Genomic DNA, 134,463 nt, shown 5'->3' with positions numbered 1-134,463 from the left:
AATTCATCTTCATCACAGTGTAACTGATGGTAATGGAAAAACGTGTATCAATGCAACCTGTTTTTAGTTTTGCCTTATAAATATAGCTCGTTACCGAATGAAATATTACCATTATCGATATGCTAGCTTGATAGTGAGTACTAAAAGAAATCTTATTTGTTTATATTCATAGTGATAAAGTTAGGTATTTTATTACATGTGATTCTGACATGATGTCACTGTATGTACTGCGCTCCTTCCTCTCCACTCGTCTCAGGTAATAAATGCGTCTTGTTCCAGCCTGAGCGTTTGGCGTCGCGCGTTCATGTGTTTTGGGGGCGTGGCTTTGGAAGGAGCTCAGAAGGGAGGGGGTGGAGTGAATGGAAATAATGAGCTGTGTTTATTGCAGATTAAAAGGTCTACAGTCACTCGATTTTTATATTTTCTTTTTCAGAGTACTTACATTTTAATTATGTATTGGTATATAAAGACAGTTTAAACAAATTTGGAATGTTTTTTTTTTAGAAAAATGATCACCTACCCTACCTTTAATGGCTGCTTAAATCGAAAGGCGTATCTTTTTTTTATTTTTTATTTTGAAATATAAAAGGATTTTAAATTGAGGACCTAGAAAACATAGTAGCATAGTTAAAGGCAATAGCCGCGTTTCCACTGTCGGGCCAGGGCCGGGCCAGGGCTTTAAACGGGCCGTGCCGGGCTGATAGCCTCGGGCTAATAGCACCGGGCCTGCGTTTCCACTGTCGGGCCAGAAGCTCCACAGCGCTTCACTAAAACACGCCCGTAACACGCCTCTCTGGAACAACGTCACACTAACCCATTCACCAACAAATGGAAGTTTTATCAGAAAACTAATCAGAAATCACTGGAAACAGCGTTGAAAACAAACATGATAAAAGCGGCCGTTTGCTGGCATTTTTGTTGTTTACTTGAATATTTGAAACCCAAGCATCGATGTTTTACCACAGGTTTACAATAAAAAGTGATACATTGATCATAATGAATTAATTTATGTCAAAATTGCTAATTTTTCACTCAGAAATAAATTACCGTTAGGTCTATTTCACAAAAGAAAGAGGACACACTTACTTATTCAGTCGCGTCTGTTACTGTTTATCTGGTAGTTAAAGGACATATTTACATCACATTTAGAAAGAATGATAATTTCTACAAATATATGCCACCAAAAATACGACCTGAGGAGCTTTAGCAGCACTCTCTCGACTCCCATACAGATATTTTCCGTCAGAGAAACAGAGGAAGCTCCCGAAAAAAAAGTTGCTTTATTTTATGATAGTCCGGTATAAGGAGACGAGACGTAGGCTACTGACAGATAAAATAAAAACATGATTGTGATATTCTTTATGATTGGTCTGATTTCTTCAAGCGTTCACTGTTTTTTTACTATGCGTATCTTCAAGCATTTACCATGTTTACTATGGTAATGGTTAGCGCGCATAGTCTTTTGCATCACAAACACAAGGCATTCAAACATGAACGCGAGTTAAATTATTTTAAAAGTCTTTAATGCTGACAGAATCATCTGGCGCTGCCATCTCCCGACTCAAGTAAACTCCGCCTCTGTTCGTAACCACTCCTCTAGCCCGAGCTGGCCCGCTCTGGCCCAAGGTATTCGACGGGCCAGAAATCCTGGCCGTTGGCCCCGAGTAAGCCCCGATCAAGCCCCGGAAGTGACAGTGGAAACGCGACTGGCCCTGGCACGCACTAGCATGGCCCGGCCCTGGCCCGACAGTGGAAACGCGGCTAATGTTTACTTGTTTGAATACATTTTAAAAGCTTCTGTGCTCCTCTCTGAGATCTTGTCAATAACAGGTGCTCCCTGTGCGCAACACACAGGCGCTATCTCAGGCTCAGGGATCTGAGCGGCCTTTTTCTAAAGCGGCCTTTTTCAGATGTTTAATCAAATGTTCAGGGATCCTGAGTTTTTCCTCTTTTTTGGGACCCTATCGGCACAGGAGCTTCCTTTGGGGACGCAGCAGGCACAGATGCTATCTGTGGCTTTTTCTGCCTCCACTTTCTCCTCTGGTCCATGGCCATTATTCCATCAGAGAAACTTGAGTGCTGATCTTTCTCCGATGCATCACTGAAGACCAGGGATGAGGTGAGATCCACTTTTTTAGAACTGGGAGAGTTCTGCTGGGACCGGACAAGCACACAATCTCCCTGTTTGGACCCGTCAGGCACAGGTGCTTTCGGTGTCTGCTGCCTCCACTGCTTCGTGGTCTTCAGTTCACCCTCCTCATATTTCCCAGGCCTCCACTTTCCTCACTGCCCTGTGGTCTTGGCAGGCACAGGTGCTCCCTGTGTGGACCTGGAAGAAAGGGGTGCTCCCTGCGTCATCTTCTGCCTCCCCTGCGGGGTGGTCTTCACTGTTGCATCAGAGACGCCTGAGTGCTGGGAATGAGCCTTCTCAGATGCATCACTGAAGACCAGGGATTTGGGGCATGATGTTTCTCCTGTCTCCACTGTTTCCCCCCACTGGCCTGAGATGAGGTACCCATACTCAGGATGCTCAGATATGAGGTCTGAAGCTTCCATTATCGCCCACCACCGCCACGCAGCAAGGGCCGTAATGAGCTCATCTGAGATTTCAGGAGATGAGGACTCCTCTGCACTCTCAAAAATGGTGGGCATGGTTGACATACTCATATTGATGTTGGATATGATGTAGAAAATGAATTAGAAGTGAACAATACTTTTTGCAATTTATATCTGTGAAACACTATGAAAGAAAGAGAAAGGGAAGAGATGATTTGAGTAAACATACAGTACAAAAACCTGAAAGCTTGTTGTCTTAAGCCCAACTTAAACTTATGTCATCCGCATTCTGCAATTTTTGTCATCTGAAGTTCCACGGACATCCGTATGTAGCCCAATTTTTGTTCACTAACGGTGCGTGCACAACAACGCATACGCTAGGTGATTAAGACAGAAGAATGTTGACATGACTTCGTACTGCTCTTTGACATAGAGTATAAATAAGAAATTGTGCGGTGTCAAACTGGTCCACCAACTAATTGCTGTGCGGACACGACTGTGCTCGAGATGGAGCGGAACGCGGAAAATCAAGTATTCCCGGGCCTTTAATTTTCAAAAAAATATATATAAATAAATAAAAATAAAAAATGTATACAGTGTATGCCCAGTGGCGATCCATCAGAAGAGGCAAGGGAGGCTGAGAGCCTCCTTAAAATGCATTTAAAATGAACAATGAAGCTAAAAAAGTTTATTGTTATTTTTATTAATTTTCCTACTAATGTGCATAATTCAGATGCACGTAATGTAAATGTATAGCCTATAGACCTTATGTAGCCCCGCCCCTTTTCAGCGCTGCGCTCGTTGTCTTTTGACTTCCGGTCTGTATTTTCACAGTGATATTGCGTATTTATTAATGAACGGCTCGTTTTAAAATCTTCCCGGTCTACTGACATTTGTTAAGACATTTGCTTTAAACATTACAATCCTCATGATAACTTTCGTTAACTTTACATTAATTAAATCCACTTCAAAAGCGAATTACTCCTGGACAGCAATGCCATAGGAATATACAGAACGACCGCAAAAACGGAAGTTCAAAGACAATATTCTAAAGATGGCGGCGCCCTTGTTTCTCTGGCGCGTAAGGTCTATAGGGATGGGACGGTATGAAGATTTCATATCACGATAATAGTGACCAAAATTATCGTGATTATCAATATTATCACGGTTTTGTTAAAACGAGATGAAAGTGTTCAAAAATAACTGATGCTCACACTGAAAACATTTCAACAAGTTTTATATTTGAAAATCAACAAACAACAAATAAAATAAGCAGCTCTATGCACTTGGTTTTTTTTCTTGGTTTTGGTTTTTGTGATACTCCTGTGATCTTCTGTGACATCCTGTGAAACTTCACGTTTGATGGCGAGCCACCCAAATTTGCTACAGAGAAAGGAGGACAACAAATCATAAAGAAGAGGATAATATCCTTTCTTTCATTCACCAGTCTTGCTTCAAATAAGACATTCACTATCTAGAGAACTATTAAGTTCCCTGTCAGCATTGACTTGACAAATACGAGGACTGAGAAGAAACTGATCAGTACTTTGTAGAACATTGAACTCTTGATGGTGTATGGTTACCCATAGCCAAATTTGATTGATATTGAGGTCCTTGTTCATTTAAACAGCTGTGATATTTTGAGAGAAAAGACACTTTGTTTATTTATTTAATTTTGTTTTTTATTTCATTTCATTTTGACATTGAAATGTATGTGTATTTTTTTGGGGTGAGAGAAGAGGGCACTCAAGGAAAAATGTAGGAACCTGATGGATCTTCTTCGTGGCCCCGAAATCTAGGGTAATGCCCCCCCAAACCTCAATGGCCTGACCTGTGGTGTTGTGGGTGCTCATAATTCCTGGGTATAGGGAAATAACTGAATATGGGGGGTGGTGCAAGGTGCATAAGATATGCGTATTAAGTAGCCATGTGCATCCCGACCCTGTGTGTCACATGAGGCATGACACCTGCATATTAAGTAGCCATGTGCATGTTTTGATTTGTTATCACTTCAACACAGTATACATAAGAATCTGTCAGATATTTATATACAAGTATATGTTTATACATGGATCTTATATTTATAGAATCTGTCAAACTGACATACTATTATGAAATCATCAATCTAGTATTATAAAAACTATAGTTTTTATAACCATATTTAAATTCATGATGCTGTTTAATTATTTTGTAAAAAATAAATTAAGCAGTTATAAATGATTTATTTTCCTTCAATTTAGTTTTTTAAATATATAAAATTGAATTTATAAAGTTTTTTTTAAAGTTCATGTGTGAAATAAAAAGAAAATCACACAGCTCATCCACAGCTCATCAACCTTGTGCTGTGTGATGAACCCCTCATGTCTAAGGTCCACCAGCCTGTTGGCTAACCTGACGACGTGGTCATAAGCAGTAGGGCTGGGTATTGACACAGATTTCACAAATTCGATTCGATTTCGATTCACAAGCTTGCAATTCGATTAGATTCCGATTCGATTCAATATTGATTATTTTGGATATCAGGTACAATACATGGCAAATTTTCTCAAGGAAAACAAATCTCTTAACTAATGCTGTAAATTATGGGAGTCAGTTGTAGCCTACTAGGCTTCATTAGCCTACTATAATATTGAAGTTACAAATTAACTGATTTGTATACAAACACTTAAATAAAGTTATATGAAATATAAACATTTAAATGGTGGCCCATGCAGCTGTGCCAGCAGCATCACCAGCTAGCTTCTTGGCAGCCGCGGCGCTACCATTGGGTCCGGGTGGGCCTGGGCCCACCCATTTTCTACTATGGTTTTGTACGTTTCTTCATTCGGATCTATTTGTGATCCATTCCATTCTAAACAAACAACGCAGTTTACATGCTTCGTCCTTGTTACATCACTAAACGAGGAATAGACACGGTTTCTATGCAATGTTCTACACTAGTATTTATATCAGTTAAATTGGTGCAGCAGAGACTATGATTTGGACTTTTGGTTACTAGTCAAACGGTATTTAACATTTTGGAGATGTTATCCGACAGAAGATCTGCTCCGAATTTGCTCGGGTGTAAGCCATCAGCACGGAAAAGCCTAGGACGCTCCCAAAACAGATTCCAATTATTTACAAAGAGCAGTTTCTGCTCATTGCACCATGACATTAACCATTCATTTAGCGCAAATAATCTGCTGAACTTTTCATGCCCTAGTCGGTACGTGGGAAGCGGTCCTGACACAATGATCGTTGTTTCAGGCGATGTGCTGCGTACCGTATCGATCAGGCTGCGTATCGATCAGGTACCTCCGTCTGGCGCAGCCTGATGTCGTTCACTCCCGCGTGCAGGACCACAGTTCCGACGCGCTCGTCACCGTTCAGAATCTCGGGAACGCGAGCAGCGATTTCAGAAACACGAGCACCAGGAAAGCAGTGACTGTGCACCTTACTTTTACCTAACGTAGCGTGTACGTGCCGAACGATGGAATCGCTGATGATCATAGCATCGCGTTCTGTTTCGCGAAGAGGGGAGAAGCGGTTTTGTGTGGATAACTTGAAAACCGGGAGGGTCGGAGAGAGTCTTGGTCTAGACCTGACTCGCGTCTTCCGCTTCGGAACCACCCAGGCTTTGTGGTGGCGTGTTGGAGCCGGAGTGAACGAGACCATGGCTGATCGCGACCTCGGCGCTCGGGACCGATGCTGAGAAACGCACGGAGTAGACGAGGTCGAGTCAGCGGGTTAGTAACGTTAATCACTGATTTGTGTACATCGGCGCGTGATGTTTCAAGAGCTAAACGCCGGTCTCTCAGCTCGGCCTGTCTCAATAAAAGGTCGTGGATCTGTTTCTCAACAGCTTCCAGCTCAGACTGCAGTGCGTGCAGCTCAAATGTGTCCTCACCTGCACCAAAAGGTAGACTACTTACATCTGATATATTCACCATTTTAACAGATGGACAGTAAGTTAGCAACAAAGCTACCAGTGATGCTATCAATATTAATACTAATTTATGACTTTTTGAAGTCTTTTTAGTGGTAAGGGTGTAGAGTAGACGCACGATAGGCGAAAAATTTTTTGTTTGTAAGTGAGTGTGGAGAAGATGCGTTCAGCCGTGATCCACTGGAGTAACCTATAAGAGTATCCGGAGTTGGATCACTAAAAGGCTTGAGACGTCTGCTCAACAGTCCGCGTTGTAACTATGAGGTTTGAGCAGTAGTGCTTCTCAGTGAGGAAAAGTAGAAAATGTTCGTTGTAAGTGAGTTTAAAGAGAAAAATCAAGAATTATAAATCAAATCGATAGAGCTCCAAAGACAACAACGCGTTCAGACGCGACGCATGCGCAACAGAAGTAACCATACACTGTATTAACAAAGGTCGTTCTCGCTCACCTGCGCTAATGCCACTCCTCAGACGCCTCATCTGGATCTCCGCATGTGACCAGTTCTTAATAACTGCAAAACACATCCCAGGGGCTCAAAATCAAATCGCTGACTCTCTCTCCCGTTTCTCTTTTCAGAAATTCAGGATGCTGGCTCCAGAAGCAGACCCCACTCCAACCCCAGTACCTCCTTATTCTCAGCTGATCTTCCCATAAACCATCCGCTAAAATCCCTCCTGGACACGTCCATCGATTCCATCCTCCAAGCAGTTTCTCCCAGAACCCTGCAAACATATTACACCGCGTGGAAATCGTTCAAATCATTCCACCTTTCTCACAACCTGTCGATTCCTGAATTTTCTCTTTTAACAGTTACTTCATTCATATCTCATCTTTATAGAGTCAAAGGTCTCCAAGCCGGATCCATAAAAAGCTAAGTGGTATTCAATTCTTCCATAAATTAATCCACGGTTAAACTGCACCTGCAATAAATAACTCCCAAACGTCCCTTCTAATTAAAGGAATCCAAAGGACCCGCCCCACTCGCCCAGATACCAGACAACCAATCACAATCGATATACTCACCAGATGCATTTCATCACTCCGTCTTGGATACCACTCCACCAACACCGCCTATACATTAGAAGCTATGTTCATCCTAGCATTCTTCGGTTTCCTCCGCTGCTCCGAACTGACCATCACTTCCTTATTCGACCCAAATATTCATCCTACAATTTCAGACTTACAGATCGTAGACAATGAAACCATATCATTCTTCATTAAACAAAGTAAAACTGACAGAGCTAAAAAAGGTCACTTCGTATATATTTTCAATCTTAAAAAACTCCCATCCAACCGTACCATGCTCTTTTTAACTACCTGCAGTTCAAACGTTCCATGTCCAAATCCCCACTCGACCCACTCTTCACTAACGACTCCAATCATCCAGCTACGAGATTCTGGTTCCAAAAGCACCTTAAAGCAGTCCTCAACAAATCCGGCGTCACAGCAGATCATTTCTCTAGCCACTCATTCCGTATCGGAGCAGCTACCACAGCCGCACAAAAAGGTCTCTCCCAACAACAAATCAAAACCCTCGGTCGCTGGTCATCGAATGCCTTCAAAACCTATATCAGATCCAGCCGTTTTCACATCAGAAATGCTCACCAAGTCCTAACTAATTAGTTTGTTTATATCTATCACCTGCTGCTCTTCATTATTAGTTACATCCGTTACACCAAACCTTCCGATTGCATCTGGGCTTGCCGCTTGCACGCTCGCTTAATATTCATAGGACACGTTTTTTACAATCATATGCAGACTCCCCCATTCGCACGCTGCGATGGCTCACCCGTTCGAAGACCGGGCTCCGTCCCCCTTCCGAAGCGCTGGTCGAGCCCTCCCGTTCGAATTGCAGTGAGAGCCTGCCCGTCTTAGTCGTCACCGGACGGCCGCGCTTGTGTCGCTAGGTGGGCTCCCCATTCGTCAGGCCGCGAGGGGTCTATTCCCGTGCCCCAGCCCCGTCGAAGCGCCGGTCGAGCCCTCCCGACCGAGTTCAGCGGGCGCCCTCCGTACAACCTGGCGAGGCTTACCCCTCCGATGCCGTGAGCATATAAGTTCCCGTCGGACGCTGCGAGAGCCTTCCCAGTCGAACAGGCAAGCTCGTTCCTTGGTAAATACATACCCTTCACATTTTGGGGGGATAAATTCTACGCTCGCTGTCCTGCGTTCATCTGGCCTTTTTGGGGGGAGTACTCTGGGGTCGGGCCGAATTCCGAGCTCGGAGCCCTCCCCCCGGACAGCAAGCCAAATACGCATTATAATATTACATCAGATTTCATTAACATGTGAACTCGTGAAATTCAGGTAGGCTACTGAGTCGCTGTCCTCAGTGCCGCAGAAAAGCGCTGAAAACGGAGATGAAGGGGAACCCGTTTTTTTTGTGGCTTATTTTTACTGGCCCATCCAGTTTTCTGGAGGCCCACCTACAATCAAAATCCTGGCGCCGCTAGTGCTTCTTGGTGACCTAAAGTGGACGATAAGAAGTATTAATATCAAAGAAACAAGACCTTTTTATTTTACAATGATAAATAACACCAAATGTGACTAAATCGGGCTTTACCTTTTTGGTGGAGTCCATCTTCAGGATGGAGCCATACACAGAGGTGATCTGGGCTTTAAGTTCAGGAAGGGGGGGGGGCGGAGGAGCAGTCTCGGAGAAGGATGCCAGGTGAGTCCTCAGAGTCACCATAGGCAGTAACTAGCTCGCAGTGAGGGCAGTCGCCGTCAGCGAGCGCGAGAGCTGCGTGATCAGGAAAAGGGGCGTCTTGAAAAAGACGCCCAGCTCTTTTAGTGCAATGGGAGTGTGTGTCGCGGCGGCGAGCACACACACATACATAAACACAGTAGCAGAGAAAGGATATAATGCCGGAAAGCGCAGCAGGAAGGCAAGGAAGGCGGCGCGGCCAGCGACTTCAGTGACTCGTCCCGCTGAAGGTGCTCTCTTTCAGACGGCGCGGCTTCTTATCCAGCTCCAGCGATGCGTGTGCTTCGCTTGAAGGATGAAAAATCAGATAATAGCTGCCTGCGAGCGATATTTATAGGCCTAGACCACGCCCATTTCGGCGGGACGTGACGCAGCGGGCGCGAAGTGCCCTGATTGGGTCTGACGTCACGCCAGGCCTCGCTCGATAGGCTGCTGCAGTTGCCGCAGAGCAGCCAATAGGCGCGCGAGCTGTCTCGCCTATGTCTGCATTGCTGCTGCAACGCGTTTTGCATTATTACAAAATTAAGGATAATTTTTGGCTTCAATATCTCGCGGAAAAGGATTTTCCCCTAGCGTAAGATATCTTACGCAGTACGAGAGACCTCTCGTAAGAGAACATTAGGCTATACAAACACTTTCCAGGGGAAACAGGACAATCCGGATGTGTGTACATAACATAAAATCTGTCCTGACATTTTGCGAAATGATGTGAGAGTCAGTCGTAAGGAACAAGGTGCATGCTTTGCACAGAGAGGGGTGAGCAGGGGCTCTTCTGCCGGGAACGATAGTTTGTTTGCACTGTATTTTAGGACAACAGCCAAGCTGGACAAGGCACAGGCAGCATCTGTGGCAGTGGGGCAACGAGACGGCCGGGATCAGTGTCCTGGGTCACAAACTTCCTGAGCATGGAGAGGTACATTGTACACTGGCCCAGCCAATGCTCCTTATGCCTGACACACAGGTGCCTGTAAAGAGCTGTTGCACTGTTTCCCAGTGTGCGCCCCCGCATCAGGAGGTGTTCCTTGTTCACTGACGCCTTGTTGGCCATGCGTGCCTGTGAGACGCGCCTGTGTAAAAGGAAAAACGATTAATATAGAGGTGAATGATTAATATATAGTTCCATTGTTTAATTTGAATATTTCAATCTAAATGATTATAAGTGTGGTCATAGTGAACCGCGTGGTTATTCCTTGTTCAATTTAGGTCACCAGTGCCACTGTTTGTCACATGCGCCTGTGTGAGAGAAAAACAATAGATTTTTTTTTAGAGGTAAATGAGTATTATATATTTGGTTATAATATATATAAATATAATTTAAGTAAAAAAATTAAATAAAATAAAATAATATATATATATATATATATATATATATTATTATTTATTTTTTAAATATAAAAGGATTTTAAATTGAGGCCCTAGAAAACATAGTAGCATGGTTAATAGTTAAAATATATTTTATTATACATGCAGTTGTCTAGTCTTTTTTAATTGTTTATTTGTTACACTTTTGTTTTCAAATATACTAAAGTAATTAGACATTTATAACATATATGTAATTATATATATATATGCTCCAACACAAATTGCCAACCGTGCCAACTACCTATATATATATATATATATATATATATAAAAAAAAAATATATATATATATATATATATATATATATATATATATATAATTACTTTGTCTGAAATACAAACATTAAGACAATAACATCTATTTGCTTAAACAGCGTGAAACTATTGATTAAAAGAAACCTCCAGATGAAGAGTATACTCACAATCACTTTCCAACTCTACAAAATGCGATCTGGTCTGCATAAACTCCCCGAACGTTCTAAAATCTTTTGCCATCATAACGGCCGAATATCCAAACACTGCTACTCTGTAACAAAAAAACGTAAAGGATGTTTTTTAATTTGATTAAAACTGAAGATACTTTACAAACATTGAAACCGAATATCCTTTTTAATTTGTGGTTGTTTTACACCGCTCTGTTAGATATTACCTTAATAACTTAAAATTATAACAAACCAGTGTCCCCCCTCCCCCCCCCCCCCCCGCCCCCGATTAACTTGCATGCAGAAGGAATTAAACTGTCTGTCTATATTTACTGTTGTCTGTCACACGTTACTATGGCGAAACAAGTATTTAAGCAGTGTGCTTATCCTTGCCCGCTTTATTTAACGGGTGGGGATACACATGAGCTTTGTGTAATGTGTTTGGGAGTAGAGCATGCAGTATCAGCCTTCGAGGGGGCTGATTGCCAGCATTGTGAACGGCTCTCTGTACGCTCCGCTCTCGCCTGTCACTTTTCGAGGAAAGTGGCAAGGCTCGCGATCCTCAGGGTGCCGAGGCAGCACGGAGAAAGCACACCTGGGGTTCGCAAATGGATCTTTCAGCGGGGTTCGAGACAGATCCGAGGATCCTTTCTCCTCCCTTACCTGGGGGATCTAGTGCTCTCTCTTCGGTGTCGGGAGCCCGCTCGGCGGATTCTTAGTAGATTTTCTGGCGGAATGGAAGAATCTGCCGAATATATCTCAATGGGTCCTGCAGATAGTAGAAAGAGGTTACAGAATCCAGTTTGGTTCTCGTCCACCACGCTACAACGGGGTGTTGCTAACGTTAGTACAGCCCGAGCAGTTCTGAGGAGGTAGATGTATTAAGCACTGGCAGTGACACACATACAAATAAGGGGGAAGAGGATTCGCCATCTCTTTCCCCCGCATATGAGGAGTTGGTGGATGTTATCACTCGAGCTGTACAGAAGTTACATATTGATTGGCCAGCCGAGAAAAGAGGTGCTCGTCCCAAAAGCAAATTAGACGAGCGCTTCTTACCATCTAATGTTTCACCTCCACCACGAGACCTTCCATTTTTCCCCGATCTTCATAATGAGTTATCCAGATCGTGGAATAAACCTTATTCATCTCGTCTTTTCAGCCCTCATGTACACACATATTCACAAATAAGGGGGCTGAAAGAGTATGGTTATGGGTCGATGCCCCGGGCAGAACATACGCTCGCAAGTTATTTATCTCCCGGTACAGCATCGTCCATGAAGGTCTCAGCTTTACCCACAAAACCATTAAAAGTGACATCTAATTTAGTGGGTAAAGCATATACGGCAGCGGGTCAAGCCGGAGCCTGCCTGCATACTATGGCTGTGCTCCAAGCATATCAGGCTGATCTGCTGGGAGATTTGGACAAAAGTGAGGGGGTTGGGCCTGACGAAATTCGAGAGCTTCGTCGGGCCACAGACTTATCTTCAAGGGCTACTAAGGAGACCGCCAGAGCAATTGGGCGGTCTATGGCAGCATTAGTAGCCACTGAAAGACACCTCTGGCTTAATCTAGCAGATATAAAAGATAAAGATAGATCTTTTCTGTTAGATGCGCCTGTGGATCCATCTGGTCTTTTTGGCGATGCTGTTAATTCAGTAGTTGAAAGATTTCAAGAGTCAAAAAAGCAAGCAGAGGTTTTTAAAAAGTTTCTCCCTCGCCGTGTCCAACTCACTGGGGCTGCTGGGCGTGAGCAGCCCCAGCCGTCTAGCTCCTCATATCGAGCACAGCAAAAGGAGAGTGTTGCGTCTCGTGCGCCTCCACAGAAATATTGGAAACAGACGCAACACTCTCAGTCGAAGTCTTCTAAACCGAAGACCGATCTGAGGGTCGTTCTTCAGGCTAAGAAGGCTTCGACTCAAAAGAAGAAGTCCTGACGCTACCAGCGTCAGACCAGTGAGGGTGGCCCCAATTGAGATGGAACGGTGTACACCTCAGTATACGGTGCCCGTTCCATCTCGATGCCCTCAGGGGGCCGTTCTGCCAATCCCGCCACCCTCTGTGTTTCGGGACGCAGCGGTCTCCAGTGAGTTTCTGGCGCAGTGTCAACCCGACATTGCGCCAGACTCGCGCCTTCTGAGGAAGTTTCAGAAACAGTCAGTTCAGGTGTTTCCTGCCAGTATGCTTCAGGTCCCAGAACTGGCTGTCTCAAATATACCAGAGGCCAGCCTCGAGAGGCTGGTTCCCTTAGTAGATTTTCTGGCGGAATGGAAGAATCTGCCGAATATATCTCAATGGGTCCTGCAGATAGTATAAAGAGGTTACAGAATCCAGTTTGGTTCTCGTCCACCACGCTACAACGGGGTGTTGCTAACGTTAGTACAGCCCGAGCAGGCTCTGGTGATGGAGCAAGAAGTGAAAGCTCTGTTGGAAAAGGAGGCTATAGAGCAGGTGTATTATCCCGACAGAGAATCGGGTTTTTACAGCCGTTATTTCATTGTTCCAAAAAAGGATGGAGGGTTGCGTCCCATATTAGATCTTCGTCGTTTGAATCGTACAGTTCAGAAACTCAAGTTCAAGATGCTGACACTCAAACAGATCGTGACTCAAATCAGATCCGAGGACTGGTTTGTCACGATAGATCTGAAAGACGCATACTTCCATGTCTCCATCCTCCCTCAGTACAGGAAGTTCCTGAGGTTTTCTTTCGGGGGCAAAGAATACCAGTATCGGGTGCTTCCATTTGGTCTAGCTCTATCACCCTGCACATTCACGAAGTGCGTAGATGCAGCTCTGGCCCCGCTCAGGCTGCAGGGCATACGCATTCTGAATTACATAGACGACTGGCTGATTCTAGCGGAGTCAGAACAGTTGGCGGTTCGGCATCAAGATGTCGTCCTCGCTCATATGCAGAAATTGGGGCTGAGGCTCAACGCCAAGAAGAGTGTGCTTTCTCCAGTACAGAGGACCATTTTTCTTGGGGTGGTTTGGGATTCGGTCACGATGCGAGCCGTCCTATCGCCCGCTCGTATAGCTTCTATCCTTACAGCCACAAAAGAGCTAAAGCTAGGCCAGTCACGCACTGTGAAACAGTTCGAGAGACTATTGGGCCTCATGGCAGCAGCGTCCAACGTGATACCTTTTGGCCTGCTGTACATGAGACCTTTGCAGTGGTGGCTCAGGACCAGAGGGTTCTCCCCGAGGGGAAACCCACTCCGTATGATCAAGATCACGTGGCGGTGTCTCCGCGCCTTGCTTATTTGGAGGAAACATTGGTTCCTGTCCCAGGGTCCGGTGTTGGGAGCTCTTTGCCATCGAGTTGCTATCTCGACAGATGCTTCCCTCACCGGCTGGGGAGCGGTAATGGAAGGCCGTTCAGCTCAGGGTCTGTGGAGGAGTCATCATCTCTCTTGGCACATAAATTGCCTGGAGATGATGGCCGTCTTCAATGCGTTGAGACATTTCCTTCCAGACCTGAGGGGCCATCATGTGCTAGTTCGAACAGACAACACATCAGTGGTCTCTTATCTAAATCGTCAGGGGGGTCTGCGTTATACAAGTTGGCGCACCAGATCCTCCTATGGTCATTGGGGAAAATACTGTCTCTGAGGGCAGTGTATATTCCAGGGGACCAGAATATAGGAGCAGACACCCTGTCGAGACAGGGGATGAGGCCAGGGGACTGGAGACTCCACCCCGAGGTGGTGGAGCAGATTTGGGAATTTTACGGATTCCGAGCAGAAGTGGATCTGTTTGCATCTCAGCACACGACGCACTGTCCACTATGGTTCTCCCTTACTCACCCAGGCCCCCTGGGGCTGGACGCTTTGGTACAGACGTGGCCGAGGTTACGTCTGTACGCCTTTCCCCCTGTTGCTCTGCTCCCAGGAGTTTTGGAGAGAGTTCGTCAGGACGGGATACGTCTACTACTTGTAGAACCACAGTGGCCGAGTCGAATTTGGTTTGCGGACCTAATTCATCTCCTAGACGGACCGCCCTTGGAGATCCCGATCAGGAGAGACCTTCTGTCTCAGGCAGGGGGCACAGTATTTCACCACCAGCCAGAGATTTGGAAACTATGGGTTTGGCCTCTGAGGGGGCCCAACTTATAGAGAGTGGTCTCTCAACTGAGGTTGTTGAGACCATGTTAAGCTCCAGAGCTCCTGCTACGAGGAAACTTTATGCACTAAAGTGGAGAGTTTTCACTTCTTGGTGTCACCAGCGACAGTGGGATCCAGTTAACTGTTCAGTTAATAGAGTACTTGAGTTTCTACAAGATCATTTTGTATCAGGTTTATGTCCTTCCACGCTTAAGGTTTACGTGGCGGCCATTGCGGCTTTCCACGCCCCAGTGGGTAGTACATCTTTGGGTCGAGACCCTCTGATTACTCGTTTCCTTCGTGGCACCCTGAGGCTGAGGCCTGCAGTTCGCACAAGGGTACCGGCTTGGGACCTTTCAATAGTTTTAGAAGGCCTATCTGGGGCTCCCTTTGAGCCCTTAGATTCGGTTTCAGAAAAGTTTCTTACATTCAAGACCATCTTTCTGCTAGCTATTTCGTCCCTCTAAAGAGTCGGAGACTTTCAGGCCCTTTCGGTATCTCTCCAGTTTGCACCCGGGATGGTTAATGCATTCTTATACCCTAAACAGGGATATGTTCCTAAAGTTCCTACCAATATTCCGAGGCCTATTGTGTTGCAAGCTTTCTGTCCTCCTCCGTTTACCTCATCGGACCAGGAAAAGCTGAACCTTTTGTGTCCAGTGCGAGCAGTGTCTTCCGGCTTCTAAGCAGACAATTAGCAAGTGGATAGTTGAGGCTATTTCTCTTGTTTATGAGTCCTCTGACCAGCCGTGCCCTTTGGTGGTCAGAGCTCATTCCACTAGGAGTATGGCGGCCTCTAAAGCCTTATTATCTGGAGTTTCTCTCCAAGAGGTTTGTGATGCGGCGGGTTGGTCCTCACCGCTCACATTCGTGAGGTTTTATAGCTTGGACCTGGATGCTGCCCCAGGGTCTCAAGTGCTTAGTGCCTAAGTGTTAGTTCTGACAACATGTTGACACTCAGGTATTTGTAAGTCTGGCGATTTGGGTATTCTCGTTCCCAAAGCGTCATCGACGCATCGCGAGTTCCCTCGAAAGGGAACGTCTCAAGGTTACGACTGTAACCCTAGTTCCCTGAGTAGGGAACGAGACGATGCGTCACCCTGCCATACTTCCTACATCCCTGTGATCGACTTGCTTCGGCAAATTTCGAAGCTAATGCCGGTTGCACCGGATGCGCTTTTATCTCTTCCTGGTCATGACGTCACCCGCCCGTGACGCTCATTCATTCCATTGGACTAGTTGACATAGATGCTTCAGACGCAATCACACTGGGGGCGTTCCCAAAGCGTCATCGACGCATCGTCTCGTTCCCTACTCAGGGAACTAGGGTTACAGTCGTAACCTTGAGACGTTTTGCTCTCAGGTCTTTTATGGTTTTGTTTTGCCAACATCTTTTGACAATTGTGTTGAGTGAAAGTGTAGAAGCGGACAAGAGCATCTTTGTAAGATATAATGAAATAGTACACTTTGAATAGTTAATCAGAGAGCCAAGGTGATATAACTGTCGATCTTGTCTTAACTTCTCATGGCTAGAGGGTTTAGTTGTCTACTTTGATCCAGATGTTTATCAATGTTGCAGCAAGATAAATAATATGTAATGAATGCTGCAATATTTAAAAAAACTAAACAAAACAAGAATAGTGAGTTTTGACTTCATAGTGCAGACTGTGGAGTAGGCCTATGTTGTAAAGAAGTTTTTACCAACACTTCTTTATTCTTGGATATAGTGTACAATGGCTTTAATTTATATTGAATGTTTTAACTGTCCTGTTGTCTCTGTGGAGATCTGTTTACGTTGCACGTAATGGGTGGTATGATTATTTTGGTAAATATAATTTGTGGACATTTTTGGTATTATGATTTTTTTTGTGCTTCGAGATTAAGTACAATTTACATGCAAAAACGTAGAGCATTTTCCTTCTAGGACAGTTCTCAACACACTGTAAAAACTAAAGGTGCCTTGAATATCCTGTCAAGTACTCAAGGAATTTCAATGGTGAAGCCTGTAGTTTTTGCAGGAACTGCAGGGATCCATTAAGCACATTGTATTCATTTCTGAGATTCTGGAGTTCATTACCATGAAATCACAATAAGATGTACTGCCTTGTGAATTGTCAGAAGTAAAGGTTAAGGATCTATAAGCTATAGGGCCTTAGCTGCTCTTGTTCATTCATCAAAAGTGAATGAAGACTGAAGCTAAACTTTAAAGTTTCACTTTAAACCACCCCACCCACAATAAAACCACAATACATTCCTAGTTTTTAGAGCCCGTACAATAGCCATGTGTGATGAACAGACAAAAATGTAATCCGTTATTCTCTGAAAATGTTCCCACATGCTGCAGCTTTCAAATCTCATTCACTTTACTTAGATAAATATGACAGGTTTGGAGTCAATGATGCCTTTTACGAGGCATTTTCTCTCTGTCTGAGGGTAAGAAGCAGGAATGAAAACCTCTTGTAGACCTAAAAATCATTGAAGTGCCAGGATCATGTACCACAAATTATGTTTTATTAACAAAGTTCGGGAGGAGCACGTTCAGATAAACCTAATTAAACACGTGGACTACATTCAGATAATCAAACCTAATTAGACATGAGTGGAGCACACTCTGTTAATCAACCCAATCAATGAGTTAAAGGAACACGCCGACTTTTGGGGACTTTAGCTTATTCACCATATCCCCCAGAGTTAGATAAGTCCATACATAGGGTTTCATCTCCGTGCGTGCCGTAACTCTGTCTGACGCACCCACCGCTAGCCTAGCTTAGCACAAAGACTGGAGGTAAACGGCTCCAGCTAGCATACTGCTCCCAATAAGTGACAAATTAACGCCAACATTTTCCTATTTACATGTTGTGATTTGTAAAGTCACAGCGTGTACAAATAATAAGGTCACATGAGACACAGCCATCTTCTAACATATACATACTGGGAACTATATTCTCAGAAGGCGAAGCACTGCTACTTGGGCGGAGTGATTTGCTCGCAGCACCTGAGAAGCCCTGTGGTGAGGAGCAGAGAGTTCGCTCAGAGTTGGAGTAAATCACTCCGCACTCAAGTGCAATTTTTGCACAATTATGCAATTTTTGACGATTTTTGAATTGTTTGACAATTCTCTCATGGAATTTGGGACAAAGTGGTGAGCCATGACCTATCTTTGCTGGCAAAGACAGAGAAGCTCCTTTTACACTCAATCACGATACCCTCACCTGGCTACTTATTGTGGACTGTTTCTAAACAGTTTAACTTGGATATTCTATAATCTTTTCACTTTTATTTAGCCACTGTCCCAACTTTTTTGTAGTGTGTTGCAGCCATAAAAATCACTTTTGAGAATTAACACATCACAGATTGTGGACTCTATCGCATTTTACAAGATATCCTAACTTTTTGGAAATGGGCTATTTTTCCTCAGTATTCATTGTTATTTAGCTTATTATTAGCATTTTACAAGAGTATGGATTCAAATGTATATATAATATGCAATAAATAATTCTTATTTTGTATTTGGTTCAGTTTTTCCAGTGTGTTTATTATAATTGAAAGTAATGGTAACCATAGTACCAACAAGAAATTTAGAAATATTAATAATAATAATAATCATAAAATAAAAAACAAAATTGGTTCCTGCAGGCACCCAAAGCAGTTCCACACATGGGGCCTTAACAAACTACCAAGGGGGCCAGATGACTTAAAATGATTTAAAACTAGACAAAAACTATCATGAAAATGGGCTAAGCAACTAAAAATCAAGATATTTCTTCAAATATTGGAGTGGTCAAAAAGGCTGTTCTTTAGGGATTGAGTGTAGTGGAGGATATTTAAGCATCAAAGAGTAGAATCAAGTTTTGATTAATCTTGGATCAGATATATCAGAATACTGATCAATAAGGAGCTTAGATACTTTCAATACTGTATAAAGGAATTTATCTACAAGATGAAGTATCTACTGATGATGTAAGCAGTGAGATGGCTTGTTTACTGTTATCTCCCTCAGCTGTTCTGAGCAAATGTTCCTGTTATAAATATTACTTGCAATATTTCGTCTAAAATAAAAATGACTTGTTTATTGAACTGTCACATAAAGAATTATAGCCTAACACAATGGTTACATGCTTATTGGTTGAACTACTGTACGAAAGCAATATTGCTTTTATAATAGCACACACACCCGGGCACAAAATGATATTTTTTACCAGTCATCTGGGAATTGTAATATGAGGATATTAACTCAATATCAAATTTTCGAACAATAAGAACTCAACATAAACTGGAGGTTGAATTCAGTGTTTCTGGTCTTTTTGTTGTCGCATTATAATTTCAACTTTTATTTGATAAGCAGCCATAAAAAAAGTGAGGCACAATTTCACAAAGCTAGCATATTAGCGAGTAACATAATTCACGAAAATCCTATATCTGTCAGAAACTGATTTATGTTCAATTTTTGTAGCCTATTGTATGAAGGATTTTCAAATAGTGTTTTGTGAGATTCATCCATACAAGTGCTTTAGAATCTTTAAAATCAAACCTTTAACAGGAACTTTTCATCTCAGATGTTATATAGCTATCAGTAAACAACTGCAATCCAATTATTTTCATGTCATAATGGCGCTGTTACAATCCATTGGAAACTAAAATAAACATCAAAAGATCATTCAGTTTCCCTTCTAGTTTCTAAATTCTGCCTATAGCTAATATAATGTCACTGTCTGACACAAATGATGCATCTGAATTGCTATCAACACAACATGTACGACTGCTCTAATCACAGATCAACACATTCAAGTATTGATCTCCCTTTATACAAGTGCAGTATGTCAAGTTCAATATCTGAATTGTTCTGCCTAAATCTGTGTATAAAAAGTAAAATGCATGCAAGACAAACGCCCATTTTAGAGAATAATTTATTGCCAGTAGTAAAGCAGTTAAGCTAGTGGCAGTATTTAATAAAAATCATAAAACAAGACCATAGCATTGCTCACACACACGCAGACCCTGAAAAAGTCACATGTCTGTGAATAATCTCGCACTATAAATATATTGTGTCCCATTTTCATGGTCAAAAAATAAAGATGTTCCAAAGTCACAATTTACAAACAACAAATTAAAAAAAAAGAAATAGAAAACATAACACATCACAAGAATATGCAGACGTCAATCAGATGATCCTTTCAGAAATGAACGCGTTGTGACGATCACACATTCATATCCTTTACATTATTATTATTTATTTTTATTTTCTAGACTCTTTGCTTGTGAAGGAACATACAGTAAGGCTGATAATGACACACCATTTGAGTTGGTATACTACTTTTTCCTGTCTTTCTTTTTTTTTGGAAAAGAAAAGCAAAAAATATCTACAGAAACCTAGTAAAACCTTGAAATCAAAACTGTACATTCAAATTTACATTACAAATGACTGAGGATTTGTATAAAAAAACAGTTTGCATGGTTATATCTATGCAAATACAGATATCACCTTTGAAATTATGCTTTTTCTCTCATTATCCATGACAAGTATATCAGTTATAATTTTCTGGGATGTAGCCTACATCTCAGCATGATCTTGTGCATGATGATCAATGTATTATTTAACGGCACAGCCAGGTCTAATGCTTTCTCCAATATTGTTAAATAATAATAATAATATTAATAACAGCCCACAAGAGCTAATGAAGAGAACTCATGTTCAAGCAAGTCTTTCCAAAAACCCCTCTTCAGTGAGATACGGATGTATACGGAGTGTGCGTTTAGATGTTTGGCATTTATATTAAGTGTAAGACTACGTTTGTGTACCGCGTATGTCGTGTGGTTATGGTTTAAACACAGTCAGTATCCTGTAGCAGGGTTTCATTTAGGCACTTTTGATACTTTTGTGTTGGATCCAGTGTCAGACTTCAGTATGCTGCTGCTGCTGCTGATGCTGAGAGTCCAGTGGCGGTATGATGAGCCTCTGAAACTGTGCTTCCTCCTCCTCTCCGCCGCTCTCGTAATCGCTCATCATCACTTCGGACTCCTCGCAGCAGGCGGACATGTCCGAACAGGACGCCGTGGACGTGTACAGGGACAGTGACATGTTATCGGCAGCAGGGGGGTCGAAGTCGCGGCCGTAGCCCAGTGGGAATCCTCCGCGCCGGTATCCTCCGGTGGAGGATGATGTGATGGTGCTGGTGGGGTTGGTCTGGGGTTCGGGGTCTGAAGAGTAATGGTGGTGGGGTAGGAATTGTGTGAGGCTGTAGAGTTGGGGTAAGGGCGGGCGCTGGTGTACTACAGACCCTCCGGGACTAGAGGGGGCGCTGTTTAGTGCCCGCGTGGTGGACTGCAATGTGTCGTAGCGCTCCCCGTACTCCGGCACGGGCGGAGGAGGGGGCAGGTCATCGTGAGAAGGAAAGTCGTCGGGTGGAGGAGGGAAGTCGCTTTCGATGTCGTATCCGCCGGGATAGTAGTCTGTGTCCAGCAGGGTGGGGTCACTATAAAGGGTGGGTGGGGCCTCCACTACCTCATACTGAGGGAACTCCTGAATTCCAGGAAGTTGAACGCTCGGCATCCAGTCAGATGTGTCCCAATGATAGCCTGTCGGATAAAAACAATAGTAAACATCACAATTTTTTTCATAAAATTTTTAATAAAAATCTTGTGATTAGATTGGGGTCACACACTGAAGAGAGGCTGGGGTCAATTCAACTTCAGAGGGGTTGATTTTAGTTTTGAAGTCAACATGAAATGGCATTCAGAACCTATTTTACGTCTGTCATGTGAAGTATTGAAGTATAAAAAAGGAGAATTTTAATCATCAGGAAATTATTGAAATGATAACCAACACTTTTTTTTAAGCTTCTGTCATTATATGCTATTATTACCATAACCTTTATTATACTAGTATTAAGTGGCATAATGTTCACTAACTATTCAAAATTAATAAATAATAAATTTAAAATAATTGTAAAAAAATCCTAGTTGTTAAATAATAATAATAATGAAATAGACTCATGTTGACTTTAAAGACGCGATGAAACGGACACACATCTGAAAATAATGGATTATCAAAAACAATCTTTTCGTGCTATTTTTTTTGTGGTAAAATGTCAAATTATTCTGTTTAAAAAATTGAATTGACTTCAACCCTTTTCATAAATCACTCAAGTTAATACAAGCCAGGTCATTTAAAACCAAAAGCATGCAACGTCAGTATCACACCAACACAATGCAGATGCATTCAGCTTAACACTATTATTCTTGGAGTGCACACAAATATACACCACACATGTGCACACACAATAACTCAGAATATGTCTACATATTCTATACACAACCTTGACAGAATATGACAATTAGTCAGTACGATTAATTTTTACACAATATATTATTAGGAAAAGTCTTTTATGGTTGTTATTATGTGGTTTGGGGGAATTTGAGGAAGACATCACTAAGTTAAACTGAAAAAAAAATGCTGTGACAAAAATCGCACAAAACTACCAAAAGAAAGTTGATTTGAAAAGGTGAGTTGATTTGACACTATTTTTGTTACAGATTTGTGGACATGCAGTTTTATATAGAAAGGGTAACCAAGCCAAAAAAGTAAACAACAAACAAAAATATCAAATTTAAAAGGCTTCAGGCAAATTGTACAAAAAAATAAATCACCTCTTGGGTTCTTGTGTTCATGAGCCGAGAATGACTCTTTAGAGGAAAAGATTGCAGAATTGCAAAGAAAAGAGAAAGAGAAAATGTCAAATACAAGGAGATCAAAGAACACTGTGGAAAAAAGAATGCAAGAGGATGTGGATACAAATGAAAGAACCATGAAGGTAAGAGATCTTCATGCCATTTGCTTGCACAGAAACATTGTTTCATATCACAGATTGGAGGGAAAGTGAAATCAGTCTTGGCAAGATCGTAATTTTCCATTTCAAATTAGCTGAACACTCATCAAATGAAGACTAATGAGGCATTTGATAGAAATTTTCCAGATGTGATTAGTCTTTTTTAATCTCTCTGTCTCTGTAGATGTGGTATGAAGAAAATGGCATTTTGGACAGCTAATAATCACCCACCAAACACTAAAACAGACACTCAATAATCAGCAAAGAAGCAGCAAAAAAATACCTTCTTTCTCCACCGAGTCAACAACAGAGCTGACAAGGTGGATTACTGTCACTAGGGAGGCTTGTAAGAAGGGCAGATAAAAGAAATCTTAACATTAATTTTTCAGAAGTAAACATGACAGGAAAGAAACACTAGAAGTCAAGACTGCGAGGGAGAGAGGAAACAGAGACAAAAACGTTTCTTACGATGAGACGTTGCATTCTGACATCTGACAAAACTGATGGATTTCATTTCATTTACCAGCACGTTTGAACAACAGATACTAACTCTGGTTTTATGGGATTCTGGTTTCTGACAAGGGTGTGATCTGAGGGATGGGTTAATGGCAGAGGGATTTGGTTGTGTCCGTAAGGAACACGTCTGGGTTGAGCTCAGGTGGAGGAGAGTGGGAGAGACGGCTGACGTTGTGCTCATGGTTACACACATTAACAAAGAGATGGAAGGAAGGATCAGGAAAATTCTCAAAGATAAAAGAGAACAAAGATACTCTCTGGCCCCATGCCAAAACCAACAGATGGAGGAAAATGAAATAAGCAAGGTTGACGTTTTATAGGAATATGCGGGTACGTGACCATAAGGAGATATGGATAATCTGTTCAATATAATGCATTAGTATATATCAGAGATTTAGTGGGGCAGTTGTTAGGTCAAGATCAGGGGTTGAAAAGGTCAAATGAGGGTCAAGCTTCAAAGGTTAGATGAATTCGTCCCTCTCACATGACTTCCGTCAGGGCTTCAACTAGGCATGTTCAAAACTGCAAATCAAAATCCACTAACAGATGAGACACGTTGCTTTAGCACACAGTCACACATGATTTCCATGTCCAAATCTAAAAGATTAAGGGTCTGGCATTGAGGGGTACCAACTTGAGGGGTACCAAGCATGCATTTGAAAATCTCACTGCACGCAATTGGATAACACTACGACCAATCACTGTTGTGATTGCGCTGTCACTAGCGCTGTCATCATCTGTTTTGGTCGCCTCTGGCCCACCTATATCAGATACACCGATGTGATTGGTGCAGCTCGGCTACAAAGGCATAGTTAGTGAGCATCATTACTCAATGCCAGAGTAACTCGCTGAGCAAATTCAAATTGTGCTCTCGCGAGAACTCTGGATTTCCAGGGTACATGTGCTCATGAATTCAAAAACAACTGAATGGAGTGAACAGGATTGAGATTTAAAAGTTGACTTTTTAAAAAAAAATTTAGGTAAGACAGTTTGTCTTTTGATGGTTATAGTGACGGCTCACTGAGAGATGTGACTTCCTTGCAAGTTTTCACATGAACAGTTACCTACTACGAATGGTATTTCTAAATTCTTCCATGCTAGTTCTTTCTGCTAAAAAAGAAAATACTAAAGCAAAACATTGTTACCTAAACAAATATTAAAATAAAATATATATATTAGATGAAAAGCTTAAACATAAACAAAACAATTAGAAACATTGCCTTGCGAACTAACCAAAATAAGTAATAAAATTACTAAAATTGAAATAAAAATAAAGCAACATAGTAATATAAAAAAAAAAGAAAAAAAAAAAGAATATAGCAGACGAAAGCACATATAATTACCAAAACTTAAAATTGAAAATAAAAGCTAGGGATGCACCGATATGAACATTTTGTCCGATACCGATAATTATTTATATTTGAAAGCAGATAACGATATACTGGCCGATAAATCTAAATCCAAATTTTTATATAATTTTTGAGAGCCTGATTACAAAAACAAAAGTCTCATCATTAAAAGCCACGCCTCAAACACACAATTATATTATTCTCATTGTAATTTGATGTAGCCGATATGACAGACTTGCACTGCTCATGTTGCACTGAACCGTATTTTCCTTTTTAGAAGTGATTCCAATCATATTTCAAGTAATTCAAAACCATCATGGTGATCAGTGCACATCTGAAGTGTCTCAACTGAAGGAATTATTTATCGGCTTTAATATATCGGACACATTTTCTTATCAGGCCGATCACGTTAACATTAAAAATTAACATATATCGGCCGATACTTTTGATCTTTTATCTTGTTTTCCTTATTGCACTGACACTGGCCTCATAATGATATCTTAATGATTTGTCCGCTAACAATTAGCTTTGTTTGAAAGGTCAGTAGCAAATGGTTCACTCTGAAACTGTTTGTACTTTACGCACTGTGTTACAACGTTCGACTTGACTGCACACTATAGCTTGACAGTTAGTGCCCTGCAGTTCACCGCACTGGGGAACGCTGCCACGAGTCATGTGAAAGGGCCTTCAGATACAGTTATCGGGATCAACAGAAATGACGTGTGTCGGAGACCCATCATGTGTACTTTTCATACCCTGTTTTTACACTCTGAGCTGATGTCTTCAACCATCCATTGGCTTCATTAAGAGAAACAAAGGGAAGGGGTAAAAAAGAGAAGAGATCCAAAACATGAATTTCACACAGATAACTAATAGAGATGCTATATAGGTCATTCTCAGATGTTGCCTTGAACTGATGAAAAACGGATGAGAAGCTTCCGAGAGCAACTGTGAAACAAAAAGGCGAGGGGGTTTGGAGGGAAGACACACTTTCTTCTTTTTATGCATTGAGAATTTCACAGGGCTTTTAGTGATCACTTCCTTTCACCGTGGGCGAATGTTCACTTACGAGCAGGCCTCTATTTAAAACCTTGCTCTGTGTCTGTGGTGAGATTTGATCCAAATGGGAGCTGAAGCCCCAGTGCAGCGATAAGGAAGAGAGAGAGAAACGACATAACACATGACCCAAAACATATCACCCTTTACACTCAGTTACATCAGTAAAGTAAAGACAGACAGGGTTAGCAGATGTAAAAAAAAAAAACAGTAACCATATAATTAACTGTATTTGATCTGTCTACTGAGAAGAGCATGCAAGAAATTTAGGCTATGTTCAGAATAGCACACAAACACTATGTATAGTTCTGTGCACAATATGCAAATTTCCTGTTGACCTCTCTAGTATGCCGAATTATCAGAAATAATATCAGATACTTTTATCAAAGTTTTAACACAAAAAATGGATTTAACCGGCAATATGACCGTTTATATATGGGGGGATAACTAAACACTGCTCAAACTAAACAAGTAATGTAAAGTGGTAGTCTGTAGCACAGACTACTCATACTTGTAGACTGGTGAAAGGACTCTAATGTCTATGGTAACATCCTAAACCGTAAAAAGAACCATAAAAACATAAATTTAAAAGAAAAACTTTAGTTCTAATATTAATAAAAGTTTTGACAAAAACAAAATAATTATGAAATGATAAACTTCGCATTTCAGCCTTTAAAACTTTTTTTTCTTAAGAAAAGATGAGTCGAAATGATAAATGACATATATACATTTCGCAGTAAGATGAGTTTGCAGTTATGGCTACTACTGTTCACAATAATGTAGTGTCCTACTCTTTGAAACGCTTTTTTTTTTTGCACACAATTATTTTAAATTAGTAGACTGCATTCAGTGTATACTGTCTGTATGTATCACAGTATGTAGTATGCAGTACACTAGTGCTCCATTCAAAACATAGCCTTTTTATTATTTTTATCTTGTTACAGAGAAACATTCTATATAAATAATTCTGATATCCGGGAAAAAAAAAGCATAAAAACGTGTCAAGTATTTCACTTACAATTTGCAGTTTAACTGGCTGATTACGACCTATCAGTCATCTGTGTAAAAGCAAACATACCATTGTCGTCACAGGACTCGGACTGGAAGGAGCTGAGAGAGTGGACCTCAGACATGCTGCCTCTGGTGTTGTAAGGGTGACAGGCACTGTCCTCCACCATTTTCTTACTTAGACACGGGTCCAAGTCCACTACTTTAGCTGTGAGGAGAAGAAAACAGTCATTCAAGCTTACTTACTGAGCCCATGAAATAGATTGTTTTACAAGTCACAAGCACAATATTTGGATTACAGATTCTCCATACGTACCATCGTAGTCGTAATCCCAGCTGGGCTTCTGTATGGAGTCGCTGTCAGACACCGAATTGGAGGGTGGGGGAGGAGGCAGGTTAGGCGCAACACTACAGACAGCCACCGTCTTCCTGTGTCCGTGCACCGAGTCAGGGTTGAATGTGCTGAATTCTGGGTGTTCCGGTATGGCTGAGCCCTCAAAGGAGTTGCGGTCTAGATTGTTGCGGGAGTCGCTTGGAATGCTGGGTGTGTAGGAGATGGGCCTTACGGGGACCTGCGGCGGGATGTCGGAGTAGATGTTCTTGTTGAGTTTGGAGTCGAAGTACGGTCGATGGAGGAAAGCATGGGGGGCCCCTGTGCCTAACCTGAGATTGTCATCGTCGTCAGATTTGGATTTTGAGCGCCGACAAATGCGTTTGCGAATCATGACGAAGAGAAGGACAAGAAGAAATATGCTGGCGACGAAAACAACGATTCCAATTACTTCCTCCAGGCCGATGTTCCAAGAGGTGGAGACAAATTCGTTGCGAATTTCGGAACGGAGTTCACAATGCTGCCCACTGTAGCCCGTGGAGCAGTTACAGTTGAAGGAGCCGTATGTGTTCTGGCAGTGACCATTGCCACAAGGGTTCTTCAGACACTCATCTACATCACTGAGGCACCTAAACACATAAACACACACAAACATGGCATCGGTAAGAAATCTCTTATGCTCACCAATGCTATTTTGATAAATATAGAGCAAAAACTGTAATATTATGAAAAATTATTACAATTTAAAATAACTTTTCTTTTTTAATATATTTTAAAATATAATTTATTCATGTGACGGTAAAGCTGAATTTTTAGCAGTCTCAGTGGTTCATAAGATGGATCAAAAGATTTACCTGTCTCCTTGAAAACCTGATTCACACTCACAAACAGCGCCATCCAGGCTATCAATGCACTTGCCGCTGTTCTTACAGGGGTTATCTGTGCAGTACGGACCCAGCTGACACCTGACAGAAAATTAATATGAGCCAAATTGTCAGTCAGATACTTCAGACACGCACACATTTAGATAAACTTTAAATACGAAAGAACAGTTAGGATAGATTTTAATTGCAGTAGAAATGTCTCAAAGAGAAAATTGATTCTGTCTTGCTGAATTAAATCTGAATACCAATCACATTGTGTCCCAAAGCTTCTGATTAAATTTCCAATTTAACAGGAATTACTGAGAATGCCGCATGGATCTCTGAAGTATTTTTCTTATGTTTGAGTCAGACTATGCATATTAATGAAGTTTAATTAATGAAAATATTGACAGAGCTTACTTTTACTTGGCTACATATCTGGAGTATACACAATGTTATTAAAATGAAAAAGAATTAATTTAATGAAATATCAAACTTATCAAACTATTTTACTTTGCACTACATACAGTTGTTCTTTGTTAGTCTAATTATTTTATCATTTAAAAAGAAAAAGCATGACAAGTAAACATCAGTCACATAATAGAGAATGATGAATATGTGTGTTTTCTGAAAGTGTACAGCTGCCCCAAAATATATGGACACTGAAGCCACTCTATGGCTTTATATTAAAGCCTATTTATATTAAAAAAAAGTTTAAGTTATCAAACAAAAAACAAAAGGTATCTGAACACTATTAGAAAATACAGAAAAGTTTTCTGAACATGTCTACAGACAATGCCATGAATTTACACCTAAATCTCCTGAAAACCACCAACACCTGACCAAATTTGTTTGCAGATGCCATTTGATTTGATAACGCAATTAAATTAATTAATTTATAATCGTGGCTAAGTGACTGAATAATTTCTGGGGTCACATGTGCATGTGCTCTTACCGTTGGCCAGAGTATTGTCCTCTGCACTGGCAGTAAAAGTCTCCTCCTCGTGGGATACATGTGCCTCCATAGAGGCAGGGATTAGAAGCACAGGGGCTGATAGTAACTTCACAGTGAGTACCCATGAACGCAGCAGTGCACTTACAGAAATATCCTAAAACAGCACATAAGAGCACAGCATATTAGTCAGTCCTATATATAAACACAATGATTCAAATCCAAAGAAACAACATGCATACCTCCATTAGGCAGTGATGAACATGTGCCTCCATTGGTGCAGGGGTTACTGGAGCAGCCCTGGACTGGAGGAGCCAAGTTGCACCCGGGAGCCGCTTCGACCAACTCCTCGAGCACTGAGTGAACCCCTCGAATCTGAGACAGTGGCAGCTCCCTCCCATTAAACACAATCCCCTCCAGACAACCTCGCAGCCCATTTACCACAAGTCTTCCTGAGCCGGACGCCGGCCGTGCATGACCCCCAAAGAACATGCTGGTGTCTAGGTTAAGGGTGCGGAGAGTGCCTGGAGCTGTGCCGGATGCAGCGTGGACCTGATCCAGGACCAGTCGGGCGTAGTTGCCATCTACCTCAAGTGAGACTGTGTGCCACTCTCCATCACTGACCTGGGTACTGTGCACGGACACCACACCAGGTCCACTGCCACAGTCAAACTTGTACTGTAGGCGGCCGTTCACAATCTGAAACAAACACACATAGTTTTGACTTTCATGCTGACCTTATGCTAATCAGCAATCGCATACATCTGGGATAAAGTAAAAAAAAAAAGTATCTCAAATCTACAACAAGCCTTTTATTAATAAATTTGTAAAAAAAAAATGTTTTTATCATTATTTATTATTAATTATAATAAAACAAACAACTCTTTAAAAAATCAAATTATAATATTTACAAAATCAATTTAAAAACATAAAATAATTGTATTCCCCATTAAGTTCTATGTATGAATTTAAATGGGTGTCTCAAAACCTAGTAAGCAACCTAAGGCCATCTAAGCACATGCAACATGTTTTTAAATTTGTATTATTATTTATTTTGCATATTTTAGGGCATCACAGGTATATTCTGTGTCAGCACAGTTTTTTGACACAACTAGCTCCTGATGCCCAAAAATGTGTGCATATAAAACTTATGTCTATGTAGACAGTTTATTAGTTATTTTTAAACAGCCAAAACAGACAGTTAAATAGATTAAATAGATGAAATGAGGAATGATGCTTCAGGGAGACGCAGAAAGGGGCTACACATTATTTTAATGTAACAGCAGGGAGATGACACTGCTTGCATTTTAGTCCCAGACTCCTTTGCATCTGTCAGCTGTGTGGTTTTCCCTCACCAAAGGGGGAATGCATGAGAAAGAGCTCCCCTCTCTTCTCCCAGCTCCAAAATAACTCCCCTTTCTTTTTCCTCTTCTTTTTTTGGAGCAAACACTCACCTCCAGTATGCTGTAGTCTGTGCCTTTGGCATACATGACAGTAGCGTGGGTGGAGTACGTTCTCAGTCTAAGGGACAGCTTCATTTCTTCTTTATTCTCGTTCTCCATCAGTCTGTACCGTGCATATCCATTTCCACTGAATGTTAAGGACTGAGGCTCTACAACACAGAGAGCAAACCAAAACAAGTGATGTTACCCAAAAATACATATTTAATGCAATTTCCATTGCAAAGACATCATCTGTTCCATTTGATACAGTTAAAAGCAAATTCACACCGCGCCGACAGACGGCGACAGACACTTCGTCGGGTTTTGTCAGATCAGTGTCTTACCCCTGTTGGGGTCTGTTGGAGCTTGTTGGAGCCAATTGAACATGCTGAATCGGATTTAGAATGCCTGAGAAGTGACGTGCTGTAATCTGGTGACTGTGACAGTCTGTCGGTGCAGTGTGAATTGGCCTTAACATTCTATCAGTCTGAATTTTTTTTGGTCTGTAGAACAAATGCAGCAGGATGAGTTATGTACATAAGTTTAATTTGAGCAATACTGATACTTGACTTAGCAAGTACTACCAATAAAAGGATGGGATTTAAATACAGTGCTTTAATAAAGAGTGTGAGTTGCAGCATGAAGCCAAAGAAATGTGTGTTCATACCTGAGCACTCTTCCTGTTTTCCCTCAGGACAGATGCATCTGAATTTGGTATGCATAGGGTCTTCTACACACTCCATGCCATCAGGACAGGGGCTTCCCTCACACAGTTTACTCAAGACAGGACACTCAGCTCCTATAATGTCACATAAAGGGTTAACATGCTAACATTAACTCTTGCCTGGAAGTGAAATACATTTTTGGAATATTTTGTGTCTGCATATTTACCTTCACAGAGACATTTGGATGTGCGCATGTGACGTGGAGTAACAAAACTAATCCTGGCAGTGCTGTAGGCCGACACTGCTCCCGTCTCCAAAGAAACCGTCTCTTGGCAGTAACTAAGCGGACAGTCCAAACCGGCACAGAGTTTCTTTACAACTCGTACAATACGGACTCCAGTCATTTCTTCGATTACCCCAACTGAGGCGTTGAGTTTCCTGTACACCACTTCCTGGGGCTGGAATGGACTTCCTGACCTCTCTAAAGCTAGAAGTACTTCCAGGTCACCGGATGCATCAGCAGCAGGTTGCAAGCTGACTAACTGTACATCTCCGCGTCTAACACCGGCGATATTCCGCAAAGCCCGCAAAAAGTTACGCCAATAATCTCCAATAAACTCCTCTGGTGCTATTGCAGAGAAACGCACAGCGAAGGAGTTATCGAGCGCTTGTGCTGTTGCCTGCCGTACATGAATATTGACTCGTGCAGCTGCAGTAAAGCGACCATCTGTCACTGTAACGTTAAGGACGTATTGACCAGCGTCCAGATTCCCACGGGCCACAAGTTTCCCATCAGCATCGGAGACGGAGAAGAGGCCGGAGTTTTCGGAGGTGGAGGAACTATCGGGCGCAAGGCTGTAAGTTAGAGTGTCGTAAACATCCTGATCTGTGGCGTGGATTTTACCCAGGACCCCACCTGAATATTCGTCTGTTGCAGTGGTGATAAAGATGTCCAGGGGAAGAATGACAGGAGGGTAGATGCTCTCCTCAATTAAACGAACACTCACAAACGCCGTGGAGACCAATGGAGGTCGACCACTGTCCGTTACCTAGGGCAAAAGAGTCAAGAGACTAAAGATTCAGAATATTCAGATTATTTCAAGACAATTGATTGTTTTCACAGCCACCTAATGATGTATCTCACTTTACAGCACAAAACAGCATGCATCATAAACGTTAACTAAAAAGCTTGATTATTAGTCTTTCAACATATGGTGCCAAAATATCAAGTCAGCTGTTTGAAGTGTAATTGAGTATTAAGAGTAAAACGGATTTGAACCTTCTGCATGGAGAGGCTGATAAGTGCCAGTCATGGTCAGTAGAGGGAGCACTTGAGCCTGGATTTACTTTTGGCACAATAAACTATTTGAGTCCCAGCTAATTTCTCAGTTCACACACACACACACACACACACACACACACACACACACACACACACACACACACACACACACACACACACACACACACACACACACACACACACACACACACACACACACACACACACACACACACACACACACACACACACACACACACACACACACACACACAATCAGTTGGAAACAACTGTGGACTAGTGGGTATTGCACTTGCAAGTTTGATTCTGGCTCATATCATTTACTCTGACTCTTTCTGTCCCCTCTTCACCCTATTACCCTACTTTTCCTTTCACTATCCCCATTGATATCCCTGGGTCATTCTACAAAATAGGTGTCATTTGTACCCCTAAATAACACACACAACCATTCAAAAGTTTGGGGTCAATTACATTTTTACTTTTATTCAGCATTGATGTATTAAATTGATCAAAAGTGACAGTAAAACTTTTATTACAAAATATTTCGTACATTATTACAAAAGATTTCTATTTCAAATAAATGCTGTTCTTTTAAACTTCTATTCTTTCTAATTTTTATGTATGATTTTCAACATTGATAATAATAAGAAATGTTTCTTGAGCACAGAATGAAGGATCATGTGACACTGAAGACAAGAGTAATAATGTTGAAAACTCAGCTTTGTCATCAAATAAATAAATCATGTTTTAATAGAAATCAATTCACAATATTACTGTTTTTACAGTATTTTTTAGCTAATAATTGCAGAATAAGATTTGAAACAGAACACCCAGAAGAGGAGGTGACTGAGACAGAGACTGCTGTAATTATTTCCTTACAGGTCCACTTTTTATGCCTGCTCCTACATCTTACTCTATTGCCAATGCCTGGCCTGTGCGGGGAATACTGAATAAGCTTCACCTCTGCTCTATTGCTCATCTATCCCTTCAGACGTCCAATGAAAACTGAACAAGACCCCTACAGCTTCAGTTATAGTTGTAGAATCAGAGAGAGAGACTGAGGTCTCACCTGGGCCTGTAGGAGGTAGAACTCTTGGGTCTGGCGGCTCAGCATTTCTGTGGAGACCAACACGCCCTGAGGGGTGATGTGGAAGGCGTTGCCCTCATTCCCACTGATTATAGCAAACGTGAAAGGAGGTCCATTGTGGGAGGCATCACGGTCAGACACAGTCAGCTGGAGAACACTGGTACCTCCTGGCTGGTTCTCCTATACAACATATGCAGAAAGTGTTCTATAACATAGACCTACAACATTCACAGTTTTTTACACTTAAGGATAATTTGGCATGTTAAACATTTCTCACAACCTAAATTGAGAAGCTATGATTATATTTGATATGTGCGATATAGCAAAAAAATGTATCACAATATAATATTTCATATCGTTTGGTATCGATAATTATTGACATTTAAAAAATTTTAAGACAAGTAGAAAAGTTAGAATTTAAACCACTGTTTTTATTTTGTCCATCCACATTGTTGAGGCAAACAACAAATTAAATAAAATGTTACAAAATGTGTGCAATGTAAAAGTGTAAACGTAGAACAATCAAGGCAAACTTTGAGGTAGATCAACATCTGTAATAAATAGGGGTGTAATGGTTCACAAAATTCACGGTTCGGTTCGATACGACAGTGGTGTTATGGTTAGGTACATTTTCGATACCGCAAAAAGAAAGAAATGGCAGAGAAATTTCCTTGATTTTTTAAATTATTATTATTTATTAAAAGAAAAATCATTTTTAAATAAGTGTGAGTTTTCCTACATCTTGAAACTTTTGGTTTTATGAATTGGGATAATATTTGAAGGATGAACAAATAATGTTTTGGTCATTAGATTAAAAATTAATTTAAATATGATAATATTTGAGTTTTGAAGTGCTGGAAAAAGATGTGTGACGTACTTGAAAGAATTGTACTTTTCATGCCAAACTTCCATGGCTACAGTTAGTGTTACTACAAGCGCTTTGGAAAGGAGGAGACAGCGGCACAGCCGCGCCTTCCATGCGTTTTTTGACGCGATATGTGAACGACCCTTAAGATCTATGGGCGATGCGCGAGCATATTAATGAAAATATCGAGCTATATCCAACATTTTTAATATCGTTACCGACAATGGTGTACCGTCGATAAATACCGATTCCGTTTTATCGCCCAGCCCTATGTGCAAGCAAGCACAGACATTTCTGGTGACTAATTCAAATTTTTCCTTAGAGCATTGTTTCAAAGACAAATGGAAATGGTATTCGCAATGGATTTAACTTCCACAATGCTGAATTTCAGCGTGAAATGCAACAATCCTTGAGAAATATCCATTTATCCACTGATATTTGATTGCACCAGGAAAAGTAGACTATAATATTATTGGTTAGTTTTATTTTTTTGGTTATGTCTAGGAATGGGTCAAGATAGTTGATTAGGTAGGTCATGTAGATTTTTTATAATTAACCTTTACATTTTTAGACAAAATTTCAGATGGCACTTAGAGGCTTTTGCATCTGAACTCTTCATATATATATATATATATATATATATATATATTATTATTATTATTATAATAATATTTTAAATTAGCTTGATTTCTGTTTGTTTAGTTATTTTAGTTTAACCCTTTTAACTTAAGTTTATTTTGACTCTAAACCTGACTCTGACCAGTGTAACCTTAAGATTAACAAGCATTGGAGTGAAATTATTGACAGTAAAATCACTATATCGTCTCATTTGAGGAATACAGACCTGTATATTGATGCTGTAGTTGGCCTGAGAGAAGAGAGGCGGGTTATCGTTTATGTCAGAGACGTCTACATTGACCGTAGCGCTGCTGGATCGAGCCGGGCTTCCGTTGTCAGAGGCCAACACAGTCAGCGTGTAACCAGAAGTCTACAAAACAAACAAAACACAATGTCATCATTAGGTTTCAGCAACAGACTGTCAATGCACCTGCTGCTGAGACACCTGAGTGTTTTGTACCTTCTCTCTGTCGAGCTGCCGAGCCACCTTGACCTCTCCTCTGACGGGGTCGATGGTGAAAGGACTGCCTTGATTGCCATCAATGATGGAGAAGCGCACCTGATTACTGGATGGACCATCTGCATCGTCGGCCATGACCTTCACGCACACACAGAAACACAAACCTGGTTAAGACAAAGATTGCCACGGACTCAGGTATGCAGCGCCCTCGCATTTTGTCCTTGCTTCGCTAGTCAGTAACTATTGGCTGAGACCCCCAAGGGAAATCAGAAGGCACGCAAGTGAAACAGAGCTGGGTATCAAAGCCTCACTTTCACATTCACAATTTATATTCAGCATGATAAGACATGAACATCTCTAATAAATGACCAGAGTGAGACAGAAGACTACAGATTAAAGATTGGGGCGAGTCGCTAAGCTCTGGTCTGAAATTGGACTGTGTTTGTATAGTGTGTGTGTTCTTTGCTCTGTGTTGACTTTTAGGAGATGATGTAACACAGAGACCTGTGCAGGGCACAATAAAATCAGAAGTGCTTTAGAAAGAGAAGCCAATGACTCACAGTGAGCACAGTCTTTCCCAGTTCTGCGTCTTCACTGATCACGGCTGAGTAAATGTCTTGGTTGAAGATGGGGCTGTTGTCGTTTACATCAGTCAAGTTGATGTTCACCGTGGCCATGTCGCTGAGTGACGGTGTGCCTCCATCTGTAGCCTCCACTGTTAGATAAAACTCATGTGATGTTTCGTAGTCCAAAGGTTCGATAACAAAGACACCACCTGGGAAGAAAAGGACAATGAGTGTAAATAATAAAGTCTCTAAATAACATATCTTACAAATAATAAAATAAAATATATACATAAATTAAATAATAAATTAATTAAAAATGTATAAATACATTAATGAACCCTCTAAATAATATTTGTTTTCCAAGTAAATAAAATGTATAAATCCATGAATAATTGAATGATAGATAGATCATAGATAGAGATAGAATGTCATAACGATTTAGGAGCTTCACAGATGCTACATGGTTCACCATTTTAGGTTCCCTATTTTCTCTATTTGAATCCTCAATTGCTGCAGGGATCTCAATAGGTTCACCAAAGCTGCTTTGTTTACCTGTATTGGGGTCGATGCGGAACGCTCCTCTCTCGTTTCCATTGATAATGGCATACGTAATCTCTGCGCCTGCTTCTGTGTCTCGGCTCGCTGCGTGCACCCGCAACACCTGGGTTCCCATTGGGATGTCTTCAGCAATGGTGGCAGTGTACTCGCGCCGCTCAAAGACTGGAGGGTTGTCGTTAATATCCAAGATGGAAATACTGAGGGTGGTGAGAGAGGAAAGATGGCGCGGGGAACCACGGTCGGTGGCGCGGGCGCGGAGGTTGTAGAGCGACTTGAGCTCACGGTCCAGAGGACGATCCAGGTGTACGACGCCCGTCTCCTCCTCAATGGAGAAGACACCATCAGCAGAGTCCAGCAGTGAATAGAGGATCTCTGCGTTAGAACCTAAACACACACACAAAGAACAATGAGATTAATATAGACATGTAATATGTCTGTTTGTTTTATCAATCTCTCAAAAAAAGGAATCTAGTTTAATACAAATTACACCGCAGCATTGTTAAAATCTTGATTCTGATTGTCTGACACATATACCAAAACTGCAATACAAAGAAATATGATATTATTATACTGTAACTTATAACGGAAAATTTTATGCAGCCATCCAGTCTTCAGTCACACGTTCCTTCTGAAATCATTCTAATATGCTGAATTGGTGCTCCAGACATATTTCTTGTTATTTATTGGAAAACAATTGTGCTGCTTAATATTTTTTGGAAACCATCACACATTTTTTCAGGATTCTTTGATGAATAGAAAGTTCAAAAGAACAGATTTTTTTTTTTTGTAACATTATAAAATCCTTACTGTCAATTTAGATTAATTTAACACATCACTGCAAAATAAAAATATTAATTTCTTTTTCTTTCTTTTTTTAAATCTTACTGACCCCAAACTTTTGAATGGTAGTGTAATTATACAGCAACACTGGCTCTACAAATGACATTTGTCAATTATTCATTCATTTAATGCACAACTGAAACGATCATATTTCCTACTAAGAAAGGAAACTAATTCATAAAGATTACCAAAAGATCAATACATTTCACAAATTAAACTGCTTTCAAATCAATAGCAAAGCCTCCAGCAGTCATAATGATTTGCAATAACCTATAGTTCGAACGTGTCTCCGTCTCATTTGCTCAACTATAATGACTTATAAATTCATCCTACAAAGGATTCAGTGGTGAAAGGATTCAGTGGTCCTGTGCAGCATATTAAAAAGTGTGAGTGAGTGCCACTTATTGTATTGAGAAAAGCACACACACAAACAAACAAGATGAAGATAGAGTACACTAATCCCTCTAATGCATTTTTGAGTAAGCCTCATTTGAGGCTTGCTAGTACAATTCTATCTATCAAGACACACTCTCTCATTATAGCCAGATAACACAATCTCTTGTGTTTTACAAAGTTTCAGTCAGACTAAATTACTGTAATGCAGCTACTTCATGACAGTTCAGTATGATGCAAGTCTATAGATCATTGAATAAACTCCCTCTTATGATCATTTCAAGTTTACGGTGCAGCTATTATAGGTTAGTCCCATAGACCACCATTGTAAGTGCAGGTAAAACATGTCACGGATGCGGTCTACAGAGTTTAACTATTTTTACCACATCAGGGGCTTTCAAAAAGTAACCAGTGATATGAAGGATGTGGCACTGATGCTGAAAAATGAAGTAATAATATTTTTAGGCTGTTTAGGCTGGGCTTAAGTGAAATAGAGTCTAGAATATACACTGAGCACACAATGTGTCTCTTTGACGATAGAGAGTACAGAACAAAAGAAAGATAAGAGAGGAATCCATGCAAATGGAAATTGATGTTCTCTCAGATTAAAGGTGCTGCCCTGTTTGACTGAGTGTTGGTTTCCTCTCTAATGTACTAACACAACAGATGGCCTCGAACCAACCATATTGTTGCAAAATTGGAGAATATCTTGGGAAACACACTTACAAGCACACAAAATAGTGACATAAATATAACATTGTCATAGGCTTAATTTGCAGGTGGGACGGATGGGACATGTCCCCACCACTTTTTGAAACATCTTGCGGCACGGATGTACCTAATACAAAAATAAACATCTCCATTTGATTACCCATTCATTCGTTTGTGTTAAATAAGAGGCAATCTGCCACAGGAATGTGTTGTTTTTGAAATCGTGCTGAGTACTCGTTGCCATCAGAGGCGGAAGGCAACGGTGTTCTCTTGGCGCTCATGCACAGTCTTCACAAAGACGAACGCTTTAATCTATCACTTAACAGCGCTCTATTCGTGTTCCGGTGAATTCACACAAATGTGTCCATGCACATTACATACAATCAAATCTTTGTGATGAACATATCTGTATGTATATGTATATGTATATGTATATGTATATGTATATGTATATATATATTAGGGCTGTAACGATACACCAAATCCACGATTCGGTTCGTATGACGATTTTTGACAGGGCAGTAACGATACGCGATATAAAAATGCATTTAATACCAATATATATTGAAACTTCTGTTTATATATACATACTCCCTTAATAAAGGAGTCCAGAGATTACAAAAATATAAGTCTACATGCATTTTATATTTAATATGAGGAGCGCAAACACCATCGCACACCTGCAGGTGATAGGTGCGTGGGAAAAAAAGACCATGTAGGTAGGTCAAGTAAAATAAAAAACAAAGAACTCCCGCACACTATCCGTACTTGCAAAAAAGTTGAGTTTGTAATGTTTGTATATACATTTACATTTTTACATTTTTTTTACATTTATTCATTTAGCTGACGCTTTTATACAAAGCGACTTACAATTGCTATATATGTCAGAGGTCGCACGCCTCTGGAGCAACTAGGGGTTAAGTGCCTTGCTCAGGGACACATTGGTGTCTCACAGTGGATTCGAACCCGGGTCTCTCACACCAAAGGCATGTGTCTTATCCATTGCGCCACCACCACCCACAGTATATGCCTGATGAAGGTCATGAGACCGAAACGTTGCCAATAAAGAATTTTTATACTTTTTTGCAAGTACAGATAGTGTGCGGGACTTCTTTGTTTTTTATATTTAATATGAGGTAAATACACATGCACAAGGGGACCTGACAATTTTTTTTTAACTTTTAGGTGGCAAAATATTTTTACTACCCACCGGATGAAGAAGGGTTGGCTCTCCAAAGAACATAACATATTTATTTTATTTTATTTTTCGTGTTCACATTTATGAGGAAAAAACAATGTTACGGACGTGTCAGTTCCCGGTTACGGACGTGACTGCTCTGAAAGCGGTAAAGTAAATATAGCAGACAATAGATAATCACGACACGTAGGCGCCGGCGCGTGAACTGGAGCTCGTCTCATAAATGAACCGAAACTCAGCATACTTGCCTCAAAGACCTGAGAAATATATCAATTGTCTACAGAAAGCTTGAAATCTCTACTTTTAAACAGAACAATTCAAAACGAAACAAAACTATGTAGTCCGTATGAAATGTGCATTTCTCTCTGGCGCGTTCATACTGCGAAGATCGCGAGTCAGCATCGTCAACTTCATCTTTGCAGCCAACACAGAAAACACTTGTTTATTAATAAACATTTAAAATGTCTCCTTGCTAAATTTTACATATTCATAATCATTACTTTTGCCGGTTCTTTGTGACAGCTTTTAGGTGCTTTATTGGCAGTGCCACCCACATGTTACATGAATGTTATAGCTTTGGCTATTTATTTATTTTACTTAGGTATATATACACGAGGCCGTATTAGAATCCAAAACCTCTCTGACACGCTTAACAAAAGTTAAACCACCAGACCATTAAGACACACAAGAATTCCATGCAAATCTATGTATTTATTCACTAACGTGAAGAATCTCGTGATTAACAATATATTGTATTATAGTAGATGTAAGGATGAAACTATTATCACATTAAACATGACTTCTGTGTCGATACATTTGAGTCAATGTACTATTGAAATTGATTTCTGGATGTTATTTTTTTCTGCAACTATTATTGTACATATTGTATTAGCATCCCCCACTGATAGTTGTCTGACTGAACCCCCAACAAAGTTACACCACTGATCATTGTACTGGAACTGGAGATCTTACCTGTGTCCAGGTCTGAGGCATACAGGCGAGCCACAGGTGTGTTTATCTCTGTGTTCTCGAACACAGTGAAGGTGTAGGGGTCAGAGGTGAACTGCGGAGCATTGTCATTAACATCTTCGACTGTGATTTCAACTTCTGCTTCACAAAAGCGTCCACCTCCATCCAGAGCACGCACCTTCATCTTGTGCACTTCTTCTTCCTCATGATCCAGAGGAAGAAGGGTTTTCAATTCACCTGATAATACAAAAACACACTTTACACTGTGTCCTAACCAGATGTGATAAGAATGTCACAATAGATAAAAGCTCTTCCATGTAAATTATGTGATTTTTTTTCTACCCAGCTGTGACCACAGAGTCGTGCTGAGTAGCCCTTCCCATTATGAAATCTCATTGGTCCAAAATTGGTCAGAACTCTGTGTTGCATCAAAAGGTAAAAACTTTTGATTGCACAACAGAGTTTCACTTTCATGAACCTCTGCATTTTTGCAACCCTTTTAATTGAAATTCTGTCATAATTTACTCACCTTCAAACCCAATAGACTTTGTTCACCTTCGAAACGCAAAAAAATATGAAACCTGAAAGATTTCTCATTTAATTGACCATATTTAATGTGATCTATGAATGTGCATTGATCATTGGTTATATGTGAATAAAAGCCTAAATTATATTCGTTCATCATATAAAGTGATCTGTCGGATTACGTTTACAATGTTTTTAACAACTTTTTGAAGTGTCAAAGTTTTGGTTGCATGTACTTTCAGTGGGGGCCAAAATGTAAATTTTCTTCATTTGTATTTAAGATGAATGAAATTCTTATGAAATTGGAACAACACAAGTGTGAGCAAATGATGACATCATTTTTCATTTTTGGGAGAACAAACACATTCTGTGAATTAGCATAAAGTCTAGCTTGTAGGCACCCTGATGCTGCTTCCCCACACAAATAGTTTACTGCTCTCTCATTCTTCATGTCTGGAAAGTTTCTTTATGTATATTTATCATAGTTGTCGCTTGCTTAAAAAAATAAAATAAAATAAAAAACTGATGGAGGGAATTTTGAACATTAGCTGGCACTGCACTAATTAAACAAGATACAATCCAATTCCACTTCAAACTCTCTCATCTGTCAAGTCAAGAGGACACTCTAAGAATGCCCTTAAACGAAAAGCAGTGAGCGAGGGAGACAGTCATCTCTGTGATGAGAAAATTATCTGACCTAATAATTTCAGCAAGCGTGAGCTACATTCCTTTGAAGTGGTCACTAATTTAAAACTGCACTTTTGTGTGCCAGCTGTTTGGTGTCGACCTTTTAGCTGGGGCACATCTCAAGAAAGAATGCAGGATGTCCAAAAGTTTCCTCTCGAGGGGAGCTAAAATCATCCTTGTGCTGAGCGGCTTTATGAAACAGAAAATATTAAAGAGGAGAGGGATGGTGAGAAATAGTAAGGGAGGATAAAGTGCAGTCGGCATGTGGGCTGCTCGGAGAGTGAGCTGAGTGAGAAAAGAAGAAAAGGGAAAGTCACCCTTGGAAAAGCAGCCGCCAGCTTTCAGGGGTCTGGTTGGCTCGAACGAGAGCACTCTTTGCATTGCTAACTTACTATAATGCTCCTCTTCTTTTCCACGATGGAACGAAGGGGGGAAAAAAGTGAAGAAAATCCTCCATGCACACTAAACCCACACAGAAGAACAGTAGCGCTCCTTCAGTTTGTGAGCCAGCATTCCCTGCCTTCACACTCAGTGTTATCAAAGAGCCAGTGAGTAGCGCCTTTACAAAAGCTTTTGTGTATTAGCAGTGTGACGCTGTCACAAACCCACTGTTGATTTCTGCTCTCTTTCCGGCTGGAACCAATGTTTAATTCACACAGTTGAGAGACAGTTTACTAGAGTTAATAGCTGAAGTGGGGCAACACTTGCTGAAATGTTTATTAAAATATTCTGAGCGAGTATGTTAAAACAGGCAAGTAAAAAATGTAAAAGAATAATATCAGAAACAGAATTCTGTGGTATTCACTGGAAAACAGTAATAAAAGCCCAAGGGTGTACATTCTTCCCTGGAATTATACAAGTAATTAAATTAGAAATCATTATGGTTTTAAATGGGATGTGTTTGACTGCAGGCATAAGCAAATGGTGCTGAAATTTTTCTGTGGGTATGTGGCATTTACAGTATTTGCTAGAAATCTTGGAGTAATCTTTGAGGACCAACATACCTTCAAAGACCACATCGCAAAGACAGCTCAGTCATGCAGGTTTGCACTACACAACATCAGGAAGATCAGGCCTTTCCTAACAGAGCATGCAACACAACTTCTCGTCCAGGCTGAAAACTCATCTATTCCATGAGCACCTAACCTCATATATATATATATATATATATATATATATAAATTCTAAGCTTTCCCTTTCCTTTAATCCCTCCCTATTGTAGCTTATTCTACTCAAAGCAATGTCTGAAACTGTATTTTGAGCAGAATGAGCACTTCTTGTGTTTGTTTGCCTCTTCACAATGAATCACTTGCTGTATTCCTCATTTGTAAGTCGCTTTGTATAAAAGCGTCTGCAAAATGAATAAATGTAAATGTACATGTATTTGTCTGGTTGTTGAGACAAAGATCTTAGAACTACTATTCAAAAGTTTGGGCTCAGTAAGATTTTTTAAGGTTTTAGAAAAAAGTCTTATGCTCACCAAGGCTGCATTTATTTGATCAGAAATACAGTGAAAACAGCAATACTGTTTAATATTTTTCAAATTTAAAATAACTGTTTTCTATTTTAATATAATTATTTACAATATAATTTATTCCTGTGATGGTAAACCATGAGGCATTCTCTTTCAGAATTTTAATGAATAGAAAGTTTAAAAGAACAGCATTTATTTGAAATAGAAATATGTTGTAAATATCGTTACTGTCAATTTTGCTCAATTTCATGCTTCCTTGCTGGAAAACTTATAATCTTAGGCTACGTTCACACTGCAGGGCTTAATGCTCAATTCCGATTTTTTGAAAAAATTCGATTTTTTTGCAAGGCCGTTCACATTTCCAATTAAATGCGACCTTTTGTGATCTCCTATGTGAACGTGAAATGACCCAGAAGTGACCCGCATGCGCAGAAGAGTACTCAACGGTCAACGACGTCACTTGTTGTTTGCGGAAGTAGGCAAGTAGCTAAACTTTAACTGTGATTCTCTCTCACACACACACACAAACACACGAGCGCGCGCAGCGACCGTTACACAAGAGCCAGACAGCAGCCGCTGACCTATCTAATATCAGATTCAGCACAAATAAGTTAACATAACGTATATATAATGGCCGTGGGCTTTTTTATTTTTTATTTTTTATTAACGGGCTCGTCGAGGTCGACCCGTTCGGCAGATTTACCTCAGCTCGACGAATATGCAGTCCGTTTTCAAACCGACGACTACTTCAACGCAGAATTATGACGTTTTCCGCGTATCAATGACGTGCGGGTCGGATACATGCGACCTGGCCGTTCAGACTGAAGTCGCATTTCAAAAGATCGGATATGTATCGGATTTGGGACCACATACCCAAGTGGCCTGGGTCGCATTTGAAAAGATTGGATCTGTGTCGTTCAGACTGTCATGAAAAGATCAGATACAGGTCGCATAGGGGCAAAAAAATCGGAATTGGGTCGTTTCAGCCTGCAGTGTGAACGTAGCCTTAGTGACCCCAAACTTTTAAACAGTTGTGTATATAAATATCCACAATTTAAAATATATATATTTTTTTCTTTCTAAGGCTTTACAACGCATAAACATGCACAATAATACTAAAGCTTTGACAGAGTTCATAATACATATTGACCCTGCTGAGGACCCTCTCACTGTGCAATATTGAAAGAGATTGAGTAGGGTCATGGGGCCACATAAATCAAACACAACATTTTACCAAAGGTACATTTGGCCTATTCGACGTGCACATGCAAATACCAAAGCATACCTGTCTCAGAGTCAATGCTAAAGTGCTCTGATCCAGACCCTAGCAACTCGTATGAGATCTGTGCATTGGAACGGATGTCGGCATCGGTGGCGGAGACCTGCAGGATCAGCCTACCAGCAGGGGAGTCCTCCGGGACGCTTTCCATATAGAATGACTGCAAACAACAGAAAGGGAGACATGTGACAAGCAGAAGTGACTTCAAAAACGGGATGATGGGGCCAAAAAGAAGAGAGAAATGACAGGACAGAGGAAGAGCTTGGTGATAATTGTAAAGCCAAATTGAAAAGAGGGCTAAAAGATTTTCACCGCAGGAGTTCTATTAAATTAACATTATTCAAAAAGGATCACAATAAGTAAAGGAAGCACATTAGCCCTCACAAAACCCTCTCTTAGTGCAAAATCGCTCTCTTTGTTTCTTAAATGCTGCATTTCACATAAGGACCTTTTCAAATCCCTCCTGACATTCTCTCTTTCTCTCTAAGTCTCGTCCCATTTAGCATGCACAGCGGGTAGGCAGCACCCTCCCCTGAACTGACAGAATCAGACTACATGACATTTTGCTTCCCACACACACATACACACAAAACTAACTATCATACCTTCTCACAAATTGGGCTGTTGTCATTGGCATCCAAGACCTTGACGTCAACAACAGCCTTGGCTGTGAAGGTCCCGTCAGTGGCCGTAATGTTCAGCAAGTAATTGTCCCTCTCCTCCCTGTCGAGAGGTTTCCGCACTGAGACCTTCCACTCGCCTTGAGTATGCTCAATGCCAAACTGCCCCAAGGGGTCTCCACCTTCAGAGAGCAAACATGAGAAATTTCAGTCAAACTAATGAACATGAATGGCAGATAAATTGACTATGTATTTGTGGGGTTTTCTGCAGTATGTGTAGTAGCTATAGTAGTGACTCAATTTATATCTGTTTTATTTAACAGGTCACTGTGAGATATCAGTGCAATGAATAATCTACAGCGTTCATGAAGCTTCACTTCTTGTTTTCTTGGACTTCACAACAGTAACACAAAGCGACTATATAAATAAGTGGCAGTGTGACTTGTTGTGCCAATTTCTGTCATCACTCTACGAAAAGGCGAAGACGAGTGGATGTAATGAGACTGTTTTCTGTGCCAGAAAGGGTTCATCTCATCTCCAGCTTGGCATCGATGTTTGCGCTAATTAATTATCACCAGAGCTGAAACATTCCCACTTTGTTTTAAAAGCGTCATTATAGGAAAACTATCCAGTTTTCAATTTAGAATCTCATTGGGATCTAAGTATTCTTTACACAGAAATCCCTTAAAACATGACAATTTGATCACTTCATAGGATATTTTGCATTAGCTTTGAGAGGCTTCCCACAGATTATTAATTGCTGGTACAATAAATGATTCCATTATAAAGTAGTAAACTTATACTATCCTTTCAAATTCAACTCAAATGATAATGGTGGCATGCAACTGCTAAAATTAAACTAGAAATACAAAATCAACATCAGACCAACCTGTGATAAAGTAGCTGATTTGCTTATTATTGTCCTCTGTGTCCAGGTCTGTAGTGCTAAGAATGGCAATGACTCCACCAGGTGGGTCATCTTCGCTTACTGTGCCCTTATATATCTCTGCTGTGAACCTTGGGGGGTTGTCATTCACATCTACCACTGTGACATCCACCTTGGTACTGGTCATCAGCTGTTCTTTGTCTCCACGGTCAGTGGCTAAGACTGAAACAGTGTATTTATTTCTCTTCTCACGGTCCAGTTCCTTTAATGTGGTAATCCATCCAGTTTCACTGTTGATCGCAAACAATTCTGCTATGTCCTTTGTCTCTTGGTTGGGATCGAGATTGTAAACCACATGGCCATTAGTGCCTGAGTCCAGGTCTGTGGCCTTTACCTGTATAACAGAAGTGCCATCTGGGAGATTCTCCACAACGAAAGCTTCATAAGGGTTTGACTCAAAGAGCGGTCGATTGTCATTGACATCTTTGACCTGGATACTAATGTCCACAGCGGAGACCACTTTACTACCATCATATTCGCTTTGTACTTGTAGGGATAGCTGATACCATTTGGTGCTCTCGTGGTCAAGCTTCTTCTCCAGCTTCAAAGATCCTGAGTTGGGGTCAACCACAAATACCTCATCCTGGTTGCTCTCAGGAGTATTCCCTTTCACCAGGCTGTAAAAGATTGGCTGATCACTTTCAGCCTGAATGACATCTATTTCTGAACCAAGAGGAAGATCTTCATCTATGGCAAATCTGTAGTGGGACTCTATGAACTTTGGCACTGGGACCTCGGGTGCAAGAATCCTGACATAGACGGGAACAACAGAGGCCTTGGTAGGATTTCCGCCATCTTTTGCTCGCACAAGAAACGTGTATAGTTGGTTCTCCAATCCAATGAGGCTTTCCTTTGTTACAATGACACCACTGAACTGGTGGATTTCAAAATTCTCCTCAACATTGTCTGTGTCCGCTTCAATAGAATAGGTGATGTCTGCATTACTACCTTCATCCATGTCGGATGCTGCAATCTTAAGTATGGTTGTTCCTCTTGGCACATCGGAAGCAACATTAACTCTGTAATCAGAAGCTCTGAACTGCGGGGCATTATCATTAATATCCGTTAAGATCACATTTACAGTGCAGAAGCCAACTTTGCCACCACCATCTTTAGCAATTAAAGAAATCGGAATCACTTTCTCTAATGCATTCTCTCGGTCAAGACTCTCCAAAGTAAAAATCTCTCCATTTTCAGAGATTGAGAACTTGTCTTTAGCAATTTCATTGACTATATGGTAGGTGAGTCTTCCATATGTGCCTGAGTCTTCATCTGTCGCTTGAGCCTCAGCCACCATTGTTCCAACCGGTGAGTTCTCAAGAAGCTCAACCACGTAATCCACCTGGTTGAAGGTAGGATTGTGGAAGTTAGCACTAATAACATTGACCTTCACAATAGCTGAGCTTCTGAATACACCATCTGATACAGACACATTGATGTTATAGAGAGACTCCATGTGGGGTTTCCGGTGGTTTGATATGAGTATAGCCCCAGTCTTTGGATCTATAGCAAAGTTTTGCCCTTCATTTCCTGATATAATTGAGAATTCAAGTTTACCACTATCCGAGTTGTCAGCATCAGAAGCCTGAACCTGGGTGACAAAGTGACCACGGGGGGCCAGTTCACTGACCGTAGCTTCATAGACATTCTGTGAAAACACTGGAGCGTTGTCGTTAAGGTCTGTAACATCAATTAATACTATGACCTCACTGGAAAGGGCAGGCACTCCACCATCCACTGCTCTAATTATCAGTTTATGTGAGGGTTTTTCTTCGTGGTCAAGCATCTGAGCTGTCCAGATTGTGCCCGTGTCACGGTCGATGCTAAAGTAATAAGAGCTCTTGTCTTTATCTTCAACAATCTGGTAAAAGAGCACTTTGTTGTTACCGGTGTCAGCATCTGTAGCTGAGACTTGCAATACAGACGTCCCAATCACTGATGCTTCAGAAAGACTTGCATTGTACAATTTGGTAGAGAAAACAGGTGGATTGTCATTAACATCTTCCAAGATTATGTCAACAAACACTTCAGCTTTGGCACCAGTTAGTGAGTCGGTAGCTCTTACACTAAGTTTATAGGCTGGGTGGGTCTCAAAATCCAAAGGCTTTAAAACCTGAATGACGCCAGTATTGAAATTGATGGAAAACTGGTTGAGAGGGTCCCCTTCTGTGATTGTGTACACAATTCTAGGGCCTTCTGAGTCATTAGCCTGAATGTGTGCAATAGGTGTTAGTAACTGTATGCTCTCTGGGATCTCCAGACTGTAGAAGGCTTTCTCAAACACAGGCATTGCTTTGTTTACAACCATTATTGGCACTTCAATGGATGAGGAAAGTGCTGGTTCACCTCCATCTCTGGCTACAATGGTGATTACAAATTCAGTATTAAGTGAGTCTTTCTCAAGCTTCTTTGTAAGTGAGATTTCACCATCCATGCTGATTTGAATAAACTCATTTAGCTCCTGGAGATGGTAGCTGATTTCAGAATTTCTGTCAATATCTGCATCAACCGCAGTCACTTTTGTGATGACATGACCCACCTCTGTGTCAACCTGCACTAGTGCCTTATAGGGTAAATTGACAAACACAGGTGGGTTGTCATTGACATCCTCAATTATCACAGTGACGAGGACATGGGTTACATCAAATGACTTGTCTTCTCTGGTCACCTCGACCACAATATCAAATATGCCTTGCTCTTCTCGATTAAAGGGTGTGCCTGTAGATGAGAGTACTCCCGAGGTACGGCTTATTGTGAATCTCTTATCAGGGTTCAGAATGGTATAAAACAAAGGCTCATTGACTTGGTTTCCCACTGCAGCTATTACGGCTAAAGTCTTCTTCTCTAAGGAATTTTCTGGCACAGAGGCCTTATAAGATTCTTGGGTGAACCTCAGAGTACTCTCCTTATTCTCTCTGACATTTATTTTTACTAAAGCTGTTTTAGAAAACCTGCCATCAGACACCCTCACTCTGAGCTCATACCTGCTTCTAAGCTGAGTGACATTTTGAATAGTGATAACCCCTGTGATCGGGTCCATTTTAAACTTCTCTCCAATATTGCCTTCAACAATAGAGTAAAACAGCCTTGAATTTGGACCAGAGTCTGCATCTGATGCATTTACTGTGATCACTTCCACTCCTTTGAAAGTTGGCACTAAGACTGTGGTTTCATATAGATCTTGGCTGAATTGAGGCGGACAATCATTGATGTCCAGGATCTCAATCGTCACATTAGCAGCCTTCTCTGCAAAATGACGAGGAATTCCCATATCGTGGACTTGAACCGAAAAGCGAAACACAGATCTTTGTTCATAGTCCAATTCGCTGATGGTTCTGACTGCACCAGTGCTAGAGTCGATTGCAAAGTAATTATGGGCAAATGGCTCCACAATCTGATAGACCAGCCTTGAGTTAGCATCACGGTCAGTGTCTAACGCACGGATGACAAGTGGTATGTTGTCTTTAGTGAGGACTACACTGTTGACTGGAGAAGACTCGCTGACCATTCCAGTGAACTCATCTTGAATGAATATAGGTGCATTGTCATTCTCATCCTTCAAGTGAATCAGTAGAGTAGTGTTACTTGCCAGACCGGCCATGTTGGTTCCCTGAATGGTTAGTTTGTATGAAGGAATAGTCTCATAATCCACAACCGAATGGGTCACAACAACTCCAGAGTTTGGGTTGATGTCAAATGCTCCATTCATGTTTCCGTCTTTGATCTGATAGAATACTGATGATTGGCTGTTGGCGGCAACCAAACTTACAAAGGTTCCAGGCAAAGCAGTTTCACTGACCTCAGCAGAAAACTCGTTCTCTGAAAATTTAGGGATGGCATTGTCAGAAATAGTGACAGTTATGTCAACAGCAGCAGTAACACTAAGAGGTGGTATGCCTTTATCAGAGGCTTTCACAGTTAGCTCAAAATGGTTCTTGTTGCTACGGTCCAGCTCCTTTCCCACACTGATGGTGCCCAGGATAGGATCAATGGCAAAGGAATTGGCAACATTTCCTAGGAAGAAAAATGAAAAAGATCATTCACTCAGATTTCATTTTCAGGACTTTTTAGAACTCATTCGTTTAAACCTTTGGTGTAAAACTTTAAACTTTAAAGAGGAAAGTAAAAAAATCATGGATGCATTTATTCAAAGTCCTTTTGTAAGCATAAATCTCTTTGTTTTGCTTTATTTATACTGAATATTTGAATTTGCAGTTAGTTGATGAAAGGAAGCGGCTGTATTGCCTTAGACTAATCAGCTGCCTAAGCGTCAGTCATTCAGTATGTTATCTGAACAATGTTTGCTGTCTCACACACACATATACAGTACATTTCAATTAGCTTCTGTAATCTCAGACATTTCAAATATGTGCATTCTCAAAAGGCCACTTGGCATAATTTCTGTGCTATGCTCTGCTTTCAAAAGTCTCACACAGTTAGATGGACTGCAGGATCATTGGCTGCCACATTCAATATCTCCCACATTTTCAACTCTTAAGTGGCCAGAATGGGCTGCTCCTGTGGCTCTCTCAACAATATCTCATGTTAAAACTAAGACGGCATGATAGGTTTTCAAACTTACAGCCTTTTTCTACTTCCTTGCCTTTTCCATGTTCCGACATTTCATACATCATATGTATACATAGTTAGTTTCCTGGACAAATTGGATTAACGTCAAGAGCAATCAAATCAACCAGATTTATTACCTGACTCAATGCTATAGATGATCTCAGCATTCTGGCCTTTGTCTTTGTCAAGAGCAGAGACCTGAAGCACCGCAGAGCCGATGGCAGCAGATTCAAACACACGGCCCACATATGGTGAACCAGAGAACCAAGGTGCATTGTCATTGGTGTCCTGCACATTTACAATCACACGCACCAGGTTCCGCTTTACAGGAATGTCCTGATCTCGTACCTGCAGTGTGGAGGGCGGATGAAAGGATAAAAAAGCAATTCTCCAGTCATTTCAACACTTTAATTACCAGCTTATGTGAAACACATCAGACACTTGCAATGTCTAATGAATTAAAGCAAATACAAACTGCCAGGATAGTTTTAAGCTTATGGATGGCTGACTGGTTGAACATTTCTAAATCAGACAGAAAAATCAATTGGATAGATGATGTAGATAGCCGACCACATGATCTTACCATGACAGTTAGTGTATGTTGGTGCATGGTTTCATGGTCTAGTCTCTCTGCAGTGTACAACACTCCTGTTCCAGGATCTAGTCTGAACTTGCGTAGACTGAATGGGTCAGTGCTGCTGAGGAGGGTGAAGGTAAGCTTGTTCTTTTCATCCTGGTCTGTAGCTGTAATCTGTAACACTTCTGTCTCAGGTGGGGTATCTTCAGGGACATCCACTTCATACTTAGACTTAGAGAACTGAGGACGATGGTTGTTGGTGTCAATCACTTTAATAAGAACCTGTAAAAACATACAATAAAAAGTAAAGTAAATAATTTAGGAACTATAAAGCCTTGTTAAAAGTAAGTACAGTGTAACAATTTATTTCCATTAATAATGATATGATGATAACATTACTATGATCATTGATCACATCACTGACATTCAATGAGGAATAGTTAAAACCATAACAAACTAAAGTAATCTGTAAAATAAGTTAAATATCTGGCTAACAGAGACCACTGTAAGAGGGGCAACAGGAAGAGAGTGAGAGACTGACTGCATCCTAAATGTACACCCATATACAAATTCACCAAAGCTCAAATTCATTCAGCATTTCAAAACTGTAGAACAAAACTGATAATTTGTGAAATAGAGGAAGATCAGCGAGACAGTAAGGATAGGCCAGTAAAACAGCCAACTAATTTTTCAATGCTGTTGACTAGTGACTATCTACATTCATCCATTTTTTAGTAAGGACTACGGATGCTTTCAAAAGGATTAATTAAAAGACACAACCTCACATCTCTGTGCCTGTCAACTCAGGTAAACCCTCTCAGGGAAGCTGGGTGTCTAAATTATTCCTCTTTAAAGCATCGCCCCTGCAGCCATTAAAGCACAGCTTTGTAACAAATATTCAACAATATATTTCTAGACAATTACAACTAGATTTCAGATCACCTGCTGTGAGCAAGGTTGTGAATAATCTGTAGGTCTCTGATTGTTTGTGAGGACTATGATGGCTGCATGCAAATTTGAATAAAAGTTATAGTTATCCACTTGTTAAGTCATGACATAATGAATTTCTGTATGGAGATAAAGTTTAGGATCACAATTTTTCTGGAGTACTACAGCACACTATGAGTGTATATTAGCACTATGCATATTGGGATTTGGGATTTGATAGAGTGTTTGAAGACACGTGACATTTGTAGAATATCCGTCAGGTACCTTATCTGATCAATGTTTAGTTGACAAGAATAATCAGCCTAATTATATAGAGCAATTTTAAGACAGATTAGTCAGCTACTAGTTGTTTAGACTACACACAGACTATTGATTTTATTTTATTTTATTTTATTTTAAGTTGTAGATTGCACATCATGACATTGAACTTCATTTATGTTTGCTGTCCATTACCTCAGGGAATCAGAACTCCTATGGCTGCTTTAATATTGAGTGGATCAATACCTTTAATAACTCAGGCAATAATTTAAATGCCTGGTTACTTATGACTTACATTCAGCAATGAATGTTAGCAAACCGACATGAATCCAAATGAGTTGTGGCTGGTTGTGATAACATTGCATGTTGACATTTTCTATGGTTAGGAATGATTGTATTGTGAATGCACTTGGATGTGTTTCATTAACAGTTAAAAGTCCTACAGCGAGTGAAATGCCAAGGTTATTCCACTGCATACTTATGAGCATTTTGACTTTTTAGCAATGCTCAATGCACACACTTCTTGTGCATTGGCTTATGCTAGTATAGATAGCTAATTTAAGCACAGACACATTTTCAGTCTATACTAGGAGCTGTGTTTATACAATCAGACATACTTTTAAAAAACCAGGATGGAAAACAAAGGGGTGAAATGCTCTGAATTATTAAAGTTCAACATGCCAGCCATCAGGTGGCGCCGTTTTGCATAAAAAAAGGTTATAGCTCATCGGATCCACTGATTCAAACCAGAATCCTCAGAAATAAATTGGCCACATATGTGTTCCTCTAGTGACATATGTTTTCAAGTGACTGAACAGGAGTGAAAGTAGGAATATGAGGGACAGTTTTAGTATGTCACAGAGTTACGACTGAATGAATTTACCAATCAGCAACCGTAAAAAAGAGTGCATCGTCTGGAAAGCATGAAAGCTCTATTCTAAGCATCATATTTGCGTACAAACATTTCATAAACATTTTAATGAGCAGATTCTCATATACTCTAAACTTGGGCTGATGTAAATTCAGTGACATATCAATCTATTACATACCTACATTAGATCCTTTTATTAACATTTTTATATATGTGCATGTAATTCTAATTCATATATTCATTACATTTCCGAGAGCTCAGTTACTGAAGGAGCAGGTCATATAAATAAGCATCTCTTCATGCATTCTCACTGAGGTCAGAGCCTCTTTTATGAGGCGTCATACTAGACAAAAGCGAAGCGAGTCAAATGTAAAACTGGTACTGAAGATTGGGTTCTGCTGCGCATTTGCAGCAGTTTCAGTCATAATCGAAATACGATATAGCAATGCATCACCATGTATTGAATCTAATGTATATCTAATAGCGAGGTACTTGCCAGCTGTACTCTAACTCATCATTTGCCTTAAATTAAACATCTAACATAATACTACTACTGTTTAAAAGTTTGAGGAGTCAAGTAATATTTTTAAAGTATTTTATGCTCAACAAGGCTGCATTTATTCGATCAAAAATACAGAAACATTTCTTATTATTATCACAATTGAAAACAGTTTTAAATTTTTTAGTAACAATGTAAAAGTCTTTACTGTCACTTTTGAACAATTTAATGCACCCTTGCTATAAATAAAAGTATTAATTTCTTAAAAAACAAAACAAACAAAAAAAAACTCCTGCTTACCACAAAATTAAACATACCAAATATAATTCACATTAAATGAAGAAATTTTTTGGTCAAACATTCTGATTCACTATACATTTTTGCAATAGGTTTGAAGTTTCAACACTTCATAAACCATCATCTCTGTCAAATGTGTTGTTTCACTTTGGAACATATATTTTTCACCCACGTTTGATGGACGAAGCCAATAAATAAATAAAATTGTATATATATATATATAAATGTAGCTGTTAGCTGCCACTTACTCTCAGCTCAAGATTACCCCATGTGGGTGTGAGTGTGGACAATGTTCGCACTTGTCCTGACAGCATCAGCACGTCCCCTGTCCCTGAAGAACATGTTTGGTTTTATCGAATGTCAAAGGTCAGGGAAGAGAAATCTTGGCCTTTTTCTCTCTTCTCTTGCCTTCTTTCTCACACCTTTCCCTGGAGGCATGCAGCCTGGCTTTCTTTTTCTTTCATAAATCATGCCAGCACAGACAGTCAACTGAAAGCACCGGTGTAAATAGATGAAGCTTGTAGCTTGTATTTGTTTATATTCTGCCTGCTTTCCATGATGCTTTCTAAGCAGCACGACAGGCTTTGCGACTGTGATGCAAATGTACAGGGAAAAAGCTCAAAGGAGCTCCACAAATTTCTAACACACATAGAGAAAGAAGGACAGATGGAGGGATTCGAGAGGAAGTGGTGAGTGAGGGAGTGATTAAAGGAAAATATCAGAGAGTGTGAATGACAGATGAAGAAGGATGTGCATGTGAAAGACAGAGGAGGAGAAAGATGAGGAACAGAAGGGAGGCACAATAAGAATAAGAGCAAGAGAGAGAGAGAGAAAAGCAGAGAGGAATGTAACACTATACATGAAAATTAAGATCTACTGTATATATGTGAACATGATATATATACATACACAAACACACATCGGATGATCCATAAGATACAGCCTACTATTGAAGTGAAATTCTAGTTACAAACTTATACCACTTAAACGGGCATTATCTCCCACATATGGACATCTCTCAGGCTGGGTTAAAAAAAAAAATAATACACACACACACACACACACACACACACACACACACACACACACACACACACACACACACACACACACACACACACACACACACACACAGACAGGACAATTATAACATGGAACATACCACCGATACTTTTAGCAACAGTTGTAATTTTAGACTTCAGACTAAATTGCATTTTAAAATTGGTCACATTTTAGTCTCTTGAAAATTGTTCCATTTTGCAGTCATAATCCAATTTGTTCAGCTAATCTCTGATGCTTGACCTCCGTGGTTGCCTCAATGCCTTGTTTGTCTCGATCAGGGTGTTATTGAATCATAGGCATGCACATACCTTGAAAACTCTCTCACACAATTATAGGCAAGCTATTTATTAGATTTAACATCCTTACTGTGCCAGGCACAGGTATTGTGGCATGTGTAATTATTATATTACAGTTCAAACGTCTGGGGTCAGTAAGATGTTTTTTTGTATATGAAATGTATACTTTTACGTAGAAAGGATGCATTAAATTGATTACAAGTAGCACAACTTTCAACAATTAATCATCTTAAAATGATTTATGAAGACAAAATGCGACACTTAAGACTGGAGTAATGGCTGCAGGAAAAAACATATTTACTTTTTAAAATATTAAATTAGTAAACCATTATTTTAAATTGTAATATTCACAACAAATAAATGCATACTTGTGAGCATAAGAGACTTCTTAAAAAAAAATCTTATGGACCCAAAACTTAATTCATGAGTTTTGATCGGGTGTCACTCAGTGGGGCTCATCAAAAGAAAAAATATCTGATGGGTATTTTTTTCTGAAGGGCATTCCCTCAAAGAAAGGTAAGAAATCACAGGCAGAAATGGGCACTGTTCACCAAGATCCCCATATTTCTTTGTATGTGACATGTCTTAGGGAAAATGACTTTGGCACAGTCGCAAACACACAGGGTTGCTACACATTCTCTCAGAAGGCCTAAAATAGGATTACACCCAGCATACACTTTCCTCCCCCTCTGCATTCTTTTCTTCCCTTCCAAAATAATCATAATCCCTCATTGCCTGTCTGAAATGTGGTGCTTTTGTTGAGATTGGGGTGAAAGAGAGATAAAAAAAGAAGTGTAGAGATAAATGGCAAAAACAATGAAAATAGAGCATGGAGAAGGTCTGGCAAGCCCATGTGGAATACACATGACTTTGATTTAAACAAAGATATGCGGCTCCACGAGGAGGAGAGAGCAAATCGCTTCAGGAGAGGGTCACTAGACATACAAAGGCAAAAGTGGAGCCTGAATGCAGATTTATGATTAAAAACGTGCATTTGGTGGGTTGCAGGGGTAACAAAAATCATTCACACAAATCAATCAGCTGTAATCAGTTCAAGATTGTGTTTTCTTTCAAACACAACTGGCACATGATATAGTTGTAGATATACTCCCTGGGTCACATGCTGAAATTGACTTTGGAACCTGCTCGTATTTAGATGCAGCTGTTCCAAAACAAGTGCTTCTCGTAGCCAAACTCATTAGTTGGTCAATGAAGAAATCAAAGATGAAACAAGTTTCAAATGGGTTATATTGCTCATCCATCTTTCTCTTGCTTTGTAATGCAAGATGAAAGCTTGCAGGCGTGCACTTAATATCGCCTCTTTAATGTTTTAAGGGCAAATATTTGCTTGATTTGTTCGTTTGGCCTAGTTTGTTTTCCAGCACCTGCCTGAGCATTTACAGAGATATTAGGAAGTGTTGAGTACAACAGACTTTTGTCATTACTAATTAGCCAGCAAGCTGAAACTCCTGTCAGGGTGATCTAATGTACCAAAGATGTCTGCAAAACTCTAGTTGGAGTTAAACCAGTACTGAGACACCTGGCAAATGGTAAAACAAGTTATAGATTCTGCAATTTAGTTTTGTTTATAGTATCAGTTAGCAGTTAATGTCAAGGTAGTATTTCATCACAAAAAAAGGAAAGAATAAGAAATTATATTTTGACCTATATTTTCTATTATAATCTATTATATTTTGCATAAAAAAAAAATTATGTTCCTGTATTTTTATAAATTTTTTAATAACAATTCTCTTTACAGTTGTGTCAAAAAATTGCTAAATGATGCTCCCACTGGGGCCTGAATGAATACTGTAAAAAAATAAAAAAAAAATAATAATACATATAATGGGTAGTAACTGCTTACATGTAATCTGGATTTTCATTTTCATTAAACTCACAAACCCCTGAAGTTCCTTCACGAACCCCAGTCTGGGAAACCCTGACGTAGTGTAATATTTAATGCACTACATGTTGTTGATAAAAAAAATTGGAATACATTTTCTTTCTCTTTGTATTTTTTTATCAATATGGTAACAGGTTATCCAACTCAAATCAATGTGATAAACGAGTCAGGTCTTCATTTTGCTAATGTTCTTTGCCTTTTGATTTTGTGGTGAAATATGACCCACACAAGCTGTGAGAATCACCCAAAAGCTCTTTTCTGTTGTTGATTTTCAGACTTACAAAAGATTTTAATACCAGTTTTTATTACAGAGAACTAAACAGAGTAGATCAGCCAACAAAACTCACATTAGACACGCAATCACTGATTTAGAGCCAGATTAATATTTCCCATCAAAGCCTCAATCGTTAAAGGTCAACGGATACATAAATGAACCTCAAGAAGTGATTATCAACACATAAACATGATAAACCCAAAAAAGAAAAATGTGTGCACAAGCAGCTCCAGGCAAAGCCAGATGCAGGGCACTGAAGTCTGCACTCTGTGCCCTGTGAATGTGACAACTGTAACTGATTTGACTTGAAAGGTTTGAGGGCCCAACAATAGTTTCAGATTAAGCAGGGTCGATCGAGAGACACTTTGAAGAGCTGCAGCGCAAGGACTCAGTGTCATGCCACTGCCTTTGTGTTTGGAAATTTTTGTCAAGAAGAGGGAGAGAGATTTGGAAGGGGGGGGGATTCAGTTCAGGATATTCGTGGCAGTTAATTTTGCGTGCAGGAATGTATGTGTTTGGTGGTATCATTGGCCACAGTGGTCTGCTTGATCACAAGAGAGTTCCGACAGTGTTGCCTAAACATATCCCGGGAGGGGGGTTGGGGAGCCGCTCACAAAGCAGGCTCTGTTCACGAGAGTTAGGGCAAAAACATGGCCCTCATCCAGAGAGCCCCGCTCTTCAGTGACCTCTTTAGGACCATATGCAAAGATTTACTCGTGCTCCAACAGGAAATCAGTACATAAACTATGTGGCCAGTTTAGAGGTGATATAAATGATGCAGGGAAGACCAGGAGCAATGTGTTTTACACTTTCTGCCATAACTCACAGACTACTACAAATCTTCCTGGTAATATTCCAGTAAAAAAGCAACCGTACCAATAATGGACTTTTGAGAATGATGAGATCATACTATCAAATAAAAGGTAAATATAAAAGGTCAGAGTTTTACATTCTCCTCCAATTACATTATATTAACCATTTAACTCACAAAAAAGCGTGCCTCAAAGTAGAAATGCTACTTAAATAAACCATAGTCTCACTTATTTGGTACTAATTAGTTTAGCTTTTAGGAATGTGTACTTAGAACAAAAGTGATATAATAAATATGCCATTTTGTTTTAAATCGGTTTAAACTGTTTAATAAAATACTGATCAGCTGACTCAGTTGGTGTTCTTTGATTAAAGTAGATACTTTGATTACTCACACACATTTCATTTCAGTAGTGTTAAAATTGCTCCCAACCTTCCTGTTGCTCCCAACCTGTTAGTTTCCCCAAAACAATTTTTTTTTTTTTTGGCAAAGTCCTTGGCATAAGCCGAGTAAGTGTCATCATTCATCTTATTTGTAACAAATGCAAAGGTCAAAGTAAATTGATAAGTTTGAAAAACTTTGTAATACACATTATTGAAAGTTATGGTTAATGTTCTCCTAAGATATAAAACTGAATTAAAGAAAAAGAGCGAGACTGTCAGAGGAAGCGAAATGAAAGAGCAGGGAGCCAGACGGCTTCATCCTCCTCACACACTCCAGGAATGAGACAATGGAAGATTCCAGGAACCCCGGCCAAAAACTCTCCGTCCGCCAGGCCAAGGAATGTCTGCCAGCATGTTGTGACGTGAGGTATTTAAAGAACATTCAGGGAACCTTTAGACAAAAAATGTCTACATTATCTGACCTGATTCTAACTAGAGAAATTGTCAAATGCCTGGTATTTCAAAACATTTTCTAAGATAAACTTATGACCTGGCCCGCACTGAGCCTGTGCAAAACATATCTATAAATATACCTCTAAAATCACTGCAAAACATATATTTGAAGGTCAGGTTTAATTTCATTTCCGTGCTTTCACTAGACCTATCTACATCCACATCAACAGCAAGATGCTGTGCTCCTTTTTTTAATACTGAAGGCTGATGTGAGCTTATACAGAAAAGACCTTTGGGACCTACAGTGCCAGTGCAGTCAAAAGAGGAAACTCAATTTGGAAACCTGGAAATGCTTGGGTTGCTTTTCTCTTCCTTGCCACCAGTCAAATGTACATGCACAAAAAAGTCTGAGCCATTTTTTGCCCCTCATAGTGATCTCAAAAAAGAAGCCCAAGCCTCTTTGGTGAGCGCACAATGCTCTGCTTCCATAAACACTTCATTAGCAATTCAATTACCTGCGTGCTGACAGATCTGGTGCCATCTGTTGCGTCCACCGTCAGGTTGTAATGGGATTTCTGCTCTGCGTCCAGCACTTGGGCCACAATCACCGTCCCACTCGCCTTCCCTACTTCAAATCGACTGTCAGAATTACCACCTGTTGAGAGGAGGTTTTCACCACAACCAAAATGGACAGGAAATTAGACGGCCATCATCACAAGTTAGGCAGTTGAAGACAGGAGAGAGAAAAAGAGAACTGCACAGGTGGCAAAAGTCAGGGTGTCACGTTTGTGGTTTTGCAGCAACTGTTTCACCCTTTTTGTGTAAACCACAATAATGGCTGTCTGACATTTATACTACTATATTCCTGCCCAATTAAGCATTACAATTTAAAATTAAGCATTTTGAAATAAAATAATATATCAAATTTAGTAATAGATATAAATAAATGATCCATTTCACCCATACAAGAATGTGGTGGTACAGAGATATATATATCAGTCAATAACCATAGTGCTTCATAGCCATAGTTCATTAATTGTCTATTGATAGTTTTTGGAACTGTCGAAGGAAAAGCTAAGACTTAATCAGTATTTTAAAATTCTTTATTTGCCATTTTAAAAACACCAACAGCTTTGCCGATGGATAACATTCTGTTTTTTTTGTGTTTTTATTTTTATTTTGAGTAAACATTTATTCGATTAATTTGCTATCATTACTTTTGTATTATACAAATGTATCAGTCATCCTGCTCTTTTGATCTTGCCAGCAGCCACTTAATCACCAGCAGTATATTATTTTCGGATTATATGACCAAACATAAATTCAACAATAATAAAAACAGCATACATGAAAGAAAATGAGAGCACTGGGCCTTCAAAGTGAACCACACTTAGTGCATAGGCTGGCAAGGAAAATAAGCTATGCTTTATGTATGCAATAGTAAGACAATCTCATAGGGTAGACAGAGACAACTAATTTTGATTTAATGATCGAAATGTAACTCTTTCATTGCCAGCTCGTAAGCCCTTAGTGAGAAAGAATCAAAACTTGGGACCTGGTGCAACCAATGTGAAACAATCACAACAGCACGAGTACAAAAGCACATGACAGATCTCATAACGGCCACGCACAGTAGTATTAGGAGATCTGCGGCAGATACCTTCTGCAGTGCAGTTCAGGTCGCAAGCCATCTGAACGATGTAAAACAGTTCTTTAGCCGCTATGTCCTCTTCCAAAAGCCAATGGAGAGGAGCAAGGAGACAATCAAGAGGAGGAAAGCAAGAGGAGAGAAGCAGAAGAAACCAAACCATTCCAAAATTAAGAAGGAGAACAAGTAGAAAAGAGAGAGAAAGTAAAGGTTGTCAGTGATAGATTTGTTAAAAGATAAAGGGAAAGGATACAAACTATTATGTCATATTATGACAGTTCTATTGAGAAGATAAACACAAAGATAGAAGTTCATTCATGCAAAGAAACTTCATCTAAAGAGTCTCATTAGAAGATTTAATCATTTCAGTTTGTAACAAATTTGTGTACTAAAAAAGACACTTATTAGGATCCAAGCTTTAGAATTGTAAATGCAGTCAAACCAACACACACAACAAACTCTCTGAAGATTTATCTCCACCATACCTGTTATTTCAAACCAGACTGGTGTGTCCACAGACTCCATGGTGATGACCCCGACCATGTGTGCCACGGGGTCGCTCTCCATGACAGAAAAGGAGTAAAACGGCTCGTCAAATGCCAGAGGGACTGTGCTCGGCTCCGGCTTGGGGATCCATTCAATGTGTAGACGGCAGGTGGACGATTTCTGGGGTCGGCCATTATCCACTGCTTTAATCTGAAAGATAAATGTGTCAAATCAAAAAATTAAAATACCTCGTAAATAACTGTGTTATTTATTACCATAAATAATCTAACAGTAATGTTAAAAATTGGTTTTGGGATTGATATGTTTGGGAACAATAATAAGTTTTGCAATTCTGTTTGGTGCTGTTAATGGTATTCCACACTTTAAGCTCAATCAGGGAGAAATACAATTATCTGAATACTACTAAATGCGGGAAGGACAGAACATTACCAGAACACCTGTCCCTGTGACGTTTGGAAAGCGACAGATGTTAGGTAATAAAACAATGGGAGGTCTGGCAAAAATTGTCACTGGCCACATGGGCCGGGCAGGAAGTTCACTCTGCGCTCGTAAAACTTCAATCAGAGGGACATTTAGGAAAAATGTAGTGTGTGTCAAATCTGAGATCTCAGGTTTCTACATTCTAGGACATAATAACGGCCTCCTCAAGCGCTGTAACTCAAGCTAGAAAGCAAATATATTTGCAATAAAAAAGATTCAGTTTTGAACAGAACAGAATGTGTGCTACAGAAATGTGTACATCCTCACCGTTAATATATCATAATCTCCAGCAGAAGAAAGCTTCTTAAAGGAAACCATTCCAGTTTTGGGCTCAATGAAGAACTTTCCCTGTTCGTCTCCGTCCTCGATGCTGTAGGAGATCTCAGCATTTGGCCCTTCGTCTCGATCTGAGGCGACGACGCGGTAAACAGGATCTCTCTTGAGCGCACGCTCTTTCTCTGGCTTTTCTCGCTCTGGGAGTTTGATTTTGTAGACTTTCTCCATAAACTGCGGTTTGTTGTCGTTCTCATCCAGAACTTTAACAATGACTCGAACAGTGGTGGACTTCACAGGAATGCCCTGATCAGACACTGTGATCTGTAACACAAGATTGTGGAATGGGAAGTTATAATACACCCTCAAACTAATTTTCATCACTCAGTTGACTAGTTCAGACAATCCACTGACTAGTTTTTTTTTGAAAATATGTACTTTTGCACATGCCTTTAAAAGTTAGATTTTTTTTAAATAGAAAGCTTCAGGGGGCTGATAGAAAATACTGTAATTGAAGGGGGAGGAATAATTCATTCACTCAGTTCTAGTTTTCTTATTTCCTTTCATGTCGAATAACTCCAAAACCCAAGAGAGCCGGGTGTCATAATGAACATTTTCAATTAGAGTGACAAAACGAGCGGTACTAAAAGAGGTGCACAGGACAATAATAGAACACACACAAGAATATCTGACACAAGTGATTGAAAACCTTCATTATAGCGAGCGCTTCAATCAATCGTCGTTCAGAAGTAAAGAAAAATCTCCTGTTCGGAACACAGGGGCAAGTGTTCCTATCTAAGTCAATTGGCTGACAAAATTGAAGTAATTCCCTGTGCGCTTAGCTGTCAAGCAATCTTTTCAGAGATGTGCAGAAAGGAGGGAAGGGTTTCCGGGGGTTAGAACAGACTGTAATGCATTACTCTGTGTGATTGCGGTATGAAGTTTTTCCTACATAATTTCTCTTTTATGACATCTGACGAAAAATACCATCATGAATGGGATAGCCAGACAGGCTTCATGGCCTCAAAATGAGTGTGCTTTATATTTTTCTAAAAGCTAGTCTGATCATCTAATCCAATTGTGTTGTTTAAAGACCTAGAAATTAGTCCTTCACACATTATTCATAAAGGCATTAGATCGGTTTAGTTCAATTGTATTGCAAGCACACTATAGTGACAAAAAACGAAAAGATAAAAAGTTCACATGCACATCAGTTCTAACAGCAAAGCACTTTTGTCAGCAATATGAACAGTAATAGGTGCAGGAGTTGTTCCAAACAAGCAGAGACGGTGGCATTAAGCAGACGCTGGTTTGTTGAGCATATACTCATGCTCAGAGAGCCGTGTCCAATCTCAGCTGGTATCCGTTAACCAGCTCATTAATTTCCTCTGGATATCTTCAGTTAATCTTGGAAAATGCCCATTTGAGGCGGCTTAATGGCACGCTGGTGCATAAGCTGATGAATGCAAACACACACACAGATGCAGACATACACACTATTTCCTGCTAATGAACTCAGCTGACTTGCTTTCTAAGGCTGAAGCAGATAACAGGCCAGCACAGACATTTAAAGCATCTGTTCAACACTGGTCCAGCTTTTTGTGTGAACGAGTATACCTATAATGTATATTTGTTTTCAAAGCTGTCCAGTGCTGTCCAAGTGTTTTGGCCAAACAAATTTAATTGAATAGGAAGACAAGGGACTCAGTCAGCTCCAGCATTCCTCTCTCCCGAGCTGAGCGTGTTTTTATGCCTGCAATGCACTGCTTTTTTTAAACCTTTTCCAGCAACTGGAAAGAATTCAAACAGTTGAAATTAAATTTCCAGTTCAATAATGAATAAATCTCCCATGTCTGCTTTGAACATCAATTATATAACTAGATTTTTACATTTTCTGTGGCGCTTGCCTGAGTAAAATCATCCAGAGTGTGATCACTTAAGCCCGGGACACACCAAACCGACGTCAAAGAAGTAGCGCTGATGAAAGCCGACTGTGTTGTCGCCTGCGTCGGGGGAGAAAAGCTGCACTTGAACACACAGAGAGAACTACAGCCGACTGTCAGCTAGAATGCGCATTCTGCGCCTGCGTGTAAATGAGACAACTGTCTATTTCTGAAGTTATATTCATCTATATTCGTCATTCAAAAAGGGAAACCGACGCTCCAGGCTGCAGATACACAAACCATAAACAAAGCAGTGCGAGTTTACCGTTTTGAATATCAATCTTGCTAAACACTTTCTTTATTCCACTCCGCTCATGTTAATATTGAAATATTCGCCAAGGAACACTCAGGTAAGATAACGTTACATTAGAACAGCATTCTATCTTTTGACCTCTTTGCTCACTGTTTTGCTATTATTCTCGTGCATTGACTCGTTCACTAAGCTGAACAGCCAATCAGAGTTCTCTCTCTCACCGATGGTCCGACGCCAATTCAACATGTCGAATCAGCCGGAAAAAAACAGATGAGGACCAATTTCAGCCGACTGTGTGGAACCGTGCGGAACACACTGAGAAAACTTAGTCGGCCGACGCACAAAAACTGCCCGACTGCCGACCATCGGCTTGGTGTGTCCCAGGCTTTAAAGTTATAGCACACCTCTCCACAAGACGTAAGATTTGCTGTCTTACATGACATTTAATGACATTTATGCATTTGGCAGACGCATTTATCCAAAGCGACTAACATTTCACTAAAGGTTTACATTTTAATCAGTTCATGCATTGCCTGGGAATCAAACCCATGACCTTGGTGTTGCTAGCGCCATGCACTGTTTGAGCTACCATCATGCTATCATTCACGTTCATTCCGGGATGGATTCCCATAATTACGAGCAATAGTGGTGTTTCATTTGTGGACAAATTTGTGCTTTTGAACTAATCTTTTAGGTCAATTATTCCCTTTCAGTTCCATGCATTGAGACTCTGAACATAGCTAAATGGGCCATGTTGTTCATTAAAAAAGAAACAAGATAAATCAGGCTTTTTTGTGAAAGATATTCAACTAACTGACTCAACAAATGAACAAAATTGTGCATGTTGTTTGCTGTTAAGAGCTATGAAAGGTGAATCTGTTGATTGAATGATTCAATGACTTATATCAAATATAACAAATATAACTGATAACAAACTTATAACAAACAAAAGGATTGTCTCTACATACTGGTGTAATGATGTAACATGCAAAAAGAGACTGTGGATGAATCAGAAAACAAATCTGAATAGATTTTTTTTAGGTGAACAGATTCAGAAGCCATTGAAATGAATCACCACTAATAGGTGCATGCATCTTGAACAATATAAATTTGTTCAGAGCTTCCAGCGCAGGCAAGGCAGTAACATGTTTCACATGCCTGGAAAACAGGCAAAGCAACGCCCTACATCCTCAGTCACTCAGGGTGTATTCCCAGAAATAAATTACATTTCTTTGCAAATCAACTTAAGTGTATCGTGGGCATATTTTCCTGTTTGGTTTTAGAAGTTCAAAGAGCAACAGGGCAGGCTCTCCGAAGTGCTGTGCATGCCTCTACATGTTCCAGAGTAGCTCTCTCTGTTTTTATTTTCTCAAATTTCATTCCCTTCCCCCTCTAGGAGCATTTTCACCTTACACCTTCCTTCTCAGCTCTTAAGTGTGTGTGAAAGTTTTCAGGGCTCTCTCCCATTTATCTCTCACACACACTCAAATGCCCTCACCCTGGCCTCGTATAACTGCCCCTCCCTCCCCCACAGGCCTTTTCTGCCTCCAACTAACCTTAGCGAAACCCTGAGCACCAGCTCATTCCCCAGTCCCCTGCAGTGCTGTGCCCAGCAGGATTGCACTGCCCCTGGGAGAGAGACAGCCAGACTCCTGGGTGAGACAAGACCCCTGGAGGGAAGATGTCAATAAACAACTTCCTGTTGCTGGATCCCTGACTAAACACCGGCCAAAAACCCAAATTGCCAGGGTTGTCATGACTACTGCAGTGGTCCACCGGAGCAGTGCGAGAAAAAAAGGAGAAACAGGATCCAGAAGAATGTGTGTGAACAGTGACTGGACTGACGGTCATTTGTTTATTAGCCTTTCCCTCAGCCGGTCTAAAGCAGCGTGGTAATCGAATTTAACATGAGATCATAACAGTCCAAGAAGGTGTCTGAACAAAGAAGACAGTTGCTCTGAACAAGAGAAATGTATGCAAAAAATCACATTATGATCCAACTGACTAGTCAGTCTGTCTAGTTTTATTTTATTTTAATATTCTTTTAGCGGCAGTGCTGTAGAGAGGATAAATATAGGCCTGGTTTCACAGACAGTGCTTAGATTAAGCCAGGATTAGGCCTTACTTAAATTAGGACATTTAAATGGCTTTTATAAACATGCCTTAGAAAAAACATTACCGGTGTGCATCTTGAGACAAAACAATATTTTAAGATATGTCAGTGCAAGCTGCTTTCAGTTAAAACAGCTCAAACATGCATTTTAGTCTGGGTCTAGGTTTAAACCTTGTCTGTGAAAGGACCTCAAAGTAATTATTTTGGCTGAAATAATTTTTAATTGGCAATCCTACAAAATCGCTTCATGATACATGTCGTCGGAACTATGTTATTATGACCATTTATAAGTTAACACATAATAGCATATAAGCAAAACTGAGTACTCACATGCTCTATAAGCAGCAGCTGTATGTGCGCAGGTGGGTGCATTCCAAAACAGTCTCTCAGAAAGCGAGCGCATGTGGCGAAATGAGTCCTCTTTCGCTGCTTATTGCGCTTGAACGGTTTAAAATCAAGGCTTAAAATTCCTTTCAAATGATAAGCTTTCATGATGGCGCAGTACGGCAACGTCACGATATTCCAAAATCTCTACCGGCTGACAAATTTCTACCAGTTAATTGTACTGCCGGTATATCGCCCACCCCTAGCTTCCGGTGTTAGTCACTTACAGTATTGTAGCTTATTGTAGCTGTACAAAAACAGTCTGTTATGCTGTTTGATATTAATAACTGCTTTTTATTATATTATTTTCATTTATTATTGTTATCATAAACACTGGTTTGATGTGCAAATAGTTTTACCATTTATGGAAATAAGCTATTCTTTTAATTATCTATAGTGGCTAATGAATGTCGGAAGTCTCGCACATTAACAGGAAATAGCTTTATTAAAAAAAATTCAAAAATGTTTTATATTTTTTATGTATTATATGTGTTTGTTTGATCAGGCATTATAAACAAGCTAGGAGACTGAATGGACTGGTGGACTAAATTGTTCACTACACCACAAATTCATGGAAGATGGTTCATACTAAAGCTGAAAGTATGCTTCAGTTATATCTTTGATGCTCGAAGATGCTCAGATAGCTCGAATTTCATCCAATGTGGATATATGTGTTTATCTACTCGATAAACCCAGAGACTTTAAATGTGATCGGGCTGGGCCCCAATTTATGCAGCCTTGCTTTTCTATTTAAAAGTGCAATTAAAAGGGTAAAAGACAATGTTAGGTGAAAAGCATTCTTTACAGCTCCTTAAGGTTAAGACAGCTGATATACAGCATCCAAATCGAATAAAACTACACGCACCACCAAACTCCAATCTCGACAGTAAAACATTTTTTTTTTTAATTGTTAATTAAAAACCAGTGAAACAGATTTAACCTTGAGGGGATCTTGGCACTACTAATATTTAGCTGAATTGTTGGCATTAGCTAATTACAAGCCTACTGTCTATCGGTCAGCAGGCTTTGCTTTGAAGTCAAGAAGAGCTCTTCACATCACTGAGGCATGGAGAAAAGAAGGGAGGACAGACACTGGATGAGCATATGCTGCAGGGTGTACCATCCTCCCTGGTTTTATTTCCTGTCCGCAACCCTCCTGTCATTTACAAAACAATTAGAATTGCAGAAATGGGCATGAAAGAACTGGGAAGGGATGGTGCAAATTTGGCAAATTAAACAAAATGCCACAGGCCTTGAATTGCACAATCTATAACGATAATTAAAGGAGCATCAATCTCTGAAGTCTTCAGTGCAGAAGTATCAGCAAACTGTGGTTGTTTTTTGTGGAAGAAAGTGAGAGGGTGGTAAAGAGTTATTGAGAAAAAGAGTGAGAGAGAGAGAGTGAGAGAAGCTTGCAGCTCAATTAAAATCCACAAGTATAAACTTTGGCTGGGCAGGGTGACGCTTCCTGTTCTGGCCTGCCTAATCCCGAGACGGTACACTGAGAGAGAACAAAGGCAAACCCCCACACGCATATACACACACACACCTACCCTCCACACACACCGGATATATAAATCCCCACAGAAGCACGTTGGAAGGAATGGAGGGGGGAAATGCAATCCACTCACGTGCACAGTTTAGTTTAGTGGCTTGTGCCTTGAAGTTTTTTAGATGCTGAAGTTTTTTTTACTAATTTCCCCCTTATTTGGATGTTTCCTTTGCTCCCAAGGCGTTCCCTTTAAAATAATATTCTAGGTTAAAGTTTTGAAGGTTAAACTACAAAACCGGGTTCAGCAATAATTACATTACATAATAATTTATTTTATTATACACCAATGTTCAAAAGTTTGGGATCAGTAAGATTTTTTATTTTTTAATTAATAATTTAATTTAACAAGGATGCATTAAATTGAATAAAAGTGACAGTAAAGACATTTGTAATGTAAAAAAAAAAAAAAAACCTGTATATTTCAAATAAATGCTGTTCTTTTGAACTTTCTATTCATCAAAAAAAATCTTGACAAAAGTATAATTTAGACAAAAATATTAAGCAGCAAGACAGTTTCCAACAATAATATATATTTAAACAGAAAAGAGGCATTTTAAATAGTTCAAAATATTACTGTTTTACAGTATTTTTGATCAAATAAATGCAGCCTTGTTGATCATAAAAAAAAAAAGAATGGTATTTGAATGGTAACAAATGTACAACATCTTGTGAAATGTACAATGGATGCCCCTTAGAATTCAATTGCAAGAGCATTTCTGTACATGTTGATTTAAAGAAATTGTTTCTTATGGTAATCAACAGCATACCACAGATGATGTTCATATAGCTTAACTTTATCCCAGAACATTCCAGAAGGGGAAAAAAAAAACTAAAAGAAAAAAGGAGCCTTTTAGGACCTCTCTAAATATGCGTTTCTAGTATTGTGATTGTATGCTCTTAGGAAGAGTGTTGTAAACATGTGATCAGTGGATGTATCTATAGGTGTTTTTACCTCCAGAATATGTTCATCCTGCTGTTCTCTGTCCAGCTTCCGAGACGTGGTGGCAACTAGACCTGCAAACACATGAGCACAATTTAATAATCCCATTAAAACTCATCATAACTTGATCCAAATAAAAACAAGTTCAGTTAGTGCAACATTTAGACATGGATCAAAAAAGTTTTTTTTACTACATTTTTGTTAGTGTAATAATACAATTTCATCTTTGAGGATGTACCTAGATATTCTCAAAGGGAGGTTTTGTCAAATTTATTTAACTTCTGGGTGCAATCTTGTTGAGTACCCCCTCCCTCCCCCTCCCTCCCCCTCCCCCTCCACACACACACACACACACACACACACAAGTTAAATTCAGCTGCACAGAACTGCAGAAAATGCCATTGTGCCTGTCTCAGGACTGTTTTAAAGCTGAACAAATAGCCATGGTTTAAACACACACTCACACTGCCAACGCAAACCTCACACACTACATTCAACCAAACACACAACACTCATTATAAAGAGCTTCAAACGCTGAAAAGATGAGTGAAATGTCAATGTAACCATCACTGCGTTTACTCCGTGTGTGAACCTGTTAGTAGGTGTATGTTTTTCTGTGGTGGGTTTTTGAAGATTTCTCTCAAGAGCTTTGCTTTATAATACAGCAAAATAGAATCAGAGCTAAAAGGAAATTCAACTGGAAGTGAAATCAAGTGCCGAACCTGGAGAAGAGTTTATAAACAGGCAGACAGGCAGATCGAACAACAATGCAAATGAGCACACATTTCTGTAAAGAGCGTCTCGATTGCAGATAATAAGCAGACTTGTGTTTCTCCGTCAGTATAATTGTACATTAGATGGGGCAGAGCACGCGGCTGACGTTGCCAGCCCCGGCCACACGAGAGACGCCTGCCGACCGCACCACGTCTGATTAGTGCAGAAAAAGGATTTCCGAAACCAGAAGCCATCAATGGTGCACATGCAGGCAGCAGAAATAGCCTGGCCACAACACGCCTCTTGCTCCTGGTCAAAACTGTGTTAGGCTGCTAACCATCTCTCTCTCCTTTGCTCTCGCAGTCATACATGGGAATGAAAATAAACTCTGAATGTGGGCAGTCATCAAAATCTCTACACTTTAAAACGTTATATTAAAGGCAATGCTACGTTTATATACCAAGAACTTGACCAGAATGGAAAAGGACATTAAATAGGCACATTTAACAAGGTTTTATAAGAATTTACAAGCAAATTTTATTTTTCACTATTAGGATTTGTATAGAAACAATATGTGGCTGATATTCTGAGTAAATTAGCTTTTACATGTCTCCCAGGAGTTGGGTGTTCAGAATATGCAGATGACTCTTTTCCACTATTAAATACTATTTCATGAGTTAACATGAATATATATTGCATAATATTAAGCTAAAACAAATCTCTCAGCTGAAATGAACCCCCTTCCCCTAGATATCGTTCCACGTGAGCGTATGCGTGTACTGCTGAGGTGTACGTCTGCTGGATGGACCTTAAGAACATGCTGCTAAACAGACGCCCATGTTCGTACCCACAATCCATTTCTTCCCGGGCCAAAAAAAAACAAAAAAAAAAACGTCGCGGGTTAAGCTAGCCAAAGAAAATTACAGTTCAGCCATTTTTGGAAAAAGAAAAACAAGAATGAAGCTGGGAGATGCGGGAGCAAATAGAAAGAAAGAAAGAAAGAAAGAAAGAAAGAAAGAAAGAAAGAAAGAAAGAAAGAAAGAAAGAAAGAAAGAAAGAAAGAAAGAAAGAAAGAAAAGAAAGAAAGACTTGTTTGTGATGTTAATGCTAGTTTGGTTGACCAAGGAACTCTGGCTAGTTAAGAAGCCTGGTGGGGACACCAGCAAACAGGGTTGAATCGTCCTCTTTGCAGGCACCTCATTTCATTAGCCCTAATTTTACCCTCTGGGAAAACAAATTAGTTTTGCCCAAATATTTCATTATTTGTTCTGTCTGCATAGTCTGAGGTACTTACAGTTAGTGCTTGTCTCGCTGAGCGCAAGCGCGTGACCCTCGCCTAAAATCCTCTCTGCTAACCACTGTACTCCTACAATAAACCCATAGAGAAATCTCACATATAATGATAGTGCCGCCACACTGCCCCAGGACAAAAGAAAAGGATAAAATCAGAAGGAAAACAGCAAAAAAAGAGCATCGAAGTGCCTCGGTAAATGACACTCTTTCCTCTAAAACACTTTTGCTTGTTTTTTTTTTTCTCTTTCTGGCTCACTTGAACTTTCCCTTACTCAGTCGGTAGGCCATTGATGGACTTTAGAAGAGGTATCATTTAGCAGGCAGGAATGCAACACTCCGTATCTTAGACTGAGGTGCCACATTCCTCATTAAGGGTCTCGAACACATGTTAAAGCACACACACTTAAAGAAGCGCACATGCAGCGCTATTAAACACAGATGAATGTACATACAAAACGCTCTCAAGGCCTACTAACAAGCACAAAACAGTCCGTGCCACAGCTACATAGATAAATGAGTACACACACAAAGATGTGCTCTACAGTGGGCAGACCCGGGCAACGTTCCCAAATGGACCCTAACCCTCCTCCCTATTCTAACACATACTGTGTGTGTGAATGGCAGCCATTTCAGAGCTGAGAGAGAGAGAAAGAAGGGCAACACTTGAAGTTGAGAAAGGAGTCTTTGCTGGGTTTGTGTCTCTCAGAAAAAGCCCCACATTAGCCTTACACCATTAACCTCAGAATACTCAATAGAGCATATCAAAGACACACTACACACACAAATATGTGCTCAGACAAGTCATAAAAATGCAAATGCTGAATTTTTTTTGATTATTCTACTAATAAATGTGTTTCCCACAACTATATGTACTATATGTTTACTTTAAATAGCGTATACAGGATCTGTTAAAGGCATTTACAGTAACAGTGATTTGTAGTGGCAAAGAAACCTTGTAAGTAGTAATTCATTTTCAATCAGAGCTTGCAATTAAGGATTACATAAGCAACAGCGGCAACTATTAGGGATACGCCACCATTAAAGTTGGCATGAAACATAAGTAAATGTAAAATCTCAAATAAATGGTAAAAATATCAACTATTATATTACAGAAATATTGGGCATATCTAGTAGAAACAATTCAAAGGGAGCAATTTTGCTGACCTGGGAATATATATATATATATATATATATATATATATATATATATATATATATATATATATATATCAAAATAGGTCCTCTCAAAATCATTGGTGGATAAATCAGACATGATCAGAATAAATCCCATCAGTCTCGTCCGGTGGCTTCAGCTCAGTCTCCGCATTTAGCAACCAAAGGCCCCTGGAAATGGGGCAGCTGATGGTAGGAAATTCCTATCTGAGAGTGACTGAGATTAACAACACTGAGCTTTCAGACCTCCGCTATATTCGGTGTACTAACTCCATTTAGAGTGTGGGTCAGGAAGAGAGAGAGAATGAACAAGAATAAAGAGACAAATCCCTGGCAGATAATTTCTCTTTCAAAACATTCTTTCTGATTTGAGTATTCCAGAGCTCAAGGCTCACTCATGCATGGGGACGACCTGGATTTACTACACTAAATCACTGCATTCCTGCCTCTGTGCAAGCATGTGTGCGCAAGGTCATGTTCGCATTAAGACTGCTGCATTGATTTTTTTTCTACATCACAAGGTATGTCACACTACCACAAAAAGTATCTGCCCCGTCCTTTAAGGATAAGGTGCTTCTGCACCACTAGTGGCACCAAAAGGAATCACAAAAAATGATGATCATTGAGTACTGCAGGAATGAGTCCTAAAATCCGGAAATGAGTCGCCATTTTTGAATTTGCAGTTCCATTGTCTCAAAGTCAATAATTGTTTTTATTTTTGGTTAAATACCTGAATTAAGGTCTATGGTTAACACAAACTCAAGATATTTTCACAAATTCTTCCACAACATAAAATACATCAATAACAGGTATCCACCAAAATAATGTCTGGGCAGAAACCAAAAATTCAGAATTCACTTGGCCAAAAATCATGTTTAACTGTTGTAGATTATCCACGTTGTGTGCACAAAACAGATGCTGAACAGTCAAAATGTGCCATTGGAGAAGCGCTAATTAAACATCTGTTTCAGTCTTTGATTTCGTCCCAAACCCGAAAATAGCTGTTTCGGCTGAAAATTTTCGCTAGACGAAATTTCGGTCCATCCCTAAGCAATTATACCCCACTCGTGATTTTTTAAAAGCTTTTACGTGTCTTGCAAGAGGCCCTTGCTAAAAAGTGGCTAAATGGGACTAAGGAGTTGTTGTGGACATTATTAAACATTATTATGCCAAACAGAAAAACGCAACTACTCACTAGTTATTATACTTACTCTCTAGCAGACTATTTTAACTAAATCTTAAATAAAGATTGAATGAGTTGTTAGAAGCTTAGTGGAGGTGACGATAAAGTCATATAACTACAATGATCTTTGTTTTTAAAATTAGCTTTATACTTCTGCTGATTATATTTAGCCTTCAAAATTCCTAGAAGTTAGGTTGATTTGTGAAGATTATCTTGATGAACAAAGTGTGTAAGAATCATAAACTTTTGTTGATCACAAAGCTTATTTTCTGCAATAATAATGGAAAAGCCCTTTTGCCTTATTGTCATGAGAACCACAGGGGGTGCTAACTTGGCCAACAAAAATACGCAGCACTCTAGTGTTCATGCAGTTAGTCCCACCCCAAACACATCATTGGTTGATTCAGAAGTTAAAATGTCAGGTCACTCAAGCGCCATAGTGGAAGTCAGCCTATAAATGGCTTTCTTACATTGGTCTCTGAATATTAAATTGGAAAAGGAGAAATTATTTTAGCATTCAGGGGATACTAATAATCACAAGCTTCTTTAACAATGGCAAATCACATTGTTAATTGTCTGCGTAACATATGCAAAGATTCTGTCAGCGGTCAAATGTTTTCATGGACTTTCGCTCATTCGGCTGGGTTGAATATCAGAGAGATATCTGGTGTGTGAAATCCGTAGGTTAGCAGAAAACAAACAGGACAGGTGTGCCAGTGGATATGTTCACAAGCCTCTAAAACCCTGCAACTTTATCCACAGGAATGAGTGTGAGGGAGGGGGAGTGATGTTTTTTTTTTTTTTCTCTGCACCTCTCTTTAGTTTTGCATTCTTAATAACCTTTTGTGCCTCGTGCCAACTGTGGGAGCCTAAAAGGCAGGAAACAAGAGGAAGTCGTTGGACATAGTATCCATTTCTTTTTCAAGCTTCCCCTGCTTTGGGTTGAACCCTTTGAAAAGAGCACATGGCATTGTTGTATAACAAAAAAAAAGCAGGCCCTTACTAAAAGTTAATAGGAAGATGGAAAGGAGAAAAGAGGAGAGGAAAGCAGGCCTTGTGAATCATTGCAGCTATATCCTCCTTTCACTCCTATTAAACAAGCAGAGCAGAGCTCAAAGGCACAGAGGTGCCTCATAGACTTCTAATTACCTGAGCCGATTTCTAGCCCCGCAGCCAGTGCTCTTGATATAGTCAGTACAGAGAGCTAAAACTACTGTGGTAAGAGGACAAATAGAGAGCTAATGCAGATATCGGGTATTACTCCAGAGATCTGATATTTCCAGGAATATGTGTGTGTCTGTGTGTGTGGATTGTACCAGAACAAGAGCTGTCAGCATTGTACTGAGCACAATTCTTTCTACTTGTGCCTGCCAGCTAGAGAAATAATTCCCATGCTCACACTACCTGCACACCCAAGGTCCAAAAATAACACAACATGTGCAGTGTCATTTTTATATTTATTATTTATATACCTTTATAGTAAAATAGTAATAATATTTTGAATTAGCTTTTTTTTTTCCAGTTTTGTTTCATTTAATTTTAGTTTTTCAAAATTGTATGTTTATTCGTTTTTTCTATATAGCTTTATTTTTTACTTTAGTTTCATTGATTTTAATACTTCGACTTATTTCAACTTATTTCAGTTCGCTGCCAAGGCAACATTTAATTTAAGTTACGTTTTTTCATCCCATGTTTACATTTTAATTTTATTTCACTTTTTTTTTTTTTTTAATGGTTTCAGACACCCAAATGGCTGTTCCCTCAAATAGGGCCCTATTTAAAGTTTTTTGGCTTTTAGTATGAATATGTTAGCCTTACTGTTATCTATAAGCTAGTGTGCTCCAAAACAATGACACAATTCACATTAAGAAGACCAAACCCAACGTTGAAAATGAAAATCAGGTTGATGTCAGAATCCAACGCTAGATTGACATTAATCTCCAACGTCGGACAGGCGTTGTATTGTGGTTGAAAATGAAAATTGTGTTGACGCCAGAAACCAACATCAGTCGGGTTCTGACGTCAACCAGACTTTCATTTCCAACCAAAATCCAACGTCTGTCGTCGGGTTCTGGCGTCAATCCGACTTTATTTTCCAACCAAAATGCAACCCCTGCACCCAAAATCATCCCCTGACTGACAACTTTCTACTCAAGGAGCTTGACACAAATTTAGTGGAGTAAAAAGTACGATATTTGTCTTTCAAATGTAGTGAAGTTAAAGTAAAAAGTTTCCAGAAAAAAGGATAACCAAGTAAACGACAGATACTCAAAAAGTGTACTTAAGTACAGTACTCAAGTAAATGTACTTTGTTACTGTCCACCTCTGATGCTATTTTACAATAAAATGGAAAACGATAAATACAGATGATATGACACTGAATTTAAAAGGACAAAAATTTCACAAGACAATGTTTGAATGTCTTTTGTAATAATTTGAATACATGAAATATTAATTGGAACATGCATGGTTTAAAATACTTCATAGAATTTTCATTTTTAGTTGAACTATCCCTTTAGGCCTCTCATACATGAACATTTACTCACCTTCATGTTCTAAACCTGTATGACTTACTGCTGTCTGGGAACAATGTTGGGAACCAAATAATATTGGAGCCCATTAAAAAGTATAAACAAGCCATAAAATATTTTCTTATGTTCCACAGTATAAAGAAAGTCATATAGGTTGGAGTGAGGATGAGTAAATTATGACAATTTTCTTTTCTGTGTGAACTATCCCTTTAAGCTGAAAAGGCTTTTGACATGAAGGATAAACTGATATTTGACCCTCCCCCCCCCCCCTCCCCTCCCCCCTCCCCTCCCCCCCCCTCTCTCTCTCTCTCTCTCTCTCTCTCTCTCTCTCTCTCTCTCTCTCTCTCGACACATGCGCTTCCACTCTGAGAAATGAGTAGTTACGTTCACTTGTGTAAATACACTCCCTCACATAAAGGCTTTTCTTTTATCACATCGTTCGAAGTCCAACTCAGTGGGGTGCATTCGAAAATACGGCTGAAAGGAGCTTTCAAGCAGATAGGTTGATTTCTCTCCACTGACAGGTAGAGAGCGTAGAAAGAATATCTCTTACACTACATATACAGTCGAGCACAAAAAAGTGTAGTGCAGTCATTGAGAGAAAGCATTTCAACAGGGCAAAGGAAAATATTGAGATGCTAGCAAACTGCCCACACACCTTAAACAGAGCAAAGGCCTCTAGGAAAGACAGAGAAAGTGAGGGAATTTCATGAATAGAATGAAGGGGCAAAGGGAGTGTGTTAGCTAATGCATGAGCACTTATGCTGGTACATGTGTTTGTTTACATCCATATCAGAGGTGGGTAGAGTATCCAAAAACTGTATTCAAGGAAAAGTACAAGTACTTATAGAAATATTTACTCAAAGTAAAAGTAATAATCTTAATAGTTACTTGAGTAAGAGTAAAAAGTATCCAATGAAAAAAACTACTTAAGTAGCTGGTTATTTCGGATCATATACATATACATATATATATATTAGGGCTGTCAATCGATTAAATTTTTTTATCGCGATTAATCGCATGATTGTCATGAGTTAACTCGCGATTAATCGCATTTAATCACACATTTTTTTATTTATTCTAAATGTACCTTAAATGAATACTTTTCAAGTTTGTAATACTCTAATCAACATGGGAATGGATAAATATAGATGCTTTATGCAAATGTATGTTTATTATTGAAACCATAGTCAATATAGAGCATAAGGACGAGACATGTTTCAAAGGTCATAGATGTTTTTCAAAGAACTTGTTCATGTCTATTAGACACATGTAGAAAGAACAAAAAAATGCCAGGTTACCCTTACTTCTCTTTCTTTGCACTGAGCAATTTACTAACACAAACATGTTTAGATTTTTGCATGACAGGGCAGCTCTTCTGAAAATGCTAAATGTACATTTATTATTACATTGTAGTTTGTCTCTCTCTGTGCCCATTTTGATGAAGCTAAATTCTCAATAAAACTGTTTTCATTGGTATATTTTACTGTTTCTGTTGTCAAACAACGGAATGAATTTGAAATGGTGACTGAAACGCGACCCATTAAGACATAACCAGCTCTCCCTTCCAAGATGTTAAATTAATCTGCACAACAATTCTGATAATCGAGCCGTCGTCTGGTGAAATCAAATTCACATAAGATAAAGATAATATCTGTGCTCTGATTTCGGCTATACTTGTAAAATTAGTGAAGCAACATAATATCTGTGCTTAACTGAATTAAAGCGCTGCTCCTCCGCGCGAGACGCAGAGAGAGAGAGAGAGAGAGAGAGAGAGAGAGAGAGAGTGAGTGAGGGAGCGAGAGAGAGAGAGCGAGAGGTGCGCGCGCGTGCTGAGAGAGCAGTACCGGCGGTACCGGTAGATTCTCAGAAACTAAATAAGGTTTGGGCGCTTTGTTGAAGGGAAAAAAATCGCTAAAGGGGTCTGCAATGTCGATAAGTTGGCAACACAGTGTATCTCCATTTCTCCAACTAGAGGTTGGGCCACGGGTCAAACAGAAAATACGCGCTGCGTTAATCGCGCGTTAAAAAAATGAGTGCCGTTAATATGATTTTGCGTTAACGCGTTATTAACGCGTTAACTTTGACAGCCCTAATATATATATATATATATATATTATTAGTGCTGTCAGTTAAACGCGTTATTAACGGCCTTAACGCAAACCCATTTTAACGGCGTACATTTTTTATCGCGAGATCAACGTTCTTTTTGGCCTTGCAAACTTTGTAGTTTTTTTTTTTCACATTGCCGTTGCAACAATTAGTAACGTTACAAAAACTACAACACCACACCGGATCTAGCTAGACCGAAAACAAAACAACAGGCACGCCGCACACACTTGTTTGGGCTTGCGAGCCGGCCAAAGAGCTGCGTGGCGTGTCCGTTTTTATTTCGGCTCCCATGTTAGAGCTTGCACACTGCCTGCGTGACACGCAACAGAAACGCCACGCTCACGCCACGCAGCCAGTGTGTTGCCGGCCTAACGTTACGTTTTGAGTGGATGGTTAGCGCGAGACGCCGAAATGGATGCCAATAAGATTCTGAATGGAAAGTTTACTTTTAAAAAGTTGCCAAATGGTTCCATTGACAAGACCAAAGTGATCTGTGTGTTTTGTCGTTGTGAACTGAGCGATCATCGCAGCACGTCCAGTCTGAAACACCACTTGATGGCCAAGCACACAGCTGATGCGAATTCTCTGATGCGATTATTTGCTCCAAGTGAGAATGTTAGTGTGAAATTGAACACTACAGTATATAATGCCAATGTTGTTTTCAATAATAATAAAAAAAACATTTGCACAAAGCAAGCCGATCCACTTTTCCATGTTGATAAGAGCATTAAAATGAGAAAAAAATAATGGGACAAAAAGAAATCAAGGGACATTTAGAATAGATAAAAACGTGTGATTATTTGCGATTAATTGCGAGTTAACTATGACATTAATGTGATTAATCGTGATTAAATATTTTAATCGTTTGACAGCACTAATAGGCTATACATATATAACATGATATTATTTAGATATTTTTTATTTAAATGACTATTATTATCATAATTAGATAGGCTATCTTTGCAACAAAAACAGAAGAGACAAGCATTATTTCTGCCATCTGTAGCCCGAAAATCATTGCTTGTCCTTTGGTTTGTATAATAGTTAACTTATACAACTACATTTGGATTATCAGACAATGTCGAAATAAAGTGACTCAGCAGAGTTTTGCATTCACATTACTGCACACACATTACCGTTGGATTGTGGGTGTTCATTTCATAAACTGTGGACAATGGTAACTTATTAATGTATAAATTAATGTATATGTCCAAAAAACGGGTAATGTCATACTTTGTAATAGTGCTATCGTGGCGTAATAATCTGTTTGGTTGTAAAATATATTACCTGAATGAAATGAAATCGAATGTATCATCCTGTGGAATCATTCATTCACAGACAGCTTACGAAGATGTTCATATTATCTAATAAAGATCTTCATTGCTGGCAAAAATATGATGCATTTGGCAGATTTGCTTTCACTTGACTGTACTCCGAGTCGATTGTGATTTGAAAGCGCTTCAGACTATTCAGTGCGTGCAGGAAACTGAACAGATCCGATTTAGACAGATCTGCCAACTTGTTTGATGAAGTCTTTGAACAGAATCGAATCAAAAGAGTGATTTATTTGTGAATTGAGCATCGCTCATGCCCAGAAAAAAGATACAGCGCGCTTGGTATAAACTACGCATTTAACAACATGTATTGCATTAAAATAAAGTAACGAGAGGAACGTCGCCCAACGTAACGAAGTAAAAGTAGTTTTTTCATTAGAAATGTATTTGAGTTAACACTAGAACTCCCAAGGCGGTCATTTTGACCATTTTTTAATTTTACAGTGTAATAACTTTGTTAAAATAAAATAAATGTGGCTGTAAGGACTCTGACTTTTCCTAAATATGTGTATATTTTATTCTGACACTGTTATTTGATTAAAATCACAAAAAAACAAAAAAGTTCTGACTATTTCTTCCTAGAATGACCATGACGGTCATTTTGACCGCACGCATTATAGATATCATAAGTCCGCTACATTGCAAGTTTCGCGGAGAGACTTCATCACACGACTGGCGAGCGAACTTCGCTCTGACCACATGGAATCAAAAGCCATACAACTGGAGGAACTGCAAACAAAATAAAACCAAGGAGACATGTGCCAAATGTCACAAAGTGGTGTGTGGGAGCTGCACACGAAAGGCGGTGTTTACCTGTGTGGAATGTGCGTAAGCGTCAATGATGCGGGGTGTTTGCGCCGTTCAAATGGGCAGTTAACCTGATTTTGTTCGTTAATATTTTTTGTTCACTGAAACTAATCGTTCTAAAGCAGTACGTCTTCTTGTTTAGCTAATGTTCATGTTTTTTATTAGCCTGTTTGTGTGTGTAAAGCTACTGTATTGTGCTGCATACGTGTCCGTGAAAGTTTTTACAATGTATTCAAATATAGCAGTGTTTTTGTTATTGTATATATGTTATAAGTTATTGTATCATAATATTTGTTTTTATTGTACAAAGAAAATAAGAAAATATTTATCAATTAGGCTGGAAAATACATTTTCACATTCATTTGAATTAAGATTTTGTGTTTATTATTACCTATCATAACATTGTAGATCCATTTATTTTTTGATTTTGTATTGATTATTGACCTTATTTACAAACAGGGCTGTACTAAACGGTATGAAGTTTTGAAGTTTCCTAACTTTTGTGCATGTCTATTCACGTGTTGAGTGCGGTGAAAAAAATATTATTTTGACGCAAAACGTTCCTCACATAGAGGCAGCACCTGTCGGGGCAATCTTTCTTTTGTGCTTGTTTTAAGGGCTTTGACGAAAGGAATTAAAAGCTTCATTGTAAAAGAGAAGGTTAACATGTTCATTAGATATGACATGACGAAAATGACGTTCAGTATTATGAACGTCAAAGTATGAACGGTCAGAATGACCGCTATGGTCGTTCTAGTAGTTATGGAATTCCGGTAGTTCTAGTGTTAAAGTACCCACATTTAAATCTACTCTTAAAAGTAAAATTTTACCCCCAAAATACTCAAGTAAATTTAACGAAGTAAATGTAACTCGTTACTACCCACCTTTGATCCATAACATATTTATGCACACCCAAACACTCACTCTATCACTTTAACAGTCCTGTGAGGAAAGGATTGAGGTCAGTGTGAGCAGGTTAACCAGACTCGGGTTCTTTTGCATGACCTGACTCAAAGTCTGGAACAATCTGTTCACCTGCAGTGCGTGTCATTATCCTTAGCTACACTCGCTGAACAAATCAGCGGCTGTGAAAGAAGCTCTAGGACAAAACACAAATTCAACAGGGATCCATGTTTCTCTGACAGCTATCTCCATGGAAAATTCTAGTGCTTTTTGTTGAGTGTGGCTGTGGTGCACAGGTGTCAGAGAAAATTACAGTCTTCAGATGTTATGAGCTGGAATTTTAAGGCGGCTGTATTTTGCATTTTCTTTATTGCCTGACTGTCTTTTACCTGAAGAATATTTAATACATTATCTCTCTCTCTCTGTGTATTTGTTTATATATCCATATTTATCTATCTACATATAAATAAATAAATAAATAAAGGAGATAAATAGAGAGAACTAAAAAGAGAGGTAGATGGGTAAATATAGAGGTAAATAAATAAATATAATATCTATATTTATTTACCTCTCTTTTTATTTATCAATATTTCATTTATTTATTTATTTATTTATTTATTTACCTCTGTATACATCTGGATGGATGGATGGATGGATGGATGGATGGATGGATGGATGGATGAAATGTGCTCATATAGATGTGTGTTTTTGAACAAGTCATTTTACAGCTTTCTATAAATGGACTGTGTGGGAGCTTTGTGTTGTGCACATTCGATTATGTCTATATAGCACAATAAACTCAAGGAAACAAAAGATCAAGGAAAATCCTGTTTTCCATGACATGTTCCCTTCAATGAAACACAAAAGCAGCACTAAGACCTGTTTACTGTTGCCAAAAAAAAAAAAAAAAAAAAAAAAATCTCTCTCATCCAAGCCCTTAGTTACCTCACACAAAACTAAATCAACCTGTCAATATCGTCCAAGGTGCTTTTGTGACCATGAAGACAAATATGCCAGCTGAGAATAGGGCTGTAGCGATAACCGCGATATTTGCAGAATATTATAGATCAGCAGTCTTAGAAAGCCTCGCGTCCAGTTAGATTTGAGGATTAGAACTAACTATTACAGGCTACTAATACAATAGCTCTATATAGCAATAATTTAAAAAAGGCAATAATATTGCATATCGCGATATTGAGCCACTGAAAATCATTGCAAGGGAAATTCCTTCACCACGACAGCATTAGCTGAGAAATAAACAATCAAACACCAAGGCTGCAGATGTGCTCTTCACCGATCTACCAGCAAACCAACAAACATGTTTATTCTGTTTCTTCCCACAGGTCCTATTTTTTGCAGGGCAGCTTTGTAGCTGAGCCAGCGCAGGGCTCTGCTGTTTCTGAGCATGTAATTACTGAGCTTTTGGCCTGCTGTATATTTAACTGTTTTATCGTCAGGCGTGACGTTTTGTGCAGAAAAATTAAATACTAATAAAAGAGGTCAGCAGTGATAACAATTAAACTCTATAGTCAATGAAGCATTCATGGAAACCTTGTTCAAATATATACAACGCAGGTAGCTATGGTGTTATTGCAGCCTGTGATAAGGGTTACGAGTTAATTGCTTGATTGCTTTGAGCCATATCGCATGAAGCGCTTTTAAGTGTTGCAAGGAAGTTATGAATTTTTGAAATGACTAACAATATTGTAGACAACGACACTGCACACTCTTTCTTTTTCACACTGGTACTCGTGTAGAAAGATTTAGTGTGGATCTCATAGTTTGGAGTAGATGACACACCATGCTTGTCTTCTGCCTTACCTGGGAAAAAAGGGTCTGTTACATTACACTTTTCTTTCTATTGACTTCCATTCATACAAATGCAGGAAATCGGAAACAAGCTTGTGCAAAGTTCTCTACATTCCAAAGTTCAAGCTTGGTGAACTCTGACCAGTGATTTGCATCACGTGAAGACGTGTGACCAATAGAACACTGAAACCTCACAGTGTGACTCTTAACTTAGGGCTGGGCAACTCTGGCCGTCAAGAAGAGTTTAGCTCCAACTCTGATGAAACTCACATGCCTGTAGCTTTCTAGTAATACTGAAGGCCTTGATTAGCTTGTTCATTTGTGTTTGAGTAGGGTTGAAGCTAAACTCTGCAGGAAAGTAGATCTCAAGGAACATAGTTGCCCAACCCTGTCTTAGATGAATAAAAATAACAAACTTTAATGCTGCAGGTTTGCAGCGTTGCATGAAAGTTTTTAGATTTTGGATGTATTATTTTGTTACAAGTTAAATTTATGTTTTTCTTTCTTTTTTTTTAAAGGCAACCACAACTGAAGATTTTCATTTAGTTTTAAGGTGGTGCCTGGAACCTTTCATTTTTATTCTAAGGAGTAAGGAGGTAGTGAATGTTTTTTTTTATATATTTTTTTTTTATTCTGTGTAAGTAAGTGGAGTCTTTCATTTTCCCTCTGAGCTTTCATTTTTATTCTAAGGAGTAAGGAGGTAGTGAATGTTTTTTTTTTCTTTTTCATTTTCATTCTGTGTTAGTAAATGGAGTCTTTCATTTTCCCTCTGAGCTTAAAACTGTAGTGCAAGTCATGATTAAATGGGTTATACTCCTGGTTATTGTGAAATGCTTATTAACACTAGAACTGCCATGGCGGTCATTTTGACCGTTTTGAATTTTATATCTGCAATAACTTTGTTGAAAAAATAAATAAAATCCTGCTGGTACCTGACTTTTCCTAAAAGTGTCTGTATTTTCATTTAAAATGCTTTTCATATAAATTACACATAAGGCAAAAAAACAAATGAACATATTTACCTATTTCGGCCATAAACCGTCATATTGACCGCACTGAATTTCGCGGTATTATTATACATATACCAATATACACAACAATAAAAAGTGGTAAAAAATACACAAAACATATTCTACAACAAATCATTTAAATGTAATGATATTCAGAACAGAACAATAACAAATAAATAATCCATAAACAAGCCAAAATGAAATCGGTTAGGCTACTTTCAAGCGAAAGTGAAAGTAAGCGCCGTTGGGCTCACGTAACTCTCTAATTAGAATTAAAATGTTTCAACATGCGATGTATTTGGATGGTAAACTATTCTTTATTATAGGCTTTGTACTTCACTCGTGTTCCAAAATCGACGGAAAAAATCATCCTTCACATGCGCAAAATGGTACGAATTGTAGCCTAGGCTACTGACTATATCGAGCAGTGGAATTTTTATATGTTAGGTTGACTAGGCTATTTTATTATTATATTTTATTATGGCTGTAATGAACGGGCTGCGATGTCAAGATTGCAATGGAATATGGTGTGTGTGTGTGTGTGTGTGTATGTGTGTGCGTGTGTGTGTTTGTGTGTCGGTGGGCGCGGACGCGATCGAGTGTAAACATGAAAACAGGCTACTCATTTTGTTCAGGACATCTACTGATATTATTATTGATAGATGTATAATTAAACTTGTTTAAATGTACAGTTTGGTGTTGTTTTGTTTTTAAAAGACATCCTAATACAATAAATGCATTAATCTCTCAATTGGGTATTTATCATTAAAGATATAGAGTTTTGAATCTAGCGGTCAAAATGACCGCTTGCGGCAGTTCTAGTAGTTATGGAATTTTGGCACTTCTAGTGTTAAAGCAGGGAAAGCATTATCTTGTTCATTCATCACCCATGATAAGTAAATATGGACTAAAGGAAATTCAACCAGACAAACCAATCAACCTTGAGGCAGTATTATTTCTATAGTATTCATTTTAATTTTAGTTTAATTCATGTGTTTTTTGACATTTTATTAGCTTTTTAAAATATTCCTATATATATTTTTTTTTTCAGTTAAGTTTTTATCTAATATTTACATGTTTTATTTCAGCTTTATTACAATTAATGAATTGTTTTTAAATTGTTTTAGTTGAAGTTAACCATTGCCTTAAGGCTGAATTTTAGGTTATTCATTGACAGAAAATAACATCCCCCTTTTTTTTCATCTTTTTTTTTTTTTTACTGTTTAAATAGGCTAGAACATAACTACGGTGATGTGATAAATATGATGTAACCAGGTCTGTATCACAGATTTCCTCCATTGAGCTTCATTCATTTACAGACATGTACATACTGTGCAGCTGTTTGTTATCTAGGAAGAGACGGACCCATCCCTTATTACTCCCAGTTATGTTATATTATGTCTGAGTCTGTAAGTATTTGGGTGGGTGAGAAGAACACTGTGCTTTTAACAAACTATGTACCGTCTACATCACATACCGATATGGTTGTACGAGATCAGTTATGCTTTGCAGAGCCTTTCCTCTAGAGATCTGATATGCACTTGTTGACAAAATATTTCAGGAACTTCTTTGAACCATCTTTGTTGATGACTATGAACGAAGGACTTCAGAACACAAAACTAGAAACTTTCCAAAAAGACATTTCCTTTCCTAAGTCTTATCTCTTTCGTATTGTAACACACACAAAAATGCACTTATAATCCACACATCTGCCGCTCCTGGAATAGTTAATATTCGACTAAAAAAATCAGACTGCCTCTCTTTTTTCCTCCCTTCCCTTTCTTTCTTTCTTTCCCTGGAGCGAATCCAAGTGTGGAACAGTTACTGAGAGAACACTGTCTGCTGGAGGACAAACCCTTATTTGGTCTGAAAACTCATTGGCCAATGCTAGCAAAAATAACCTTCACATTTGTATATGTAACTGCATGGGGAAAAAAGACCACACAAGTCAGTAAAACACTGTGAGAGAGGCTGGCCACCAACTTTCACAGACTGGCCAAAACCTTCAACTCAAATTAAACTTCAGGGCCAGTTTCTCAGACTGATTGCTTTCAGGTTCACAAAGTCGAACAATGCTTCAGTGGGCTTTTTCATTTCACATTCTCACTTAGTGGATTTGAAATATTGTGGATTTCAGAGACCCGTACCCATTGGAAAGAAAAATTCACAAACAAGATCTCTTTAATATCTCAGTTGTTCCTCCTAGACAGCAATGGGAATGAATTTAGAGCAAATGAGACTTTTGCTTAAGTTTGCATAAGATTTCATAAGAAGACTCTAGTAATATCACACACAGAAGTTTGAGAAAAGACCTCAAAAATGTCTAAAACTTTGCTTTGAAAATTTCTCATGAAACTCTTAATTTATAGCTCAATACTCTTACTTTACACTACCATTCAAAGGTTTGGGGTCACTTGTTTTTTTAAATAAATGTATACTTTTATCCAGCAAGGATGCATTAAATTGATCAAAAGTGAAAAAATGTATATTACAGAATTTCTAATGTGCTGCTTTATTGAACTTTCTACTCATTAAAGAATCCTGAATATGTTTGAAAAAAATACCAAGCAACACTGTATTTAACATTGATAATGAGAATGTTTCTTAAGCACCAAATCAGCATATTAAAATGAATCATGAAGACTTCTTTCCTTTCAAAAACATTAGACAAATCATACCGCCCCTGAACGATTTAACGATAGTGTAAATCAATAGTTGGCTCATTTTTGTCTGTTTTCTCTTCTCCTTGTGAGAGCAATAGGATTGTAGCCACTAGCTATCACAATGTTCCTCAGTTAAGCTTTACAGGTTATTTGTTCTTAGCACTAAAACAAGTTCAGACAACAATGGTGGAGATATTGCAGGCACTAGGTAATCTGACCTAACATGTTCCTGAAAGGTCCTGAACTTGAAGTGTGAATCATTTCAAGGTTTCCTACAGCTGCAGGCCTTTGAGTTTGCTGTTTGCACCTTTTTACACCCGTTCTCCTTGGTATGCTGGTAAAATCATCCCCTACTCTACGGGGGAGAAGAGGATGAGGGAGGGAAACCATAGCTGTATAAAATATTCAGTGTGGGTCCATTTAGTAAACCCCATATGCGTACACAGTGATCCATGAAGAGAGTGAGAAAGAGAGGAGAGCGACAGTGAGAGAGGAGAGCGACAGTGAGAGAGAGAGAGAGAGAGTGAGAGAGAGAGAGAGAGAGAGAGAGAGAGAGAGAGAGAGAGAGAGAGAGAGAGAGAGAGAGAGAGAGGGAGGTGGTGAGAAAACAAGAACACGCAAAAGATCTGACAGCAGGCGAGTGTGCCTTCGTAAGCTTATTCACTGGGCCTTATGCTTCAGTAGATTTACATAAAAAAACACGTTTCGGAACTGATGGCACTCAAAGAATCTCAGAAGACCATTAGGACGTAGCTAACCTATCTCTTCCTGTCTGTTTGTATGTGTCCTGTAGATGAATGTCTACTCTAATGGACCATTTTCACTGTACTGATGTAGCATCAAAACGAACAAAATCAGCTCTGCAAACCATGCTTGACTGGGAAATGAATTACTGATTTGAGTGTGACCTGAACAAATAATTAACATAATTGCTGTTTGTTACCATACACAGTGTTTGAGCTCGGTAAGATTAAAAGAAAGTCTCTTATGCTCAACAAGGCATTCATTTGATAAAAAAAAAAATACACTAAAAACAGTATTATTGTGATTTTTTTGTACAATTTAAATATATTTTTATATTTTAAAATGTAATGCTGAACAATGCTGAATTTTCAGCAGTCATTACTTCAGTCTTCAGTGTCACACGATCCTTCAGAAATTATAATATGTTGATTTAGTTCAAGTAACATTTCTTATTATTATCAGTGCTGCTTATGCTTTTTTTTCAGGATTCTTTGAATAGAAAGTTTCGAAGGAACATTTATTTTAAATATAATTTTTTGTAACAATGAAAATTTTTTAACTGTGATTTTTGACCATGTGTCCTTTCAGAATAGAAGTATTAATATCTTAACAATATAAGTGTAAAAACAAAGGTGCATGGTTTCCTTTTAGCATCATAGCACAAAAACTAAAGCCTGTTCACTCAGATGCAATTAAAGTGTGTGTGCTATACAAAAGTAAAATATTTGCTTTTCCCCCTGTGTATGATCCTGAAATTTCAGCATTCATTTTATTCTTGAATTAAAGCAAAATGAACTCTGAGATATTATTTGAATGGTTAACCAATATGGGTGAAGAGTCATTTAGGGATAAATCTGCCTTATATCTACTCTGAGCCCGCATTTGATAAATTCGATTACCTCAAACATCTTACAGTCTATTCCTGTCAACCTCAGCACCATCTTCAAATTGACTACTAGAAGGATTGTAAGATAAAAACAAAGCTCTTTGATACACTCACCAGTCTTAGGGTTGATGCTGAAGAAGCCCTGGGGGTTCCCGCTAGTGATCTTGTAGGAGAGCTTTTCACCGGACTTCGTGTCCGGGTCAAACGCCTCGATCTGGATGATTGAGACGTCTTTGGGTGAGTTCTCCATGACGGATGGATAATAGACAGGTTCGGAGGTCTGTGGGGTATTGTCATTGACATCCTGAACATCGATGTAGACCTCTACAAAGGAAGACAGCGGGACCACACCGCGGTCAGTGGCGTAGACCGTCAGCCAGTAGTGAGACACGGTCTCATGGTCCAGCAGTTCTTGTGTCCGGATCACACCTGAGGAGAACATGGAGAAATCTTAGTGTCGTCTCCAAAAGACAAATCAACGGGCAACTTGAAGTTACACCTATTAGCATGTATGCTATGGAGGACACTAATTAACAATGTATTGATTAAAATAAAAAAATACTATTAAAATAAAATAGGCAATGCTTAAAAAAAATTATAATTGTTAACGTGTTTAACATTTTAAATATATTATTTTGTTACATTTAACTACGCTTTTAAACATTAATTAACTAAAACATTATACATATTCCCATTTATGTCAATTTCAAAACTGATCATTCCATTTTTTTTTTTTTTTATAATAAATAAATTTTCTTTTAAAGTGGCACTCCTAATCAAGCAAACATTTCCATGAACCGAAGCCATTGTAGAAACACCTTAATCAAGCATATCTGCCACCAATGATTCATTTGTTCCGCAACAGGTACTAAGATAAAGTGATATTTGGCTGACCTTCATCACAAATGAGTATAAATCACTTCACACATATTGTGTTTCTTTCTCTAACTCTCTAAAACCTAAAGTGGACCTTTAAATAGCATTTTGACTGTTCACAGCCACAATATCCTATACCCATCATGCTTTGCCACGATAATGGTATCCTTAGAAGCAGATAAGTGGCTCTGATAGGTTTAAGTGGGAACCTAATACCTCCTATAGATCGTCTTATGGTCCTGTAAGTGTACAATGCCTTTATTAAACTTGCTTGCTTTGAGCCAGAGTCACCTGTTCGGCTCTCTACCTTGCAATCTCAAAACATTAGAGATGTTTCACATGTGTGCCGCATTGCACTCAGCTGTGTCAACAGTCTGCCTATTCACTGCCATAAAGGAATGAGAAGGGGGAGAAAGAGGAGGCCGTCAGAGAGCAAACAGCAGGTCTGCATACAAAGAGCAGTCGAATCCATCACATATGATGGCGAGAGAGTGAGAAAGCAAAAAGAGCCTTGGACTGTGATCTCTACATTTTTCCAGTCCATGCACACTGGTGTAAAAAGGTGTGGCATAATTTATGTTGCAGAATGATTGTTTTATTGCGTATATTACTGTATATGACTTATATTTTATTGTATCATACTGAATAAATCATAGGCTTGTTTAAGGGCAGTAAAGATGTGGTTTGCCTGAAAGGACCTGTAATGTTATCAGTAGCCAAGTGATCTCATCGTTACTCAGGGCAGGCAGGTGGGGTGTGTTTGAATGAAAAAGAGAGATAGATAGACACTCCCTGGTCAAAGTTTACCACTGCCAGAACAGGCAGGTTCCTGTTGTTGAAAACTCGATCCGATTAAACTTGAGCCAATGAACTTAAAGATTATACTTTGTTGGTTAAGAAATCTTTAGATCCGGTGTTGTTAATGTTGCAAACATTTCAAGAATAAAGTCTCATTCACTAACTCTCAAACATTAAGGCAGCTCAGCAATTTTTTGTTTAGTTACAAAGTACAATTATTTCGCACAGGGACATACGAAACAAGGAATTGACAACGTTATCCTGTTTGTTCCAGAGCGGTCTTTTGCACAGTGCATTGCGCCAGTTCTTGTTCTTTGTCTTCTTAACTTGCTCTGCTGGGCTTTAGCAAACTCGGGACTAGCTGGAGCCTCAAGGGGGATAAGTGTGAAAGAATAGACTTACTGCTTATAAAACAGACAAGAAAAAATGGCTGCTTTTCACAGCTCGGGCTGTTTTATTTGACCTTTTTGGCCTTATTTTTCATTCATCATTGATCTGTAACACCTGACGTTATGAATAGCTTAAGGCTCTAATATAGGAGGTGAGGGAAAGGAAATGGATAGCTCACTTCATTTTGCCATTGGCTATCAGTGTAAGGTGGCCCATAGATCAGCACTGTAAAAACTCTGCAGAGTTAATTCTTAAAGAAGGAACATGCATAATTAATGAGGCAAATGAAACCGTTCAAAAGTTTGGAGTCATTTAAAAAAAAAAACCTTTTAAATGAATACTTTTATTCAGCAAGGAGAAATTAAATTGATCAAAAGTGACAGTGGATAAGTTTGTCAATGTTTAAATAAATGCTGTTTTTTAACTTTAATTCAGAATTTCATTGAACTACTGTTTTTAACTGATAATAACACATTTTTAGATTTCAGAAGGATCATGTGACACTGAAGATGGTAAATTCAGTTTTGCACAGGAAAGAATTACTTTTTAAAATATATATTTTTAAACTTTTTTGTATTTTTAATGAGCTTAATGAGCTTAATGAGCTTTTAAAAAAAAATAAAAAATTATGAGGTAGTGTTCATGTCGTAGCACAAATAATGTTAATTTGAATTCTTAGGGCAGGGATGTGTCCAAATCCCTAACCACAAGTACGAGCAATAGTAATTGCGTTTCTTGCCTTGGCAACCTAATAAATTGGTTAATTTGCAAAGGATTCATTTAGAACTGAAGATTAGGCCTAAGATTAAGTTAACTCATACACGTGTAGAGGTTTACGTGTATTGAACTGAGGGTGAGTGGAGAAATTGTTTGTGCAAGACATTTATTAAAAACAAATACTTTTATTTGTAGATGGTTGGCTGAGAATGAAGAGTGACAAAGACAAATGAGTGTCTGTAAGCGGCTTGCATGGTATAAGAACATGTCAAACAGAGTCAGAGGAGCTGAACGATAGATGTGGATGAGAAAGAGATGGTAGGAGAAGAGAGAAAGGGCGAGACAGAGAATGAGCTTTGTCTCTGCCAAACAACTGCCCATGCTTGAGTGCTCATTTGGATGACCAGAGGATACACAAAAGAAAGCTGCTCCTTCAAGCTCAAAAGGCCGCTGCTGTAAAAGCAGTCACTAGGATGATGACTCCACCAACAAGCACACTCCCACTAAAGCCTCTATACTTTTGACATTTCTGAGACTTATTTAGAGAGGCAACTAAGTTTGGAAGCCAGATTCGAATGCATACCAACTAGATATGTCCAACAGATCCATTTTAATGCTCAGGACTTTGTCCTGGTTGTCTGATGCCACTAAATGAAGCACAGCAAAATTACAGTTGACAAACATTATTGCACACAAAACTTTTCACCTCATCTTTTAGGTTTTAAAAGCTTTCAATTTTATTATAAAATTCATAAAATACTGAAACTTTGACTTGGTCTGAATAAGCTTTAAATCCAACCGCATGGATTTAAAAGCTGAACTGCCCACAATCAATTGTCTTCTAGAAAGCCTGGCTAAGTTGATCAGGACCAAATTGACATGCAAGAACATTTACCTAACAATAATCAGGATTTCCGATTCATAAACACGAGCCTTTACAATACTAACCAACCCTGACTGAGAAGACGCTATTGTTGTAAAGAAGCTTCAGGCATTCTTCAGTGTTGGAGCTCACACTTAAGTAATGGTATAATCCTCAGCACATGAGAGCAACAAGAAGTTTTAAAACACACTCTGTACTGTCTGTTATTGTAATGATTCATTCGGTGCATTAAAGTTGTTTCATAGGTATTCTGCCACACCTTTGAATCAACTGTGGTTGAGGAAGTTGTGAAACCAGCCCTGAAGCGATATTATATGATGACAGAATTAAAGCAGGTCTTTCTTTCTGGCTTCTTTGTTCATTTCTTCACCCTCAAGCGAGGCATTTCACAGCTACCTGAGCGCCTCAATGAACAATGAGAACCGCTCGCACTGACTCAACATGGCTGACCTTGCACATAGGTGTGTGTGCATATTTGTGTGTACAAAGAGAGACAGAGAGGAAGCAAATTTCATTCTCAGACTGGGTCGACATCCCCAGTGACTGATTAGATCATGATTCGGCTATGACTACACTTTCTCTATACTGAGTTAACAAACATGGACAGTTTCTGATCTTGACTTGACATGTTAAAGTTCAGACCTGGTTGAGAGTATTAAGAGCCATAAAGATGGGAATGTTAAGTGGATTGGGGAATAGCAAAGCCTCCATGCTCCCTTCCCTTTTCTAATGTTTTTCAACTTTCTCAAAATGTGGGTCAGTGAGAAGGTCTCGTCAGAGGTAGATTGAGTTCTCCGGCATGCTGTGTGCTGGTGGCCATGCGACCAAATCCAGCTCGGGTCAATTCCAGATCTTTTCCCTATTTTCTCCAGTCTGTCACTTGAAATCATAACATATGAACATCCATCATAAAAATATTAATTATTTTGAATACAATTTTTATTGTTTTTGAAAGAGGTTATGCTCAACAAAGCTGCATTTGAAGAAAAATACAGTAAAAGCAGTAATATTGTGAAATGTTACTACAATTTAAAACAACTTTTCTATTTTGATTTATTTTAAAATGCGATGCAAGTACACTGTTGGTGGACAAACTAAACAAGAGATAATGTGAAAAGTGTGTTTTAAGAGTTTACTTTCTAAAAGTCCACAGGGCTAAAAGTGCCCATGATGCTGACGAAACAGTCCTATGCATCAACAAACCCCCTCTTTTCTTTGATCTACACACGTAAAAAACACATGGCAAATCGATAGTCAGTGTTACAGGTGAGGTGTTACACGGTGTTCAGCCGCACACTGATTACATCACCTGACCACCGCGACAGCACCACCACCCATCATTGTTTAGAATTTTTTATAGTAATACAAATTAGGCTACGTTCACACTGCAGGGCTTAATGCTCAATTCCGATTTTTTGAAAAAATGCGATTTTTTTGCAAGGCCGTTCACATTTCCAATTAAATGCGACCTTTTGTGATCTCCTGTGTGAACGTGAAATGACCCAGAAGTGACCCGCATGCGCAGAAGAGTACTCAACGGTCAACGACGTCACTTGTTGTTTGCGGAAGTAGCTAAACTTTAACTGTGATTCTCTCTCTCACACACACACACACACACGAGCGCGCACAGCGACCGTTAAGAGCCAGACAGCAGCCGCTGACCTATCTAATATCAGATTCAGCACAAATAAGTTAACATAACGTATATATAATGGCCGTGGGCTTTTATTTTATTTTTTTTAATTATAAAAAAATTTACCTCAAAATTTACCGGCAGATTTACCTCAGCTCGACGAATATGCAGTCCGTTTTCAAACCGACGACTACTTCAACGCAGAATTATGACGTTTTTCGCGTATCAATGACGTGCGGGTCGGATACATGCGACCTGGCCGTTCAGACTGAAGTCGCATTTCAAAAGATCGGATATGTATCGGATTTGGGACCACATACCCAAGTGGCCTGGGTCGCATTTGAAAAGATCGGATCTGTGTCGTTCAGACTGTCATGAAAAGATCAGATACAGGTCGCATAGGGGCAAAAAAATCGGAATTGGGTCGTTTCAGCCTGCAGTGTGAACGTAGCCTAATAGACTACAATTAAAAACTGAACGCATCTGCTCAATTCAGCATTAGCCCAACGAGAGTCGCAGCACAGATCAGCAGCAGGATTCATATTTCATTTATAAGAATGGTATATGCAGTGCTTATTCATTTTGTAAATAAAAGTTCTGTTTAATATAAGCGAGTTTGTCATTGTACTGTTTTGTTGTTGTGTTTTTCGTTAAGAATAATAATGAACCCACCATTCAAGCAAATGCCATCCCCGAATTGCTACTAATTAGCCTAATGCTGATGCCACTAAAATGCGCACGGATGCACGTGCATTCATAAGCAAGGTGGAAAACAGGGAAAAACTACAACGTCCCTCCCACCCCCACCCACCCCCTCGGTGATACTGGTATTGCCAGTGTTGTCACGCGTCGATTAACCAGTGGGAACATTTCCTCATCGTCACATCCCTAGTTTGAGAAATTGCAAGCATATGAAGAGCTGGCAATTGCACCAAATAAGAAAGCCAGAAAAAGATTACCGAGGTTGTCAAATAAAGGATTATGAAATGTTAAACCCTGTTTATCCCTAGTCCTTATTTTCGGAAAGAGACAAGTTGCCTTCAAAAAACTGTCAATATCATAATTTATTTTAAGGATGCGTAATAAGCCTCAGCCATCAGCTCCTGTAAGCGCACTTGACGTTCGCAGAGCTGCTGTGAATATCATCAAAGCGAAGCCTAACTCTGAGCAATTCTCTGACCTTCAGAGAGTGACTCTACAAGGCTTTCACATATGTAGTGGAGGTGGTGGAAGCAGAGGGATAAGTTAGGGCAGCTTAGGACTTGTATTCCCCTGGTCTGCACTTTAAAAAGCCATCCGTTTCTCTTTGAACTGGCTTGGTTAATTCTGTTTGCCGGGCTCCTGCATTCCTCAACCTTCTTAGGCCTCCTGCTCACATGCTTACATAAACTTTCTCAGCGATTTTTCTCTCCACCTCCCGTTTCACTCTTTTTCTTTCCCGAGACTCCAGAGAAATATTTGAGATTCCAGTGTCAGAACCAAGAGTATTATAAGGGAACCCTCAGCTAAGCTCCCATCACCACCCCCCTTTCCCGACTTTAATCATATCATGCTCTCGGTTCCCAGAGTTTCTTCAGGGGCTTTAAAAGGGCTCTACCCCACTTCACTTTAGGGATGCAAGGGCGGCACAAGCCTTGAGGAATACTTGTGTACTACAAATGAACTCAATATTACTTCATTAACCATGAATATTATCAGGGCTCAACAGCTGTATGTCTTTCTATTTGCCCGACTAGGCCACTATTATAGATTTCAACTTGTCCTGCCAATATTTTCCTTGACCTTAGCACAACATTTATTTTTATTTTTGCACTTATTTTTTAAGACTACTTATAATAATAATAATAATAATAATAATAAAAAAGTTTAACAAATATGATAACTCATAAAAAGAAAAGAAAACTTAGCTGACTTTTGTGGAATCATAGAATTCACATTGTTGTCCTCCCAAAAGTTTCACTCCAAAAGGCTCCAACAAATTAATTATCAGGGCCTGAATTTCGTTTTGGAAAATGGGGGGGAAATCCCCCCCTTAGGTGATTCTTATGGGGGGGGATTTTTTATTTGAGGGGGGAGTTTAGACTTTAAATTTTTTTTTATTACATGTATCTCGCCTAAATGTATGCTCACTCATCGCATTTTTACAATGGGGTAATTTTGTTCTTAAGAATTTACACAACACAAGGAAGCTTGATTTCAATCTTTGAATTAAATTGAAAAAAGTAGCACAAATAAATACACTAGAATAAAGATACCAATAAAGAGAAATAAAGAGAATTTTTTTTGCTTAGGTCTAACACTAGTATTCAGAAATACAGAGACTGAATAAAGTAATCAAATGTAAAATAACAACGGGAGTTGGTTTTTTAGTCCTGACTAAATTAAATACATAGGCTATTAATCCTGATTCCTTAAAATGAAAGCTATGTTTTGTTGTTTTGACAACCAAATTAATGACAGACACATAATGCTGCTGTCCCTTTAAGAGCTAGTGCACGGATCCTGTGTTCATTATACGGTCACGTGCGATTTATGCTTATTTAAGACATAACCGACTGTGTTTAGAGGATACTCACCAAGACCGAAAATTGACATAATTTCCGCATGTTTTTGACTGTTAATAGCGATATAATCCACGAAAAATAACTTTTGTTACCCGCGAGCTGTTTGTGAGGCGGGTAACACTCTGTATGTGTGCAAAAAAACAAAAACAAAAAAAGAATCTCTCAGACAGCGCGCAAGTAGCCTACCAAAGAGTTTAAAATCACGTGAATGTTTAAACTGGTGAGACTTAAAAAGACGTGCAAATGGTAAACTTTAGTTACTCATGATGCAATGCTGGCCCGATTATGCAAGTGACAATTCCGTCTATCCCGACTCCCGAAACGCGAGTGTATTATTGCCGCCTGCAGCGCTTAACGATTGCCTTGTGCAACACATGTTGAGAGACGAGAGATAGAAGACGCAGCACCGCTGAATCACTCGCGCTGTTTGTGAAATTGCGTCTCACAGACAGTTATAAAATTTTATTTTATAATCTGTGTGGATTAATTTAATAATACAACCTACATGCTAAAGTGAATCAATGTTTGCGGGAATTTCCCGCATTATAAGTGGGAGACCTGCGGGAATGATTAAAATTATGCGCAATACCCGCAATCTCGCGCCGAAATTCAAGCCCTGATTATACTTTCTTTTTTGAAATTATGTTTTGTTTTACCTAGCAGACAAATTCATAACCAAATCAAAGAAAACCAAATATTGAAGTTTACAAGGCATTAAAATGCATTTAGGCCAGCTTTAATATTATATGAACTTTATTACTTTGAAAAAAAATCTATAAATACAAGTGTGGGAAAAGATGCATTTCAGACCAAAATTCTCTTGAAGACAAACACAATTCTAGTTTAGAAAAAGGGCCTGCCACTGCCAAGGTTATCGGCCTCTAATAGCGGATTGAGGAAGCAATTAAAGAACGAGTGCTTGATGACTTTAACAAACACTGTGGCACACAATAGCCATCTTATCTGCAGGGCATCCTGGACAAGTGATTACGGGCTTGTGAAGCCTCTTGAGTCAACCCACTATTTCAGCGTTACGCATCATTGCGTTTTCACTATATCGCCCTGGCTAACAAAGCAACTACCAACCTAACTTGCACTAAAAAACAGCTTGTAACATCTGGCTGGAGGGAAAAATCATACTTAGGAGGAGCAGAATGATTTGACCAGCTTAATATAGTGCCCTGTCTCGCTCTACATATCACACTAATCTCATCTTAAAACCAAAGAGCGTATGGAAATCACAACATTTGCAAAACAACAACAGGTAAGTTATAAACATGTATATTGCAAGCTCCAGAAAATAGAAAGATTCACAACCGGAACATGAAAAGGGTGCATAAAAAGGGAAATTTGTCAATGAACTAATGAGAGTTTCTTTTTTTTCTGCCTGCTTTAGCCTATTAATTCTAGCTGAGAGCTTCTTTTGACACTTGCCCAGACAGATCCTATTGTCCAGAAGACCTCGTGTTTTTGCAGAGGCCTGGCAGTGAACGCGGCCTGTTTGTTTAAATATCATGTTTGTACTTTAAGCATGCTCTTCCCCCCCTGAATTGACTCCAATCTCTGAGCCCTTCCTGATAACGAGCGTCTGTCCTCCGTTATAACAACATTTTTTCGAAGCATGAAATAGCTGCCCAGTGACATAGTCGGCACTGGCATTATCACTAGGCCGGCACATTAGCGTCCCAGTTCATGCCGGAGAGCTTTTCTCTCCTCTTTTGGGGAGGCTGATAAGACTATGAAGTGAGAGTGTGTTTCATACAGGGTGCTGTCTTGACATTTTGAAAGCCTCACTTCTTTTTTTCCTCTCACTTTTCTATTTATATACTTGTGCTCCTTGGAGTGTTTCTGTGTGGTGAGGATCAAAGGCGTTTAAAATATTGAAGGGAGGAGTCTGGTGAGGCAGTAAAACAGGGAATAGAAAAGTCATTTGGTTCAAACCCCAGATGTTTGACTCTTAACTAGGCTCCTAATTACACCTTTACATATCATTACGAACGTGAATTTATACATAACCATTATGTAGGGGCAAAGCTGCGCAACTGACGTTCTAAAACAAAACACAGACACTGCAATATCGGTTTGCATGCATAAGAGTGTTCAAATCAAATGAACCAGTCTAAATGAAGATGTGTTACTTTAGTTGTTTCGCAGTGAGTTTACTAGGACAGTATTATGACTACAAATCTGAAAATGTGTAAAGCCGACATGAAAAAAGACAATGTACATCACCATTACTGATGTTTTTAAAGTTTAAGACCACAAGTAGGGTTGCATGATTAGCTAATCGATATAAAATCGCAACAGTGATAGTGCTTACTGCGATTATCATATTGCAAAAACTGTGGTTTAATAAAAAAATAAAAAAGAGCACTGTGTTTCAGAGCGAAGCATGGCACTGTGTTCTTTTAAATCCAAACAGCTTATGATCTGGTGTTTCAGAGCGACTCTGTTCTCAGTAAATTCTGCTGCCCACAAACTCATTTTTGTATGTGCTCTGAGTTTTGGTTGATTATAATATGCATTTGGAAACACAACATGCGCCAACCATCTTCCAAAACTTGTAATGAGACGCGCTTAAAAACGGTTGTTGTCAGCAATATAAAAGCTTTAAGGGCTGTGGTTTCCGCCAAAACAAAAGCTTGATTGTTTAACGTTTAAAAAATAATTGTACTGTAAAATACGTTATTATTACTATTATTACTATTATTATTATTATATTTGCCTTAAATATCAAGCAAATGAATTCCATCAGGCCAGAGTAACGCTTTGTACATAATTTGACAATGCAATGATTTATTGTCCATTTGTTCAAAATGCAAACAAAACAAATTTATCTAAATGGACGTAGCAGTTTTCAAAAACAGGTTTTGAGCAAAAACACTATAGTGTCACTAAACACTCCATGATGCAATGATTTGTTGAGCTTTTGTAGCAAGCTGTTATGATTATCTGTTGAGCGCAGAAGCCCAACAGTGAAATAAAAAGCATTCATCTTCATTTCTCATCTCTGACCTCTGAGTGGAAAAGCCGTGGGTGTGACATTCATAGTCCCAGGATGTGCAATTCTAAAATGCCAGTTAACTTTGACGCACAGTCAGATACAGTTTGGTAGCAGATGCATCACACAGTTTGTCTCGCGTCGGTGGTTAGCGTCTCTGGTTTCACACTCTGCATCCACCAGCGCCGTGTTTACATCTGCTGTCACTCGCCTTCGATTCTCATTATAAAAATCTGTGACATCACAGGGAAACAGTGAGTGCAACAACATCATCCAGAGTATTGGGAATTGGTATAGCTGAGAGCTGGACCGTGGGCATATGGAATTTGAGTATGAAATATTGGGCTTATCGTCAAACCATCAATCCTGTAGCACAGAAGTCTAAAACCATTCAATTGCTGGTTTGTTCTTGGCATAGGCGATCTTCTTTCGCTCAACTGACTTTTATTTAGGGAACATTGAAATAACAAGAGTTAACATCAGAACGGGTTCCCAAAAATGGGACCTGATAGTTGGAGACGGCAGTCGACTTTAACAAGGGAAAGTGTGCTTTTCATTTAGCACCCTACAATCAACTCCTGATCCTGCATTCCAGAAACTGGTTGCCCCAGCAACACGGCTCAAGCAGAGACTACACAGAGTCAGTCAGTCATATACCCTCAGAAAAAAAGTGGAAAAGTAGTAGTCACACTCCTGAGAGATGAGAAAAGACGATGATATGGCAAGATGGACACAGAAAAAACAGTAGTCACACAACAGGCTCAATATTTTGACACTAAGTGGGAAATGTACAAGAGCGAAAGAGAAAGCCAGAGTAAAATGTGCCAGGTATGCAAAGAGAATCATGATAGGATAGAAAACTCGCTCATGACCCCTTTCTTTTAGATGACCCCCTTCCCCTTCTCCCTGCCCAGGCCAACTGATAGGTAGCCAAACATGAGAACACAAAGCCACCAGCACATTCCTCTGTTATCTGGCATCAGAAAGAATCAGCCAACCTTTCTCCCCACAGGAAGGGCATATAGGGGATAGGGCACAAAGAGTAACACATGCACATTCTCATACTAGTGCTTTGTACATCAAACTAATTCACAAGTGCTATTTCACTAGTCGAAGAAACAACAGCCAATACCTGCTGCAAAGCAAGCGGGAAGACCTTTTAATAGAGGTTGGGAACCAATAACTATTTTGAAAATTCTAGAACCAAACTATACTGATAGTCTTTTATGTACTAGCCTACTGTTCAGTAGTGCCACGAAACCGCTACTGAATCTATCATACATGACCAGTAAGGTACAAGTCACAGAACAATGAATTATAATCCAGTTCTATTGAAATAATCAAAAACAGACAGCATGACCGGTGTAGTCTGATTAAGAATCAATGAATGTTACCATTACTTTTTTAGAAAATCAAAAACATATGGCTTAGCCACTGCAGTACGATTCCCGATCAATGATGACACAACACTTATGAGCTGGTAGAAGTGCATTACTTTTCTTCAAATATTTCTTTTTCAAAAGTGCTAAAAGAAACATTAATTGAACAGGGAATAGGGAGTCTTTTTTTTGTGTCGGCCAGTATACTGGATTGAGCATTTTAAAAATGCTGCATTGGCTCCTACAAAAATTAATTTTGAAACAAACTTAAAAGATGGTGGGTTGGTGAGTCTTCAAATAGAATTCTTGCCACAGCATTTGGACTAAAATAAGTTAAAGATGTTAACAGATATGTTAATAAAATCAAGGACCAAGTATGTAAATTAAAACACATTTAGAGCCAGAGTCTGAAGCTTTTGGCCTTGCCTAGTGAGTAATCAATCTCTGAAATATCTTAACCAGAAGTTGTAAATGTTGATTCTTATGAAAGTATTGTTATATCATAAGTCAGTCTACATTTTCTAATCATCAATCACATGAACAACAGCAATGGGGGAAAAGCCACTGGCTTTCTGCTCAAAAACAGATATTTTTGAGCAGCGAGTCAGGGGGATTAGACATGGATGCATGCTCAGCATTACGGGACACTCACTGACCTAATGGTGTCTGGCTCAAGCAGGTATGTCTGTATCTCGATGACTGAGTAGCTGCGTCCCAATTCACAAACGTATGCACTATTCTATGCCATTTTATAGTAAACAGTGTGAGTAGTCTGTTCACAGTGAAAATTTCAACAAGAAGTTCACTTCAAATACCTGAATGATGCACTTTTTTAACCGAAACAAACAAACAAACAAACAAGTACAGTATGTAATTTAGAACACAACTATTTAGTGACCATGGCATCAGTGTGTAGTGAGCTTTTCATCAAACATACAACTTTTTTTCACATAGTTGACAAATTGTGATCTTTGTTGGCTTTAGAAAAAAGTATAGGCTATCAAATTGTTTTAATCGTTAAAAGTACATCATTCGGGTACTTCTGAAAATTACAATTTGTAACACTGAAACAAATTACATGTAGGTATTGGTATCAAGATAAGTACAGAGTCATTTCATTTTTCTTAAATTTAATGATCTGAAATGTGCGACTAAAGCCGCGTTTCCACCGCAGGAACTTTCCCCAGGAACTAGGAACTTTGGGCTGGTACTCTATGTGTTTACACCGCAGGAACCAGGGTCTAAATGAAGTTCCGGGTAAATATTTCCCCCTCCGATAGTCCCTGCTCATGAGGTAGTACTTTTTCAAAGTTCAGGAACTTTCAGGGGTGGGACTTGTGCGCTGCACAAGCTGATTGGTTGTGTTCACGCCGCATTTTGGTTGGATGATTCCACGCAGCATTTTATTTATTTTTAACCTCCCTTTTAAAAAAATCTATTGCGGTTCGTGTCGTGGCTTCATGCAGAGTTGTCTGTCTGCAAATATGGAATTTAATAAAAAAACTGGCGGACTGGCGACGAGTTTCAGGCTTTATTAGGGGGATTTGTGGAAGAGGAAACTTTCTGCGCGTTCGTCCCAGCCATCTCACGGTCAATGTCCGCAATAGCTGATAACATACAAATTTTATATCTAACGTTAGCATTACGAGCTTACTGAACACGCTTTATCAGTGCTCGTCTCTTTTCTGCCACAGCTTTTATTATTAAGTCATTATGTTTACACATTGTCATCTATTGCAAGGTTAGGTTAGTAACAAACAACTATTTACAAGACTGTCACTATTTATGATTGATAGACGGGGTTCAGGCTTTTTTTAAGTGTATTTGCGAAAGAGGAATTTTTTTTTTCGCGTTCGTCCCAGGCATCTCACAATAACTGATAACATACGTTGTCTAATTTTATACGCATACGAGCTTTCCGAACACGCTTTAGTATCAGTGCTCGTCTATTTTGTTTTGTTAATTACCTCATTAGTAAACCAATACATAACTGCAGCACAGTTTGAATCTCCTCCATAATTATAAATGTGGCGCAACTGATTATGTCCGTCGCAGACTGGGAGGAGCAGTTGCGCGTAGTTTACCTTCCCGGTACTTTAGACCGCGGTGTAAACGCAGAAAGCAACCGGTCTGGGGCAAAAAAAGTTCCTGGGAAAAAAGTTCCTGGTACAAATTGTTCCGGGTAATTTCGGTGGAAACGCGGCTTAAGTGTCTCAGAATGTTGGCGACCCCCTACATTTCACAAGAGGTTTAAACTGCTTTATCACATCATCAAAGCTGAAAATAAAGCAGAAATGTACTATTCGCAGGACACAAGTGAGAAAACTGCCTGGTACACATGGTTCAATAAAATGATATAGGGGACTAAAATGAAGAGTTAAACCTAACTGAGCATACAATGTCATTGGCCTTAGAATTAGGGTTACAGCTCCTTAAAATCCAAGCTCCTTTGCACCAGCTTTAATGAGTTGCTTCTTAAAAGATTTTTTTAAACTGATCCCATTAAAGATAGTAAAGCAAGACTTCTCACTTCAAGATAAAACCTATTTTTAAACTAGATTTTTATGATGTTCTGAGCTAGGATGTTTTGGTAGGTAGCCTACTGGCCAGGTCCCAATGATATTATTCTCACCCCCTTCAATGCAAATCTATTAGAGGTTGTTTTTACCAGTTAATTTGTTTTTAATCCTAATTTTAATGCATTTTTAAACTATTTTTATAGGATAATCAAGTGTTCTACACTAAAGTGAAAGGATGCATATACAACTGCAAGTACATCTGCATATCCATCACATTGATCAGTTCATTAAATAAATTAAAAATATATATTCATCTGACAAATTATATGAAAATATGGACACACTGCTTATCCAACAATTATTGACAGTTGACTACATGCTGTCTATCAAGGACACTAGGTGTGTCCCAAGAGAAAGCTCTGCATCAACAACCTTCTATTTCTAAGACTTTGTTCTTAGCATTTCATTTTATAAATACTGAAGTCAAATATCCTTGACCCATGAGTTTGCTCTCCAATTTTATTCATTCCCATTTACCACGGGGGGTTTATTAAATAAAGGCACTGGATTCTTTGCGAAGCTCTGGTGACTTCAATCAATTTAGCAGCATACCTCAATGACTCGTGCATCGATGCTTGTGTGTGTGTGTGTCATCTTGGCCGCAGAAATAGCCTGCTTAACTGAGGTCTCACCAGGGCCCAATGTAGCCCTCTGCTCTTGACATGTTTGTGAGAATCACATATGTAAACACTGCAGGAGGTTCTGCAGAGAGTAGAACCTCCTGCAGCTACAGATCTAGCTTTGTTATTGGTTAAAAAAGACAATCTCTAGTAACCATTCTGTTTTAAAGCAAACTAATCGGGTTGTAAATCAGTTTCATTGTGTCAGTACTAGTTTAATTCATACTATGTTTCTCAGAACTGAGGTTTTTTAAGAGAGCTTTCGCTCTACTCAGACAAAACAAAAATACATTTATGGGAAGACAGGATATAAATGATAGAAGCCTCAAATTCCTACGAGGCGAAACTACTGGAGTCAAACATGCAGGGCTGAGGCGAACAAAATTGGGGGTAGAAATGAACGACAAAACATTTCATTTGCACATTCCTCGCCCCCTGTGGGGTCTACAGAAGTAGAGATTAAAATGGGTAAACAACACAAACACATGGAAAATATAGTCCAGAGCACCAAATCTGGCCCAGATGTGACTCAGTCTTTCTTTTGGTGTTCATTCTCATAAAACATGACTAAATGTGCACCCATAGCCTCCAGCGACGGTGACCCCATGTTCTCAAAATATCCATTTAGTGCAAAACAACAAAAGACTCTTTATTACTACTCTCCGGCCTAAGTTTAAAGATTGATTCCTTGCTTGAAACATGATATTCATCCCACATGTAGTGACCTCAAATCTGAACACCTCCTACCCATCCCTCTTCTAATCTTTCCATTCCCATGAGAGCTGCTATTACCTCAGGCATACTTGCTTTGCTACCAGTCCTGGCTATGATCCTTAACAATGGTACTCTGAAAAAGACAATTGCATGGCTGCCATAGCATCAATTTGAGGGTCAGAGAGTGGGGGAGAAGGTCAGAGACTCCTGCTGACCCGCATCTCTAGTTAGGTGTGGTGCTAAGTGGACTCTCAATTGACAAAATTCACTAGCACGAAACATTATGGTAATTATTAGATTAGAACTTTGATATGGAGATTATTCTGCACCCAAGAAACTCAACAAGAATGTTTTGTTTGTTTTTTCTGCTAGAAAGGAAAGAGGCCTACAAGATCAGTGAATATCAAACTTTCATGTAAAAGCGACAGTTCTGTTAATTGGCACAAATCTCTCACACACTGGCCCCGGATCAGCGAGCCATCCTTATCGCTGAGCCCTGCAAGTATTTTTAAGTTCAGAAGTGTTGACTGTGGTGGTGACATACTCATTACAGGGTCTTCCTACACTTTTTTTTCTGATTCACCCCTCAAGACACCATTCATGTTCTCTACCCAAATCAATTTGGAAAAACCTTCAAATAAGCTTCCATCCATTGGAACTGCAGCAAAACTCAATCTCCATAAGACTGGGCAGGCACAATGGGCAACAGATGGTCTTGTTGTGGGGGGAGGGGGGAACCTATGCCAGCACATCCTGTCATGCTAAATTTACCACCCAAGAAAGCAAGATTTATCAAAAGGCATTTAAAAGAGATACTGGTAATTTACTTTCTTAGGGCCCTTTCACAGAGAGCACAACGCGTTAAAGCGAATCACCGAACGATGCTTTCACAACCAATGCGAAACGATTGATCAGCTTCTGCTAATTCATGCCTGCACGATAGATGGTGCTGACTGAGAATGCATTTTTCCTCATATGTCTCTTGCATTTATTTATTGCAATTATTATTAATTTATTAATTTAGCACTACACCATAAACACAAATTATGCTTATGAGACCTTACGAGAATTGACCAAATAGGCTACACCATACAATATAATCGCAGCTAAGTAACAGGTGCATTAGAGCTATAATTAACATCAAGCAACATATCACAATTTCGTTTTCGATCTAGACCGAATAAGCGCTCTCCGACTCTCTGACACACGCACCCCCCAAAAAACCCACCGCTAACACACAAGTTCTTCAGTTATCATAAAATGAAATATAATGGAAATGGAAATGAATTGAAATGATATTCTGTATAAAGAAATATTTAGTAAACATGTGAAAATAAATAAATATTTCTCCAAATGTGCACACTTTTCAACTAATATCACTAATGGAAGCTTAAAAGTGATGCCATGTGAACTCAAATAAACGGGAGCAGACGCAATTGAATGTATGCATTTCTCTGTTCGCAGACACCAATAATAACAAGAAATCAACATCCATTCTTTTCTCTCTTCCGGAATACTTTTCTTTTCCACCAATCTCACCATTTTGTGCAAGATCAGTGGCTCCAGGTACATGATCTGAAGTTCAAATATAATTGGAAGGCCTGTTTTAATGCAGGGCAATGAAGAAAAAAAACTGGAAGAAAGTTTTTTCCGCTTTGTCGCACCGCGATTGATCGCGTCCAGTGTGAATAGCTCCATAGGTATCTATTGTTTCCATTCAAGAGAGTCATTGCATAATACATTTGCGTCACTTATTCGCACTCAGCGTGAAAGGCCCTTTAGGCAAATATGCTTTACAGAAATACCTTGATATAAATTTCAACTATTAATATGTTTTCACCTTGACTAAATACATTTATTTCTAATTCCACATTTCGATTGGATGCATACACAAAACATCATGATGTTTCACTGGTCTATTTGTACATTAATCATTTAGCTCAGCATACAAATCCATTAATCAAAGAAAAAAAACACTCGTCTTGAGTCTTGTAAGTTTTGTGTATTTTGGGCCTTCATTTTTACTGGGTGGCCATTAGTTGCTCAGTGTCAAAGACCGTTGGAATTCCAGACTGCTTATTTTAAGCTTTTGGCACAGGTGCTTTGAGTGGTCAGGGCAGCTGAGAGAGGTATTAATACATTCTTTGTATAAAGATAATGAGGCCAGATGTTGACTTTTGCCCACGGAAATGTGCTTGCTTCAAAAAGCACCATTCTCTAACACTCATCGGCTCACATTAATACACGTTAAGTATCCTATGGCCTACATAACAAAATAATCTATAAATGAGAAATAGCCGGTGCTTGATTTGCTTATTTAAAAAGAAAAATAGACAGAGAGAAAGAATCAAGTAAAAAAAAAAAAATGTTGTGCACGGAAGTAGGGGGCGGGGAGGGAGAGCAATCCTCTTAATACCACGGCAACTAGTGTGGAATGTCTACAGCAGGTCCAAGAGACAGCTGCTCCATCTGTTCCTCCCATCAATTCTCTCTCCTCCGGTGGAAAAATGAAAAGAGTCAGGATGCTCTTCATCAGCTCTCTCAAAGACATCCAACTGCTACCACCAACCTGCGCAAGTATCCAACTGATGCCACTCAAAATAATATGAATCCCTCCTTCTATACACCCCTAAAAAAACCTTTAATACAGCAAGTCCTTTCACATTTGCACCGTTCATATCACCGGCTACTTTAATGCATAGGAGATTTGTTTCTTGAATAATTCATGACCTGACAAAACATCCCCCGCAACCCCACCCCAGTCATGAATGGATAAAAGGGAAAGGAAGATAACTTACCAGTTTCTTCATCAATGGTAAAGATCCCCAGACCCGACCCATCCCGAATGGAGTAACGGATTTCTCCGTCTCTTTCTTTATCCTCGTCCTGAGCTGTGATTTTCATCACCGATGTTCCAATGGGCACATCCTCTTTGATAAATCCCTTATCCACAAATGATGGGAACAATGGCCTGTACAGATTCTCGTTCACATCCACAACCTCCACCTCAATGTGACAACTCGAGGACAAAGATATCGGCTTGCCTTTGTCCTTCGCCCTTGCTGTGAGACTGTACACTTGCTTTTTCTCGTAATCCAGATTCTGTACGATTCGTACGGCACCACTCAATTTGTCTACTTCAAACTTTCCGTCCCCATTGTCAATGAGGCTGTATCGAACCTGGCTAGACGGCCCAACATCAGGGTCGTGAGCCTCCAGCCACATTATAACAGTACCGATGGGTAGATCCTCACGTACTCTCACCTGATAGTTTGGGGGAATAAATTTTGGAGGGTTGTCATTTACATCCTCCAGTGTGATTTTAAGCAATACAGTTGAGACAAGTTGAGGTTCATCAGCGGCCTGGTCACGAGCTGCTATCTTGAGTACAAAACTGGGTTGCACCTCACGGTCTAGAGGCTTTTTCACCGTAATGATCCCGGTTTCTGTATCAATAGCAAATTGATCTGTGTCTGCCAATATAGAGTATCTGACCACGCCATTATCCCCAAGATCTTTATCTTTTGCTTCAACTTGAATGATCTCTGTGCCGACTGCAGTGCTCTCGCTGATATCCACGGAGTAGGTCTCCTGTAAAAACTGTGGGCTGTTGTCATTAGCATCCAGGATCTTTACATCCAGCAGACGTGAAGATGACTTCTGGGGAATCCCAAGGTCATACACGGTAATATTCAACGTATAGTGATCAGTTGTTTCTCTATCAAGAGAAGCATATACTTTGAGCCATCCACTGTCCATGTCAATGATGAAACGACTCTCAGTGTCACCCCCAGAGATAACGTAAACCAGCTTCCCATTAAAACCGCTGTCAGAATCCGAGGCACTAAGATGGACAATTCTGGCCCCAACAGGCAAGTCTTCTTTGACCTCAATCACACTGGGAAAAGTCTCAGCAAACTGGGGCACAAGGCGGTTCACAGAGTGAAAGTCCTGGAAGTTGTCTTCGGGTTCAATTTGGCTGTGGATCTTGCTTCCTTGCAGGAGCTTTTCTGCCAGCATGCTGGCAACTCCAGTATCAACACATTTCACTTGGACCGGTTTACGTGCCGTAACAACCGTAATGTTCAAAAACATGGGCTGAGTTTCATGTTCTCCATCACTGGCTATGATCTGCAAGCTGTGATAGGACACTTTTGCTGCCTCACCCTCATTCAAAGGTTGCTTCAAAGACAGTACGCCAGAGTTTGGATTAATATCAAAATAATTCAAGTCATTCCCAGCTTTTATTCTGTACCTCACCAACTGCAACTCATCGGCATCAATAGCAGACACCGTTGTGATCTGCTCACCAACACCATGGTCTCTTGGCACAGTTATGTCACAATCCACACTCTCAAAAAGTGGCTTGTTGTCATTTAAGTTGTTAAGCGTGACTGTTACCTGTGTTTCCACCTCACGTCGAAAAGGGGAACCCCAGTCTGACGCCCGCACTTTCAAAGTATAAATCCTCGGCATCAGTTCATAATCCAAAATCTCTGAACTACTGATGACACCAGAGAAGTAGTCAATGACAAATGGCTGGGGATTCACATTGGCAATGCTGTAAGTGACATATCCATTCTCCCCAGTGTCTAAATCAGTGGCTTGCACTGTTAGCACACTAGTACCTATGGGCATATTTTCATCAATACTTGCTTTGTAAGACGTCTGTTTGAATTCTGGGGCATTGTTGTTCACGTCGATCACATCAATAATGACTTTTGTGACTGCCTTTTTCTCGCTGGTCACAACTTCTAATTCATACTTTTTCAAGGAGTCTGCATGAAGGGGCCCAGCTGTTGTGATCAAGCCTGAATCTGCATTAATGGTAAAATGATTTTTATCCAATTTGTGTTTAAATGCATACTTAAGTTGAGGATACTTTGGCACAGCTGTTACCATTACAACAGGTGTGTGCAGTGGTGCAAATTCACTCACATTGACTCTGTAAATAGCTTGATTGAATTTAGGAGGCCCTACTTTGAAGTGGGGAGACATGACATGGATGACCTTTGCAGATGAAAATTGGGGTGGACTTCCTTTATCTTTGGCTTGCAGTGTTAGGTTGTATCCAAAGGGCTGACTATCCCAGTCAACCTGCTTAACTGCTTTGATTTTATATTCCTTACTGCCTGGACTTGTCCTCATGGCTTTAAACTGCTGAAGAGGGTCGCCTGCAACCACACTGAGAGATGCAATCTCACCGTTAGCACCTTGGTCATTGTCTTCAACAGTCACAACAGCATAAGTAGGATCCTTGTCGGTGTCTGAGGGTGTTAGGGTTACAGCAGTGATGACCGGTGCATGCTCGTTGGCCTGCTCCACTTGTACCATTAACTTAGCCATGCTGCTAAATCCACTGCTACCATACAGCTTCATGCCTCTGTCCACTGCTAAAATCTCTAATTCATACTGCTTTGTCTCAGAGTAGTCCAGCTTTCCTGTTAGCGTAACTACGCCACTCGTGGGATGGACTGAAAACATGTCTGTCCATTCTCTGAAACTGTAGTAGTACTCTCCGTTTGTACCGATATCTGCATCCGTCGCCATCACCTTGGCAACGCTTGAGCGAACAGCTGTATTTTCGGGTAAAGATATGCTATAAGCAGTCGGGGAGAACAGTGGGCGAAGGTCATTTGTGTCTAGTACCTGAATCCTGACTCGGGTTCGAGCCTCAGCATTTGAATTCTTTTCCATGGCTTTGACTGTGAGAATATAGTGGTCTCTAACCTCCCGGTTAAGAATGGCACTGCTACCTCCTTTGGTCCTTATTCGCAAAAAACTAAAGTCTCCCAATTGATAGTCCTCAGCTTTGAACAGGTTCTCGTTGTCTCCTGACACGATTTTGTACCGTATTTCCCAGGTAGGATCTGTGATGTAGATTCCCATTTTGACAGGATTTTCCACATAGGTCTTAGCAGCAGAGTTCTCATAAATGGTAGCATTGTAAACAGACTGGGTAAACAGAGGAACGGGCGCAGTGTCGAGGCTTTGGTTCCCAGTGCAGCCGCACAGGAGCAGCAGAACCACCAGCAGTAAAGTCACGTGATTCTGCATGTTTGCAGCGCACTCCTCACTGAAACTGTGGAGAATAAAGAGAAAAAGTTAAGAGATAATACAGTTTCACTTTTAATCGATTTAGTACATTTCGGGCACATCTGAAGATTTCAAATCTAAAGACCTCTTAAATTATCATTAAGAAGTTATTCATTCATGGGTTGCAGCAGATATAGTTTACACACAGCACATAAGAAACTGACAGACAACTTTTAGCTGTTTATGGCACATCACTTAAAACAAATATGATTAGTGCATCAGCATCCTTAGAGAAAGGCACTGACTATTTGTCTATATTTCTAACTTCACCATAGACACCATGACAGCAGATAGGCCAAATGATGAATTGTTGTGAGCATGGAAGTGTCTTTTGTGTATATATAACGTCACATTCCACTACTTTCTGAATAAATTACACATTATTCTCACTGCCTCCTACCATATATCTTCTTCAGCTAAGAGCAACACAATGTGTTTAAAGAGAGATGCATTCAATGATGTTAATAGGAAGAAAAACAAACAATTATGTGGATGAATATGAAAAACTGCAGATACAAAATCATCACCGTGATCTGCATAACCTCACTGATACACTATAAAGAAGTGCTTGTTATTTATCTAATCATAATATAGCCTATTAAGTGGTAAGAATAATAATCATTATTATGGTGGTTAGAGGTAGGCTATTCGTAATATTGTTCATGTATTTTTCTGATATGCTGCACATCAGCAAAGTAACATATGCTCTAACAATTTAACACATTTCTAATAAATAAATAAAGTTGCAGCGTTCGTTTCTGCTCGCATTAAATTCGCTGATAATAAGTAGGCTATACATTCGGATTACCTTGCCTAGCACATTAGATCCGATGAAATTGAGCAATGTAGAAATGTCGGACATTACTACAACATTTAACCTTAAATAAGTGTTGTTTTTTTTGTGTAAAGCAAACAACAGTCTTCACACTCGTGAGCGTTTGTTCCGAGATTTTCAGGTGTCCTTGCGACTATTGGTGCCCTCGAGCGCATACAACAGCAAGAGACTCTCCAGCCGTTAACGTGACGTTTGGTTCAGAAATGAAATGTGTCTGACCGAACTTTATCAGCGACATCAAATAATTATATTCCTTTGCTGTTAGTAGGCTACACTAAACAACATACGATTTGAATGTTTTCACAGGAACCTCAGTGGTCGGCAAACTCTCCTCAATATACGTAAGGCAGTTTAGCCTTTGGAATGGAAACAAAATACCAAAGTAACAAAAGACAGGCTTCTGCTCCGTTGTTAAAGAATATCCCCATCCCCCCCCAGTCCGACAGTTCCTATTCATTTCACGTCGCCACACTGGTGCCTTCATGCGCTGGCCAGATGTATGAACTGTTTCCATTAGAAAACAATTATCTGATCATCCTGGACTGCTAATCTTAAATAATTAAACTCCATTTGAACACATTGAGTATTCAAACAGCTTTGCCAAGCAACGGTCAACTTCAAAGCTGCCCTATTTCCACAACGGAGAGCAGTGGGGGACTCCCAACGGCAACTTTACACCGCGAGCTGACTGAAACTTTTAAGCATTTCTGAAAATAGCACAAAGCCAGAATAAGTCCAAGAAGTCCTCCCTCAAATGTAAAACTTCCCAAGTCGTACATACCTATTCCAGTACTAACGTCCTTTGTTTGGTGGCTTTTCATGAAGTTTGTATTTGTAAGTTTCAAGTATCTGCATGGTACCGACGCTCACTCTCAGCGGCTCTCTCTGCTCACTGAATTATCCGATCCACACACACACACAAAGCGCTCTTAGTATTTCTCCGCGCTCCTTGCACAGCGCACGGATCTACTTCCTATTGGCATGAAGATGAAACGGCCGTTGCTTTCCCCTCACAGTGGGACGGGAGAAGTCTTTGATGTTTCATTTTATGTGCTAAACCTAGTCTCTAATGAAGAAATATGCCGTGTCATACGCTTTTTGGAATCAAAGCAATGGAATTATCTCCATGGATGTCAGCATTTGAGATATTGGTTACAATAAAAGCCCCACGCACAAGGTAGCTACCTACATTACCTGTAGCCTAGTAAGTTGATAGTCAAATTAAAAAGATATAATGATGGCAATGTTTCAACAGTTACGTTTTCTAAATCACATGTATGCGACTGCTTTGCGCGCGTGCTCCATGAAAAACATTCTCAATAGAACGATAATTATTGATGTAAACAGAAAAAAGAGGATCGAATGTGTCAAAATATCAGATATGGAGTATCTATAGGCTACCTAGTCCTTAAAATTAACCACGCGCAACGGCTATTATGTATTATGATTTCATATAGGCTATATTAACTATATATAATTCGTATAGTGAGGAGGACTATACAGCTATTTTCTTTTAACATTTGATTTTTTTATATATTTTTTTTTACTTAGGCCTACAGATAATTGATAATCTGAACAATTTAAAACAATTAATCTTTGTTCTATTGTCTTTATTTGAGCTACTGCTTGTCATTTTTCTTTCTTTCTTTTTTCTTTTTTTTTACTGATTACTTGCCTTTAATAGACTTATTCAATCTTGAAGCAAAAGCTTACTTAATTAAGAAGTTATTGTTCATCTTTGCTGTGGTGTCTCGAATCGAATTCGAATTTCCATGGTATTGCTATATCGACTGAAATCGTGACGAATACGGACATTCTTTACATGTTTAGGTGAATTTAATAAACAGAAACTCTCAAAATGAAAAGCAACGTTCCATGCCATATGGAAACTGGGGAAAAGTTGCAGTGACAGACGGAAAATCTTTCTAAAGCGTGGCTCTAGCACGGCACATGCACTCTGTTGCTCGCGAATGATGGCGCTGTCTCACTGCTGTGCCAGAGCGCGAGCGATCCACGAGGCTGTGCGCTCTACTCAATCTGTGCAACTCACTTTATAATGCTTACATCGAGTTGCGTGTGTCCACTGCCTCTGCATGACCATTTATTACTAAGCGTAAGACATAATGTTAATAACTATTATATTTATTGCGGGTTAAGTAGCGCACATAAACGAGTAGCCTAATGGTTGTAATAACAGTATAGTAATAGCTACTGATTTGCCTTTTTCTGTAGGTTAATGTATTATTTTAATTTGATTTTTTTTAAACAAGAAGTTACATTTGGCAAAGTTGAAAAGCTATTGTGAAAGAGGCTCACCAGATTCAGCGGGCAAAAGCCGCCGCTCCAAAGTTGCGTCTAAATGATCTCCAGGACGTTTTGCCAAAAAGAGTATGTGAGCATTTCTTCGCATGGAGATTCAGTCAAAACTCGTAATAAATCCAGGTCGTGGTGTTGTAGCCCCTACATTTCCTCACGCATCCGAAATCCTCGTGAGCAGGATTCCACGCAACCACGCGTGCAGAGACTATGCACAGACTATAGCTACAATACTCACTCAGAGCTCGTGCGCTCAGGCAGTGGAGGAGGCGCGCGGATCCTCCGGGATGCCTGGCTGGCTTTCCGCCGCTGTGACGTCACTGCTCTCCCGGGGGAGTCGATCATTTGATTCAGTGATCTCACCTCTACCGTAGGCAACGCTTTGACGTTTCGCACTGACATTGAAGGCTGTTTATTGAATTATCAGCCTAACTGAACTTTGTAAGGCTTCAGCTGTCTGTAGTGATCCATTACATTTGGATCAATAAAATAGAGCATTCTGCCTCTCAAATAGACGGGTTATTCAGTTTAATAGTTAAGTTATTTGGCTAATTTGAGACTGTGAAACATCTTGATTGTATAAAGTGAGTATACTGACCTTTGGGTTTGAATTTTTATAATAGCTGGACTGTGGCATGTTGCTTAAATAAGAGCACCTGATGTTCATTAAGTTTACACTCATAAAGCATTTGCCCTGGGGGCTCTGTGAATGAGAGGCATCAGGTCCCTGTGTGTCTGTGTGTGAGTGTATTTGTGTGCCCCACACTCCCCCTCTGACCATTTATCGAAAAGCAAGATCATTCGGTCACCCCACCATGGCAGGTCCTTATGCACTCACACAGACACACAGTTTCACTCTGATCCCCCCCCCTCCTCCATAAAGGTTTAATTGGATTCCGGTCAGGTGACGTGAGGGAGCCGGCCGGTGCTTTTGATCCTGCCAGTGCTGAGACATTCCGTTGCTGGTCTGGAGTTTGTGGAGTGCCGGCCCTAAAACAGAACAGCCGGCATGGAGGAGGTGCATTCAAGTGTGTGTGTGTGTGTGTGTGTGTGTGTGTGTGTGTGTGTGTGTGTGTGTGTGTGTGTGTGTGTGTGTGTGTGTGTGTGTGTGTGTGTGTGTGTGTGTGTGTGTGTGTGTCTGTGCAGGAATGAGAGCTTCACAATTGCTGGATGTCTCAGCACGGGCTTTTTACCTTAACATCTCTTAGTGGCCATAAAGGTTGCTTATGTTCAGTTTTTGGGACAGATAGGCTAATAGGTTTCTGAGTAGTTTTATCAATAAAAATGGCAATGATTTAAAGGGATAGGCCATCCAACATTTTTTTTATTTTTTTATTATTTACTCATCCTCATTTCATTCCACACCTGTATGACTTTCTTTGTTGAATATAAAAGATATTGGTACCTAAACAGTTTTGGTTCACATCGACTTCCACTATATACAGTGGTGGTCAGAATTAATGGCACCCCTGGTAAATATGATAAAAAATGGCTGTAAAAAAAATTATCTGCATTGTTTATCCTTTTGATCTTTCATAAAAAAAAAATCGCAAAAATCTAACCTTTCATTGAAGTAAAATAATTGAAAGTGGGGAGGAAATCACATTATGAAATAAATGTTTTTCTCCAAAACACGTAGGCCACAATTATTGCCACCCCTAGAATTTTTTACGAGTAAAATATCTCTGAAGTACATTCCCATTAATATTTACCTTTATTTAGCACACCAGGGTGACTAGGAACATGAAATTGTCTAGCTATGACTTCTTGTTTCACAGGAGTTTAAATATGACGAATACACAAAGGCCAAATTTCTTTAATCATCCATCACAATGAGTAAAACCAAAGATGTAGTTCTGATGTGCATCAAAAGATTGTTGAGCATCACAAAATAAGTGGCTGTAAGAAAATAGCTAAAGAATTGAAAATCCCCATTTTGACCATCAGGGCAATAATTAAGAAGTTCCAATCAACTAAATATATTACGAATCTGCCAGGAAGAGGACGTGTGTCTATATTGTCTTAATGCACGGTGAGGAGGAAAGTTTGAGTGGCCAAAGACTCTTCAAGGATCACAGATGGAGAATTGCAGAGATTATTTGAGTCCTGGGGGTCAGAAAGCCTAAAAAAATTTATCAAACAACCCTTACACAACCACGTGTTGTTTGGGAGGGTTTCAAGAAAAATCCTCCTCGCTCCTCCAAAAAATAAACTCCAGCATATTCAGTTGTCAGACATGACTGGAACTTCAAAAGGGACCGGATTCTATGGTCAGATGAAACAAAAAAAGGGCTTTTTGGCAGCAAACCCACCAGATGTGTTTGGTGCAAACAGGGATAAAAAGTACCGCATGCCTATGGTTAAATATACTGCTGGATCTTATATGTTGTGGACCTATTTTTTTGCTGGAGGTCCTGGACATCTTGTTCAGATACATGGTATTATGGATTCTAGCAAATACCAACAGATAAAAAAATCAAAACCTGTCTGCCTCTGCTAGAAATCGTATAATGGGCCATGGTTGGATCTTCCATCAGGACAACGGTCCAAAACAAACATCAAAATCAACACAAAAATGGGTAACTGAGCACAAAATGAAGCTTCTGCCATGACTGTCCCAGTCCCCTAAACCTGAAAATGAGTAGGGTGAACTGAACAGAAGAAGCACCAAAATGAACTTGTGAATCTAAAGGATCTGGAGAGATTCTGTATGGTGGAATGGTCTCTGATCTCTTGTCAGTTATTCTCCAAACTCATCAGGCATTATAGAAGAAAACTCAGATCTGTTATCTTGGCAAAGAGGTTGCAAAAAGTATTTAATAACAGGGAGCCAATAATTATGGCCAGCGTGTTTTGGAGAAAAGCATTTATTTTATAATGTGATTTTGTTCCCCACTTTCAATTATTTTACTTCAATGAAAGGTTAGCTTTTTGCAATTTTTTTTTATGAAAGATCAAAAGGATAAACAATGCAGATTTATTTTTTACAGCCATTTTTGATCATATTTACCAGGGGTGCCATTAATTCTGAACACCACTGTAAATGGACTAAAAATACAATAGAAGTCAATACAAACTGAAACTGTTTGGTTTCCAACATTTTTAAAAATATTATTGTGTTCAGCAGAAAAAAAAGAAAGTCGTACATGCTTGGAATGACAAGGGTGAGTAGCCTAAAAATCTAGACGCACCCTAGCGGCAGCAAAAATTATTTTGCAGCCAGGGTAGTCTAGCAACTCTCCGTTGACTTTCAGAGCTGTAAAAACCTAAATTGGGTCAGGCCAATCACATCGTGTATAGAGTAGGCGGGGCGGGCTTAACATAATGACGACAGAGTTGCGACGGTTCCCTGCTACTTGAAAACAAAGAATGGCGGCTGCTGCTGGCGAACAGTCTTTCGAATCGGCTTTGGCCGCAACTCTGGAGGACTTGGAGTTAAGTTTTTCTTTGAGAAAAGAGCAAAGAACGGCACTTAAGTCATTCTTAAAAAAGGAAGATATGTTCGTAGTTTTGCCGGCCAGATTCAAAAGTTGAATCTATCAACTGACGTTAGCTCTGCTGTTGGGAAAACGCTCTGGTTGGTTGAAGCGCTGTCCTATTGCGTGCAGAGTGAATTTGAAAGACAGCCGTTTATCCCGCCCCTCGGATTGAACCGTGTCTATGGTGAGTTGCCAGACCTAACATCTTGATGTACTGTAGGTCTGGCTTGCCAGGCTAAAGGGTGAGTACATTTTGACAGGTGAACTATCCCTTTAAAGATGTTGAGCATGACACTGACTTGCACCGGTTTCTTTATTTCAGTGTCTTGTTTCCGTAAGGTTGAAGAAAATATGATCACAGCCATATCTGATCATTAAAAAACTCAGTCTAATTGAAGTTCCTCTTAAAAGACAAGTGGACACATGCAGTAACACTTCCCGAGTGTTTATGTGAAAGCAAAGTTGTTTTAGATAAAAGTGACTGCCAGACATTTTTTTAATCAAAAGCGCCATTATGCAATGTCATATGGTAAAGAACAAGCTCTGTCCCCACAAATATCTTCAAAAGAAAATAAGAGGCATCACCAATATTACCATATTTAGATAATGTGGAACATGGATGTCACAGCACTCTCTTTTTCATTTCTCTGGAGAACTGCAGATTATCTCTATAAATCCTTCAAGCTAAAAGTCTCAGAATAATTGCCACTTACCAGTATCACACCCCATACTTAATATCTGTTCACTAGTACATCATTGAAAATAAAAAATTGAATATGGGTGATCTCTAAAACACTTGGTTTTATTTGCTGCATTCCCATCCAACTATAGCACAAGATGGTATTCTACAGAAATAGTGAACTTTTTCCTCATTCAAGTGTTAGAAGCACTTTTTAGCAATGGATGGCAGTACAATATATCTCTAATATATTGCTGCAGGGTGCTAGTATTCTCAGTGGTATACAGCATGAAATACTATCATCTTACTTTCGAGAGCTTACAGAGCTAGTTCGGCCATGAGCTCATTTGAGGCATTTGTCCTCGGTTACTACCTACCCTCAAACATGGCGCATCACAGTTATATTCCATTCTGATTTCGCATTTTTCCTATTAAATAAATGCCACTCGTGAATATGTCAAAGTATATCACTGTAATATTAGTAGTGTGGGTTGAGGAGAGAAAATCTATTGACTGAGGTGAAATATGTAAATAAACATTTGTAAAAAATTCTATGACAGACAGCTTTGGAGCTTTGTAGCGTGACAAAAAAAAAAAAGGGTAGTCTAACTAAATGTGCCACATCAGGCACTTGCAGTGTAGTTGATAAACTGAAACAATCTTGTTTTGTTTTGAGCTGTTGTTCTGAAAATTTTACTAGCATTATCCCATTCTTCCAGCCACTCATGGTCGCAGTTCCCGGTTTGAGAGCATTGGCACCCTGTTGGTGGAGAAGGGGTAATGGTGCGAGAGGCTTTTAGGAAGTACTGCAAGAAAAGTGAGACAATAGACCATGTCAAAACATATAAATTTTGCAGAGGGAAGATACAAACTTCAAGACAACACAGAAAGCACTGTCATTGCACTGTCATCATTAATGTCTAATTGAACACTACATTAGACGATGTTCAGACTATCTAGAATACATTTTCAAGGTATGGGATTACGAAAACAAGGATAACTTTAGGTGGTATAAAACAGACAAAAGGGATTGTTAATCTATTCTCTGTTGTTTGATTTCTTGTGAGTGAACGCCCTGTCCGAGACTGATGTAATACCTTGCAACATCAACTCTATCAAGCCTTTAACTTGAGAGTGGGGATTTTTTTATTTATCATAAGATCTCAGTGGTTTTCACTGCCCCACAAGTCTATCTCCACATCTGACAGGCTGTAATTATGATTGTAATTATGTCATATTCAAAAATGACATGTTTTCCTGGTTGAATGTCTCAGAAATATTGTGATTTCTGTCTTGCTGTTTAAGACAGGAACAATAACTATGATCTTTAAAATCAATGTCATGTATTATACACACAGCTGGGTGTAAACAGTCATCTATTAGTTGAATTTTAAAGAAAAAGTAAGTAAAAAATAAAAACCTTACAATTATTTATAAGCATGAAAGCATTTCTGATGAAAAATGACAACATAATTTTACACTGGAGGAACATAGTCAGGAACATAGTCAGGGAAAAACATATGGTCGGGATACAATACAATAAGTAACAATTATGCAAAGAAAATAAGACTGTGCAAACTATGGGGGCACAGAACCTAAAATTCCAAAGATGTTCTGAAACACTGTCATCAAATACAAAATATAGTTATAAAGTTAGTTTGGGATAGTTCACAACACATTTTAAATTGTGAAATGTCATCATTCACCCTCATGTTGTTACAGAAAGTGAGAACCCTGTGACCACAAAAAATTGTGAAGTCTTAAATTACGCACATACTGTATCCCCAATCACACACTGTGGTTCCCCAGTTTGAAAAACCCTGCACCAAATCCCTCTACAGTATTAAATATGTGTGTGCATCTGAACTGGTGCACTTTTTTTATGGGTTAAGTCCTCTGAAGGGTGTCTGAGTCAGAGTCTTATTTTGAAAGGCCTTGTCATGCTGGTTTTAACCCTTATGTTCTCTATTCCCCATCAGTCACATTGCCCTTCAGTCATAATCTCATGGAAATAGTGTTAGATTACAGAAAAAATAAGCATTTCCTACATGGATTTGCATGCTTGGATTAGTACAGTCATGTACTTGAGGCACATGTTTTCCGCAAACGCACATTAGAACCATATGTAGATCTTTTGTAAACCAATCCTGTCCTTCTGTCTGACACTCTGAATTTATGCTCTGAATTATCCTTAAGTGTGTAGCTTTTGTTTTCTCTGATGCATTCTCAAACAGCTGATTTCCCCACGTGTTTCTGTCAAGGAATGATCTCAAAGCTTTTATAGTAAACAGGAAATGGATCAGCATCAGAGGGGAACATACCCAGTCTGACTTTTAGAGATTGAAGTCATGATTGATCTCATCGTCCATGTGACCTCTCTGGATTTTTTTACATACCCATCTGAGTTGAGTTTCACCAAAGCATTGTTGTATGAAGACCACATGTATGACCTACAGACATATGGTAATCATTCAAGGTGTTGTCAAGTCTCAGAGTCATTGTTGTAAATTTGAGCCAAGGTCACTGTTATAAAATAGAAATGTGGTATAACACTGATTTGTAAAAAAAAATGTAGTCCAAACCACTTACACACAATGTACCAGTTACTTAATTCATCTGTCTTTTTTGGTAATTTACTAATTGACAATGTAACTACGATGTTGCATGCTCAAAATTTCATTACCATCAAATAAGATAACCAGATAACCAAGAACATTCCAGTTACATACTATAGTTATTCGTAATATTTAGGTAATTTCAAGAATTGTTTTGCAATGTAACTGCAACCCCATGTGCCTGTAATTTCAAAACAATTATTTTATCAACTCACAATGTTGCCAGTATGGCCGCCTAAGGTTATAAGATAACTAAGAACAGTATGTAGGCCTACTATATTCATTATACTATAGTAATTTTACTTACTGAAAAAGTAACTGGAATGTAATAGGCCCATACATTTATTACCATCAAATTACACATTCTTTATAAATGTTCTGTTGACCAGCATTTGCTATTTAAAATGTAATTAAATGTCAGTTGAAATTTTTAATTTCCCTTAAGATAAAATGTGTTTCTTTTCACCAATTAGAAGATACGGTCGATATGTGCATTAAAGCCTAAATCTACCTTTTCATAAAATCAGTAAGAGCTGGGGGAAATCTGCAGAGGCATCATGAGTCTTTTTGAACGATTCTGAATCAATCAGAAGAATCCAATCGGAGTTTAATTTGAACTGCGTGGGACATTTTGCGCCCCTACACTATCGTGGAAAACTTGAACGCTCATTTGATGTTAAAGATGCTGATAATGTGCGGTCTCAGCTTAATTCAGCTCAAGACAGAAATTATCCACTCTACAATGACAAAATACTTCAAGACTTTGAATCACTGAACAAAGCTGAAAGTGTGGCATAGCCTTTGAATCAATGGACGTCCACTGTCTGCTACACACTACAATACCATACTTCTCTGTTTGGTTATTTAATTTGGTATTTACTTAGTTGTATTATGGATCCCATGTGTATCCCACCTTTTCTTTTAACCATGGACGAATGAACTCCTTAACACGAGTGTCCTCACAGGTTCACTACTAACACTGACAATCAGAAAGTGTCCAAATAGGCTACTTTAAAGAAAGAAAAACAAAAAATGAAAGGGATAATTATTAGTTCTAGGAACTATCCCTTTCAACCCACAAAGTAAATGTCACTTGATACTTTGTCATATAATGCAACAACATATATACAGTATATATATATATATATATATATATATATTAGTTTGGACCGGGGCCACTAACAAAAAGTATTTGTACAAATATACAGAGCCAAAAATCACGCACACAAAAATACTCACATGTGTGCACCCTTGGCCTGTGTAAGAAGATCATATATTCTATGAGATTTATCAGGCTTACAGAATGCCCTGGGGTTGCATGTTTCTAATCCTCCATCTCTGTGCATTGATACCGCCTTTTGACTGAAATAAGCTCCACTCTCCTGAGCAACACTGAGCACATCTACACTCAAGTGAGCTGAGTTATTCTCTTCATGCTAATTTAGATAGAACTTAAAACACAGTCTGAAACTTTTCTATCCAATTTATGGTAATAAAGGCTCAACGATATCTTACTCAGATCTCTGTAGAACAACTTGGCATCATTTAGCCTGCAAATGAAAGCTTGCTAAGACATGTTTAAAGAACTGGTAGATGCTACATTTCAGATATATTCATCCCATGGAAATAGTACATTCAAACTATCCTTATGTCTCTGCTATTTACTCTGTCAAAACCAGATGGTGACCAGTGGCTTGATGATGCTCCAAAAAGCGTACAAATATATCATAGTCCATGGAGCGCACTATATTCCATGTCTGCCAAAGTCATACCATAACTTTGTGTGTTATTTAATTATTTGTCTGTAATGTAATCACGGTCTGAAAGGGGTGTGTATGGGTGAAATCGGTATTCGGGTCCCCCTCATTTGATATTGCAGTCCGGGAGTGGGTATTGGGGGGTTCCCTTGAAATTGAAGAGGTAAGGGCTGAGTTGAATGGCTGAGTAATAGTAATAGTAATATTCATAATAAGTAATATCAGTCATAAAATAAGGAAGAAATATTGAAATAACAATTTAAAATGATAGAACAAATAAAATGAATATAAAAAAAGAGTAATCAACATTATAAATTAATTAACATTATAATTTAATATTTGGTTTGATTATTGGATTAAAAAGGCTATTTTCTGTAAAGCTAATTTGAAACTAAGTGTATTGTGAAAACTGCTATGCATATAAACTGATTTTAATTCAATGACAATTCTCATTTGTCTGTACAGTTATTATTAATTATACCGTTACTAAACTACATTAATATAAAACTAAGCGTTTTAGCTTTGCACGCATTTAAACATCTTATCACTGTAGGTTGGTATTATTCTTGAATGCGTCATTATCTGCCATCAGTACAAACTATTTAAACAAAACACCAGAAAATAGAACAAACACTGTTTGAGGACAAAATCATAAAGCATAAAATCTTGTTAGTTATTCAGCTAATGTATGTGCGATCATACAGATCAAAAGAAAGAGTAGGATGACTCAGCTTCCCAATGGAGGACCAAGAAGACGCTTTTAAGTGTTTGACATTGAGGTTCCTGTTAACATTCAGAAGAAAATGCACATCGACACCACTCTCATTTGCATTCCTCTCAACTAGTTGTATTTTTGTGACAAAGAATAGAAACAATCCTCAATGTCCACCACTTTTACTTTTTTAATGTAAAATTTTCTTAATGTGTCTCACTTTTGACCCCTTCCTCTGACTCTGTCTCTTACAATCTTGTTTGCTAACCTTCAGGGGCAAAAACACAGAGACACTTAAGAGACCAAAGTTTTTATCTGTTTAGACAAAATGGTTCTCAGCTATTCTAGCAGTGTCCACTGGGCCTCAAATCTTTTTTCAAATTCAGTGATTCAAAAAATACACACACACTCTCTAGCAAACGTCACTCTATAGTGACTTTTACTCTGCACCACTAAAATGTCACACTGTGGTGCCGTGTGCATGGGGAAAATAGTTGAAAAGGTAACATGAAGACTTCAGATGCAGAAGCCTCTAAGTTCCATCTGAAATTTTCTTCTAGAATGATCATTTTTATCAAGCTTGCATGTTTATGTTCAGTTATTTCACTTTAATGGCAATGAAAATTACCTATTCATTGTCATTATAGTGAAATTACTGAACTTAAATATACGAGCTTGATAAAAATGCTAATTTTAGAAGGAAATTTTAGATGGCACTTAGAGGCTTTTGCATCCAAAGTCTTCATAGAAGTATAAAGAATTTCAAGAATGCATTTGTTTCACTGCATTGCACTGGAAAATGAAAAGGGTCTTTTAAAAACTGATAGGAACTCATAACTGTTTTAAGCCACAGCGTGGCCACTGCACATTAAAAGCAGGATTAAAATAATTACCAGTATGACCAGGTCATTTCATTCTCTAGCCCCCGGTCACCCCGCGTTTTCTAAAAGTGCCCTGGAGCAGCATAATGTGAGTATTCCTGCTGTGGACGTTTCAGGGGGCAGCGAAGATCAGCGTGAATGAACAGCCATTAGCATGTCAGAGCACAGAGCCAATTAGAGCCAGTCAGTTGCTATGGCTAATCAAAAGACTATATGCCCAACATTAAATGCAGCACACTCTTTTTCTTTCATAAAATGCCTGTTCCTCAATGTGCCGAGATTCTCCATTTCAGTATATCACTTTACCCATTGAGTATGTTGGAATGAGCAATGCCACTTATTTTCCTTTCAATCTGATACCATGGCCAATACCACCTGAATGGATTTTTTTTGTGATTTCAAAGCATAAGAGGTAGAATTATAGCCATAAAATCATTTAAAAGTCATTACATTTTTTTTTTTTTTTTTTACATTTATAAGCTAAAGTGCGAATGGTCAGACTTCTGTTGTTGTTAATTTATTGATTTGTAATTTATTAACAAATAAAAAGCAAACTTGCAGGCAAATGTTTATAATAAACTTTACACAAACCTGTTATGATAAATGTCACATTTACTTTTTGTTGTTCGTGTTAGTCTGTCATTTTTCGATCTAGTTTGAACAAGCTGCGATTGAGGTGAGTACTGCCTGTGACTGTTTTTCAGCATTTCTGCATATTAAAGTGCCCCTATTTATGCTTTTCCCAATATTACCTTTCATGCAGCATGTATTAGCTGTTTGTGTATGTAAAAGGTCTGCAAAGTTTTTACAGATCAAAGTGCATGACATTATTATATACTAAAAGAAAGAACCGATTCTGAACTGCTGAAATTAGTCGTCAACAATTCCAGTCTCACTTCCTGCTACATACCTGTAACGATGTAACAAATTTGCATAATGACAGCTTGTGGTCTTCATTGGCTGCCTCCAACAACGTCTACTTTGACCCACCCTCAAACACTGTAGTTGTAGCTCAGGCCCAGTAGAGTTTGGTTTGTGTTGTCGTCACGTCGTGAAGATGTGTTTTCAGTGCTGTGAATCCACTTTACATGTATTTTAAAAGGATGAGAACTGGTGCTTGAATTGAGATTCAATTCTGACGCCATCATTGTTATCAATGTGTATCAAGCGCTGAGGAAGCCTCCGGAGCTGAGATGCAGATATGGAAATAGGTGTTTGGTTTCCAACACGTGGTGTAAGCGTTCGACCAGTCACAACAGATTGGGCCATCTGGCCAATCAGAGCAGAGTAGGCTTGCCGAAAGGAGTTGTTTAGAGAGACTAAATCTTTGAACAAACTGTTTTCAGAATCTTTGAGAAATTAGGGGATGTGCAATGTTATTATATTAACATGTATCCATGTTTTTTAAACTTGGATGCATGTAAACCCTTTTTTTGGAGACCTCCAAAACAAGTTAGGAACCTTTGAAATGGCATAATAGTGGCACTTTAAAATAAGTGTAAGGATAAAATGCTTACAAAGTTTACTAGTTAATTTTTCTACTTTGAAGCTTGTTATAGGCAATACATTTTTTGTGACTGATAAAAAAAAAAATCGCTAGTTACAAAACTGTATAGGTTTGATATATTAAGGGATTTCCACTAATTCCACTTGTCTGTAATTAATTAATTAATAAAAAATAAATAAATATTTGAATCAAAATTTTAGAAAGGAAAAAACAAACAAACAAACAGTTAATCATGCCCCTTTAACTGTGTGTTATTTCTGTAGGAAGGCCTTTTCCTACCATTGGAGCAATAGAGCAGTTCAGTCATGATGTCAATTTGTAGGCTAACCTGGAAGAGTAATTTACCATGTTCTCCCTCTGGAATATGTTTTTAAAATAGTGGTTTCCGATGTATGAGTACATAAGGTGTTTGGTAACATTAATTAAAGCCATGTTTTGTTTTTTAACCTAAATGACATAGTCAGAGCTCAAAATGAATTTTGTGCTCTATATAAACCTAACAAAGATGGAAAAAAAATAGGCTGTGCTCATTTTATATTTTAGAGGAACTGCAGTGTTTGTTTCCAACTCTGTATTTCAAGAGATAGATTGCAATCTTTAGGACCGCAAACAAGAAAAACGCCCATGCAGCACTCTTTCTTTCGCTCTGTATTTCTATATCTGTCTCTGTTTTGATACACTTAAATGGTGTGTCCACTCAGGATCTTCATGACAGTTTGACTGACAGCTGAACAGAAAAGCTATTTGCTTGAATAAAGAACAACCACACAAAGAGCGTTAGGAGGTCTGTTATTTCTGACATTGAGCTGCCTCCAAGACACAAGGATAGCGATCAAGGTACCAATAAGAAAAGAGTGACTGAGAACGAGCGTGTGGGGAGAAAGAGAGAGATGGACTGAGTGAAATTAAAATATCCTACCTATCCTCTTCAGTGGTTTTATAATGTTTCCAGTCTCCTGGTGCTGTGCCCTTTCATATGAGCTCAATCAATATCGCTCCATCACAACAATGTAACAAACTGCTGTCTGCTTTATGATGGACCATCACTTACACGTTTTAAAAGGTCACAAAGACTGCACAAGTCACAAAAGGACAGGTTCAAAAGTACACATTGATATTAAAAATGAGAATCAATATAACTGTCATAAGGAATTCTGCCATTTGAAATCTTCATGCACAGCTATCTGTCAGGGAGCCACACACTAAACAGAGTAGGTTTCAAAATGCTTTATTTGAACAAACTGATAAGGCAAAACAATTGGCAGGCAGATGAGAGAAGCAGACGACGACTGATGAAAGGTGAGTTGCTCCTGGAGGGAGGGAGACAAGGAACTGGGAACCAGCAACAGGAACGAGGAGAGGAAAGGAGGTTAGAATATCTTCAGGTAAGAGGTAAACCAACAGGAGGTAGTCTGAGCTCTAGACAAAACTAGACAAAGGCTGAATCCGAAATCACCCCCCTAAACCCTCATTCACTATTCCCTACGTTAATCTACTAATACAGCTCACCTGAAGGAGTGAATGAAAACGAATGAGTGAATTCGGACAGCTGTTGAGCATACATCGGTTGTACACTCGTTATTGCAATGCAACGTAGGATTGAATAAGTGCACTCAGTAAAGTCCACTATGGTTTCAGACCCCACTGGAAATGACTGTCCCTTCAATTAACACCCTATCTAAGGGGATGGGGGTGTTTGGTGTTTTTAGCCCCCAACGGCACCTTCCAGGCAGCGAGGGGATGGGTAGGTTGAGGTTAGGTTAGCTGCCTGGAAGGAGCCATTGGGGGCTAAAAACACCATCGAGCGGGGATGGGGGTAATTTCAGATTCAGCCGAAGTGTGTGTGTGTGTGGCGGGTCCTTTTAAACAGGTGCTGGGGTGATGAGTGACAGATGGTGGTGATCAGAACTCAGGTGATTGTGATGTCAGTGATTGAGTGTGGGTGGAGCCTTGTGATTCAGTGCAGGTGAGCTGAAGGAGGGATGATGGGAAATTAAGTGTAGGATGGTGACTCTAGGTGTGTTTGACATCAGCTGCGGCTGGATGTAACCGATCGGCGAGAGTAGCCGCGTGCAGGCGGGGAGGAGCTGCAAACGGAGACGTGAAGTCGGACACTTTTCACAGAGACATTTTCATTCAATACTTTATGTACTGCTTCATACAGTGTCTGTTTGAAGAAGAATAAAGTTCAACATTAGCTACTATCTGTTATGCAGTTGAAGGATGAACCCAATCGCAGACAGGTTGCAGGACACACAAGGTTTATTATATACAAATAAAAGGGAAAACAAAGCCCACGAGGGGGCAAAACAAGACTAGACAGGACAACGAGTGACTAATCTAGACTGTGACTTGACTACAAACAAATAAAGAATACAGAACCTGAGAACACGCTTCCTGAGAACACGCTTCCTGAGAACACGCTTCCTGAGAACACGCTTCCTGAGAACACGCTTCCTGAGAACACGCTTCCTGAGAACACGCTTCCTGAGAACACGCTTCCTGAGAACACGCTTCCTGAGAACACGCTTCCTGAGAACACGCTTCCTGAGAACACGCTTCCTGAGAACACGCTTCCTGAGAACACGCTTCCTGAGAACACGCTTCCTGAGAACACGCTTCCTGAGAACACGCTTCCTGAGAACACGCTTCCTGAGAACACGCTTCCTGAGAACACGCTTCCTGAGAACACGCTTCCTGAGAACACGCTTCCTGAGAACACGCTTCCTGAGAACACGCTTCCTGAGAACACGCTTCCTGAGAACACGCTTCCTGAGAACACGCTTCTTGAGAACACGCTGCTTGAGAACACGCTGCTTGAGAACACGCTGCTTGAGAACACGCTGCTTGAGAACACGCTGCTTGAGAACACGCTGCTTGAGAACACGCTGCTTGAGAACACGCTGCTTGAGAACACGCTGCTTGAGAACACGCTGCTTGAGAACACGCTTGAGAGGGTACTCACAGGAATGTGCAGTCTCACAATGAAGGATAGCAGATAACATGTAACACCATAGCAGGTTTAACAATGAACCGACACAGGATAGCAAACACAAGGGGATTAAATAGGGAGAAACTAATGAAGACAGCAGGTGACACAGATGAAACAATAATGACTAACCAAGGGTAACAAGGGGGCGGGGTTACATGACGAGACAACGCAAGCACATGGCCAAACAAATGGCCATGTGCTGCACATGAAAACAAGGGCCTGTCATGATTCTGCCGCAAGACGAGAGAAAACCAAGAACAAGATGGCAGAATCATGACAACTATCAATGAAGTGGAGTCTACGTTTTTTAATCAGTTTTAATTTGATAAACATGACACAATATAACATCGCAACTACATGAAAAGAGTGTTTACTGTTATAAAAAACTGATTTGTGAGCTTTAGAGGAACTAAAGGTGTTTGAATAAACACGAAAAACACGTGATCGTTGTCATGCGGTGAATCCGGCCAATCGTGGAACAGCTGTGTCGTCATCAGAGCTCGTGCAGCCGCTCTTGAGAAGCTGCGCTGGCTGAGTTCTGCGGCTACTCTCGAATCGCTCTCGCAGTACTTTGATGGCATACATCACAGTCACGTGGAGTCAGTGCTTTATCAAGTCGGACAAAATTTCTAACTGGCATGCACTGCTTCAAGTCAGCCGCCGATCGGTCTGCGCAGAGCTGCATGAAGTCGAACTAGCCTACTGTTACGCAGTTAGAAATAATGCATTGAGCACTGATGGAAAGTGACGAACATTCCCTTAAGAACTAGGAGTATTTCTTAAAAATCCAGTGTAAGCAAATGGTCAGTGGTTTAAACCCTGCATAATGTGATCGTAGAGTCATCACTATTGTATCCTCGAACACTTAACACTTGACCATAAGTGATTTCAAAAGGATTGTCTCCCATGTAAGCTAAGATGAACCTCTTGCATCCCTTATCTCTGAAATATTAAAATTTTAATAACGTTTATGTATAAAACAATATATATATATAATGCATCCTTGCTGAATAATAGTATTAATTTCTATAAGCACCATTATAATAGCGCCATTTACTTGCACACTCTCACCATTGTTTTAGTGCCCAGTTCACTAATATAAATAGTTGCTACAGTTCCCATCTTGCAGGCTGGTTCTCAGTGCTAGGTTGTGAAAATAGTAGACAACACCCTTTCTTCTAATGTCATTAGATAAACCTTTAAATCCACAAAGACCTGTTTGTATACATCATTCTAATACCGGAGCTCAAATGGCCAAAAGCCTGCTTTGCCTTTGCTGTGTTAAACCAATGGGAGTTCAAAGTCCCTTGCTTGCATGAATTCAAAGACCTGTAGAGGACAGGAGTGAGTTCAAACATGTCTCTACAAAGCAAAATTCCTCTTATGTAGTTTTACCGAGAATGTGTCCAAAACAGAGAAGGAAAACAGCAACAGCCATTGAAGAGATGGAGAGATGAAAGTAATGAACGTGAAGTATTTATCACTTGGCACAGATATGTGGGAAAGTGCAATAAAGATGATTTAAACCTTTTGTAATCATACCAGGACAGTTTGGAAAGGCTTTGCTTATCTTTGTTTCTTACTCTGCACATGGCACGCATATATCGTCATGCAAAGTGTGCAATATTGTCTGCGAGTAGAAGTGTCTGAATATGCTCATTTTCGCAACTTCACGCTCTTTCAAAAAATAAAGAACTATGTGATGTCCATTACTTAATATATGAGTGATCAAATCAGTATTATTAGACATGCATGAATGAGTAAAATGTCTCACGATGGACTTCTCACCATGGTTTCCAGTTTTCCATCTTCTCTTTCCAGGCCTATATCTGCCCTCTCATGCTCTTACATCATCACCAGCTATTTAGTAATAATAATACTACTAATAATACTACTAATAATAAGTTATATAGTGCCTTTCAAGGAAATGTATAGCATGGGAGATAATAACTGAACAAGTATTGACATAGCAGAAAGGAGAACCAATCAGTTTCAAAATAATGTGAATAAATGAGTTTTAAGTTCTGTCTTAAAGGTATGTAGTGATAAGACAGTACAGAGTTTCTGCGGAAACTAATTCCAGAGCTTAGGGCCCATAATACTGAACGTCCTACCAGCAGTAGACAGTTTGAATTTGGGTAAAACAAGTAGGTTGTCTGAGCAAGATCTAAGAGTGCGGGCAGGAAGGTAAAGCTGAATTAACTCTGCCAGATATAAAGGTGCTAAACCATGACAGGCCCTATAAACTAAGACAAGTAGTTTGAACTGAATGGGCAATAGGCAATAGGGTGAAGGATTGGATTGATGTGAGCAGATTTTTTGTAAAATGTAAGGGTATAAGCAGCAGAGGTTTGTACCAGGACTTTAGCTGGAAGGCCACTAAACAAGGAGTTACAAATAGTCCTATGTAGACGTAGAAGCATCTAACTCTGGTTGTAAGCCTAAACTTGACATAAACTGTAACTTGTCCCTCAAATCTGATTGGTTGATTGGAATGCTGTTCCAGGATCAAAAAAGATGTTGTTCTTGGTGAAACCATGTTCATTGTTTAGATCAATTCTCACCAAGGAATTGTATGTGTATCTGTTCATTCAACTGCGATAAGACAAGAAAGACAACTCAATTTGGTACTCATGCGTTGTCTGAGAGGCACCGTTCTGTGTGTGTGCTTTAAGTGTGTGTGCACAGTCTATCAGACAGTGTGCAAGTACCAAATTGAGTTTTTTCACATCTTCGTGCACTTGGATAGATAAAATCACTTGAATGTTTAGATTGGCAAGAATTAAAAACACATGCAAATGGTAAACTTTCATGACAATGCAGCACTGGCCTTTTCCCCAAAAGCATCGTTAACCAAATATGGTTGCAAGTTACGTTATTACCAACCATTTAAAGATTTGACATTTCCCGAAACCACACAGCACCTGTCAAAAGTTTGGAAACATTACAATTTTTATGTTTTTGATATATATTAGCGTGCCAACAATCATTGTGGAGAGAACCCGCAATGAATAAAACCTCAAATAAAACAAAACAACAGTGAAAAAAAAACAGTTAATTAGTCTTCTGATCGATAAAGTGTCAAGTGCAATTCCATCAACTTCCTGTGCGTCTTTCACGCTGACCCCAGGCCATCGAGCAGTCCTTATTGTCAAGCCCTGTATTTTCTTTCTAAACAGATTAGCAAGTGCAGTTCTTTTACTTTCATGTCTCTCAGCTTTGCATCTCATCCCTGTATTTTTGAGAATAAATCCGTTCTGCACTGCACGCTGTACACAATAAGATGCTGTAAGACATACACACAGACATAAGGAGATGTGTATGCAGTCTTTTCTGTTCCTGTGACAAAACGCCTCTATGTTTTTCTCTTCCAGGCAGCAGCAGATAACAGCGATGAATCTAGTGTCTGTGTCCTTTTCTCTCAGGTGTAACTTTGAGCGCTTCCTAAAAGAAAGGAAATGCCAAAAGAGGGGCATAAAACCCAGACCAAAGCAGCACGGAACGGTGTATTTACAGGAGTCTCTCAGAAAGTCAGAGCGAGATAGTAGTAAATGACAGTGCAGTTGTAAATATCCCAGTAGAAGCAGAGAAAGTCACTGTGTCTCAGCAGAATCTCTGCTGATGTTACTGTTTTCTGGAGATGCGCTGTAGCAAAACATGTATCTTACTCTGAAATCATCAGAACTGTCACTGTTACTGTCAGTTGACCAGATGTAGGATATGAGCTGTTGCAAAACATAGTGAGCTGTCTGCTGCCTACATATACTAAATTGACTTTACTTCTAAAGCAACATTTTACTGAGATGAAACGTAGTTTGATTTGGAAAATTGCACTTGTAAAGTGTATAATAGTCATGATACTTTATTGATACTATTAAACTTTTCTGTTAACATTTTGCTAAGCTAACAATGTGATGCTGTATTGAGCTTAAAAATACTCTACCCAGCAAGCAATTTTGAGTTTAAAAGATGTCTAATAGCCGTCCAAACACAGCCCAGACATCTAGGCTAAAACAAGGCAAAATTTGGGCTGTCAGTGAAAATTTAATAGACATCTAAACCATAGCCCAAGAATAGACTAGTCATCAATTAGATAACAAATAATAACTTATAAACACTGTTTACTTTGCTTACATGATGGTATATCATACATCTCGCAAGTTATTTGGGCAAAAAACGACATGTAACCAAATTCAAGGTTATTGAATTATTGAACAAATTCAAGTGGGTTACTCATAGCCGGACTATTTCGGGTTATAGTTAACCTAGACGATGAAATGACGGCTATTGCTTGCTGGGCACATACAAAAATACTGGGTAAATAGCCATAATATTTAAAAATAGTAAAATGTTGGACAAAATATATATATTTTTAATTATCGTCGCTGTCGGGCGGAATCCTCGTATCTCCAAAACCATTATTTTTCAGGAAATAAAAAAAACTGCATATTTTTTGAGTTATTAAACATTGTATCGTTAAAGTTGGTATTATACCTTATATTGCTATCATATACTGTTGTATACCAAAATTAACACAACATTTCCCTAAAATCATGTTTAATCGGAGATACGAGATTTATGACTTGAGAGCAGGGAGATACGAGGTTACACTGTCATTGATTAGAATGGAATGGACACAGACGTCGCTGCTGCCAGCAGTGTTTATCAAAGTCTGCGGTCGCGTTCAGCATTTTGATAAGAGATAAGGCTTTAAGAGCTAATCAAATCTAATGATGTGGTTACATACATCTTCCTAAACTCCATTTTAAACGTTTAAGAGATATGAGTGATGCAATACCAAAATATTAGGCTGTCTAAAATAGGCGGAAATTAATATCTGCACGCAAACAAAATCGGCGGTCGCGTTGAGCCTTTTGACAAGAGAAAAGGCTTCAATAGTTAACCAAAGCTAACGACTGTGGTTACATACATCTTCCTAAACTCCATTTTAAAGGTTTAAGAGCTATAAGTGAAGCAGAACAAAAAATGATGAGCTGACTAACGTTGTCTAATAGGTGGACATTTGCCTAATCTGCACGCAAACTTATGCCGCGTTCCAGGCAACCTGTAACCCGTGTTTTTCCAACCTTATACCCGTGAAAGTGCACTGGAACGGCAGTCAAACCCGTGATTTCCCACCTGTGAACTCGTACTAGATTGATGTACTCCCAGTTACGAGTTGGAAAAACACGGGTTACAGGTTGCCTGGAACGCGGCAAATTCATTACCTTCGTGGCTCACGGGCTTCTTTCTGCACCGAAGCATTACAGCTATCGATTTTTAACAAAACAAGCCTACTCAAATGTATCTAACCTAACTATTTTCACTCGTTATTGTCTAAAAAACAGACAGAGTTATGCAAAAATAGGCTTAACTTACTGGCGCCAGTAGACAGACTCTTTTTCTCCCATAAATAAAACCTGCTACTTGGGGTATTTTACATGCACAGTGCCAACTTCGAGTCAGTAAAATAATAATAAAAACAATAATTTAAAGCTGGTATCCAAAACATTTAATTCAATTCAAGTATTATATTAGATACATTTTAAAACTTCAATGCACAAGTATAATAAGCCTAATAATAAGCCTAGTAATACGTAGACATTTAAAATTCATCAATAACTGATATCATAGTTTAACACAGATAAAATCAGAGTTAAGGCTTGCTTTACGTGTTGCTCGACGAGGGTTTCTTAATCGTTGCGAGTTTCATCCTGAGGAGACAAAATGCCGCGAGGCTCCCGCCGCGGAGTGAAGAAGAGGTGGAGTTACGAGGATTCTCAGACAGTTGAAGTGTCCAATGGAGT

The 134,463-nt window shown here is 39.3% G+C and overlaps 1 protein-coding gene across 5 annotated transcripts; it reads right to left on the bottom strand.

Annotated features, from left to right (window-relative positions):
• Window positions 1–19,959: 19,959 nt before the first annotated feature.
• Window positions 19,960–114,308, bottom strand: fat1a (FAT atypical cadherin 1a). 5 transcript variants are annotated; one of them, XR_014204850.1, is made up of 30 exons: window positions 112,500–112,724; window positions 107,586–110,869; window positions 88,748–89,062; window positions 69,484–69,545; window positions 62,281–62,610; window positions 61,512–61,722; window positions 59,894–60,033; window positions 51,330–51,605; window positions 50,884–51,094; window positions 46,121–50,191; window positions 45,217–45,413; window positions 44,618–44,771; window positions 40,650–40,883; window positions 36,530–36,919; window positions 35,972–36,186; window positions 35,412–35,549; window positions 35,178–35,321; window positions 33,451–33,648; window positions 31,305–32,127; window positions 31,081–31,212; window positions 30,426–30,583; window positions 29,214–29,670; window positions 28,975–29,128; window positions 28,011–28,121; window positions 27,142–27,785; window positions 26,896–27,033; window positions 25,831–25,891; window positions 23,180–23,239; window positions 22,718–22,753; window positions 21,517–21,646 (listed from the first exon to the last, which is right to left on the bottom strand). XR_014204850.1 is itself a non-coding variant. In XM_082165728.1 (28 exons), the coding sequence occupies exons 2-28, from the start codon at window positions 110,842–110,844 to the stop codon at window positions 20,964–20,966; spliced, it is 13,881 nt and encodes a 4,626-aa protein (XP_082021854.1). In that variant the 5' UTR covers window positions 110,845–110,869; window positions 114,035–114,308; the 3' UTR covers window positions 19,960–20,963. The 5 variants fall into 5 exon arrangements, 4 of the variants coding, with proteins under 4 accessions (XP_082021854.1, XP_082021853.1, XP_082021855.1 ...); XM_082165728.1 differs by lacking the exons at window positions 23,180–23,239; window positions 25,831–25,891; window positions 112,500–112,724 and adding an exon at window positions 114,035–114,308 and having other exon boundaries at window positions 19,960–21,646; XM_082165727.1 differs by lacking the exons at window positions 23,180–23,239; window positions 25,831–25,891 and having other exon boundaries at window positions 19,960–21,646; window positions 112,500–112,723.
• Between the last annotated feature and the right edge of the window lie 20,155 nt (window positions 114,309–134,463).

The sequence above is a fragment of the Leuciscus leuciscus genome (genome assembly GCF_965113295.1).
Source record: "Leuciscus leuciscus genome assembly, chromosome: 3".
Taxonomy (NCBI): domain Eukaryota; kingdom Metazoa; phylum Chordata; class Actinopteri; order Cypriniformes; family Leuciscidae; genus Leuciscus; species Leuciscus leuciscus.
Note: the sequence above shows the minus strand (reverse complement) of the source record. Positions and strands in the feature narration are given on the sequence as shown.

Coding starts and splice junctions, on each gene's coding strand:
- fat1a (XM_082165728.1), bottom strand. CDS start 110,844: ATGCAGAATCACGTGACTTTACTGCTGGTGGTTCTGCTGCTCCTGTGC. Junction 33,649..35,177: donor ACTACAGCATCAATATACAG/GTCTGTATTCCT, acceptor TATGTTGTATAG/GAGAACCAGCCAGGAGGTAC. Junction 22,754..26,895: donor CGAGTCCTGTGACGACAATG/GTATGTTTGCTT, acceptor TTTCCTCTAAAG/AGTCATTCTCGGCTCATGAA.